The sequence below is a fragment of the Heterodontus francisci genome, chromosome 23 (genome assembly GCF_036365525.1).
Source record: "Heterodontus francisci isolate sHetFra1 chromosome 23, sHetFra1.hap1, whole genome shotgun sequence".
Taxonomy (NCBI): domain Eukaryota; kingdom Metazoa; phylum Chordata; class Chondrichthyes; order Heterodontiformes; family Heterodontidae; genus Heterodontus; species Heterodontus francisci.
The window spans coordinates 55,389,991-55,534,169 of NC_090393.1; the positions used below are offsets into that span (position 1 = coordinate 55,389,991).

General features: G+C 43.2%; 2 protein-coding genes across 4 annotated transcripts; one reads left to right on the plus strand and one right to left on the minus strand.

The window, feature by feature from the left end:
* Positions 1–6,839: 6,839 nt before the first annotated feature.
* Positions 6,840–80,606, minus strand: cdc45 (CDC45 cell division cycle 45 homolog (S. cerevisiae)). Of its 2 annotated transcripts, XM_068055334.1 has the most exons (19): positions 80,432–80,606; positions 60,267–60,326; positions 59,163–59,255; positions 56,983–57,120; positions 42,522–42,668; positions 39,153–39,211; positions 37,601–37,649; positions 29,951–30,012; positions 29,740–29,790; positions 24,069–24,188; positions 22,712–22,843; positions 21,793–21,891; positions 19,441–19,599; positions 15,362–15,500; positions 11,944–12,027; positions 10,496–10,614; positions 8,897–8,973; positions 7,998–8,064; positions 6,840–7,053 (listed from the first exon to the last, which is right to left on the minus strand). In XM_068055334.1, exons 1-18 carry the CDS (start codon positions 80,480–80,482, stop codon positions 8,000–8,002), a joined length of 1,704 nt encoding a protein of 567 aa, XP_067911435.1. In that variant the 5' UTR covers positions 80,483–80,606; the 3' UTR covers positions 6,840–7,053; positions 7,998–7,999. The 2 variants fall into 2 exon arrangements, with proteins under 2 accessions (XP_067911435.1, XP_067911436.1); XM_068055335.1 differs by lacking the exons at positions 37,601–37,649; positions 39,153–39,211.
* Positions 80,607–90,526: 9,920 nt separating this feature from the next.
* Positions 90,527–142,394, plus strand: ufd1l (ubiquitin recognition factor in ER associated degradation 1). Of its 2 annotated transcripts, none has more exons than XM_068055337.1 (12): positions 90,527–90,702; positions 110,554–110,683; positions 117,160–117,192; positions 119,349–119,470; positions 121,427–121,557; positions 129,500–129,572; positions 130,535–130,603; positions 132,015–132,080; positions 133,333–133,383; positions 136,743–136,831; positions 138,447–138,528; positions 141,983–142,394. In XM_068055337.1, the coding sequence occupies exons 2-12, from the start codon at positions 110,566–110,568 to the stop codon at positions 142,055–142,057; spliced, it is 909 nt and encodes a 302-aa protein (XP_067911438.1). In that variant the 5' UTR covers positions 90,527–90,702; positions 110,554–110,565; the 3' UTR covers positions 142,058–142,394. The 2 variants fall into 2 exon arrangements, with proteins under 2 accessions (XP_067911438.1, XP_067911437.1); XM_068055336.1 differs by having other exon boundaries at positions 90,527–90,688.
* The last annotated feature ends 1,785 nt before the right edge of the window (positions 142,395–144,179 follow it).

The following is a 144,179-nucleotide window of genomic DNA, read 5'->3' on the forward strand; positions in this document are numbered from 1 at the left end:
ACAGGGAAGGCTGCTTCCCTTCTGAATAAATAGGTAAAGAACTGGATGCTTTGGGGGAAAAAACGAAGTATTTTGTTACTTAAAATTTAAAACCTGAATTTTGCAAATAAGAATTTATTTTTATTAATTCATGGGATGAGAGTGTTGCTGGCCAGGCCAGCATTTATTACCTACTCCTAATTGCCCTTGTGAAGGTTGTGGTGAGCCGCCTTCTTGAACTGCTGCAGTTCAAGTGGTGAAGATACACCCACAGTGCTGTTGGGAAGGAAGTGCCAGGATTTTGACTCAGCAACAGTGAAGGAACGGTGACATAGTTCCAAGTCAGGATAGTGTGTGACTTGGAGGGGAACTTGCAGGTGATGCTCCCATCCATCTGCTAGGTATTAAATGTTGTAGGTTTGGTGTGGAACCTGAGGTGAGCCACCCTCGGGCAAGGGGTGTGGGTTTGCCTGGTCAGTATATTTCTCACACTAACAGTTCCTTAGGAATGTGTCATGTCTGGGTGATGAGTTAAGAGTGTTGTTGAAGCATAATGTCTCTCTCTGTTATTGCGCTGTACCAACTGCAAGGCCAATGGTGAGATAGAAATGTAAACGAAGGATTGAAAATTACTGTATCTTATTCGTTTAGAGCAAAAACTGAATTGTAATATTATTGGTGCTTTAGAATGCAAATTAAGGATTGAACTATTGTTGTAAGATTATTGGTTGCAGAATAGTATAATTGCCATTGTTTTACTGAAATTCTTCAGAACATCGCACTGAGTCTCAATGTGAGCTCTACTGTGTTTGTTCTCCTTGTGCACAAGTTAATAAAAGTCAGTTGCGAGTACTCCCCGTGCCAAGTCTGATTATTTTACTACAGTTTCTTCGACATTGGAAGGTGCTTTCAAAGGAGCCTTGGCAAATTGCTGCTGTGCATTTTGCACATTGTACATGCTGCTGCCACTATGTGCTGGTGGTGGAGGGGTGAATGTTTAAGGTGGTAGATAGGGTGCCGATCAAGCAGGCTGCTTTGTCCTGGATGGTGCTGAGCTTCTTGAATGTTGTTGGAGCTACACTCATCCAGGCAAGTGGAGAGTATTCCATCACACTCCTGACTTGTGGATGGTGGACAGGCTTTGGGGAGTCAGGAGGTGAGTTTCTTGCTGCAGAATTCCCAGCCTCTGACCTGTTTTTATAGCCATAGTATTTATATGGCTGGTCCAATAAGATTTCTGGTCAATAGTAATCTCCAGGTAATGCCATTGAATGTCAAGCGGATATGGTTAGATTCTCTCTTGTTGGAGATTGTCATTGCCTGACACTTGTGTAGCACAAATGTAACGCCACTTGAGTCCAAGTCTCAAGCCTGACTGGGTAAGGATGGCAGATTTCCTTCTCTGAAGGACATTAATGAACCAGCTGTGGTTTTACAACAATTCGCTAGTTTCATGATCATCATTACTGTGACTAGCTTTTTAATTCCAGATTATATTAGTTAATTGAATTTAAATTCCACCAGCTGCCTTGGAGGGATCTGAACGCATCTCTCTGGAGCATTAATCTGGGCTTCTGGATTGCCAGTCCAGTAACATTCCCACTAGCTTTTTTGCTAATTATTTGGAATTCTCTTCCTCAAAAGTCGGTGGAAGCAGAGTCTTAGAATATTTTTAAGGCAGAGGTAGATAGATTCTTGATAAGCAAGGGGGTGGAAGGTTATCGAGGGTAGGTGGAAATGTGGAGTAATCAGTTCAGCTATGAACTTATTGAATGGCAGAGCAGGCTCCAAGGGCCAAGTGGCCTACTCCAGCTCCTAATTCGTATGTATCTACTGGTGAGCATCCCTCTTGCCAGTGGAAACAGTTTCTTCCTATACACGCTATCAAATTCCCTCATAAATTTACCTTCCTAATGATAGGGGAGTCCAGCACACCAGTGCAAAAGACAAGGCTGAAGCACTTGCAACATCTTCAGAAGGGCTGAGTGGATGATCCATCTCAGCCTCCTCCTGTGGTTCCCAGCATCACAGATGCCAGTCTTCAGTCAATTTGATTAATTTCAAGTGATATCAAGAAATGACTGAAGACATTTACTGGATACAGCAAAGGCTATGGGCCCTGACAACATCTCGGCAATGGTACTGAAGACTTGTGCTCCAGAACTAGGCATGCCCTGGGCCAAGCTGTTCCAGTACAACTACAACACAGGCATCTATCTGACAATGTGGAAAATTGTCCAGGTATGTCCTGTCCACAAAAAGCAGGACAAATCCAAATCAGGCCAATTATCGCCCCATCTGTCTACTCTCAATCATCAGCAAAGTGTTTCGACAGTGCTATCAAGCAGCACTTAGACAGAAATCTCACCAATTCTCAGTTTGGGTTCCGCCAGGGACACTCAGCTCCAGACCTCAGTATAGCCTTGGTCCAAACATATCACAGATTCACTGAATTGTTACAGTGCAGAAGGAGGCCATTCAGCCCATCGTCCCCACCTTCTCGCTGTAAACTGTGCACATTCCTCCTTTTCATATAACAGTCTAATTCCCTTTTGAATGCTTCAATTGAACCTGCCTCCACCACACTCACAGGCCATACATTCCAAACCCTAACCACTTGCTGTGTGAAAACCTTTTCCTCATGTTGCTTTTGCTTCTCTACCCATTACTTGAAATCTGTGCCCTATTGTTCTCGGTCCTCACACGAGTGGGAACAGTATCCCCCTATCTACTCTGTCCAAACCCCTCATGATTTTGAATACCTCTATCAAATCTCTTCTCCAAGGAAAACAGTCCTAACTTTTCCGATCTATCTTCAAAACTGAAGTTCCACATCCCTGGAACCATTCCCGTGAATCTTTTCTGTACTCTCTCCAATGCCCTCACATCGTTCCTGAAGTGTGACCCCCAGAACTGGATGCAATACTCCAGCTGAGGCTGACCTTGTGTCTTATATACAAGTTCAACATAACATCCTTGCTCTTGTACTCTATGCCCCTATTAATAAAACCCAGGATACGGTTTGCTTTATTAACTGTTCTCTCAACATGTCCTGGCACCTTCAATGACTTATGCACATATACAGCCAAGTCCCTCTGCTACTGCACCTCCTTTAGAATTGTACGCTTCATTATATGTTGGCTGTCCATGTTCTTCCTACCAAAATGAATCATTTCACATTTCTGTGCATTGAACTTCATCTGCCACCTATCCCCCCATTCCACCAACTTGTCTATGTCCTTTTGCAGTTCTATACTATCCTCCTCACAGTTCACAATGCTTCCAAGTTTCGTATCATCCGCACGGACAAAAGAGCTGAACTCCAGAGGTGAAGGGAGTGACTGCCCTGGATATCAAGGTAGCAATTGACTGAGTGTGGCACCAAGGAGGCTTAGCAATTTGAAGTCAATATGCATCAGGGGGAAAACTCTCCACTGGTAGGAGTCATACTTAGCACAAAGGAAGATGATTGTGGTTGTTGGAGGCCAAACATCTAAGCCAAAGGTCATCGCTGCAGGAGTTCCTCAGGGTAGTGTCCTAGACCCAACCACCTTTAGCGGTTTCATCAATGACCTTCCCTCCATCATAAGGTCAGAAGTGGGGATTTTCACTGATGTTTGCAGTGTTCAGTACCATTCGCGACTCCTCAGATCGTCCACATGCAGCAAGCCCTGGACAACATTCAGGCTTGGGCTGATAAGTGGCATGTAACATTCGCATCTCCATGAGAACCTAACCTTCTCCCCTTAGCATTCAATGGCATTACCATCACTGAATCCCCACCATCAACATCCTGGAGGTTACAATTGACCAGAAACTTAACTGGATCAGCCATATAAATACTGTGGCTACAAGAGCAGGTCAGTGATTGGGAATTCTGCAGCAAGTATATCACCCCCCGACTCCCAAAGCTTGTCCATCATCTATAAGGCACAAGTAAGGAGTGTGATGGAATACTCTCCACTTGCCTGTATGAGTGCAGCTCCAACAATATTCAAGAAGCTTGACACTTTCCAGGACAAAGCAGCCCTTGATTGGCATCCCATCCACCACCTTAAACATTCATTCCCTCACCCATCAGCACACAGTAGCAGCAGTGCGTACCATACACGAGATGCACAGCAGCAACTCACTACGCCTCCTTCAATAGCACCTTCCAGACTCACGATCTCACGATCTCTAGAACAACGCCAGCAGATGCATGGGAACATGACCACCTGCAAGTTGCTCTTCAAGCCACACATCATCCTGACTTGGAACTATAATCGACATTCCTTCACTGTCATTGGGACAAAAACCTGGAACTCCCTTCCTAACAGCACTGTGGATGTACCTACACCAGATGAACTGCAGTGGTTCAAAGTGGCGGCTCACCAGCACCTTCTCAAGGGCAATTAGGCATGGGCAACAAATGCTGGCCTTGCCATCCCATTAATAAAAAATAAGTTGTGATTGTAAAAGACATATCCCTGGAAGCTGCCTCTGTCTCTCAACCAACAGGCTTTAATTAATACTGGTGTACTTTAATTAAAGTGTAGGTTTTGGGGAACATTCTATCATGAAGTTGAACATTTAGGCATCAATAAATGTTTTGTACCAGGAACTGAAGACATCAATTCAAATTTGAGTGTAATTACCCCATTGTATCTTCAATGCAATGGAGCAAACTGATTGCATCTCAAAGACTTCACTTCAGCATTTAGTGGCATGGTTTTAATTTCTAAAAGATGCTGTAGGCCAATTCCTTCCTGATCGGATTCAGGGAGTTAGTGATTGGAAAAAAAAAGTTCCTTTGCAGTTTTCAGAAAGTCATAGTCATACTGAATGAAAAAGACTTGCATTTATATAGTACTTTTCACGATCTCAGGACGTCCCAAAGTAACTTACAGCCAATGAAGTACTTTAGAAGTGCAGTCACTGCTGTAATGTAGGAAATACAGCAGCCAATTTGTGAACTGCAAGCTCCCACAAAGAGCATGTGATAATGACCAAATGATCTGCTTTTAGTGATGCTGATTGAGGGGTAAATATTGGGATCTTTTACATACACCTGAGAGCAGACGGGGGCTCAGTTTAAGTCTCATCTGACAGATGGCATCACTGGCAGTGCAGCAATCCTCAGTACTGTTCTGGAGTGTCAGCCTAGATTTTTGTGCTCAAGTCTTTGGAGTGGGACTTGAATCCACAACCTGCTGTCATCAGATGCAAAAATGCTAGCAACTGAGTCACGGCTAACATATATACTGATAAATTTCATTATTAGATGCCAGAAAACTAGAACTGACCTATTACTTAAAAAATATAAAAGTGAAAGGGCAAGATTCATAGTATAGTGCACAAACTACTTTGAAAAAAGTAGGGTAACTAGATGCCTGGACTTTCTACATCTGCACTCGGCAGTTAGTGATATTTTGAGCAGTTACTTTAAGCGCCAGAATTACGCAGGTCTGCAAGCACAGAAATGGAAAGCCCAGGCGGATAAATGAAGCAGTGCTCAGGCAATGCCAAAATTTTCTTTCAAAGGAAAAGTTTTCCCTCAATAAAGGACATGTTTCTCAGACAAGTCTTCAGGTCAGGTTGCGGGGGGATGGTGGGTGGGGTGTGTACGGAGAGAAATAATTAACGATGCTTTTTTTGTGGAGCCTCTTGCTGTGGGAAGAAATTGTAATGTTTGCTGTCATAGGAACAGAAGGAGGCCTTTCAGACAGTCACCAGGTTCCTTAATGGTGATTCAAAATTCTCGGTTGCATTCACTACTAGTGATGTGAGAGAAATTGTAGCTTTGTCCTTGTACTTTAATCCAGAAATTTTGAGAGCTTTTATCAAATTGACGCAAGGTTAACTGGTGTAATTAGGGAAATTGCTCTTGCAGAGAGTTGACACAGACTCAACGGGCCAAATGGCCTCTTCCTGTACTGTAACCATTCTTGATTCTAAATAATAATTAGTTTAAATGTAGGGATGGATCAAGAGATAGGAGAAAATGACCAGCAAGCACACAAGAAACCACAAGTTGTTCCAAGCTGCCACATGTTTGTAATTTTCACTTTTTATTGACTGTTGGTTTGAACTAGTTTAAAAAAAACCAGGAAAAATGCAGGAGTCTCAGTAGCAGCCTCCGCAGGTGATTCTCTGGGCTCAGTTTTATGGTGGGCTTTGGGACCCTGTTGTCGGGACCAAACGGAGATCCCGAACCAGCACATGCTGGCACTGGGACCGGCGGTCAATGGCTCACCGTCCAATTAAGGACAGCGGGCAGGCTCCTGATGCTGCCAGCCCAATTAAAGGGCCAGCAGGTCTGAAGCCTCAGCAGCGCCATGAAGAGAGGTGGGCTTTGTTGAGGCAGGTTGGAGAGCTCGAGGCAAGTGAATTAAAAAAAAAATTCAGGGGGCCAAGGGTCACAGAAGAAACCTCTCTGGGACAATCATTGGGGCTATGACAGCTGCCTTCCCTACCTGTGGCCCCCTCTTTGGACCATGGAGTCTCTAGCTCCAATGACTCCCCAGGCTGCCTCCATGAGGCTGGCAGGGGGCTGCCTTGTCACGAGCAAACCCACTTATTGACTCCTAATTCTTGCCTTAACTACGCAAATCAGCTGCCCGCCTCCATGGAGTAGGCAGCCGATCCGCATCCTGGCCTGCCTCCTGCCCACCACTGGGAAACTTACCTGGCGGTGGGACAGCGCTGGGGAGCTATCCAGATGTGGCTCCCTGCTATTTTACTGGCCTTCCGCCTCAATTCCCACCACCCAGGGGCCAGTAAAATTCAGCCCTCTATGTCTGTCAGGAATAGGCAGAAGATAAGTACTTCCATAAAAGGAGAAAACATACAAGGCGAAGTCATGCAACAATTCAGGCATGTAAAATTGGTACTGATTTTATTTAAAATGTATGGCTGTAAAATCTGGCAAATTGTACGCCGACAGTATTACATAATTTACAATCTAACACTTAATAGAAAACAAGTCAATAAAACACATGACATCACAACAGGCAGATAATTAATATATTTTACACAATACAACAAAAGAACAATCTTCTGACTTCTCGGAGTCAAAAATTACCAGACATGGTCCTGAAGAAAGAGAGAGGCAGGAAATATTAGTTGGACCTCACACCAAGTTCAGGAAGTTAAAATACAGCAAAAATTTACAATACGCCTGGTTGGATGACACGAATTCAGAATAACACACTAGTTTGTTTAAGCAAGTATCACACCTCCCAAGTACATTTTAGATTTAGTTGTTGAAAAAAATACAGCACGCTTCTTCAGAAAGAGGGAAAATAAAATCAGCTTTAGTCACAACTGTGTGTGACCTTCTATTTTGGACTGTAGGGCATTAATCAAACCCAGCAATAGGAATGATTCCCAAAAAGAAACATTAAAATGCTCATGGATAATCATGTGCCTGCAAGTGGCGAACAGAACTACAAAACCAATCATGCAGTATGTGTTTGGAATAAACAGCAGACACTGTAACAAAACCCATGATAGACTGTAATATAAATGTCAAAACACTGTAGTCATTTTAGAATCATATTGCTTGCATGTATAGTTTAATTGGCTACTTATTCAACTCTGCGAAAGCACCTGTTTATACTTTATACACTTCCTTTTGATCCTGCGTACACTAACATTTTACTATACTGTTGGCTTTTCCATTTCCGCTCCCTCTCCCCATCACACTGTTGCTGGGTAATGAGGCTCACATCTACATCTGGTTTATTCTGTCATCACAGTTTACTGGATATATATAAAATTACAGTTGATTTCAGCTGCCATTCATATGGTGCCCTCATTGTAAGGAGATGGCATGGTTGGTAGAGTATTGTCAATGGGTCTACAGCCAGGGGTCTGCCCCCAGTTTCACAAGTCATTCTGCTTCAAATTTCTACTTTCCTTGAGCACAATGTGAACACCTCATTCATAAAATTAACTGAGTGCTTCTGAGGAGTCATTTCCCTGTTAGACCAGAAACACTGAGTACTGCCTGCTTCTGTAAGTGACGCTCCACTCACCTTTATGACAGCAGAGAGATCAGTGCATCCAGAAATTTGCTACGATCCTCAGTTTTCAGTTCAATTACTGTAATAAAAAGACTACTGATTAATCGGAATGCTGTCACCAGACATGCATACAGGGCTGGCAACATCTTAAAAATACCTCAACACCTGTACTGATGTTATTGGCAACCGGTTAAGTTGGTCTGACTGAGTCAAACCAGTATTAAATAGATGACGAATGGAGGGGATTGTGGGGGGGGTGGGGGGAGGGGTTGGTGTTGTGGGAGGAAGATTCTCTGCTGGAATAAGTCTATACGCACAAGACGTAATACAATCAACATAAGATACTTCACGCGAGTTATCAAAATGCAAGTGGATAAAGGTGTGTAGCTCACAGTACCAGTAGTGTGTAGTTGCTGCTGTGAAATGTTTATTTAGCAAGCACTATTCTTAAGATCACAAATATGATATCCCACTGGCTAGTGATGTTATCTCAAAAGTACACAATGTCAAGCTTCATGTCAGACACTACAGCATCAAAAACCCATCAGGATACATTCCTTATTTACCACACACCATCAACTACCCAGAATATTCTTTATATATTGAATCTGACCTTTCTAAAATTACTTCAATTTTTTTTCCAGTCAGCACACAAACTCCATCCTGTAATACTCGTATGGAATGATTTCCCTCTACTGTATTATAAGGAAGTCCTAAAACAATTGTCTGAAGCGATGCACAAAATATTTGACACGTATTCCTCACATACACACTTCAAAGGGTTACCTCCCTGCAATCAATCACAATTACACAGGGAAATGAAGAAAACTTCTTCCTCAAACTGGCCTTCAGAGAGTCACTAACAGCATTATTGCTGAACTTAATCTCACAGCAGCACAGTGATTACTTACTGGAAGTATCAAAGTGATCATGCAGCGTCCGCGAGCTGGTACTTTCTGCTGCCTTCTCAAATGCTTTGCCAAAGAAACTGGAAAAGAGTGATGATTATTTACTGAATTTCCAGCACTGCACATTCAACAATTTTACACACTACCTCTGAATGTGAAATACAACATGACAGACTGGCAAACCAATTGGTTTTGGGTTACAGAGACTTTGTCCTCATTAAAGGTGAAAGATGTTGGTGCTGAAATCTTTCTATTTTGTCACTCAGTATCAGCATTGAACACTCAAAGGTCAGGTACTGCAATTAAAGTCGAAGTAAAGCTCATTCAACTCTACCAACCTCAGAGCTGCATAACCATTTGCACCAGACATTGTTCCATCTCACACACCAACCTTCCTATGGTGCATCCGTTGATGATTGGTGCTGGTTGTTTTGTGTCATAACTCATGCTCTTAGTATTTAGACTCATTTCACACAGAACCCTTAGTGAGAAAGGGTTTTTCATCCCATCAAGCTGGGCTGAATTTGAATCCAAGTTCCAAAGACCAACGTCTAACCATTTCTTTGCTGTATATTATTTTATGATATCTGTACAAAAGGTGTAGTTATACAAAGGAACTGCTCTCAGGAACTTCAAAAGCCAAGTCCTGTGTTTATTTTGTTATAAAACGCTTCATAGAAAAACAAATTGATAGGCAGCCATTTGGTCCAAGTTCATGTGTCGGCTCTTTGAGAGAGCTAGCTTCTTAGCCCACGTCCCTGGAAAATTTTCTCCTTCTCAAGTATTTGTCCAATTCCCTTTTGAAAGTTGTTATTGAATCAGCTTCCACCACATTCCAGAATTGCAATGCATGACAGATCATAACAGCTTGCAGCGTCAAAAAAACTCATCTCATTGTTTTACTAATTATTTTAAATCTGTGCCCTCTGGTTACTGACACTTGCGTCACTGAATTTCCTCTTATCTACTCAATCTTTCATGATTTTGAACACCTATATTAGATCTCCTTTTAACCTTCTCCGCTCTAAGGAGAATAACTCCAGCTTCTCTAGTCTCTCCACGTAACTGAGGTCCTGCGTCCCTGGTACTAATCTCATAAAGCTCACCTGCACCCTCTTCTAGCAAAATTAGTGATACGAACATATGAATTAGGAGCAGGAGTAGCCTCCTCAAGCCTGCTCTGCCATTCAATGAGATCATGGCTGATCTGATTGTAACCTCAACTCCACATTCCCACCTACTCTTGATAACCTTTCACCCCCATGCTCATCAAGAATCTACCTAGCTCTGCCTTAAAACTATTTAAAGACTCTTCTTCCATTGCCTTTTGAGGAAGAGTGTTCCAAAGACTCACTACCCTCTGAGAAAAAATTTCTCATCTCTGTCTTAAATGGGCGACCCCTTATGTTTAAATAGTGACCCCTAGTTCTAGATTCTTCCACAACAGGAAACATTCTTTCCACATCCACCCTGTCAAGACCCCTCAGGATCTTATATGTTTCATGATATAATAAACCACAGCAGTTGTTGTATTCATTATTGGGGAAAGTACTGTATCTTCCATTTATACACCATAAACATGGTGCTTAATTACAAACTCACTTCTTTTTGTCTGAGCTTTCGGTTTCTGGAGGGATTCCAATCACGATCACGGTCCCCTTCTCCAGATCCATTGGTGCTGCCATGACCAGTGGCAGCACTTTACACCGTTTGTTCCTGGTCTGCAGGGAAGAACAAATGCAATAAGGAAGACAGTGAGAACTGCGTTCATCAAATATCCTATTCCAACACCAAGCACATACATGAAATTCAAACAGCTTCTACTGAACCATTTGAACAGCCAAGCTCTTCTTTTGTTTTCCTCTCTGGATCAGAAGTTAAAACTGTAATGTAACAACTGTGTTATATTCCCTTTTAATGTGGCACAATTGCATTAGAATAGTTCTATAATGTACGATAGCTCAGATATACTAGACAGTGTGTTATGGAGGCATACAGATATGAAGTTTGAGGTTTGATATGTGTTTGTGGTGAGTAAGCTGACCTCAGCTTTGTGTTATAACAACAACAAAAACTGAAGAACTTCCTCACGATCATTAATTCATATTTACAGATATTTCGAGGGGCCAAATGGCCTACTCCTGCTTCTAATTTGTATGCTCGTAGAAGGAGGAATAGGAAAAAGGGAAGGGAGGTTTCAGGTGGTGATGAGGGGAGTAGAATATATATGGTTGAGTGAGTAGTTCAAAAGAGAAAAGGATAATTTTAATCACTCCTCCTTTCCCCCTCCCTTGATCAGTGGTAGTGATCTGTATCTAGGATTATTTGCACAATGCACAAGAGGGAATGAGGGCAGAATGATAATAGGTCACGTACAAGACAAGCCAATGAGTGTGTAGGTAAATGGGGTTTGTTAAAAAAAATCCTTCCAGCATGTTTAAAAGTTTACACTTAAACAGCATTTTAAATCTAACTGGCAGCAAAGCAACATCAACTTCAATTTTATGACATAAATGCTAGAAATGGGTCAGGTATTTCCATAGACACCAAAGCAAATCAATGTATATACAGGGTTTCACAGATGTTCCTGTTAAAGGGGTGAATAAATGATGGCCAACTCAAATATTAATCCTCAGTTCCTCCATCTCACTTTTTTTTCATGCACTAACTCAGGCCTGGTTACATGTCCACCAGCACCAAGCACCTCATCCAAGCAGCCATTCACCATGCAAGAGCCCAAATATTGTGTGTACACCACAACTAAATCCAATCCAATTCTCACAGTCACATAGTAATTTCTTGCATGTTTCACTAAATAGCAATCAGAAGTCCTGACTGATGTTCCCCTCCATAGCTCTGGCGCACAGAGACCAATTGCAGCATCCCTACTGCCATCTGGCTGAGGTCTGCTGTCTGCACAAACTGAAAATCAATCTTCTGGTCTGGACGGCTCAGATATGTACTTAAATTACTAAATGAGCCAGCAAGGAAGCTCCAAAACAATTAAATATTTTTCAGCATAAAATAAATAAATAGTAATACATACGTACCGAGCGGGCAAAGCACTTGAGCAGGTGTTTACACAAAAGTTTCATACAAATGGGTTTTGAATAGAGCTTCACATCTGGGGTGCCCTGCAGATGAAGGAAAGGATTTACTCAAAACAAAACCACAATTACTGCATTATATATGTTAAATAAATCATAACATTAGTTAAGGATGCTAGAAAGTGCAGGAAATCAAAACAGATGACAATTTTAATGTGCCAAATCTGTATGTTCTGAAAAGGGGATCACACTTTTAAAGCAGACTGTGCTCTCCATAGACACTGCTTGACCTGTTGAGTGTTTACAGCCTTTTCTGTTTGTATTTTATCTTGTCTGGGTTAGGTCGGTTAGACCTGATGTTTGTTTTGTTCCTTACTTAGAAAACGTTGTTGCTCAGATGTGAGTGATAGTGGCAAGGCTGCACTTATTGTCCATCTCTGGTTGCCCCAAAGTTGTTGTAGGCCTTCCTCTTGAATCATGGAGGTTCTTGTCGTGATAATGCTCCCATAATGGAGTTAGATAGCGAATTCCAGGATCCTGACCAGTTAACTATGCCCAGGTCAGGTGGTGTGTTACATGAAGGTGATGGTGCTCCCCTGATATTGCTGCTCTTATCCTTCTTATTGGTAGAAGTCACAAGAGAGGGAAGTCTGTTGAAGTAACCTTGGTAAGTTCCTATATATTGTACATACTACAACAAAAGTGCACTGATGGTGGAGAGTGCAGAAACTGAGTCCAGTGATTGGGTGCGGATGGCACTGTTGTTGCGGATGCATCCATTCAGCTAAGGTATTATAATCACTCTCCTGAAGTAAGCCTTGTAGGTGCAGGAGAGGCACTGAGCCATCAAGAGGCAAGTCAATTGTTGCAGAATATCCAGCCTGACCTCATAGCCATAAGGTTTATCAGCCTAGTTCAGTGCAGCTTCTGGTCAATAGTGTTGTTGAAGCCATGGGAAATGGCAGGGATTTCTCTTTCTCAAAATAGCAATTACCCGGCACCTATGTGTCACTTATCAGCCCAAGCTTGGTTATTATTCAGGTCCTGTTGTAGGCAGTCATGGGCTCTTCATTATCACAAAGTTGTGAGTGTACCTGAAAACTGTGGAATAGTCAGTGACCAATACCAATTCTGACCTTATGAAAGAAAGAAGGTTACTGATGTAGTATCTGAAGATGGCTAGGCTAAGAACACTTTCCTGAGAAACTCATCCAGGTATGTACTGAGCTGTGAGGACTGGCCTCAGTCAACCAAAGCGATCTTCCTTTGTCATCAATTGTGACTCTTGCCACTGGAGGATTTTTCCTTTGACTGCAGTTATACAGAAGCCATAATCAGACAAATGTTGCCTTGATTCATGGGCAGCCACTCTTCCCTCCTCTGGCATTCAGCTTCTGCATCAAGTCTAGAGAGGTCTGAAGCTGGGTGGTTCTGGTGGAACTGGATAAAAGTGCTTGTTAGTAGGTTATTGGTGAATGCGTGTTGCTTTATGGAACTACTGATGACTCATATCACTTCAGTAGTAATTGCCAGGGTAGATTTAATCTTTTTTTTTTAAAGTGGATAGGACATACCAAGGCATACTGTCAGGTGTATGTTGTGTCATAGCTGCACTGGAACAGTTTGGCTGTGCAAGGGACTAGCCCCAGTGCATTAGTCTTCCACAGGGCCCACAGCCTTTGCTCTATCCACTGTTCTCAGCTGCTCTTCATAAATTGGCAGCCACGCATCTATGACTGTGAGGTTTTCAGGAGAAGGTCCAATAAGATCTTAGACTGTACATCATCACTTTTGGCTGAAGACAGCTACAAACACTTCAGCCTTGTCTCTTGCATTCATGTGCTGGGTACCACCATACTTGAAGATGGCACCTCCAGTTACTTTCCCACTAACATTCCAGACTGGATATGATTTGCTGATTCATTTGCTGTGAGACTGCTTAGCACTGTCTTTATGCTGCTGCTTTTAATATTTAGCAAAGCGGTTGGCATGTGTAGTAGCTTCAAAAGGTCCATACTTCAATCTAAAGTATTCCCGGTGCTGTTCCTGGCAAGGCCTTCGACACTCCAAATTGAAGCAGCTTTGATTTCCTAGCTTAATGCTGATCAAAGGATGTGCTGGGCTCCATAAAATGGATGTCAATCCTTTGGTTTTAAAATGGTGGCAGTAGGCTGGCTGAATAATCCTTTTTGCAGTCTATGCTCTGCAACTATGAAGGCTTACAGGTCAGCAGATGTTATTTCCCCGGCCTGTAGTCAGTGTCAAGATTCCACACAACAGAAATCTTCTTCATAGAGTACTGCATTTTAAACTTATATGAGAAATAAGAGAGGCTGTGCTATTATCACAAGACAAAATAGCACCCCCACTTCCATGCTCCATTTGTTTGCGTTTAACTGACTGTCTTAGCTTGATCGGGAAACAGGCTAAACAAAGCCATAATATAAACTAGATACAACACGAGAGAGATCTTTTGACGGTAGTGTGCGCAAAAGGATGACTGGGGGAAATTGCTGTGAAAAATGGAATAAGACCGATTATTGCCTAGAGCTGACATTTGAAAAACAAGGTAAAGTTAATACTTCTACTAGGGAAAAGATGTTTTTTAAGCAGTCAATTTAGTTGCACATATTTTTATAAATATACCGTATTACACTTATAGTGGTATTCTACCTAGTTACTGACCTTTTGTTCATTCTTTTAATGTCCAAGCAAATACCAAATGATTTAGGCCTGTAGAGGCAGTCAAGTGATGGGAGACAATGGGATCCGAAATAAATTGCATATAATGGTTTACCTTTAGATTTGTTTATATGCATTTAAATTACAGAACTATTACTGTGTTCTGAAGTAGGAGCCAAATATATCTTTGGGGTCATCTGGCAGTTGCTGTGGCATGTGGGACACAAGAAATTGCAGCAGAGCAAGATAATAACTAAGTAAGAAAGGAGTTGTGATACAAAGGGATGGAAGCAAATACAAGGAAATACAGAAAGTGAAGTAATATTAGGGAAAGGAATGTATCAAGGCAGACAGATACTCAGGACAACTTGGATGTTTAATAAATACAGTCTTGCCAGTGTTGTCTTACATTCCTGAACAAATAAACAGAAAAAAAAATCAATGCAAATTTAATAGCCTTTTAGTTTATTGTCCAGCCTGTTTACGGGTGTTCATTTCACAGGAAGTGTCATTGATATATTATGTTATGGTCTGTGGGAAACCCTGGTTTCTCATGATGCCTTTCTTGTAAAAGTGGCATAACTCTGCTTCAGAGGCTGCACCTATTGTAAAAATATGTTTATCCAAGTCTGATTTGATTTCCCTGGTCATTTAGTTCACATTCTAGGCAGTCTGCATCCTTCTAAAAGCATTCAAATTCCCAGAAAGTTTCTCAAACTTGTCCCAGGTTGATCCTTACCTCCTGTAAATAACAGTACAGAAAGGGTCCCTGTGAGATGATGAGATTGGTGCAAATGCAGCTAGCAACTGTTTGATGAATGGCTCGGAGCTGCTGCTTGGCCAGTTCCAGACCCTGTTGTAGCTTATTCAGGTTACTTCTGGAAAAGCAAAGAGTTAACATAAAGTAGTTAGTGCTTTCATAATAACTTATGATTTTCCACCTGTAGACACTCACTTTGTGCACCCAGTTAACAAAAAAAACCTGCTGCGGGGTGAGGGAAAGCAGTTGAATTTCTGGAGGTTCTCCTGTTCACTCTTTATGTCAACACCAGTTTGCATTTATAAAGCTCCTTTAACATAGTAAAACATCCCAAGTTGCTCCACAGGAGTGCTATCATACAAATGGAGGTATTAGACCAGATGACCAAAAACTTGGCCAAAGGGGTACGTTTTAAGGAGCATCTTAAAAGGAGGAGAGAGGGGTAAATAGGAAGAGAAGTTTAGCGAGGGAATTTCAGAACTTAGGGCCCAACCAATTGTGGAGCGATTAAAACTGGGGATGCACAAGAGCACAGAATTGCAGGAGCGCAGAGATCTCAAAGGTTGTAGGAGGTTACAGAGTTAGGAGGGAGCAAGCTCATGGAGGGACATGAAAACAAGGTTGAGAGTTTTAAAATCAAGGCACATATGGAAACCCCATTTTTCCAGGGGTTCTATGGCTCTTTCACTAAAGCGGTTGAATGGGAGAACCATCTCATAATAGACCTTTGGTCTTTATAAAGGCTGTCTGAAATGTTCATTTAAATAAGAGAATGACTCATTTCCTCACAGCACCTGAACCCAGACTGGTTTACATAAAGCTATTGGCTCTAAAATTCTGCAGTTTTTCCCCAGTCTTGTACTATAACATCTGGTGGAGGCTGGAGAACTCCTGGACAAATGGTGTAAACAACTGTTTTCCGCCAATCTCCCACCGATGGGAGATTGGGGAGAACCCCACAGAATTTCCAGGCTAACAACTGATAGAAGAGACAGAGGTTTGGATTCAGCCCACACCTTTAGTATTTGTAACTTCCTTTCATTTTTGTGCAATTACAAATTGTTTCAAAGTACTTATATGTGGAATTATTTTTGGTTACACTGTTTTGACAATTCTTTTCCACAATATATAAGGAGAACTTAGTGGCTGGACTGTGCTTAAATGTATTAACACAAGGTATTGTAATGTGAAACTTCACAGCTGGTCTGTGGGAATGTGGGTTCACATTACCCATGTACTCAATGTCTTGGGCTGTTTGTGGAATTGGCACACGAAGAGTTAAAACAGTTTGTAGCTTTGCTAAAAAGGGATGCTTTGTGAAACAGTGCTAAGCCAAGGATAAGGAGCTGAAAGGATGCATGAAAGTAATTCATCCATGTCTTGATGGTCTGGGGATGTTGTTCTGATCACTGTGTTTGGAGTTAAAAAAAAGTGATTGGGAAACACTGAGATGGGATAAATGAATCTTCCTGCTCCATGTCGATATATCTGATGTCACATTGTGTATCTTTTGACGTATTGTGATTTAGTGGTAGTAGAGATCAACAGTAGAATTGGTATGAGTTTTGAGTAAGTCACTGTTGTAATCACACTGGATTGAGAAGTGTGATGTACTTGAGTTCTTATAGTGAATCGTTGACTCAATAATAAAGAATCATGTAATCATAATGGAATTGTGTGGTATGATTTGCCCGAATATTTACGTTGGTTTCATGAGCTTGTTAAAGATCCGATTCTGTTGTTGTTATGACTGATGTCTGTGTACTCGTGTTTAAAGTAACAAAAATGAAATAAAACAGGAAAGCAGTCCCAACACTGCCTTAATTCCTTTATTTCCATTTGTAATTAAATAGATAGAATATGTGCAGAGTTTACTCTGTTTCCATTAAGTGATTTTTCTTCCAAATTAGCTGCACATGTCATGGCAGACAAGAGCAATCAATCATGATCTGAACTGTAGAAATAGGAAGCTTGATTTGAAAGCACAAAAGAATAGCATATAGCATTTTACTGCCGCGTGGTTAGAGGTTGATATCCATTTAAGGTTGTTGCTGTACTCGGCAATCACCATCTTTTAGGGAAGGGTACAAGTACATGGACAGCATCTGGTGGTTGAAACAGGCACTACAGTATTAAAAGATGTTCCCATTGCTACATTTTCCACTGCACTGGACCCGCCTTTTTAAAAAATATTCATTCATGGGATGTGGGCGTCGCAGGCCAGGCCAGCATTTATTGCCCATCCCTAATTGCCCTTGAACTGAGTGGCTTGCAAGGCCATTTCGAAGGCATGTAAGAGTCAGCCACATTGCTGTGGATCTGGAGTCACATGTAGGCCAGATAAGGACAGCAGATTTCCTTCCCTAAAGGACATTAGTGAACCCGATGGGTTTTTATAACAATCGACAATGGTTTAGACTAGCTTTAAATTCCAGATTTATTAATTGAATTCAAATTCCACCTTCTGCTGTGGTGGGATTTGAACCCATGTCCCCAGAGCAATACCTGGGTCTCTGCGTTACTAGTCCAGTGACAATACCAGTACGCCACCGCCTCCCGAGTCAAGGCAAATTATGTGATCTATTAAACATGTAACAGGGGCTTACTTCTACTGCTCATTTATGATTGAGCTACACAAGACACCAATAAAATGGCCCGTGAGAGCAAGAGCTGTTGCAACTGTGAAGTTATGTTGCCATCTCAAAGGACAGACCTGCCACAGAAATGATGAAACTGTTGCTAAAACACAATGCCATAGGCCTGGTGGTGACTGCTGTTTGTGGCTAGAGAATAAATTATTTTCGCTTGTTTACCTGACTTGAATGTGTAACACATGTACATGTAGCTCCCAGGAGATTACGTGGTCGTGGGATTGGTGGGGTGGGTAGGAGGCAAAGAGTGTGGGAGCCTTGGTGGACTAGCTGGTCTTTTCCTGCCCTTCATTTTCATATGTTTGTTTCAGCTTTCCCATGGAAAATTAGGAATGAGAGTTTTGGAAGAAATGTACACCTTCAGGTCACTATAATTCTAACTGCTGTCTGTGTCCACAATAAATACCTCTCAAAGCCCATTTCAAAACAAACATGCTAATTTACAGTGAAGCTACCTCACTGCCAGGCTTACTCTAGAGATTATAGCATGGTTCTGCGACCATTGATATCAAATGACTGCCATAAAACAACTAATGCCCTTAATGCTCAGTTCTTTGATCAAGCATTTAGTCACCCCTATTAACATCTCCTTCGTCAGCTAAAAATCCATTTTTGTCTGATTTCTTCTCTTAAGTGCCTTGGGACATTTTTCCCAATGTTGCCCACATGTTTCCCTTGCTGTGTTTTAGGATGGATTCAAATCAGTATAAACTCATCCCCAAAATATTTTTCCCGATACTGAACATATTCTGTTTGTGATAGCTATACTTCTGGAGAACTGCCTGTGCCACTTTAACTATCAAGCCTGCTGCTGGGTTTTGAAATTCATGTATAACACACCACAAATCAGCTGACAGCAATGTTTACTCGCCAAGAACAAACTTTCACACCTTTGGTGGAAGTATTAGCCCCATGTATGTCTGCTACTTATAGATAGAATCAGTATAGGAGACACCTAATTAATTCACTGACAACATTGTTGCATGACCTACACTGGGGCAGATTTTCCTGTCTCTGTGCCTGGATCCATTTGATCTTCTGGGCATAGCAAAGGCAGGAAATAATCGGGCTGGGAGAAGCGCACGACCCTAACAAAAGCTGTTTGATTTTCGGTCCATCAATTTAAATGTAGGGAAAGTCAGGTGGATTCCCTTATGGTTGTGTCCTCCAACTCAGCAAATTTCTCTGTCTTCTGTCCAGGCAATACAATAGTCCCAGGTGCAGAACAGGAGAATCTGCCCTTCCACATTTCTGACAAACAATTACATTTAACACAATACCTTTAGAGAAATTTAATATTTTTGTTTCTAACAAGTTTCAATCTACTCCAGTAATACCTCCCCATTCCATCAGGTAATATCTGCATTGTAGCTCAGATCCTGCCCAGTGCATAAAGACAAAGAATACCTGGAAAGACTGTCTAAGGCTTCAATGAAGTTTTCATTCCCATCGTCTTTCTCAATGTTCTCAAGCAGAGAAGCTGCTGAATAAACGACGTCACTGGCGAGGAACTTGTTCTTAAACCCAAAATGCACACTAAAAGTCTGTACTCGGATATCCTTCATTCTGAAAATAAAAACAATGCCTCCATCAACAATCAATGTAACAGTTACAAATCACTCTAATCAACTAGCTAATTACTACGAGAGAGAACAGTTACTAAAAGGTACAGAATGCTGCTTTGCTATCAATTCTTAAATGCCCTCTGCTGGACAAATCGAAGGAAAATCAGTTTACCGCCATGGGGTGAATTTTATAGGGGCCTCGACATCGGGATCCGTTGTAGGGGTGGGGGGCATAAAGATTGCCCCGGATGAGGCCCGCCACTGACCTCGACGCTGGCAGGGCCCGTCCCGATATTGATGGCGAGGCCCCGTGGCGGCCCCCCTGCTGTTCGGCGAGGGGACCGTCATTTAAATATTCAAATTAATTTACTTATTTGCATTAACAATTTTCCCGTTGCCTCCTGAAGTGCCGCCGCCATCTTCATCCTGGCGGCTGGCACTGATGCGCCTTCGAACCCCCGTCCGGGGAAACGAGGCACACCTGTGGGGACGGGGGAGGAGGTAAGTTTCTCAGTGCGGGGTGGGGGGGGGGGAGCGGCAAAAAACAAACGCAATTGGTTGAGGGGATGGTGGGAAGGGGTTTAAGGTTAAAGGAAAGAATGTTCAGCAGGGGGAACAGGGGGAGGTAGTGATAGAAAATTTATTTTTTTGTGGGGCAGAGGGCAAATAATAACCTGATTATTCGTTGGGGAGGTAGGTGGGAGAGGGAATTAGCAGTGTGAGTAAAACTTTATTTTATTTTAATTTATTGGAAATCCTGTCACTTTAAAACTTTAACTGTAACTGAAGGGCTGGAAGCATTTTAAAAATGGTGCCGGACGCCGGGGACAGCTTGCCTGTCTCTCCACGTCATTGGGGGCACGGTCCACCCCAGCCATGTTAATGAGGCACCACGTTTAAGATCGCGGCGGCTCTGCAGAGTGAAATCCGCACGTGCGGGCCGCCATCTTTTACAGACGTCATGGTACTCGGTGGTGGCAACATAGAATCCAGCACCATGTTACAGGTCTCTCTAAAATAAAATAAAATAAAATAAAAAAATAAAAGGGAAGCATTCCATACATGAAGAATAAATTGTTTTTTCTTTCCCAGTAAAAAATTAATTACAAATACTCAGTAATTTTTTGTCAGGCTGCTTTTACCATTTGGTACAATATCTAGTGTTAGTATAGTAGGTCAACAGAAAGGGCTTGCATTTGTGTAGCACTGTCCGAAGGACAACGCTTCAAACAATGTAGCACTCCCTCAGCAGTGCACTTACAAGCTTAGACTATGTGCTCAAGTCTGTTGTGGGGCTTCAATCCACAACCTTTCAACTCAGAGGCAAGTGCTACAAACTAAGCCAAGCTGACAGTCATGCAATTGGCCTTCCAAAGACAATACACACAAGAAAGTTCCAAACCCATGACCTCCATCACTAAGAACAACAAGGACAGCAGGTGCATGGGAACACCATCAAATCCAAGTTACACACCATCCCAACTTGGCAATATTTCACCATTCCTTCACTGTTGAAGCATCAAAATCCTGGAATTCCCAATTTAACAACTCTGTGGATGCACCTTCACCACATGGACTGCAGTGATTCAGGAAGAAGGCCCCCCCCCTCCACCCGACTACCGTCTCAATGCAACCAGGGATGGACAATAATTGCTGGGCTTGCTAGCAACACCCATGTCCTGAGAAATAATTTTAAGAATACAAGTAGCAGTGGACTACACAAAGAACAATTTGAGAATGAGACCAATCAAGCACCATCAGCTTTGCATTAGTAATTCTACAACCATCAACTCTTAAAGCTACTTTGATTATCACCACACGTGACTCTAGGATGGGAGTAGGATGAAGGAGCTCTGCTTCTGATGGTGTGTACAGTTCAGCAATGCTTAAACAATCAGATCTCAAAATTTCTGACCGTTTCTAGATGCAGGAAAGAACCAACTCTGCCCACCTCTCCCCCAAAAAAGTACTCCTCAATATGATCACTAAAACTTTATCCTATTTATCTTTTTCCAAATGCAATACAGATGTACCCTCAACTTTTTTGAGGTTGTGCTTTCTAAACCTATCTGCCCATAGTGAAACATGAAGCCAATTCCCAGTCGCTATTCAGCAGTTTGGAGTCACTTTGGCTTTCATAAAATCAGGCCGCAGTTATTTTGTAACTGTAAGTTTAGATTCTTCTGATTTATACCCGAACTTATTAGCAGATTCCTCAATCATTTCCCGTAAATTCTCCTTCAGTGAGATGTCCATGGAGTTAAACTTCTGCCTGACCTCTTTCAGAGGGAGTCTGCAACATAGATGAGAAAACTAATAGTTAGATTTCAGTAAACAAACCCAGCAATTACATAGAGGTCACAGCACAAACAGGGAAGTTTCAAGGTAATGTCACTGACTCAGTTTGCAAAGGGAGGACGCAAGTCAGTCATACAGACCTAAGGCTGCTAGATTTGACTCTTCCTCTGCACTGTTGACATTAATTGGGGCAGTGGTATGCGCACTCATATTGGGCTTTCCATCCTTTGGGCTCAGGAGAAAGAATAAACCAGGATTCCTGCTCCTTATCTCTGTCACGTGACTCCTGGCAAGAGCAAAGTGGAAATGCTGAGTAAGAACAGGATCAGGTTCAACTGTAAAGTCCTGTGCCATCAAATAGCTTACCAACATTCACCATCTAAGCTCAAATAAAACTGGCTACTCAGGAGTGTGGGGAGTGGGGTGGTGGAGGATGGGGGTACTATCGGTCAACCAGGGAACAGGACCCTAATAGGTACTTAATGCTGTTTGTAGGAGAGAAAATTAAAACAAAAATGGGACAGTTAGAAAAGATTCCATAATTTAAAACACGATGGAATCTGGAAATCTGTCAATCTCCTATTATTGACCATAATCGGCGCCAACCAGTCAAACCCAGTTTTAAATGCAAGTTAAACAGCTTTTATATTATTTTTGGCATGAGGAACATCGATTCTAATTATGAAGCAGGATCTCTCTGCTAAATATTCAATTGCAATAACATTGCAGCCAAGAAGTTGGTACTCAACAAGAGTTCATTTGCAAATTGCCATGTTTTGGATCAGTTGAAGGTGGATTTGAAAAGATTCACATACCCCATGTCTGCAAGAAATTCCTGCAGCCTCTTCAGACCTTGCATGGACCACAGCTTGAGATTGGCATAGGTGTAGCTGGAGTTGCACATACTTTCGTACAGTGACCAATGCTGATACAGGGCTAGGCGTAGGCTGCAGTGTGCGTACAGTTAAAGAAAGAAAAGCAGCCAAATATTTTAAAAATCTGCTCATAATAAGAGGATTACAAAATGCAGTCTCTAAACCTCTTACTAAGAAGCTGGACTGAGTGTGCACTAAACACATAGGCCAAGCATCTGAGCAAGACAAAGGCTGCACTCACACTACAAACAACTGCAGTATCAATGCAAAGCAGTTTTGCTTTGACCAAAGTTTTGTCATGCAAATTCAGAATTAGCGTATCATCTGACGAGTGTCAGTAGAACACTCTTCTGCGTCTGAGAATGCAAACCCACAGTGGAGCCATAGATCATCACAGGGTCTAACCAACTAGGGGTACCTAAGATTATGTGTCACCCAGAGGGACCATCTATCCTTCTCAGTTACATTGTGTGGTAGCCAACAGGAGAGAAACTCTTGCTCCATTTCACTGTGCAATGGCTTAATTAGAGCTTTTATTTTGGGTATTTAACTATTTTCTCTCTTTTTGTTCTATACTCCATGTTCTAATGCACCTGCTATGTTAATTGTACATCAATTGTGTTTAATTGAATTGCAGGTGTAGGCAGTACCTTGTGCCCCATAAATAGACACAAACTAAAACTATGGCTGTTGAGTTAGGAGGTGTATGCTTGTAATGTGTAACTCTATAAATAAATATAAAAAGTGTGTAAGGATTGGCTCAAGTTCAATCCTTCACCAACTGGCTTTCTGGAATAGAACATTTTGGCCCTAAGTAGACATACAAATTATCCCATTGGCCCCTACTCTAACTTTGCAATCAAGAAAATCTGTAATATAAAGGCCAATCCTATTTGCTACTTTTCTGTACATTTGAGGAGCTCCTGAGGACAAACTACACAGAGGTAAATAAGGCTTGCTTGTATTTGCTGGAAAATACTGAACAGTCAAAGAAACTTGAAACTTCACATCCATGACTAATAACATGAGCACCAGGTCACATTGTGACGTGAAGCCATTAGTTGCAACCCCAACAAAGTCACATAATATGCTCTTTGACCTAATTGAAAATAATGAAAATTAATTTCAGACCTACTGAAATAATAAAGCTCAATTCAGTAACAGAGCGAATGTATTTAAAGAAAGTGCAACTGCTGCATTAGGATCACATTTATAATGTTCAGTGCACAGTAGCTTATGGTATTCATTTAGTCATCTTTTGCTAATTGCTTTGTTCCATTCTATGATTAAAGGATACTCATAATCAAAGGCAATTCTCATGCAGTCAATGGAAAGTGTGTTCTCCTCATCCTCATTGCGATGATTGTGTCGCGAGACGTGACGCTGCACAGTGCCAACATCTGTCACATACTTCATGCTGCAGATCAAGATGATATGCTGTAATTAAGCCTCGTTTTATGACCAACAGAAACAGGAACCAAAATCAGAGTCAGAGTCATTATAACACTGGAGGCCATTCAGCTCATCTAATCCATGCTGGTTCTCTGTAGAGTAATCCAGTCAGTCCCATTCTCCCGCTCTAGCGCTGCAAGTTTATTTCCCTCAAGTGCCCATCCAATTTCCTTTTGAAATCACTCACTGTCTCTGCTTCCACCACCCTTGTAGCAGCGAGTTGCAGGTCATTACCACTCACTGCATTAAAAAAAAAGTTCTTCCTCACATCCCCACCCCCCCACCCCGCATCTCTTGCCTAAAACCTTAAATCTGTGTCCCCTAATCCTTGTACCATCAGATAATGGGAAGAGCTTTTCTTTGTCTACCCTATCCAAGCCGGTCATATTCTTGTAAACCAATATCAAATTTACTCTCTATCTCCTTTGCTCAAGAAGAACAACCGCAGCTTCTCCAACTTCACCTTGTAACTAAAATCCCTCATCCCTGGAACCATTCTGGTAAATCTCCCCTGCACCCTCTCAAAAGACCCTGAGGTGTGCCTCAGGGATCGGTGTTGGGACCGCAATTATTTACAATTTATATAGATGATTTGGAGTTGGGGACCACGTGTAGGGTTTCAAAGTTTGCAGATGACACTAAGATGAGTGGCAGAGCAAAGTGTGCAGATGACTGTGAAACTTTGCAGAGGAACATCGATACATTGAGTGAGTGGGCAAAGGTCTGGCAGATGGAATACAATGTTAATAAATGTGAAGTCATTCATTTCGGTAGGAGTAACAGGAAAAAGGATTATTACTTGAATGATAAAAAGTTGCAGCATGCTGCTATGCAGAGGGACCTAGATGTCCTTGCGCATGAATCGCAGAAGGTTGGTCTGCAGGTACAGCAAGTAATTAGGAAGGCAAATGGAATTTTGTCCTTCATTGCTAAAGGGATTGAGTTTAAAAGCAGAGAGGTTATGTTGCAGCTGTATAAGGTACTGGTGAGGCCGCACCTGGAGTAGTGTGTGCAGTTTTGGTCTCCTTACTTGAGAAAGGATATACTGGCACTGGAGAGGGTGCAGAGGAGGTTCACTAGGTTGATTCCGGAGTTGAGGGGGTTGGCTTATGAGGAGAGACTGAGTAGATTGGGATTATATTCATTGGAGTTCAGAAGAATGAGGGGGGATCTTATAGAAACATATAAAATCATGAAGGGAATAGATAAGATACAAGTAGAGAGGATGTTTCCACTGGCAGGTGAAGCTAGGACAAGAGCGCATAGCCTCAAGATTAGAGGGAGCAGATTTAGGACTGAATTAAGAAGGAACTTCTTCACCCAGAGGGTTGTTAATCTATGGAATTCCTTGCCCAGTGAAGTAGTTGACGCTTCTTCAGTAAACGTCCTTAAAGCTAAGGTAGATATCTTTTTGAACAATAAAGGAATTAAGGGATACGGTGGGAGCGCGGGTAAGTAGATCTGAGTCCACGAAAAGATCAGCCATGATCTTATTGAATGGCGGAGCAGGCTCGAGGGGCCGGACGGCCTACTCCTGCTCCTAGTTCTTATGATCTTCCTACTTGAAGTGTGGTGACCAGAACTGGAAGCAATACTCAAATTGTAGCCCAACGAGAGCTTTATAAAGATTCAGCAAGACTTCCCTGCTTTTGTACTCAATACCTCTATTTATGAAGCCCACGATCCCATATGCTTTGCTAATTACACTCTCACTATGTCCTGCCACCTTCAAAGATCTGTGCACATGAACCCCAGGTCCCTCTGTCCCTGTACACTCTTTAGAACTGTGCCATTAAGTATATATTGCCTCTGCCTATCCCTTCTGCCAAAATGCATCACCTCACACTTATTTGTATTAAATTCCATCTGCCACTTGTCTGCCCATTCAGCTAGCCTTTCTATGTCCTGTTGCAGTCAATTGTTATCATCCTCATTGTTTGCCACACCTCCAAGTTTGGTATCATGGAGAAATTTTGAAATTTTACTCGATATTCCAATATCCAAGTCATTTACATATATTAAAAAGCAGTGGTCCTTGTACTGAACCTTGGGGATCACCACTATCTACCAACCTTCAGCCTGAAAAACAATTATTTACCACAACTCGCTGTTTTCTGTACTAAAATCAATTATTTTACTCAAGCTGACACTGACCCTCCTTATCCATGAGCCTCAATTTAGTTAACCAGCTTTTTATGTGGTACTTTGTCAAACACTTGCTTAAAATCCATTTGGACATCTATTATAATAAAAGCAAAATACTGCGGATGCTGGAAATCTGAAATAAAAACAAGAAATGCTGGAAACACTCAGCAGGTCTGGCAGCATCTGTGGAAAGAGAAGCAGAATTAACGTTTTGGGTCAGTGACCCTTCTTCGGAACTGGACATCTATTACATTCCCTCCATCAACCTTGATATTTCATCAAAAAATTCAATTAGATTAGACAAGAATGTTCTGCCTTTTACAAATCTAGCTCTCTTCAATTAACTCAAACCTCTCCAAGTGCCTGTTGATTTTTTCCCTCGAATATTGTTTCTAAAACCTTAACCACCTCTGATGTTAAACTGACCAGTTTGTAGTTACCAATAATGTCCTTAGACCCTTTCTTGAATAGAGGTGTTACAATTGCTACTCTCCAATCCTGTAACTAGGGAAGATTGGAAGATTGTGGCAAACTCTTCCGCTATCTCCACCTCCACTTCCTTCAGCAATCTGAGATGCAAGCTATCCAGACAGGCAACTTATCCATTCTAAGCATAGCCAGCCTTTCCAGTACATTTTGCTTAACAGTTTTCACCCCATCCATGACCTCTACCATCTCTGCTTCTACTGATATTTTGTCAGCAGGTTTGACACAAGCTTTTATCTAGCACTTTTAACGTGAAGCATCCCAAGGCACTTTACGGGACCATAATCAGACGAGAGAGACAGACAGAGAGAGAGACAGAGAGAGAGAGACAGAAAGATTTAAGAGAGGCAATTAGAGAGATTAGAACATAAGACAACTAAAGGCATGGCCATCAATGGCGGGGCGAAGGGAGTTGGGGACAAAAGGCCAGAGTTGGAGGAATGCAGAGTCCTTAGAAGTTTGTACAGCTGTATTGGTTATGGAGATAGGGTGGAGTGAAGCCTTGGAAAGAAATGAGAATATTAAATCCTCAGATTATATGCCTATGGGAGTCCATTATTTAACCTATCAATTACAGCAATTATAGAGTCATAGAGAGATACAGCACTGAAACAGGCCCTTTGGCCCACCGACTCTGTGCCGACCAAAACCACCCATTTATTCTAATCCTACATTTAATCCCATATTCCCTACCACATCCCCACCTTCCCTCAATTCTCCTACCACCTACCTACACTAAGGTAAATTGGCCATTGGAAATTGCCCCATCAACCTGCAAGTCTTTGGCTCTGGGAGGAAACCGGAGTACCCGGTGGAAACCCACGCCGTCACAGGGAGAACTTACAAACTCCGCACAGGCAGTACCCAGAACTGAACCTGGGTCGCTGGGGCTGTGAGGCTGCGGTGCTAACCACTGCGCCGCCCAATGTTGTAAAATGATTGTTGAATAAACAGGTAATTAGGATAATGTGGTAACATTACAACACAATCCTGAGAAATTTTGGAGGTATAAAAAGAGGAGAGGAATACATTGTCCTGGTTCTCCTCCTGCTGTCTCCTCCTCCACCCATTATATTTTCAAAATCAGGGACTGCTCCTGACCATCCATTTTGAAATTGTATGAAATGATCAGGATTACAAGATTGCATTCCTTAAAAGGTTCCAGAGAAATGTACAGATTTTGCTGGTGACTTAATGACTTCATGAACATCATTCACATAACAGTGGCATTTCTATGGCTAATTTTCCCATCGAAAACTTCCAAGTATAGTGGCACTCTTGGCAGTCAATGTTAATTAACCAGTTAATAATCTCAACTGAATCACAGCATTTCTCAGAACTAATTCCTATAGAATTTACCAAATGTTATGTACTGTTAGGTGTATAAAAACTCTAATTCATTTTAAACAGCTTTTCTGTTGCAAAGATCAAACAGAACACATTAAGAGGGTCCATATTAAGGAGTCCAGAATCAAAGAAATGTAATCAAAAATATTTACTGTAGAGGACTGGGTTAGCACATTGTTTCATTTCTGACATCTGGATTTCAATTCTACTCAGATCAATGGAATGAAAGGGTCTTGCATAAGACTTGGACAACGCCCACCCAAGTCTGAGTAACTGTAATTTAAGTCTTCAATTTGAGAAAACTACAAGCCAAAACCAAAGTGCATGAAGCTGTGGTGTGTGACTTTCTTTTTGCTGCTGACGGTGCCCTAAAATGTCTGCTCAGAGTAAGAAATGCAACACAGCATGGACTGCTTCTCATCTGTATGTGTCAACTTCAACCTCACCATCAACACCAATAAGACTGAACTCATGTACCAACCTGCCTCACAAAAGCAGTATGTGAAGCCAATGGTCAAAGGCTTGAAGCAGTTGACAAATTTACCTACCTCGGCAGCACCCTTTCCAGAGCAGTTCACATTGATGACAAAGTCAATGCCAGAATAGCTGAGGCCAGCCTTGCCTTTGGCAAACTACGAAAAACTGTCTGGAGCAAATAGGAATTAGTCTCTAACAAAAGTGAAGTTATATATAGAGTGGTTGTCCTTCCTACTCTCCTGTATGCTTGAGACGTGGACAGTTTACTCCAGGTACAGAAACAAGCTACACCGCTTTCACATGACATGATTGAGGAGAATACTCAAGATCAGATGGCAAGACAAGGTTCCCAAAGCTGAGATTCTCTCCACTGCCCACATGCCTAGCATCCACAGCTTGCTAATGAGAGCTCAGATAAGATGGGCAGGACATGTTGCCAGAATGCCTGATGAACGTTTGCCAAAAAAGCTTGTCTACAGCAAGCTAACTGAAGGGAAATGTTCACATGGAGTCTAGAAAAAGCACGTCAAGGACTCCCTGAAGTTGTCACTGAGGAGTTTCCAACATCGTCCCTGAGACATGGAAGAACCTTGCCCAGGATAGCTCTATATGGTGCAGTCTCATCAGCAAAAGGTGCCACCTCATATGAACAGAACACAGTTACCAACAGGAAACATGAGCTTCTAAGTCCAGAGTCGCAAGCACCTTTGATGCACGAATACATGTGTGTCCAACATGCAACAGATATTTTTGTGCTCAAATTGGATTGATTAGTCATCTTCGAACACATTGCACCTGAAACTTAATGAATTCTAATTGATGTCATGGTCATCTTCAACTGTGAAAGACAAACACTAATCTGGCTCAAATGTGGCCATAGAGATGGTATAAATGGAGGAAATGAAAATTTCACTGATGCAATTCGAATTTCTCCTCAGCTTTGAGTTCAGGCATACTGTTAGAGAATGATATTTTGTATCTAATTAATACTATGCTTAACTTGGGAGTGCTCCCTATTCACATTGGGTTTAAAAAGTATAGAAGCATTCCAGAACACTTACTGTGTGATTTTGTCATGAACCCATTGGTCCGTCAAGCCAACGATAGCCCACCTAGAAAATAAAAGAGTGACAGACATAAGCACAGAATTATTGCAGGGAGTAGGGTAAATTGCTTATTTTCTAATGCGTAGCACTGGAATTGTCAGCAAGAAAGCTGGGAATTGAATAATAGTTTTCTATTAAATTAAACTTAAGTGCAGGAATCTCTTACCACAACATATCATTTGAATCCTTAGACATGATCCAGGCCAGTTCAAATATCACCATGGCAGACTGCAAGCAAGAGACAGGACTTAAGACAAAGTTCAGCATTGCAGCTTCTCAAATATAATACACAATGCACCATAAAGCCGTTTAATCAACTCCCACGTAGTGATTTTCCAATACCTCTTAGAAACACAACTTAATAAAGCCCACAACACTACAAGATAACAAAAAAACTGACCGCACACCCAAGCATAATTTGGAACAGTTTTAATTTTGCAATAATACAGCATCTGTTATGCAGAAGTATCAGAAAAGTGCTTTACAGAAAGAATTATGTTGAAGTAACAGTTACAGTTATGTAGGAAAACATGGCAGACATTCTGCACTCCATGACAGCAATGAGAGACATGTGACTGGTTGAGAGTAATGCTCGCTCGCACACCCTACTCTTTTTTGAATAGATCACAGGATTTCTTTTATGCTTACCTGAACAAATAGTTCAGAACTTAGTCTAATTGCTCTTCCAAAAGAACGGCTTTTCTGACTATTCATAATGTCAGCTTGGTTCATTTATAGTGCTCTCACCTGTACTCAGAAGCTTGTGGATTCAAGCCCCTTCCCAGATTTAAGTACATAATGTAGGACCACATTTCAGTGGTGTACAAAGGGAATGCTGCATTATCAGAGACGTTGTCAGATAAGACATTAAATTAAGGCTGCGTCTACACATTCAAAAGGATCCAAAAAATTCCATGACATTATTGGAAGGGCAGGGGACTTCCCCATGTGCCCTGCCTAATTTCCATGACTCAAGCAAAACCACAACTGGGGAGTTCTCAATGCTGTTTGAGACATTGCTGTGTGAAAATTGGTTGCCATCTTTGCCTATGTAACAGAAATGACTGCAGTTCAAAAGGTATTTCACTAGCTGTGAAACTGTTTGCAAAGTCCTGAGGACATGAAAATGTACCTTAAAAAAAAATCTCTGTACTGGAGCATTAGTTGAGTACCCCCATCTTTCTGACCCTGAGCCAAGAGTACTACCAGCGTGGTTAAAATGATAACTAAAAACATATAATTGCTACAAAACGCGAGTGAATCACATTTGGGAAGGACTTGAGCTTTAAAAATAAAACAGCCCTAAAAGAAATTCAGATCTGGATCCTAGATCATCTGTTGAGACTGCAGTTCTGATAATGATCCTCAAGAACTAATTTTCATTTTTAATCATTGCACTTCTTCTTTGGCCTCCTTGTCTCGAGAGACAATGGGTAAGCGCCTGGAGGTGGTCAGTGGTTTATGAAGCAACACCTGGAGTGGCTATGAAGGCCAATTCTAGAGTGACAGACTCTTCCACATGCACTGCAGATAAAATTGGTTGTCGGGGCTGTTACACAGTTGGCTCTCTCCTTGCGCTTCTGTTTTTTTTCCTGCCAACAGCTAAGTCACTTCGACTCACCACTCTTTAGCCCCGCCTTTATGGCTGCCCGCCAGCTCTGGCGATCACTGGCAACTGACTCCCATGACTTGTGGTCAATGTCACAGGACTTCATGTTGCGTTTGCAGACATCTTTAAAGCGGAGACATGGACTCGTCTGATACCAGTGACGAGTTCGCTGTACAATGTGTCCTTGGGGATCCTGCCATCTTGCATGCGGCTCACATCGCCAACTCAAGCGCCGCTGGCTCAGTAGGGTGTACATGCTGGGGATGTTGGCCGCCTCGAGGACTTCTGCGTTGGAGATACGGTCCTGCCACCTAATGCCAAGGATTCTCCGGAGGCAGCGCAGATGGAATGAATTGAGACGTCGCTCTTTGCTGACATATGTTGTCCAGGCCTCGCTGCCGTAGAGCAAGGTACTGAGGACACAGGCTTGATACACTCGGACGTTTGTGTTCTGTGTCAATGCGCCATTTTCCCACACTCTCTTGGCCAGTCTGGACATAACAGCGGACGCCTTTCCCATGCGCTTGTTGATTTCTGCATCGAGAGACAGGTTACTGGTGATAGTTGAGGCTAGGTAGGTGAACTCTTGAATCACTTGCAGAGCGCGGTCGCTGATTTTGATGGATGGAGCATTTCTGACGTCCTGTCCCATGATGTTCGTTTTCTTGAGGCTGATGGTTAGGCCAAATTCATTGCAGGCAGCCACAATCCTGTCAATGAGTCTCTGCAGACACTCTTCGGTGTGGTATGTTAATGCAGCATCGTCAGCAAAGAGGAGTTCCCTGATGAGGACCTTCCGTACTTTGGTCTTCGCTCTTAGACGGGCAAGGTTGAACAACCTGCCATCTGATCTTATGTGGAGGAAAATTCCTTCTTCTGAAGACTTGAACGCTACACTAGATAACTGAAATGACATAGTTAAACTGGAGCGATCCTGGCTATCGTGTCTTAAATCTACAGGTCAACCAGTGAATTGTTTCACTCTTTTATATATGCATCGTATTTGCTCTCTGCACATAGTTAATTTATCATTTTTCATTAGTCTACTAAACACATGCTCCGAGCAGGGCACTAAATGAATAGACTTCCAGTAACTAATCGTCATAAATCACTGCAGTTGATTCTTGAACCTGAAAAGCACTTCAATGCATTACTTAGTGCACAGACAGGGAGAAAATTTCAAATCCAAAGTTCTATAACATAGGTAAGAAAAGGGAGAAGAAGGTGTCACGAAGAGGGCAGGGAGCCAGAAGGTACAGCCACCAGGCAAGAGTGACCGGTTCTTTCTCCAGTCTAAAATGTGACACAGAATCAGTCTCTGGAGGTTTTTTCTGAAGAAAATAAGAGGTTTGATAGGCACGGTGTGGGCTAGATTTCTGTGTGGTGCTAGTAAACATAGAAGTAGGCCAACGTTAATACTGGGAGACTCAATGGTTGGCGGTTCATCTGATTGCAATCTGGAATCCAGAATTCTACGTTACCTCTTTATTGCCAGGTGCAAAACATGATGGAGCGTGTGGGAAGGTTGATCCAAGCATCTAGTAGTTGTAGTCCATATGGCAACTAACAACATTGGTAAGACTGGGAAAAGAGATAGATGAAGATAGGAAGAGAAAGGAAGGTAGACATCAAAACTATTACTCTCGGCAATGCTGCCTGGAGTACACACCGTCAGGTCGGTAAAAGATGACTAGGAAGCTGAATGTGTAGTTGAAAGAGTAGTACAAGTTGAGGATTTCAAGTTTGCATGGCATGAGGATAAGTTCTGAAACAGGAGACAATTGTACAGGAGGGATAGACCACACCTAAACCAAGCAGTTTGCAATGTACTACACCAAGAATGGATAGAGCTGAAATAGAGTTTAAATTTAGTAGAATAGGGTGGGGGATGGATAGAGACTTATGTTAGAGTATATGGGGAAGGTCAAGAACAAGTACAGTGAAATAAAGTCTAGGATTGTAAATTTGAGAGAGAGAGAGAGAGAGACAAAAAGAAATAAGCCTTAGAGCAGAAAGGATATAAAGCTAAGTGAAGGAAAGAATAAGAGGAAAAAAGGCAAACTGAGAAATATGAATGCTCTTTGTGGGCTCTAGAGTAAATATAGCCTTGAAGAAAACTTGGTTTCAGTGAGAGTTGGACGTGGAATTAAAACTTCATCGTAGGCGGGCACAGAAATAGTGGCCATATGCTAATTACACTACGGGATTTGAAGGTAAAGATTGGAAATGAGCTAATTTCAGTTGAATGCAAGAGACTTAGCCATATTAATTGGTGGGGGAAAAAGAAAAATCACAGATCAAACAGCAGGTTAGCGTTGAGATTCAAGTAAAAGAGGAATAAGGTATGGATTAAATGTATCCAGATTAGGGGTGAAGAGGATGCATCAAAGGCTAGTTCCATGGATAAATTAAAGCAAAAACAAAGCTTAAAAAAAGTCATCTGATAAATACAGGAGGGGAAAATTAGAAGAAAACTGTAAGAAATCTATAAAGTACAGAAGGCAAGTAAAGAGAGATTAGGGAAGCATAAAAACAGACCATCAACGTGAGGGAAATAGGAAGGGTTTTCAGAAGCACATAAAAGGGTGGGACTGCTTAGCGTATTAGAGGCAGAGAAAAGGAACAATAAAGATGAATTAGAATGATACCAGGAATGAGGGGATATAGTTGTGTACAAAATTTCAACAGTTGGATCTTGTTTCACTAAAACAAAGAAAGTGAAAGGAAAATTTTGAAAAATTCTGTTAGACCATGAAAGGTTTTCAGAGAATAAATAGTAAAGCATTATTTCTACTGTTAGTGAATTGGTAACAAGGACAAACACCAAAGAGTTTTGCTGCTTTTTTTCAATGCAATTTGCTTGAAGTTGGCCAAATCAGTGCAAAAGATTGAGGAATTTCAAGCACAAGTAATGTCTAGTGCAAATAACATTAATGCAACCTTTTGTATAATTTTAAAAAGCAATGTGCTAGCAGTCAGCCCCATCCACAAAACTGGCCATTCCCCAGTACAAATTACTTAGCATTGTGCGTTTCCACTAATTGCAACCATTTGTAGCCCTTCAAGGAGGCTCTTAAATTAGTCTGTTTTTACTTTGGTGCTAGGACACTAATTGGCATGTCTTGAAAGCTTTTAAATAATTTTTTAAAAATTACTGAGATATTGACAACTATACACCAATGTAACTAGCAGAAGATTTTGTACAGTCTTTTTAAAAGTCATTTCACTTATTTAAAATCAGGTTACTTGCAGGTGGATCTAGACACTAAATAAAATGCTTATTTTTTGAGATAAACACATTCTCAGTTGTATTAATAAAACTGCACCAGATTACCATTCTTAAATGTCACAGAAATTTTCAAAAGCAAAAACAGTTACGTTGTAAAACGATTGTGCTGGCTCACAGGTTTTACCTCGACTGATATGCGAATGCACGAGCAGAAACTTAAGCAACAAAACAACTTCTCAAAAAATTAGTCCAATTTGCGCCCAGATCACTGATTGCACCCAAAGCGGAAACTCTTGGCCACAACGGTGTCAGGCATGGCTCAATTGGTAGCACTCTTGCCTTGGAGTCAGGCGGTGGGTTCAAGTCCCATTCCAGAGTCTTAAGGACACAAATCTAAACTGACACTCCAGTGCAATACTGAGTGAGTGCTGCATTGTCGGAGGTGTTGTCTTTTGGATGAGACCTCGAGACGTTAAACCCGAGGCTCTCTCAGGCGGACATAAAAGAACCCATGGCACACTTTTGAAGAACAGCAGGGGAGCTATCCCCAGTATCCTGGTCAATATTTATCCCTCAATCAAGAAGCAACAGATTATCTGGTCATTATCATATTGCTGTTTGTATGAGATTGCTGTGTGCAAATTGACTGTCACATTTCCTGCAATACAACAGTGACTACATTTCAAAAGCAGTTCACTGGCTGTAAAGCACTTTGAGATGTCCTGAGGTTGTGAAAGGTGCTATATAAATGCAAAGCTTTTTTTTTCTTTACAAGTCACTAGAAGAACACAGGATGATGTTAGAAGAATTTTCCCCATATAGAGGATTGTTAAATCATGCTATGCTTTATGTGTGAGGCAGACACAATAACATAACTTAAAAAGAAGTTTGGAAAGGCAAAATATAAAAGGATGTGAGCATTTGGGATTAGAGTGTGTACAGTGGCTGCAGTGGGTATCAAACCAAGACCCATTTTTAAGGATATGAAGCATTTATGGAAAACATAGCCATATTACTTTATACACCATGATGATAACTGTAGTGATAACAATTGTCTTTGAACATCATGCCTAATCAAGACACTTATTCATGAGCCGGAGATACAATTGTTGGCAGGGGTGGGGAGGTGGGGTGGTGTGGGCAAGGGGAAAGAATTCAAAGACACCACAACATTGCCTTGGTCGTTTTCACGTAGCCTTGATTTTTTTGGGGCTAGAATTGTAAAAACATATGCAAATGTTTTCTAATTTGTCTACAGCAGCAACACTGTAGTCTCTCCATGGGACAAGTCATACCAAAGGACTGAGAATTCACAAACTGATGACTGATGCAATGGAAAGGCTCAGATGACAGGGCTCTCAGCCAATGCCAAACCATTTTATTCAACACTGATGTGACATTAAATCAGTTCTAATGTAAGATGTTGGGAAAACATATTTACAGACAACAAAGTATAGGGGTTCAAAGTGCTATGGAACTTACTGGATGTGAAAGAGCAACCACTGAGTCTTTTAGATAGATTCTATAAAGAAATTCATGAGCTAATCGGATTATTTAAATTCTGGGATACATAGATGTTCCAGGGCAGAGAAAAAAGTGTTCTGTGGAATCTTAACCTGATACAGTGCCAGTTCTAATTACCCTTTTCTTCACCTAGTTAACTAGGTTAATTTGTTGACGTTTCAAAATCAACTGTTATGCCACCATTCTGGAAAAATTCATTTAGACCACAACTCCTGAAGGATAGGAGCCAAGGTTAGTGCACACCATAACCCAAATAACATATAAACTACATTAATAACCTCATCAATAAAGCAATTTTTCCAGAAAGAGTACACTGGAGCTAAATTAATGTTCCTGCTAGCTCAGCAGCTAATACTCTTTCCATAGGCATTGAGTAAATGTTGGCAATCAATCAGTCCTGCAGCCGTGAAGAATCAGGTTCAAGGATGATTTGCTATTCTCAACAAACATACAAAAATAACCAACTCTCCAGAAATAGTTTGGCAGTTAAGCATTTACTTCCTTCCATGGATGTTTATTCATTGAACTATGCTTTAGGACAGCAATGAAGGATAAAGCACAATGTATTCCAGTACTTAGTTATCTGACAATAGTCACAGTAGGCTTCCAATCAGTAACTGAATGGATTGTACAAGCAATGAAGCATAAAGGAAAAAAGGAAGTCTGAAATTAAATATGCTCATCGCCCTGCCTTTGCTGACTTAGGCAAGAGTGATGTGTCATCAGGCACAAATCAAAGTATCCTGGACTTTGTCTTTCCCCAAAAAGTATCAGCTTCAATAAATATTGTCAAAGTATAACAGATATAAACTTGAGAAGGTATTCTTGCTTCCAACTTCAGATGTTATTGATTTATACATTCATAGAAAAAAAATGACCTAAAGCACCCTTTTGAAGGCAGAAAATGAAGTCCTTCCCAATAATATCACTTTCAGATGGAAAAGGCAGGGGTCTTGCAATCGTCCCCTGTGATAGAAGGTTTCTATTCCTCAGGGAGTGAAGCCCCACGCCCCTCCCAGTCACCCCAATCGGTATAGGTGCTCAACCTCAAACTGTATTTGTGGGACATACAGGTTTAAGTAGTAAGGTACTCTGTATAAATTCTTCTGTTGTCATGGAAGAAAACTATCAGAATGCATTCAAGCAGACAACTCTGATGTCAACATTCTGACGATGACAACATTGAATAGTATTTTGGCCATCAAGGTCAATTTGGAAAGTGACAGAAATCAACAAGTGAAAAATATCTAATAATTATAGTGATGCAAATACTTTGCAATATCTATGTTTAATGAGGAAATCTGTCGAGAAACGTGATACCAGGTATCCTTTCTGTGGATTACGCTGTTTATCCAAATTAAATGCAATATAAACAAGAATTACGTAATTTCTGTCCAATAAACATTTGCATTTTTAATAGTATATATATTCCCAGTATGGCTACAGATACGTACTGAAGTTCCATGGTATTCATATTGCTCATATTCAAACAAAATCTCCTGCCTGTAAAAGAAATAATAGATTGCTGGTAATCTGCTACAACCTTACATCCACTCCTTCCCCAACACCACACTCATGTCTTAATTTTGCTACTGCAAATGCCATATGCTCACCCCTTCATCACATGCTGCTCTCACAACCATAGCCCCATCTCCACCAGTTTTGATTTCAATGTGACAAGTTAAAAGCTTAAAATAAAGTAATATTCATTTGAAATTTCAATGATAAGCATTTAGCCAAGGCACAAATAAATTGATGCACTAATGTAAATTATGCTGGCCCACATAATTGGAGAAATGCGTGTGATTTCTAAGAGCACTTGCCCAGACACACTGGTTAGAAAGCTCAGTCACATATCCAAAGGTATATTTTAAATGCTGCCTCTTCACCACCCCATAAATGGGCAGTGAACTCAGGTGTACACTCTATACATGAAAGCAATTTCCTCCAAATTGCAGCCATGGTGTGTATCCATTTAGTAATGATTTATATTAAGTTCATCATCTTCACTGAAGACCTTTACTCCTATTACAATAGCAAATTTTCCCAAATGTTCCAACAACTCAGCGCTCTCTGGCAAATGCTGGGAGTAGTTTAGCGTAAAGTGCATCCCTGGAGGCAAGTATTATCCATTAGGAGAGTACAGTGGAGTGGAGGTCGGGGCGGGGGCAGTTGTAGGGTTGAGCTGGAAAGTGACGAGTTACAAAGCTCAAGCAGCATCAGCATAAGCAGAGAGCAGGTCACATGTCTGCCCAGTCAGGTGATGATTTTTAGAGCAGAGGGATCTAAAGGGGGGAAAAAAAGTTAAAAGTGTGGGGAATTAAATAAACTAAACAAAACATTTGATGAGAAGTCCATTGCAAAATGGTATTTTAATGCAAATGAACCAACAGGACAATAATGAAACAATGAGAACTACAGAATTAGTCAAGTTGATTGTGGAAGGTATTGCATCTCTGTGGAACATTGAGCAATATGATTTGTGTAACACCAGCTACCAGCCCGGTGTGGATGAGACATACCCAAATATAAAAAGGAAAGACTAAAACAGAGAAAGGTAGCACAAGAGTTCATATACATAATTCCCCACACAGCAATGATCAGAGCAGGAACACATTCCCAGGAATCTGTCACTGCTGGGTGTGGAAGGAAGCCGCATAGATTTAATTGTCCTCTAATTTCTCCTTGGTGGGGCATCTCACCACCAGCTAGTACCTCCTCATATGGTCTAGCTGAAATCGAAAATCCTTTCAAGAGAAGAAACCACATCTAATTGATGGCAACTCTTCTCATTTTTTTGGTACTGGTAGAGGGTGTGTGTGATGAGGAGAAAGAGAGAAACAATAAAGTTTTCACAACTCAGGAAGGGACAACAAAAAGCAAGCTGCCCTCTGCTTCATTCATGTAGTTCAGTGTGTACAGAACATACCACTTTGATATTAAACTGTACAATTTGTTTTTAAGAACTGTTCAGGCCTAGTGATGTATGAAATCGAATCACAGTACCTTCGGTTCTCCCATTCCCGCCGCTGACGTCTTCGATCTATTCTCCTCTCCATAGCTACCTAGAAGACAGTATATTTTTTTGGAATTGCAACGACACACTCACCAACACAAACCAATCAGGAGACATCTTGAAAAGCTCAACTCCCACTGACTCAGAAGGATTTCATAAATGTGTATCAAATGATGGATTACGGAAGTAGAATGAATCCAAGGTTCTCCATGCTACAGTGTGCAGGACATGATCAAACTGTGTAAAAGGGCTTTCTCATGAGTAGTATCATCATACATGAATGGGTGTGAAACAAAGTTTCCATTTCAGTTGTTAATTTTTCAATGTACTTCTCTCCTCAATGTACTAAGTCTTGGTGGTGCAATATTGTTACACAGGCATCAGTATTGTTCTGAAATTCACTCAAGTGAACATTCTTCACAGGTCAGCTCAGCAGCAAGAATCAAGAGGCTGTTGCCCTATTAAGGGCATTACAGCAAGGCCAATCTGAAAGCCCCCAACAATGAACAATGGTCGATAAACAGCGACTGGTCATGGAAACTCTGGCTGATTTATGTTCTCTCTAGTTAAATGATGCTGAAGCCGATTTCTGCTCACCCGAGATTGGTTAATTAGCACAGACTGGGGATTGAACTTAGGATCTTTTTGTCAGTATGGCTCAGACCATGCAGTGCATTTACACACAACCACATGGGAAGTGGTATGATTACATTTCAAAAATGTATTTTCATACTTTGGGCATTGTATCGAGAGTTTCTTTTGTAGAGTCATCCACAGAAAGTCAGAACACAGCAGCTTTTCCTCAGTGTATTAATGATGCAGGTATAGATGGGGGATGGGGATCAGCAGGTGCCTCTGAAGCTCCATCAATTGGTAGAGGTAATACCCAAATAAAGATTACATAGATTTTGCCATCAGCCCATAATGACCCTGCGAGCACTATGCGTGGACCTCATCTTTCTCAATGATAATTTCATTCCAGCACCCGCTACATGGTTCACTGGCATCCAGCAACAATGATGTCATCAAGCAGGCTAAGCAGCTAACCACATTCAAGAATTCTCACAAACAGCAAACCAGGAAGTAAAAAGCAGGTTTTATCATTCACTTTTTATAAATTTACAGAAAGCAAAATAAAGATTGGGACATACACGTGGGATGAAGATAGAAGCTGAAATATCAAATAAAATTTTTCAAAAATTATTTTTCATTATTTTAAAAATCTACAGAACTTTTATCATGGAATGGAAATATTTGACATCCTATAGATAAAATTAGCTTTTCAGGTCCGGAGAAGTTGTTCAGCTTTGTACACTGTTTAAAAACCCAGCTACACCCTATTCGACAGGGCATAAACTTTTCAAGAGCTTTTGCAGTGAGAATAATAGCCCTAAAAGCCCAAATTCATGTCAAATCAGTGTTTTCTAATTGATTTCAATCTACAAGGACTTCAATAGCGCACCATGTGGAGGAGCGGGGAAATCACTGACAACAACTTCATAAACAAATCAAAAGGAGGGCAAAAACAAGTTAGGTTTGCAATCTTTGGTGACTGAACAGAAGTGGGTAGCAGGTATGCAGGAGTTTGAAAATTTCAAAACTGAGACTGATAGATTTATTTTATTTGTTCTTAGAATTAGGGCATTGCTGGCAAGGCCAACATTTAGTGCCCATCCGTAATTGCCCTTCAGTAGATGGTGGTGAGTCGCCTTCTTGAACCGCTGCAGTTCATATGGCGAAGGAACTCCCACAGTGTTGTTAGGTAGGGAGTCCCAGGATTTTGACCCAAACCCGATGAACGAACAGCAATATATTTCCAAGTCAGGATGGTCTGAGAGAGAAACTTGCAGGTGATATTGTTCCCATGCACCTGCTGCTCTTGTCCTACGGGGTAGAGGTATCAGATTTGGGAAGTGCTGTTGAAGAAGCCTTGGCAAGTTGCTGCAGTGCAGCTTATAGATGGTACACACTGTAACGATGGTGCACCAGTGGTAGAGGGAGCAACTGTTTAAAGTAGTGTATGGGATACCAATCTCACAGGTGGTTTTGCCCTGGATAATGTTGAGCATCTTGAACGTTATTGGAGTGGCACTCATCCAAGTAAGTGGAGTGTATTTACATCTTAGTTAGTACGGTGGTTTGTATCCCTGCCTGTCACGCAGGAGACCAGGGTTCAAATACCTGACGGGGAGAAGTATTCTCTAGAACGCCACCCATTTGAAAAGGGTGTAGTTTTAAGGGGAGATGGTGGCGTAGTGGTAATGTCACTGAACTAGTAATCAATAGGTCTATGCTAATGCCCTGGGGACACTGGTTCAAATCCCACAATGGCAGCTGGTGGAAATTAAATTCGATTAATTAATAAAAGTCTGGAATTGAAAGCTAGTCTCAGTAATGCTGCTCACTAATTGTTGTAAAAAAACCCATCTGGTTCAGTAATGTCCTTTAGGGAAGGGAATCTGCCATCCTTACCTGGTCTGGCCTACAGATGATTCCAGATCCACAGCAATGTGGTTGACTCTTAACTGTCCTCTGAAACGGCCTAGCGGCTCAGTTGTCAAGGGCAATTCAGAATAGGCAACAAATGCTGGCTTTGCCAGCGACGCCCACATCCCATGAAAGAATATTTAAAAAATCACACTCCCAACTTGTGCCTTGTACATGGTGGAATACGCAATCTGTGACCTGCTCTTTTAGGTTCAGCATTTATGCAGCTTGTGCTGTTAAGTACTGGTCAATGGAGATTGTTGTTAGGCAAGGTTTACAGACCCAAGGTGGGTAGATGGAGTTAGGATATAGGTCAGCCATGGTCTAATTGAAAGGCAGAACAAGCTCAGGGGGCTGAATGGCCTACTCCTATTCCTTTGAGTTCCTGACTTTGTTTTCTTTTCCTCTAATCTTAGTGGAGACTTAGTGGAAATTGCTGACTCAATGCATCTATTGTTTTAAAAAAAACACACTTACAATTTAAATCAAGTTCTTTCAGGCTCCATCAAATTCTGGCTTCAAACTGCTCTGATTCAGAAGAAACAGTTGTGGCCATGAGTCAATATTGGCAATCTATGAGCATGCCAGCATGTTCCAATTGTGATCAGCACACTGTGCTGTTAAGCACAACCACCACAATATACTGATAAACCCAAGAGTCAGGCAGGCTGAAGATCCTATTAGAAATGAATAGCAGTCCATGATCTTATCTGTCTGATTTCTTTAGAGGCGTCCACTTCAGAAAAGCCTTGATTTCAGTTCAGTTATAAACACCTCATCTACCCCAACAATTGAACCACAGCATAACATATTCTTAGAACAACTTCTGCAGTAAACGCATGCATTCAAAATGATTCTGGTCAACCACTCGCCTCATCGAATCGCCTGCGCTTTCCAGAAGGTTCTGATCCTTCACTTTCATTTCCGGAATCCTCTGAATTCTCATCATCTTCATCCCTGAAGAGGTCATCATATGCAGGAACACCAAGGTCATCATCCTGTTTAATTAGCAGTTTAACCTAAAAGACACAGGACACATTAACCATACTAACTGCTGTAAAGTTCCAAAGCCAGGCAACATTGACTCCCATCCCAAAATTAGCACTTCCCAGGATATGTTCTAAAAGCTGGCTCCTGGATGTCCATTGCTGATTTCTAATCTGTTTTCTTGAATTCTCCCTGCTATTGGAATCAGATGGAGGAGAATACGGTCACAAAAATTACTTTGTTTGCTTTTGGTTGTCCCTTTAAATCCAGTCACATTACACAAAGGGGTAGAAATTCGTCTCAAGCAATGGTGCAAAATGGTTGGTATCAGTTTGGCCGCCCATTAAGCACAGCACCTGATATTGAATTCCATTACAGAATCAATGGGATTCAAAACCAGGCGCTGCATATAACAGTCCAATACTGCCTGTTTTGCACCACTACCCGAGACAAATTTCCAGCCCATGGCATTTAAGAGCAAGCTGCTAGTAGAATATTAGAATAAGCTTAACTCAATACAAATGATGCAGTAGGTAAGGTGGGGGATGGGGATCTGCCACAGCTACTAATATTGAAAGTTTCCTTTGGTGTGCGCAAAACATTGAGGAAGAAGCCATGCTATTTTTGAGCAAACAAACTGTTATTTGTTCAATTATAGCAGCCAGTAATTTCAAATGTGATCAACAAGTTATTCAAAAGCCAGGAAGTTTCAGCAACTGTTTTTGGAAATATTTACGAATCTGTAGCTGTTACAAATTTGTTCGACGTTCTCAAGAGAATAGGGTAAGCTCCCATCAGCAAGAAATACAGGAAGAGAAAAACATTGTATACAAAAGTACTCTACAAAAGAAATTGCTTCGCACTAGCTTGTGGCACTTTTCATTGTTTTACTGTTGAGCAGCGAGATATATTTATAGTGGAAATCCTATCACTGTTAGTTATAGAATCAGAGCACAGAAGGAGCCCATTCGGCCCATTGTGCCTGTGCCATAGCGCTTTGAAAGAGCGATTCAATTAGTTCCAATTCACAGCACATTTTTTCTTTTCCAGCAATTATCCAATCTTCTTTTGAAAGTTATTGAATCGCTTCCACCACCTTTCAGGCAGTGCATGCCAAATCAAAACTCTCCATGTAACAAAATTTCTCATTGCCTCTCTGGTTCTTTTGCCAATTAATTTAAATCTGGATCCCCTGGTTACCGACTCTCCTGCCAGTGGAAACAGATTTTCTCGATCAACGATCGAACCCGTCAGAATTTTTTGACCACCTCCATTAAATTACCCTTACCCTCTATGTTACAAGGAGAGCATCAAGGTTCTCAAGTCTCTCCACATAATTATTTCCTCATCCCTGGTACCATTCTAGTAAATGTCCTCTGCACCCTGACGAAGGCCTTGACATCTTTCTTAAAGTGCGGTGCCCAGAATTGGAAGCAATACTCCAACTGAGGCCTAACCATTTAATAATAAAGGTTCAGCATAACGCCGTTGGTTTTGTATTCTACGCTTCTTTAGAAAAACCAAGGATCCTAGATGCTTTTTTTAAAAAAATAAAAGACATATCAACTTGCCCTGCCATCTTTGAAAATTTGAAGGCCCTCCAAGTCTCTCTATTCCTATGTCTCCTTTAGAATTGTACCATTTGGTTTATGTTGCCTCTTGTCACACTTCCGACGAAAATGCATCACACGACACTTCTCCGCATTAAATTTTATCTAACACGTGTCTGCTCATTTCACCAGGATGTCCTCCTGAAGTCTTATCCTCCTCACTGTTTACTGCATTTCCAAGTTTTGGGTCATCTGCAAACTTTGATATAACGAGCCAGGGAGCAAGGGCAAGAGAGAAGCAGAGAGAGGGCAGCAGACAGATGGACAGAGCAAGAGCAAGACAGTGAGATAGAGAGACAGAAGCTCAGAGCGAGAAAGAGCGAGCACGTGAGGCAGACTGACAGAGTGTGCGAGTAAGAGAGAGCATGACAGCAAGAGCCTGACAGCGAACAGCCAGCGCGCAGACACACAATGGCGAGGGGCGGGGGGAGTGGGAGAGAGCGGGAGGGGCTGGGGGCAGCGGGAGGGGAGCGCGGGAGGGGAGCGCGAGAGGGGAGCGCGAGAGGGGAGCGCGAGAGGGGAGCGCGAGAGGGGAGGGGAGCGCGAGAGGCGGGGGGGGGGAGGGGAGCGCGAGAGGCGGGGGGGGGGAGGGGAGCGCGAGAGGCGGGGGGGGGGGGAGGGGAGCGCGAGAGGCGGGGGGGGGGGGGAGGGGAGCGCGAGAGGCGGGGGGGGGGGGGGGAGGGGAGCGCGAGAGGCCGGGGGGGGGGGGGGGGAGGGGAGCGCGAGAGGCCGGGGGGGGGGGGGGGGAGGCGAGCGCGAGAGGCCGGGGGGAGGCGAGCGCGAGAGGCCGGGGGGAGGCGAGCGCGAGAGGCCGGGGGGAGGCGAGCGCGAGAGGCCGGGGGGAGGCGAGCGCGAGAGGCCGGGGGGAGGCGAGCGCGAGAGGCCGGGGGGACGCGAGCGCGAGAGGCCGGGGGGACGCGAGCGCGAGAGGCCGGGGGGACGCGAGCGCGAGAGGCCGGGGGGACGCGAGCGCGAGAGGCCGGGGGGACGCGAGCGCGAGAGGCCGGGGGGACGCGAGCGCGAGAGGCCGGGGGGACGCGAGCGCGAGAGGCCGGGGGGACGCGAGCGCGAGAGGCGGGGGGACGCGAGCGCGAGAGGCGGGGGGACGAGAGCGCGAGAGGCGGGGGGACGAGAGCGCGAGAGGCGGGGGGACGAGAGCGCGAGAGGCGGGGGGACGAGAGCGCGAGAGGCGGGGGGACGAGAGCGCGAGAGGCGGGGGGACGGGAGCGCGAGAGGCGGGGGGACGGGAGCGCGAGAGGCGGGGGGACGGGAGCGCGAGAGGCGGGGGGACGAGAGCGCGAGAGGCCGAGAGCGCGAGAGGCGGGGGGACGAGAGCGCGAGAGGCGGGGGGACGAGAGCGCGAGAGGCGGGGGACGAGAGCGCGAGAGGCGGGGGGACGAGAGCGCGAGAGGACGAGAGCGCGAGAGGCGGGGGGACGAGAGCGCGAGAGGCGGGGGGACGAGAGCGCGAGAGGCGGGGGGAGGGGGACAAGAGAGAGAGAGACCGGGGAAGTGGGGCGCGGAGAGCGAGAGAGAGAAAGAAAGAGAGAGAGAGAGCGAGAGACGGGGGGGAAGAGAAAGAGAGAGAGAGAAAGAGAGAGAGAGAAAAAGAAAAGAGTGGGGCAGAGGGAGAGACGTGGTACATACGAATTATGAGTAGGCCAATCGGCCCTTCGAGCCTGTTCCGCCATTCGATAAGTTCATGACTGAACTACTTACTCCACATTTCCACCGACCACCAATAACCTCCTTGTTTATCAAGAATCCAACTACCTCTGCCTTAAAAATATTCAAAGACTCTGCTTCCACCGCCTGTTGAGGAAGAGAATTCCAAAGATTCACGACCCTCTCAGAGAAAGAAATTCTCCTCATTTGCGTCTTAAATGAGCGACCCCCATATTTTTAAACAGTGACCCCTGAGTTGAAGATTCTCCCACAAGGGGAAACATCCTTTCCACATCCACCTTGTCAAGACCCCTCAGGATCTTATATGTTTCAATCAAGTCGTCGCTTACTCTTCTAAATTCCTGCAGATACAAACCTTGCCTGTCCAATCTTTTCTTGTAAGACAGCCCACTTATTCCAGGTTTTAGTCTCGCAAACCTTCTCCGTACTGCTTCCAACGCATTTACATCCTTCCTTAAATACGGAGACCAGTACTGTACACAGTACTCCAGATGTGGTCGCACCAATGCCCTGTATAGCTGAAGCATAACCTCCCTACTTTTGTATTCAATTCCCCTCGCAATCTTCTTCTTCGGCCTCCTTATCTCGAGAGACAATGGGTAAGCGCCTGGAGGTGGTCAGTGGTGTGTGGAGAATTCTAGAGTGACAGGCTCTTCCACAGGTGCTGCAGAAAAATTTGTTTGTCAGGGCTGTTCCACAGTTGGCTCTCCCCTTGCGCCTCTGTCTTTTTTCCTGCCAAGTGCTATGTCTCTTCGACTCGCCACACTTTGGCCCCGCCTTTATGGCTGCCCACCAGCTCTGGCGAACGCTGGCAACTGACTCCCACGACTTGTGATCGATGTCACAGGACTTCATGTCACGTTTGCAGACGTCTTTAAAGCGGAGACATGGACGGCCGGTGGGTCTGATACCAGTGGCGAGCTCGCTGTACAATGTGTCTTTGGGGATCCTGCCATCTTCCATGCGGCTCACATGGCCAAGCCATCTCAAGCGCCGCTGACTCAGTAGTGTGTATAAGCTGGGGATGTTGGCCGCCTCGAGGATTTCTGTGTTGGAGATACGGTCCTGCCACCTGATGCCAAGTATTCTCCGGAGGCAGTGAAGATGGAATGAATTGAGACGTCACTCTTGGGTGACAAACGTTGTCCAGGCCTCGCTGCCAAAGAGCAAGGCACTGAGGACACAGGCTTGATACACTCGGACTTTTGCGTTCCGTGTCAGTGCACCATTTTCCCACACTCTCTTGGCCAGTCTGGACATAGCAGTGGAAGCCTTTCCCATGCGCTTGTTGATTTCTGCATCTAGAGACAGGTTACTGGTGATAGTTGAGCCTAGGTAGGTGAACTCTTGAACCACTTCCAGAGCGTGGTCGCCAATATTGATGGATGGAGCATTTCTGACGTCCTGCCCCATGATGTTTGTTTTCTTGAGGCTGATGGTTAGGCCAAATTCATTGCAGGCAGCCGCAAACATGTTGACGAGACTCTGCAGGCACTCTTCAGTGAGATGTTAAAGCAGCATCGTCAGCAAAGAGGAGTTCCCTGATGAGGACTTTCCGTACTTTGGACTTCGCTCTTGGACGGGCAAGGTTGAACAACCTGCCCCCTGATCTTGTGTGGAGGAAAATTCCTTCTTCAGAGGACTTGAACGCATGTGAAAGCAGCAGGGAGAAGAAAATCCCAAAAAGTGTGGGTGTGAGAACACAACCCTGTTTCATGCTACTCAGGATAGGAAAGGGGTCTGATGAGGAGCCACCATGTTGAACTGTGCCTTTCATATTGTCATGGAATGAGGTGATGATACTTAGTAGCTTTGGTGAACATCCAATCTTTTCTAGTAGTCTGAAGAGACTATGTCTGCTGACGAGGTCAAAGGCTTTGGTGAGATCAATGAAAGCAATGTAGAGCGGCATCTGTTGTTCGCGGCATTTCTGCTGTATCTGACGAAGGGAGAACAGCATGTCAACGGTCGATCGCTCTGCACGAAAGCCACACTGTGCCTCAGGGTAGACGCGCTCGGCCAGCTTCTGGAGCCTGTTTAGAGCGACTCGAGCAAAGACTTTCCCCACTATGCTGAGCAGGGAGATTCCACGGTAGTTGTTGCAGTCACCGCGGTCACCTTTGTTTTTATAGAGGGTGATGATATTGGCATCGCGCATGTCGTGGGGTACTGCTCCCTCGTCCCAGCACAGGCATAGCAGTTCATGTAGTGCTGAGAGTATAGCAGGCTTGGCACTCTTGATTATTTCAGGGGTAATGCTGTCCTTCCCAGGGGCTTTTCCGCTGGCTAGAGAATCAATGGCATCACTGAGTTCCGATTTTGTTGGCTGTATGTCCAGCTCATCCATGACTGGTGGAGGCTGGGCTGCATTGAGGGCAGTCTCAGTGACAACATTCTCCCTGGGTACAGTTCTCGGTAGTGCTCAACCCAGCGGTCCATTTGTTTGCGTTGGTCAGTGATTACGTCCCTCGCAATATACAATAACATTCGATTAGCTTTCCTAATTACGTGCTGTACTTGCATACTAACCTTTTGTGATTCATGCACTAGAACACCCAGATCCCTCTGCATCTCAGAGTTTTGCAATCTCTCACCATTTAGATAATATGCTTCATTTTTATTCTTCCTGCCAAAGTGGACAATTTCCCACTTTCCCACATGACACTTCATTTGCCAGGTCTTTGCCCACTCACATAACCTATCTATATCCCTTTGTAGCCCCATATGTCCTCTTTACAACTTACTTTCCTACCTATCTTTGTGTCATCAGCAAATTTAGCAACCAAAGCTTCCTTCATTTAAGTCAGTTATATAAATTGTAAAAGGCTGAGGCCCCAGCACTGATCCCTGTGGCACACCACTCATTACATCTTGCCAACCAGACAATGACCCATTTATGCCTACTCTCTGTTTCCTGTTAGCTAGCCAATCTTCCATCCATGCCAATATGTTACCCCCAACACCATGAGCTTTAATTTTCTGCAATAATCTTTGATCTGGTACCTTATCAAATGCCTTCTGGAAATCTAGGTACAATACATCCACCGGTTCTCCTTTATCCACAGCACATGTAACTCCCTCAGAGAATTCTAATAAATTGGTTAAACATGATCTCCCTTTCACAAAACCAGTTTGACTCGGTCTGATTTCCTTGAATTTTTCTGAAGGCCCGGCTGTAACGGTCATTAATAATTGCTTCTAACATTTTCCGTAAGACAGATGTTAAGCTAACTGGCCTGTGGTTCCCTGCTTTCTGTCTTCCTTTTTGAATAAAGGAGTTACATTCGCTATTTGCCAACCGAACGGAACCTTCCCTGAATTTAGGGAATTTTGGAAAATTAAAACTAACGCATCCACTCTCTCACTAGCCACTTCTTTTAAGACCCTAGGATGAAGTCCATCAGGACCCGGGGATATGTCAGCCCGCAGCTCCAACAGTTTGTTCAGTACCACGTCCCTGGTGATTGTAATTTTCTGGAGTTCCGCACTCCCTTCCATTTCCTGATTTACAGCTAATACTAGGATGTTACTTGTATCCTCAATAGTGAAGACCGTTGCAAAATATCTGTTCAATTCATTTGCCATCTCCTTATCACCCATTATTAATTCCCCAGACTCACTCTATAGGACCAATGCTCACTTTGTTAACTCTTATCTTTTTAAAATATCTATAGAAACTCTTACTTTATACTTCTAGCTAGCTTTCTCTTGTACTCTAATTTTACCTTCCTTATCAATCTTTTAGTCATTCTTTGCTGTTTTTTATTTTCTGTCCAATCTTCTGACCTGCCTCCCATCTTTGTGCAACTATTGGCTTTTTCTTTAAGTTTGATACTATCTTTAACTGTTTTAGTTAACCACGGATGGCAGGTCCCACCCTTGGAATTTTTCTTTCTCGTTGAAATGTATCTATTCTGTGTATTCTGAAACATCCCCTTAAATGTCTGCCACTGTATCTCTATTGACCTATCCCATAACCTAATTTGTCAGTTCACTGTAGCTAGCTCTGCTTTCATGCCCTCATAATTGCCCTTATTTAAATTTAAAATACTAGTTTTGGACCCACTCTTCTCTCCCTCAAACTGAATATAAAATTCAATCATATTATGATCACTGCTACCTAGGTGCGCCTTAACGAAGAGTTCATTAATTAATCCCATCTCCTTGCACAATACCAGGTCCAGTATAGCCTGCTCTCTGGTTGGCTCCAGAACGTATTGATCCAAGAAATTATCCCGAAAACATTCTATGTACTCCTCATCAAGGCTACCTCTGCCCATCTGATTTTTCCATTCTATATGTAGGTTAAAATCCCCCATAATTATCGCTGTACCTTTCTGACAAGCCTTCCATTATTTCTTCCTTTACACCCTGCCCTACAGTGTGGTTATCAAGTGGCCTGTACACCACTCCCACAAGTGACTTCTTGCCTTTCTGATTTCTCATCTCTACCCAAACTGCTTCTACATCCTAGTCTCCTGAACTTAGGTCATCCAACTCTATTGCGCTAATACCATCATTAATTAACAGAGCTACCCCTCCACCTTTTCCTAGCCTCCTGGCCTTCCTAAATGCCACGTACCCTTCAATATTCAGGTCCCAATCTATGTGGTCCTGCAGCCATGTCTCTGTAATGGCTATCAGATCGTACTTATCTATTTCTATTTGCGCTCTAAGTTCATCAGTTTTGTTTCGAATGCTACGTGCATTCAGATACGGAGCCTTTAGTTTTGTCCTTTCATTACTTTTGTAACCTCTAGCCTTATCTGTTGATTTACTCTTAGATTTATACGCTCTGTCCCCTCCTGTCACAGTATCATTTTCCATATTAATACCTTTCTCTCTTGCCTTGTCTCTACTCCTTGATTTACCATATCTTCCCAAATTTGATCCCTTGCCCCACTATTCAGTTTAAAACCCTCTCTACTTCCCTAGTTATGCGGCTCACTACAACACCAGCCCCAGCATGGTTCAGGTGTAGACCGTCCCAACGGTAGAGCCACGCCTTTCCCCAGTACTGGTGCCAGTGCCCCACGAACCGGAACCCACTTCTACCACACCAGTCTTTGAGACACACATTAATTTCTCTAATCTTATTTGCCCTATGCCAAGTTGCACCTGGCTCTGGTAATAATCCAGAGATTATTACCTTTGAGGTTCTGCTTCTTAACTAGGCGCCTAGTTCCTCATACTGACTATGCAGAACCTCTTTCCTTGTCCTGCCTATGTTGTTGGCACCTGCATGGACCACGACGACTGGATCCTCCCCCTCCATCTGTAAGTTCCCTTCCAGCCCTGAGCAGAGGTCCCGAACCCTGGCACCGGGCAAGCAACACAGCCGTCTGGACTCTCGCTCTTTGCTGCAGAGAACAGTGTCAATCTCCCTAACTATACTGTCCCCTACTACCACTACATTCCGTTTTTCTCCCTCCACTTGAATGGCTTCCTGTACCATGGTGCCATAGTCAGGTTTCTCATCCACCCTACAGCCCCCACTCTCATCCAAACAAGCTGAAAGAACCTCAAACTTGTTGGACAATCGCTAAGGTGGAGGCTCCAGCTGCCCTCCGGGTCCCCTTACCTGCCACAGCTGCAGCCATGTTCTCCTGTCCCTGACCACTGACCAAATCAGAAGACCCTATCCTAACGGGCATGACCACCTCCTGGTTCAAAATGTCCAGGTAACTTTCCCCCTCCCTGATGTGTCGCAGTGTCTGCAGCTTGGACTCCAGTTCAATGAGCCGAAGCTCTTCGAGCCGCAAACACTTACTGCAGACATGTTTGCCCTGGATCACACCGGCATCCAGGAGCTCCCACATGCTGCAGCCATGACACATCGCCTGCCCTGCCATCCTTAATGAGTTTTCATTAACTACTTAATTATTTTATTCAATTATTTATTTTATTTTCCTTTTTTTAATATATTTTATTAAGCTTATCACTTGCTCCGTTACTAAATGAGGTGTCAACCTGGTGAAGCTACAACAGAGGACTACTTGCGTGCCAAACTGCGTAAGCAGCATGCAATAGACAGAGCTAAGCGATCCCATAACCAACAGATCAGATCTATGCTTTGTAGTCCTGCCACATCCAGCCGTGAATGGTGGTGGACAATTAAACAACTAACTGGAGGAGGTGGCTCCACAAATATCCCCATCCTCAATGATGGGGGAGCCCAGCACATCAGTGCCAAAGATATGGCAGAAGCATTTGCAATAATCTGCAGCCAGAAGTGCCGAGTTGATGATTCATCTCTGCCTCATCCTGAAGTCCCCAGCATCGTAGATGCCAGACTGCAGCCAATTCGATTCACTCCACGTGATATCAAGAAATGACTGAAGGCACTGGATACTGCAAAGGCTATGGGCCCTGACAATATTCCGGCAATAGTACTGAAGACCTGTGCTCCAGAACTTGCCGCGCCCCTAGCCAAGCTGTTCCAGTACAGCTACAACACTGGCATCTACCAAGCAATGTGGAAAATTGCCCAGGTATGTCCTGTACACAGAAAGCAGGACAAGTCCAACCTGGCCAATTACCGCCCCATCAGTCTACTCTCAATCATCAGCAAAGTGATGGAAGGTGTCTTCGACAGTGCTATCAAGCAGCACTTGCTTCGCAATAACCTGCTCAGTGATGCTCAGTTTGTGTTCCGCCAGGGCCACTCAGCTCCTGACCTCATTACAGCCTTAGTTCAAACATGGACAAAACAGCTGAATGCAAAAGGTGAGATGAGAGTGACTGCCCTTGACATCAAGGCAGCATTTGACACGGGTATAGCATCAAGGAGCCCCAGCAAAACTGAGGTCAATAGGATTCAGGGGGAAAACTCTCCGCTGGTTGGAGTCATACCGAGCACAAAGGAAGATGGTTGTGGTTGTTGGAGGTCAATCTTCTGAGCTCCAGAACATCACTGCAGGAGTTCCTCAGGATAGTGTCCTAGGCCGAACCATCTTCAGCTGTTTCATCAATGACCTTCCTTCAGTCATTAGGTCAAAAGTGGGAATGTTCGCTGATGATCGCTCAATGTTCAGCACCATTCGCGACTCCTCAGATACTGAAGCAGTCCGTGTAGAATTGCAGCAAGACCTGGACAATATCAAGGCTTGGGCTGATAAGTGGCAAGTAACATTTGCACCAGGCAATGACCATCTCCAACAAGAGAGAATCTAACCATCTCCCCTTGTCATTCAATGGCATTACCATCGTTGAATCCCCCACTATCAACATCCTAGGGGCTACCATTGACCAGAAACTGAACTGGACCAGCCACATAAATACTGTGGCTACAAGAGCAGGTCAGAGGCTAGGAATCCTGTGATGAGCAACTCACCTCCCGACTCCCCAAAGCCTGTCCACCATCTACAAGGCACAAGTCAGGTGTGTGATGGAATACTCTCCACTTGCCTGGATGGGTGCAGCTCCAACAACGCAAAAGAAGCTCAACAGCATCCAGGACAAAGCAGCCCGCTTGATTGGCACCCCCTCCACCACTGACGCACAGTGGCAGCAGTGTGTACCATATACAAGATGCACTGCAGCAACGCACCAAGGCTCCTTAGGCAGCACCTTCCAAACCCGCCACCTCTACCAACTAGAAGGACAAAGGCAGCAAATGCATGGGAACACCACCAACTGCAAGTTCCCCTGCAAGTCATACACCATCCTGACTTGGAACTACATCGCCGTTCCTTCACTGTCGCTGGGTCAAAATCCTGGAACTCCCTTCCTAACAGCACTGTGGGTGTACCTACCCCACATGGACTGCAATGGCTCAAGAAGGCAGCTCACCACCACCTTCTCAAGGGCATTTAGGGATGGGCAATAAATGGTGGACTCGCCAACGACACCCAGACCCCATGCATGAATGGAAAAAAAATTTTAAACGTTAGGATTAGAATGGACCTTAATCACTTACCAGCTACTCACCAAACAGGTAGCTTCTTCCTAAACCATTCACCTATCTGCTTGCCTGTGATATTTGATGCTATGTTTGATTTAAATTGTTAAATTAAAAGCTTACCTGTATACTCACCCCAGCAGCTCTCGGTTTCCTTTCTTTCACTGTTGATTGTGACGTCACTCTGATGTCACTTTGATTTTTCCCTGCTCTGCTCCTGCTGCTCCCGCCGTACTCCTCTCTCAATGTCATACCGTGCTTCGCTCTCTCTCGCTGACTGTCCCAGTCAGCTTTTGGCGTGTTTTTTAAACCTCCGCTCCGGCTGTGTTCCTCTCTCTCTCTGCCTCCGGTCTCCAAGAGGGAGAGGGAGAGGGAGAGATGGGGGTGGGGGGAGAGAGAGGTGGGAGACCGAAGGGAAGGGAGACGCAAAGAGAGCGAGAGAGAGAGAGAGACAGAAACACGAGAATTTAAACTCAAAACAACCTTTTAAGTTGATTGTTCTTTGTTGAAAAGGAGAGGACTCATGCAGACATTTCAGTGACTAAAAGCAATCAACAGAGAGGTTGTTCTGTTTGTTATCCTTGTTGCATTACTGAAAGCGTACCCAAAAAGCAAGCCTCAAAAGGCAAAGGGAGCTGAAACTCAATTAGGATAGCAATCTAAAATTCAGAAGCTAAAACAATCTAGAAAAAAAGGGTATAGGTCCAAAAATCTAATACCGCCAATGAAAAGGATGTTAGGTCATAATCATACAGTTTAGACTCTCATTGTACCACTGTAGATTGCTGGCATTCCAAAATACGGCTCCTTTCGAGATTTTTTGGGCACTTCTCGGAGATTTATACACCACTTTTGACTATCTCAAACAAGAGTTTGGAATGGCTCAGTTGTTGCATTAGCAATACTGTCTCAGCATCCCTGAGCCAAAGGATCACTGACTGAGGGGAGTCCAAATTACAAAATAGATGTTTACCATGGAAGAAACTAATTTATCCTCAGATTTGTCCTCCGGCATGGACTCGGTGGGCCGAATGGCCTCCTTCTGTGCCATAAATGACTATTATGAAGCATTCTTTGCCAATTTGTGCAAACAATCGGTGAATCCTTAGCACCAAAGAACAAGTAAAATGATCAATGCTGAAATCTGTTTAAAATAATCCAATGCCTGTCAGTTCACAGTGGCAGTGTTGCCTTAGCAACAGGTGGTGCGGTTGTGTTTAGCGTCTGGCATGGCTGGATTTCAGATTTAGTGCAGTTGTCTTAGTTACTCTGAATAATGCAGAAAAAAAAGAGAGCAGTATGTGCATCCAAGGCAAATTTGATAAAGCATTTTAAATGACAATAGCCAGAGTATTGCATTTTAAAGCCTTAGACAGATATTAGAACAGGCATACTGACCCAATACTTCAGGGACTTGGTTTGGATTGATGCCAGCAATGTACTGGATGAGTCAATGCAGATGGGTGTACCACATGAGAATACTTCAGTTGGTACACTCCCTTTGCTGAGTGTATGAAGTAGGACCAGTAGGGAAATATTAGTTGATTATTTAGCATTAGAATACGTTAACAGTCTTAGAAAAAAGATGGAAGCACTGTAGTTGTGGGGACCCAGGGCATGATGGGATGCATGGCAATGTTGATTTGGAAGCTGTACAACTCAGCAGTCTACATCTATGTAAATATGTTGTCCTTGAGATAAGACCATGATTGCAGGAGGCACAGGATATCATAATAAAAATAAAAAATGCTGGAAATACTCAGCAGGTCTGGCAGCACCTGTGGAGGGAAAAGCAGAGTTAACGTTTCAGGTCAGTGACCTTTCATCAGAACTGGCAAAGGTTAGAAATGTAATAGATTTAAGCAAATAAAGCGAGGTGGGGCAAAAGATAACAAAAGGGAAGACGTTGATAGGACAGAGGGCCACAGAGAATAACTGATAAGAAGGTCATGGAGCAAAGACAAAGGGTGTGTTGATGGTGTGGTGAAAGACAAAGCATTAGTGCAGATAGGGTGTTAAATGACAGAATAATGAACAGCCCTGTCCAAAAACACAAACATGAAAAAAAACAGTGGGCAAGCACATGGAAAAAAAAATGAATGATGAAACAAACTAAAAGAAAAAATAAGACTAAAAATAAAAAAGGGGGGCCTGTCATGCTCTGAAATTATTGAACTATATATTCAGTCCGGCAAGCTGTAGCGTGCCTGATCGGTAAATGAGATGCTGTTCCTCGAGCTTCCATTTATGTTCAAAGGAACACTACAGCAAGCCCAAGACAGAGATGTGGGCATCTACAGAGGGGGGGGGGGGTGCGTTGAAATGGCAAGCGACAGGAAACTAGGGGTCATGCTTTCAGACTGAGCAAAGGTATTCAGCACAGCAGTCACCCAATCTGCGTTTGGTCTCCCCAGTGTAGAGGAGATCGCATTGTGAGCAGTGAATACAGTATACTAAATTGAAAGGAGTACAAGTAAATCGCTGCTTCACCTGAAAGGAGTGTTTGGGGCCTTGGATAGTGAGGAGATTAAAGGGCAGATATCACACCTCCTACAATTGCATGGAAAGGTGCCATGGGAAGGAGACAAGGTGTTGGGGATAATGGAGGAGTGGACCAGGGTGTCGCGGAGGGAATGACCCCTTCGGAATGCTGACAGGGGAAGGGAGGGGAAGATGCATTTGGTAGTGGCATCACTATGCGCTGTACTAACTATCCGGAGTTTTACAATTACATTTTCCCATTTTCTCTGAACACATCAAACTATCCAAAAGTCCGATGGTGTGTGTAGAAATGAAGAATAATTGAAAATCTCACAGCAAAAGGCCAAAAAGACAGGTTAGTATTTAAAATATATAAAATATTAGTGCAGCTGGGGTTATGCCACATTTCTAGGGCACAATAGAAGAAGGTTTCACTCTGCTTCTGGCCCAAGCTATTCCTCATGTGAAATTTCTAAGTGCTAAATGTGGAATCAGCAGGAAAACGTTCCAATCCCCCAAACATCGTGCTTCACTTTGATAAAGAGAACAAACAACCAAAAGAAAATCTTATACATGGGTAGGGCAGGAAGTAAAATTTCAAGTCCCATGATTTACCCATAGAAATCTGTTTATAACAAGTTTAAGAAACTAATCTGATCGCCAGACTTACCTGTGTATCATTATAGACATTAATGACATCGATGGGTCTATGGGTATCACAGACGTAGAAGACAGTATCCTCATCAGGTTGCAACGTCTCCAAGAGATCCAGATTAGCACCACAATTAATTAACACAAGATACTTGAACTGCAAACAGGAAAGTTACAGATTGAGTGGTTTGGATTCTGCAGGCACAGGTGGATTTAGTGCCAGAAGAACAATACTACATTAAAATACATCTACATGCAGAAGTAAACTACCCCTCTGTACTTTTTGTGAGAAACCACTCTGCTTATTCCCAATGTCAGTTCTCACCGACCTGCAATGATACAACAAGCTTTCACTTTGAAACATACCAAAGAGCTTCATAAAATTAATGAGCCTGCCAACCCTCCAGGAACTATCAATTCCTTAACGAATGTACATCCCCTACTTCCTTCACCTCACCACCGGCGGTCATGCCTTCAGCCGTCGAGGTCCCAAGCTGCAATTCCCTCCCTAAACCTCTCCTCCTTCAAAACACTCCCTAAAACTTACTTCTTCTAACAAGCTGCAAGTCATCTGTCCTAATATCTCGTTCTTTTGTTCGGTGTCAATCTTTGTCTCTGTGAAGGGTTTTGGGACTTTTTTCTATGTTAAAGGTACTATATAAATGCAAGTTGTTGTTGAGTTTGTTATGTACAACAACAACAAACATCTATTTCTGTATCCCACATGCAAAGAAAACATCCTAGAACAGTTTACATGCAGGAAGAAAGGTAGACACCAAACAGAAGAATAAAGTGGCAAATAGGGTAAACACATCGGTCATATGTCACATACAAATCAGGAAGAGGACCAGCTTCAAGTAGTCTCACATATAACAGACTCAGTTTAATTACCAGCTTTAACTCATCCTGGTGACAGCAGTTCACATAGTAGTATACAATTAGCTTTTTATGTCAATTTTCATCATACTGACGAGTTTTTTTTAAATTCGTTCATGGGATGTGGGGATTGCAGGCAAGATCAGTATTTATTACCCATTCTTAATGGCCTTGAGAAGACGGTGATGAGCCGCCTTCTTAAACTGCTGCAGTCCTGTGGTGTAGAGACACCCACAGTACTATTAGGGAGGGAGGTGCAGAATTTTGAACCAGTGACAATGAAGGAAAGCATATTAATTTCCAAGTCAGGATAGTGTGTGACTTGGAGGGGAACCTGCAGGTGGCAATGTTCCCATGCGCCTACTGCTCTTGTTCTTCTCGGTGGTAGAAGTTACAGGTTTGGAAGGTGCTGTCAAAGGAGCCTGGCGAGTTGCCGCAGTGCATCTAATTGATGGTACACACTGCTACCACTGTGCGCCGTGTGGAGCGAGTAAATGTTGAAGGTAATGGATGGGGCTCCAATCAAGCGTGCTGCTTTGTCCTGGATGGTGTCCAGCTTGAGTGTTGTTGGAGATGCCCTCATCCACGTAAGCAGAGAGTATTCCATCACACTCCTGGTTTCTGCCTTGCAGATGGTAGACAAGCTTTGGGGGAGACAGGAGATGGGTTAGTCGCTGCAGAATTTCCAACCTCTGATCTGCTCTTGTAGCCACAGTATTTATGTGGCTGGTCCAGTTCAGTTTCTGGTCAATGGTAACTCCCAGGTTGTTGACGTTGTGGGGATTCAACAATGGTAATGCCGTTGAATGTCAAAGGGATATGGTTAGATTCTTTCTTGTTGCCACTTGTGTGGTACGAATGCTACTTGCCACTTATCAGTTTTTGGCTGCAATGAGAAAGCATGATGCAGAATAAGGGATGTTACTCTTTACTAGGATAAAGAGCTCAGTGGCAATTATCTGTTTAACGTCCTGAGTCATTCCATTATATTTTTCCCTGCTGCTTACTGCTTAGATACTAATTCTTAATATATACAAGAATATATTACAAGTATGTGCAGTAGTATAAAACTTTCCACAATATAAAATAGGAATGTTTCGTATAAGTTATTCAGTAAAACCCCCTCTTCACACTGTATGCAACTATTACATTAAAATTCCTCTATTTATCATACTATCTTAGGATAAGGAGCCCTATCAGAATTTAATCATTAATTGTCCCTTCCAGCTAGACACAGACCTAAATATTTATGGATTGGAAAAGTATATAATAGCAGGTCTTCTTTACCATTCTCCCACAGATGTTCAGTGGGAATTTACATACCTGTTCTTTGTGCTCAAGGAATGCTGTCTCCAGGTCTTGCCATCCAGCCACTGGAACCAAAGTGTACTGAACATGATCACACTGGAAAAGGGCCTGGATGGAAATATAAACAGACACACTGTCAGACTTCTTTATTCCAACATCATATCTTTCCTCAATTTGTCTGGTTTTAGCTCCTCTCCTGGCTTTCCTCCACTATCTGAAACAAATCTTGCAGACTTTTGTTTTGATTTGTAGAATGTCTGACATTCTATGAAGTTGGATTGGGACCTGCCAGAACCCATCATGTTCCCCGCCTCGCCATACTGTGCAGAATTTCAGGGACTCTATGCAAAAACAAATTGCACCTGTAGAAAACATATCAGGAGAGTAAAATCAATATATAAAATTTGTACGCACCAAGGCAGGACAAGCCAACAGACAATAGGTCCTCATCAGTAAAAGGCCATATGGAAAAGTACCAGTTCTGAGTAATGCTGTACCATATCTACATTGCATTTCTTGTAAGGATGGAGGAGTGACAAAGCTATTCCCTTTATAATGTGTCATGGCTGTAATCAACAGGCCCTACAGTATGACAAGTTCCTCAATCACTTTTACCATTACAATGGCACTTTGAAGCATAAAAATTCTTTGGAAATAATAGGGATCTATCAAAATTGGGCCAATGAGATGATTGCCATCTAATGATCGGGTCAGTGGGCTTTTCAAACAACCAACAGGTTTTATCCACAAATTCAAATAAGAGTCCATAGACTTTTGTACTCCAGTCGCAGGAGGTGTTAACAGTTCAAAATGTCTGGAAGGAGAAGACAGGGAGCAATCACTCCCACCTAACCCTTCTCCAATATTATGGTTCCATTCAGGAGTTCTGATTAACGAGCCAGACTGCGAAGAAATATTACATAACTCTTTCCACTTTTGCCCTCAGAATAACAAAACGAATCCTATGGTTTGGTACCTCCCATTGAAAGATCCACTGCCGAACATCTCTGGTATCAGGTTGCTCTATAAAACTTGTGCAGGGAACACACCAAAACCACCACAAAGAAAATCTCAATACTCCAACATGGATTAGTGAATGTGATATTCAGCACCACTCACCTGAAGGATTTTGCAGGCACACAGTGCATCAACATCTGAGGCAACAAGCAATAATACCCTCTGGAAAACAAAACACAAGTTCAGTATGACCCCCTTCACAAGGCTGAGTTTTGTCATGTGCATACATACAGTGGCAGGGTTACTTAAATGTGACCCAGATTCAGCAGCAAGTGCTTGCAATTTGCAAACTTACTTACTGCATCCATATATCTGCTAATATCATTGCACTGCTGAACACAGGTGAAAGAAGCACACATAGACTCTTATCCCCATCTCAAAAAAGTCACTTAAATCCATTCCAGGTAGCTGACCGAGACTGAAACCCATAACTTCAATTCTTCTACACATTAGCATGAAGCATTATGAAATTTGGGACACCGTGTGCCTATCCCCAATATTAGCTTCCCTGTAAAGATGTCCTACACCCAAAGTTCTGCAGAAAGTAAACTTGTATTCAATAACATATGAAATATAGAGGTTAAGGGGGAATTTGCTTGAGATATTGAAATAAATTAATAGGGCAGTGCTACGATCCACGTTGGGATCAACCAAACAAAAGAACAGCATTCACAAAATGACCACAATGTAAAAAATTGATAAACAAGGTTATGAATTAAACATCATACAGAGGATACAACAAAGTTAGACCTTGCCAGTCAGTGGTCCATAGTGAAAGTTTTGTCCCACTTATGTCGACTGTGAGCTCACATGTTGGCCAAGTCCAATATGCCAGAAGAACAGGTGAGCAGATGAACCCCTGACTGACCAAAACTCCAAAGGCACAAAATGTTGAATGCTGCCACTACTATTCACCAGGCAAATCTCCAAAATGGCACTCAGGTCCCACATAAACAGGTTTCTCAATCCAGTACTATTAACAGCTGCAAATGAATGTCGATGTCCACACAAAAGGTAGGTATCCCAAAACAAAATGACAAAAATTCTGATGATGATGACTTTCCTTCAAATATAACTGATGAAGAGGAAAATCTCCACCTTAGCCGTTGAGTACTATCAGGATAACAGGAGAACTGTGAGAGCCCCTGATTTACAAAAAAACTATTGTAACCTTTATTGCAACATTACAGTACCAGATGTTCCAGCGGTAACCATTTTCATCTATTTAATACAAGGCATCAGGAGTAAGGTAGAAGGACCTCTAGTTATAACCAGAACATGTCACTTCTAATCTGTTATACCTATCGAACCCAAATTCCCTGCCTGTGCAGTCACATATGCAATGACTACATAGTAGCATGTTAACTTTCATTACAGTAGATAAACTTTTTCCACCAGATGGGAAATAAACGCCAGCTTTGTCAGTGATGCACACATCCCCAAAAAAGCATAAAACTGATGAGTATTTGATCTCCTCTGACTGCCATCCAATCCAGACAATAGCTGATGGAGGGGTATACGGCAACGGTAATGTCACTGAATGTTAAGAGGAGGTGGTTATACCGTCTCTTGTTGGAGATGGTCATTGTCATTTACTTGCATGGCACGAATGTTACTTGCCATTCATCAGTCCAAGCCTGAATGTCGTCCAGGTCTTGCTCCATGCTTTATTTCAAACGATTTGAACATATGGCTTTGTGCACTAGAGGGTGGAAATTGCCACTCAACTCAAGTTCCTAGTTGGCCAACCAAATAAGGGAGAAAAGTGCTGAAAGGTGGCATTATTGGAATATACAAACCTTTACACAGTTATTAACCAAGGGTAATGGTTTACATATGGCTTTGAACATGAAAGGGAAGGCAGCAAAATATTGACTGTTAAGCAGTATTTCATTTGATGAGTGTTTTGCTACATTTTGTTTATCCTATGTTACTGTTGCTGTCATAATCAACTAGATTGAGTATCTGAAAGTCCCAAATAGAAGGCAACCAGAGGCAAGTCAAATCCCATGCAGTGATCCTTTCATTTATTCACTTTATAGGAACAGGAGTAGCCATTGAGCCCCTCAAACCTGTTCCATCATTCAATCAGGTCATGGTTGGTCTGTACCTCAACCCCATTTTTGTGTCCTTGTAAACAATTTATTTTATTTCCTCCCGAGTTTCAATCAGTTCCCTCCAGATATTGAATGGCACAGAAGCAGCACATGCCACCTTCAGTAACATTGCAACCATACAAGTGCCAGACAATGATCAGCTCAAACAAGAGAAAGCCCAGTTATCTATCTCTAACCTTCACCACCAACATCAACATCTCAGGGGTTACCACTGACCAAGAGCTTAACTGGGCCACCCATAACAGCACAGCTACGGGAGCAGGCAGAGTACACTGGAAGAAATAGCTCACATCTTGATTTCTTAAAGCCTCCATAAGGTTCAATTCAGGAATGTGATGTAATAAACACCACTCACTGGATGAGTGTTACCACAACAACACTAAATGAGCCCAACGTCATTCAGGAAAGAACCACTCACTTGATCAGTGCCCCTGCCAGTGGACTCAACATATACCCATGCCATAATTCGCATATTGTGGCTATTGTAATTAAAAACCACAAAATGCACTGCAGCATCTCACCAAGGTTATTGCAACATCACCTGCCTCCCCTATAATTTCCACCACCGAGAATGACAAAACAATGTCCTGGGAACATCTTGGGTGGACAAACAAGGCAAGAGAATGCACGATAAACAGTAAGATACTGAAGTGCAGATGAACAGAGGGACCTTAGAGTGCATGCCCACAGATTCCTGAAAGTAGCAGGGCAGCTAGATAAGGGAGTTAAGAAGGCATACAGGATACTTTCCTTTTTCAGTTGAGGCACAGAATTCAAGAGTAAGGAGGTTAAGCTAGAACTGTATAAAACACTAGTTAGGCCACAGTGAGAGTCCTACATACAGTGCTGCTCACAGGAAGGAAGTGATCACACTAGAGAAGGCAGAGAAGATTTACAAGGATGTTGCAGAGATGGAGAATTTTAGCTAAGGAAGAATGGATAGGTTGGGGTTGTTTTCTTTGGAACAGAGGGCTGAGGGGAGATTTAATTGAGGTGTACAAAATTATGAGGGCCTAGATATGAGTGGTATAGAAGAACCCATTTCGCTTAGAAAAGAGGACAAAAACTTAGGGACATAGATATAAAATAACTGGCAGAAAGATTAGAGGGGAGTTGAAGGGTCTGGAACTCACTGCCTGAAAGGGTGGTAGAGGCAGAGAACCTCATCGCATTTAAAAAGTACTTAGATATGCACTTGAAGTGCTGTAACCTACAGAATACAGACCAAGAGCTGGAAAGTGGTATTAGGCCAGATTGCTCTTTTTTGGCTAGCACAGACACAATAGGCCAAATGGCTGCCTCTGTGTGGTAAATTTTCTATGTTTTTATCATCACGCCAAATGGACATATCTCATCTACTTTCACCATCACTGGGTCAATATAGAGAGATACAGCACTGAAACAGGCCCTTCGGCCCACCGAGTCTGTGCTGACCAACAACCACCCATTTATACTCATCCTACATTAATCCCATATTCCCTACCTACACTAGGGGCAACTTACAATGGCCAATTTACCCATCAACCTGCAAGTCTTTGGCTGTGGGAGGAAACCAGAGCACCCGGCGGAAACCCACGCGGTCACAGGGAGAACTTGCAAACTCCGCACAGGTAGTACCCAGAACCGAACCCGGGTGGCTAGAGCTGTGAGGCTGACGTGCTAACCACTGCGCCACTGTGCCGCCCCAATATCCTGGAATTTTCTACCTAACATAATTGTGGGAGCTTCGTGACTACAAGCACTACAGTAATACAAGGCGGCTCAACACCTTCTTTCCAAGAAGGGATGGGCAATAAATACAAACTTGCCAGTGTTGCCCACAAAAAGATTTAATAAAATACAGATCAATTGGGACAACAGATATTTATTTATTTAAAGATACAGCACTGAAACAGGCCCTTCGGCCCACCGAGTCTGTACCGACCAACAACCACCCATTTATACTAACCCTACAGTAATCCCATATTCCCTACCACCTACCTATACTAGGGGCAATTTACAACAGCCAATTTACCTATCACCTGCAAGTCTTTTAGATGTGGGAGGAAACCGGAGCACCCGGCGAAAACCCACGCAGACACAGGGAGAACTTGCAAACTCCACACAGGCAGTACCCAGAATCGAACCCGGGTCCCTGGAGCTGTGAGGCTGCGGTGCTAACCACTGCGCCACTGTGCCGCCCATATGTTGGTCATCATACCAAATTCTGCAGGCTTATCCAATCTAGCAGTTAGTTCAAGTGTTGTCTATTTGAATTACTTAACTAAATGAGAGTGAGGATAGCAGGCCAAGGATACTACAAACATACTCCCATCAACATAACCCTATATTCCCTTCTCCCTCATCTGCTTGTCTAGCTTCCCCTTAAATGCATCTATACTACTTGCTTCAACCACTTGCTGTGGTAGCTAGCGAGTTCCACATTCTCATAACTCATTAGGTAATTTTTTTTTTCTGAATTCCCTATTGGATTTCTTCGTGACTATCTTGTATTGAAGGCCTCTAGTTATACACAAATGAAAACATTCTGTATCCACTCTATCAAAACATTTCATAGAATCACAGAATGTTTACAGCACAGGAGGCCATTCAGCCCATCATGCCCATGCTGGCTCTCTGCAAGAACAATTCACATTGTCCCATGCCTGCATCTTTTCCACAGAGCCTTGCAATTTTTTTTTCTTCAGATAATTGTTCAGTGCTCTTTTGAAAGCCATGTCTGCATCTGCCTCCATCACTCTCTCAGGCAGTGCATTCCAGATCTTAATTGCTCGCTGCATAAAAGGTTTTCCTCATGTCTCTGTTGCTTCTTTTGTCAATTGCCTTAAATGGGTGTCCTCTGGTTCTCAATCCTTCCACCAATGGGAAGTTTCTCCCTATCTACTTGGTCCAGACACCTCATGATTTTGAACACCACTGTCAAATCTCCTCTTAATCTTCTTTTTCTTCTCTTCTCCAAGAACTTCCCAGCTTACATACAAATTAGGGGCAGGAGTAGGCCACTCGACCCCTCGAGCCTGCTCCCCCATTCAATAAATTCATGGCTTCTCCAATCTATCCTCATAACCAAAGTTCCTCATCTCTGGAAACAGTCTCGTGAATCTTTACTGCATCTTTTCTAACGCTTTCACAACCTTTCTAAAATGTGATACCCAGAACTGGACACAATACTCCATTTGAGGCCAAACCAGTGTTTTAATACAGGTTTATCATAACTTCCTTGTTTTTGTACTCTATTCCCCAACTTATAAAGTCCAGGATTCCATATGCGTTATTAACCAATTTCTCAACCTGCCCTGTCACCTTCAATGATTTGTGCACATATACCCCCAAGTCTTTCTGCTCCTGCACACCCTTCAGAATTGTACTCTTTATTTTATATTGCCTCTCCGTGTTCTTCCTACTGAAATGAATCACTTCACACATTAAATTTCTGCTGCCATTTGTCCGCCCATTTCACCAGCCTGTCTATGTCCTCTTAAAGTTTATCACTATCCTTCTCACAGTACTTCCAAGTTTTGTGTCATACTCAAATTTTGAAATTGTGCCCTGTACATCCAAGTCTAGGTCATTAATATAGATCAGCAAAAGCAGTGTCTTAACACTGACTCTGGGAAATCCCATTGTCTACCTTCCTCCAGTCCGAAATAACCTCTCTATTTTCTGTCAGTCAGCCAATTTTGTATTCATGCCGTTACTGTCCCTTTTTTTCCACGGCTCCAACTTTGCCAACAAGCCTGTTATATGGCACTTTAGCAAATGCCTTTTGAATGTCCGTGTACATCACATCAACTGCATTACCCTCATCAACCCTTTCTGCTACCTGTTCAAAAAACTCAAGCAAGTTAGTCATAATTTTAAAGACCTCTATTAGGTCACCCCTCAGTCTTTTTTCAATTAATGAGGCAGTGTGTATTAAGATCAATGGGGAAAGGTATATTTCAGGGTTGTCCAACCTTTTCGGGTAGAGGGCCGCATTATAATTTTTGCATGGCCCAGGGGGCCGGTGAGCAAATTTCGAAAGATAAAGGCATTAAAAATTTATCTTACTAATAAAAACAACAACAAATGTGCATTTTTGTGAAGAAGCTTTAAATGAGAAGACTAATTTATTGACTTACTTTCTCATCACTAAATTGAAAACTGATTTAGTGACATACCTGGCATGGTTTTGCTTGCATAAGTAGTCAATCTCTGCCCACACACTTGAAGTAGCAATGCAGATCATTCTGTCAGGAGTGATCCTGATCTCCCTCCCTCAGTGTTGTCGCCCCCCACCCCTGCTCTCTGTGTTGTCCTCACTCTGTGTTCCTCCCCTCTCTCTCTCTCTCTGTCCCCCCCCCCCATTTGTTTTCCATCCCTCTCTGTCTGTTCCCCACCCGTGTTTTCCCCACTCAGTGTTCCCCCCCTCTATGCCCCCCTCACTGTTCACCCCCCTCTCTCTCCTTCTCTTTATGTCCCCCCCCCACAAACTCACTCTCTCTCTGCCTTTTCCCTCCACTCACTCTCTCTCTCTCTGTCTTACTGCCCCATTCTCTCTCTCTTTTCATCCCCCTCTCTCTCGCTCTCTGTCTGTCTTTTTGCCCCACTCACCCTCTGCCTTTCCCCCCCACTCTGCCTCTCTCCGTGTTTTCCCCCACTCACTCTCTCTGTCGCTCTGTCTTTTCCCCCCACAGACTCTGTCTTTTCGCCCCACACTCACTCTCTGTCTTTCCCCCCCACTCCATCTCTCCCTGTCTTTCCCCCCCACTCACTCTCTCCCTCTCTCTCTCTCTTTCCCCCCCACTCACTCTCTCCCTCTCTCTCTCTTTCCCCCCCACTCACTCTCTCCCTCTCCCTCTCTTTCCCCCCACTCACTCTCTCCCTCTCCCTCTCTTTCCCCCCCACTCACTCTCTCCCTCTCCCTCTCTTTCCCCCCCACTCACTCTCTCCCTCTCCCTCTCTTTCCCCCCCACTCACTCTCTCCCTCTCCCTCTCTTTCCCCCCCACTCACTCTCTCCCTCTCCCTCTCTTTCCCCCCCACTCACTCTCTCCCTCTCCCTCTCTTTCCCCCCCACTCACTCTCTCCCTCTCCCTCTCTTTCCCCCCCACTCACTCTCTCCCTCTCCCTCTCTTTCCCCCCCACTCACTCTCTCCCTCTCCCTCTCTTTCCCCCCCACTCACTCTCTCCCTCTCCTTCCCCCCCACTCACTCTCTCCCTCTCCTTCCCCCCCACTCACTCTCTCCCTCTCCCTCTCTTTCCCCCCCACTCACTCTCTCCCTCTCCCTCTCTTTCCCCCCCACTCACTCTCTCCCTCTCCCTCTCTTTCCCCCCACTCACTCTCTCCCTCTCCCTCTCTTTCCCCCCCACTCACTCTCTCCCTCTCCCTCTCTTTCCCCCCCACTCACTCTCTCCCTCTCCCTCTCTTTCCCCCCCACTCACTCTCTCCCTCTCCCTCTCTTTCCCCCCCACTCACTCTCTCCCTCTCCCTCTCTTTCCCCCCCACTCACTCTCTCCCTCTCCCTCTCTTTCCCCCCCACTCACTCTCTCCCTCTCCCTCTCTTTCCCCCCCACTCACTCTCTCCCTCTCCCTCTCTTTCCCCCCCACTCACTCTCTCCCTCTCCCTCTCTTTCCCCCCCACTCACTCTCTCCCTCTCCCTCTCTTTCCCCCCCACTCACTCTCTCCCTCTCCCTCTCTTTCCCCCCCACTCACTCTCTCCCTCTCCCTCTCTTTCCCCCCCACTCACTCTCTCCCTCTCCCTCTCTTTCCCCCCCACTCACTCTCTCCCTCTCCCTCTCTTTCCCCCCCACTCACTCTCTCCCTCTCCCTCTCTTTCCCCCCCACTCACTCTCTCCCTCTCCCTCTCTTTCCCCCCCACTCACTCTCTCCCTCTCCCTCTCTTTCCCCCCCACTCACTCTCTCCCTCTCCCTCTCTTTCCCCCCCCACTCACTCTCTCCCTCTCCCTCTCTTTCCCCCCCACTCACTCTCTCCCTCTCCCTCTCTTTCCCCCCCACTCACTCTCTCCCTCTCCCTCTCTTTCCCCCCCACTCACTCTCTCCCTCTCCCTCTCTTTCCCCCCCACTCACTCTCTCCCTCTCCCTCTCTTTCCCCCCCACTCACTCTCTCCCTCTCTCTCTCTTTCCCCCCCACTCACTCTCTCCCTCTTTCTCCCCCACTCACTCTGTCTTTCCCCCCCACTCACTCTGTCCCTCTTTCTCCCCCACTCCCTCTGTCTTTCCCCCCCACTCACTCTCTCCCTCTCTGCCTTTCCCCCCCACTCACTCTCTCCCTCTCTGCCTTTTCCCCCCACTCACTCCCTCTCTCTCTGCCTTTCCCCCCCCACTCACTCCCTCTCTCTCTGCCTTTCCCCCCCACTCACTCTGTCCCTCTTTCTCCCCCACTCCCTCTGTCTTTCCCCCCCACTCACTCTCTCCCTCTCTGCCTTTTCCCCCCACTCACTCCCTCTCTCTCTGCCTTTTCCCCCCACTCACTCCCTCTCTCTCTGCCTTTTCCCCCCACTCACTCCCTCTCTCTCTGCCTTTTCCCCCCACTCACTCCCTCTCTCTCTGCCTTTTCCCCCCACTCACTCCCTCTCTCTCTGCCTTTTCCCCCCACTCACTCCCTCTCTCTCTGCCTTTTCCCCCCACTCACTCCCTCTCTCTCTGCCTTTCCCCCCCACTCACTCCCTCTCTCTCTGCCTTTTCCCCCCCACTCACTCCCTCTCTCTCTGCCTTTTCCCCCCCACTCACTCCCTCTCTCTCTGCCTTTTCCCCCCACTCACTCCCTCTCTCTCTGCCTTTTCCCCCCACTCACTCCCTCTCTCTCTGCCTTTGCCCCCCACTCACTCCCTCTCTCTCTGCCTTTTCCCCCCACTCACTCCCTCTCTCTCTGCCTTTTCCCCCCACTCACTCCCTCTCTCTCTGCCTTTTCCCCCCACTCACTCCCTCTCTCTCTGCCTTTTCCCCCCACTCACTCCCTCCCTCTCTGCCTTTTCCCCCCACTTGACCCTCTGGGAGAAACGATTTCTCCTCATTTCTGTCTTAAATGGGCGACCTCTTATTTTTAAACAGTGACCCCGAGGGGAAACATCCTTTCCACATCCACCTTGTCAAGACCCCTCAGGATCTGATATGTTTCAATCAAGTCGCCTCTTACTCTTCTAAATTCCAAAAGATACAAGCCTAGCCTGTCCAATCTTTCCTCTTAAGACAGCCTATCCATTCCAGGTATTAGTCTAGTAAACCTTCTCTGTACTGCCTCCAACGCATTTACATCCTTCCTTACATAAGACCACCAGTATTGTACACAGTACTCCAGATATGGTCTCACCAATGCCCTGTATAGCTGAAGCATAACCTCCCTACCTTTGTATTCAATTCCCCTTGCGATAAACAATAACATTCTATTAGCTGATTTGCTTTCTTCTTCTTCCATTTGCAAATGTGCTATTACTTCAGTCATGTCTGCTTTCTTAGCCCCTGGTTGTAACTCCAATGCCAGCAGGTCTGCCAAATCCTTTAGTTTAACCTTGGTTAATTAGCTCAAATCACTTAGGGATACATTCTCCTTTTCCAGAAAAGTCGCAGCAACTGTTAAAGACATTCCGGTGGTGTAAACTTTATTGCACAAGAAACCTGGTTCTGTTTTTCCCTTTTCCAATTATTATTACAGCATTGACAAATGTACGTTGTCAGCGTTGGGTTTATCCCGGCAAAAGTGAGCCCCCAATTAAATGTTATGACCTAGGCGGGAGGAGTGCACTGTTAATTGAGTCCCACCTCTCCACAGATCACAACATATTTTAAATTTGGGAAAATGTTAGAAGCTATTATTAAAGATGGTACAGCAGGGCATTTAGAAAAATTCAAGGTAATCAGGCAGAGTCAACATGGTTTTGTGAAAGGGAAATCAAGTTTAACCAATTTATTGGAGTTCTTTAAGGGAGTTACAAGTGCTGTGAATGAAGGGGAACCAGTGGATATATTTTGTATTCAAAATTGTTAGATTTCCAAAAGGCATTTGATAAGGTGCCACATCAAAGGTTATTGCAGAAAATAAAAGCTCATGGTGTAGGGAATAACATATTGGCATGGATAGAGGATTGACTAACTAACAGGAAATAGAGATTAGGCATAAATGGATCATTTTCTAATTGGTAAGATGTAACAAGTGGTGTGCCACAGGGATCAGTGCTGGGGCCTCAACTTTTTACAATTTATATAAATGACTTAAATGAAGGGACCGAAGGTATGGTTGCTAAGTTTGCTGATGACATAAAGATAGGTAGGAAAGTAACTTGTGAAGAGGACATATGGGACTACAAAGGAATATAGAAAGGTTAAGTGAGTGGGCAAAGACCTGGCAAATGGACTATAATGTGGGAAAGTGGGAAATTGTCCACTTTGGCAGGAGGAATAAAAAAACATATTATCTAAATGGTGAGAGATTGCAGAGCTCTGAGGTGCAAAGGGATCTGGGTGTCCTAGTGCATGAATTGCAAAAGGTTAGTATGCAGGTACAGCACATAACTAGGAACGCTATTGGAATGTTATCATTCATCGTGAGGGGAATTGAATACAAAAGTAGGAAGGTTATGCTTCAGCTATACAGGGCATTGGTGAGACCACATCTGGTGTACTGTGGACAGTACTGGTCTCCTTATTTAAGGAAGGATGTAAATGCATTGGAAGCTAGATTAATACCTGGAATGGGCGAGCTGTCTTACGAGGAGAGATTGGACAGGCTAGGCTTGTATCCGCTGGAATTTAGAAGAGTAAGAGGTGACTTGACTGAAACATATAGTGAATGGTATTGGCGGGGAGAAGATACTCGTACCTTTGTATCGGGTCCACCGATAGTGTGACCTAATGTCTGGAACAGTAACTGTAGTTGTTGTCCACGGTTTGCCAGTAGACGGAGTAGACCTATTCCTGGGGAATGATTTGGCCGGAGTGAAAGTAGTAGATTCTCCAGTAGCCATGAAAAAACCAAATGAAGTTAAAGAGACAGAACAGTTGCAGGAAAAGGTTCCAGGAACCTTTCCTTCTTGTATAGTAACCCAAACAATGCCCAAACAAGTTCCATTGTCGGAGGTAAAATTGGCACCACAGAGAGATATTCAGCTATCCGAAACATTCTTTGGGGATTTGGATAATCCAAAGGAAATGTTTAATAAGTCTTCTCTGATAATGGCTCAATCAGCTGATCCAGAGTTGAATAAGGTAGCACAACCAGGTCTAACAGAAGCTAAGGCAAAAGGAGTTCCAGAAGGCTATTATATTGAAAATGGGATTCTGACGAGGAAGTGGAGACCTCCTCACAGACCTGCGGATGAAGATTGGGCGGTTGTTTGTCAGATAGCAGTACTGTCAAAGTATAGCCAGGAACTAATAAGGTTAGCGCATGAGGTTCTTATAGCGGGACAAGTGGGGATCCGGAAAGACCAAAGCATGTATAAGTCAACATTTTTACTGGCCAGGTCTTTCTAAGGATGTGGTGCAGTTTTGTAAAATGTGCCACACGTGCCAGATTGTGGGAACATGCCATAAAACTGACACCACTAATTCCCATACCAGTTATTGGGGTTCCAGTTAGTCAGGTGTAAGTAGACTGTGTAGGACCTTTACCGAAAACAAAAGCGGGACACCAATATATACTCACTATCATGGATATGGCTACTCGGTTCCCAGAGGCCATTCCCTCGAGAATAATTTCTGCTAGGGTAGTGGCAGAGAAGTTAACCCAGTTCTTCACTAGATATGGATTACCAATTGGGATTCAATGGGATCAAGGTTCCAATTTTATGTCTAAAATGTTTCAGGAAGTTATGGGTAACTTAGGTATAACAGTTAATATCCTCAGCATGCCATCCACAGACATAGGGAGCGTTTAGAAAGGTACCATCAGACCCTCAAAACGATGACCAGGGCATACTGTCATGAATATCCCCATGATTGGGATAAAGGGCGAGAATTTCTTGTTTGCCACTGGGGATTCACCTAATGAGTCTACAGGTTTTAGTCCTTTTGAATTAGTTTACAGACATGAGATGAGAACCTTATCTGGAACAGAGGGATGTATCTGTGTTCTGGGAATGGCTTATGAGAGTTTGCAAAGTGGCTCAGGAACATCTTAAAGCTTCCCAAACAACCATGAAAAAATGGGCAGACAAGCATGCCAAGACCCAAACATTTTACCAGGGGATGAAGTGTTAGTATTGATGCTTTTACAGGGTGAACCATTGAAAGCACAGTTCAGTGATCTATATAAAGTGGTCAAGAGAACTGGTGAAGGAAATTATTTGATTGACACCCCAGATCACCAGAAAAAGAATTGGCTGTGTCATATCAATTTGTTAAAACAATATTATCGCTGGGAGGAGGATAAGCAAACACAGGTATGTCAGGTAGCAGGGACAGTGAAGGATGAAAGGGATAGTGAGGATGAGGCAGAAGGAGGCCTAGTCTGTTCCCAAATTGAACCTCCTACTATTCAGTTAGGCAATATTGAATTGCTAGGGAGATTGGACACTAGGCTTTCATATTTAGATGCAAACCAACAAGACGACCTAACAAGGCGACTCACAGCATTTAAAAGGATAAGCCAAGATGTACAAACTTAGCCACACATGATGTGGATGTAGGGGAATCTGTTCCTATAGAACAACATCCTTACCACTTAAGTCCAGAGAAACAGGCCCAGGTAAAAGCAGAAATCCAATACATGCTGGAGAACCACCTAATAGAGCCCAGTCAAAGCAACTGGAGTTCACCAGTAGTATTAATGCCTAAACCTGATGGTTCAACTATACTTTGCATAGACTACAGAAAAGTTAATGCAGTAAAAAAGACAGAGTCCTACCCAGTTCCTCACTTGGAACAACTGGGGGGCTCCATTTGGAAGGTTGCAGTCGGCTGATTTGGTGACAAATCTTTGTGGAAAAATTTGCCAGACTATTGCGATGGAGTTTACTGTTACAACCTGATCACTTAAAGATTATCCACATTGCGGGTAAAAAAAAATGTTATTGCAGATGCTTTATCGAGAATCTAACTTTGTTCAAGTTATTTGAATGAAAAAAGAGCAAAATTTTTATTCACTACAAGGAAAGTGGGAATGAGTATGAGTGCGAAAATGCGTTTTCTATTTTTCCCACGCATTTAAAAATGGTGTTTCATTCCTCCGAGAGTGTAGGGGTTATGAAAGTGATTGTTTTGTTAAAAAAAAATTAAAAAGGATTCTATAGTTAAGCTGAATAAATGTTGGACCAGGATTTTTTTTTAAAAAGCCATCAAAAGGACACTGAGGAAGCCAGATTGGCAACAGTGTTGCTGGTTGTCACACAGCTCAGGTTAGGCTTGGAGAGAAAACACTGGTAACAGGGGCAGAGAAGTGACAAGCGCTCCTTTGCAGATTGGAAGGTAGCAATTGTAACCCCACTACTTGGAGAGAGAAAACAGGGGACTACAGACCTGTTAGTCTAGCATCAGTCGTAGGAAAAATGCTAGAATCTATGATAAAAGGAGATTTAGAAAATAATGGCAGGATCGGGCAGAGTCAACACGGATTTATGAAAGGAAAATCATGTTTTTTGAGGATGTAACTAGCAGAATAGATAAGGGGAACCAGTGGATGTGGTATATTTAGATTTTCAGAAAGCTTTTGATAAGATCCCACACAAGAGGTTAGTAAACAAAATTAGAAGACATGGGATTGGGGGGAAATATACTAGTATGGATAGACAGAAAACGGATAGTAGGAATAAATGGGTCATGTTCAGGTTGGCAGGCTGTGACTAGTGGGATACCGCAAGGATCAGTGCTTAGACCCCAGCTATTCACAATCTATGATTTGGATGTATGAATTAAATGTAATATTTCCAAGTTTGCAGATGACACAAAACTAGGTGGAAGTGTGAATTATGAGAAGGATACCAAGATGCTTCAAGGGGAAAAAATTTGGCAGATGGAATACAATGTGAAGAAATGTGAAGTTATCTACTTTGATAGGAAAACAGAAATGCAGAGTATTTCTTAAATGCTGAGAGGCTGGGAAGTGTTGAATTTCAAAGGGACTTGGATGTCTTTGTTCATGAGTCACTGAAAGCAAACATGCAGGTACAGCAAGCAATTAAGGCAAATGGTATGTTGGCCTTTATTGCAAGAGGATTTCAGTATAGGAGTAAAGATGCCTTACTGCAATTACAAAGAGCCTTGGTGAGACCATACCTGGAGTATTGTGTGCAGTTTTGATCTCCTGACCGAAGGAAAGACATACTTGCCATAGAGGGAGTGCAACAAAGGTTCACCAAACTAATTACTGGCATGGAGGAATTGTCTTATGAGGAAAGTTTAAATAGACTGAGCCTTTATTCTGTGGAGTTTAGAAGAATGAGAGGTGATCCCATTAAATGGCGGAGTGGACTCGAAGGGCTGAATGGTCTACTCCTGCTCCTATTTCTTATGTAATACTTTTCTATTTCTACTCGCGGCTAACTGTTTCTTCTAATTCTCGGTTCACCTTCGAGTTCTTCTCATATCATCTCCTGGTTCCCAGACCCCTACCAGGTTAGTTTAAACCCTCCCTGATAGCACTAGCAAATCACCCCACAAGGAAATTTGTCCCAGTTCTGTTCAGATGCACTCTGTATGGCCTGGACACGTCCCACCTTCTCCAAAACCTGTCCCCATGCCGCAGGAATCTAAAGCCCTCCCTCCTGCACTATCTTTCCAACCATGCATTCATCTGCTCTATCCTCCTATTTCTATACTCACTTGCACGTGGTACTGGGAGTAATCTGGAGATTGCAACTTTTGAGGTCCTACTTGCTAATTTCTTACTAGCTCATTAAGCTCTTTCTGCAAGACATCCCTCTTCTTACCTATATCATTGGTACCAATGTGGACAACGACTGCTGGCTGTTCACTCTCCTCCCTCAGGGTATTCTGCAGTCGATCAGTGACATCCTTGACCCTGGCACCTGGGAGGCAACACATCATCCTGGATTCATGTCTGCAGCCACAGAAATGCCTGTCTGTTACCCCGACTATCGCATCTCCTTTCACTATTGCTCATCCAGTCTTCCTTGTACCCCCCCCCCCCCGCCCTCCTCCCAGTACAGCTGAGCTACCCGTGGTGTCATGGCTTTGGCTCTGGCTGTACCCCCAGATGAACCATCACTTTTCTCAGTATTCAGAACTGAATACCAGTCGAAGTGGGATGCATTCAGGAGTCTCCTGCACTGCCTGCCCGTTTCTTCTTTACTGTCTGGTGGTCACCCATTCCCTCTCTGTCTGCATACGGCTAAGCTGCAGGGCGACCACATCTATCAATGTGTTATCCATGAAGGTCTCAACCATACAGTGACATCAGCTGCTTCTCAAGTTCCGAAATCCAGAGCTCAAGCTGTTGCAACTGGTGACACTTCCTGCATATATGGTTATCCAGGACAGGAGAAGCATCCTGGGATTCGCACATAGCACAGGATGTGTACTCCAGGAGGTTGAAGCAAGCCTTGCCATTCCTCTATCTTTTAGACAATAAACTTTGGTACTACAACTAAACCCTGCTACTACGAATACTAATAACCCTACCAATAATAATAAACCTTACTAATAGAAATAATAACTTTACTACTGCTAATAATAAACTTAACTAATACTAATCTACCTTAGCACTATTAATACACCCTACCAATACTAAAACATTCTCAATAAAAGCAGCAACCTCAACAACAGTAATAAAGTTTACGAACAGTAATAGTAATAAGAAATTTTTCTTCTTCTTCTTTGGCCTCCTTGTCTCGAGAGACAATGGGTAAGCGCCTGGAGGTTGTCAGTGGTTTGTGCAGCAGCGCCTGGAGCGGCTATAAAGGCCAATTCTAGAGGGACAGACTCTTCCACAGGTGCTGCAGATAAGATTGATTGTCGGGGCAGTTACACAGTTGGCTCGCTCCTTGCGCTTGTGATCAATGTCACAAGACTTCATGTCGCGTTTGCAGACATCTTTAAAGCGGAGCCATGGACGGCCGGTGGGTCTGGTACCAGTGACGAGCTCGCTGTACAATGTGTCCTTGGGGATCCTGCCATCTTCCATGCGGCTCACAGGGCCAAGCCATCTCAGGCGCCACTGGCTTAGGCGGGTGTATATGCTGGGGATGTTGGCCGCCTCGAGGACTTGTGTGTTGGAGATACGGTCCTGCCACCTAATGCCAAGGATTCTCCGGAGGCAGCGAAGATGGAATGAATTGAGACGTCGCTCTTGGCTGATATACGTTGTCCAGGCCTCGCTGCCATAGCGCAAGGTACTGAGGACACAGGCTTGATACACTCGGACTTTTGTGTTCTGTGTCAGTGTGCCATTTTCCCACACTCTCTTGGCCAGTCTGGACATAGCAGAGTAAGCCTTTCCCATGCGCTTGTTTAATTCTGCATAGAGAGACAGGTTACTGGTGATAGTTGAGCCTAGGTAGGTGAACTCTTGAACCACTTCCAGATTGTGGTCGCCGATATTGATAGATGGGGCATTTCTGACGTCCTGTCCCATGACGTTTGCTTTCATGAGGCTGATGGTTAGGCCAAATTCATTGCAGGCAGCCGCAAATCTGTTGATGAGTCTCTGCAGACACTCTTCTGTGTGGGATGTTAATGCAGCATCGTCAGCAAAGAAGAGTTCCCTGATGAGGACTTTCCGTACTTTGGTCTTCGCTCTTAGACGGGCAAGGTTGAACAACCTGCCACCTGATCTTGTGTGGAGAAACATTCCTTCTTCTGAGGACTTGAATGCATGTGAGAGCAGCAGGGAGAAGAAGATCCCAAACAGTGTAGGTGCGAGAACACAGCCCTGTTTCACACCACTCAGGATAGGAAAGGGGTCTGATGAGGCGCCGCTATGCTGAATTGTGCCTTTCATATTGTCATGGAATGAGGTGATGATACTTAGTAGCTTTGGTGGGCATCCAATCTTTTCTCGTAGTCTGAAGAGACCACTTCTGCTGACGAGGTCAAAGGCTTTGGTGAGATCAATGAAAGCAACGTAGAGGGGCATCTGTTGTTCACGGCATTTCTCCTGTAGCTGGCGAAGGGAGAACAGCATGTCAATGGTGGATCTCTCTACTCGAAAGCCACATTGTGCCTCAGGATGGACATGCTCAGCAAGCTTCTGGAGCCTGTTTAAAGCGACACAAGCGAAGACTTTCCCCACTATGCTGAGCAGGGAGATTCCACGGTAGTTGTTGCAGTCACCACGGTCAACCTTGTTCTTATAGGGGATGATGATATTGGCATCGCGCATGTCCTGTGGTACTGCTCCCTCATCCCAGCACAGGCAAAGCAGTTCGTGCAGAGCTGAAAGTATAGCAAGCTTGGCACTCTTGATGATTTCAGGGGTAATGCTGTCCTTCCCAGGGGCTTTTCCGCTGGCTAGAGAATCAATGGCATCAGAGTTCCGATTTTGTTGGCTGCAAGTCCAGCTCATCCATGACTGGCAGAGACAGGGCTACATTGAGGGCAGTCTCAGTGACAACATTTTCCCTGGAGTACAGTTCTAGGTAGTGTTCCACCCAGCGGTCCATTTGCTTGCGTTGGTCAGTGATTACGTCGCCTGATTTAGATTTGAGGGGGGCAATCTTCTTGACGGTTGGCCCAAAAGCTCTCTTAATGCCATCATACATCCCTCTGATATTTCCTGTGTCAGAGGCCAGCTGAATATGACTGCATAGGTGTTGCCAGTAGTCGTTTGCGCAGCGCCTGGCTGTTCTTTGTGCAGCACTTCTGGCAGCTTTAAGTGCTACGGATGTTAACTCGCTGGGGGCTTTCTTGGAGTTCAACAGTGCAATGTGCTTAGCGACTATGACAGGCTCCAGCTCTTCAATGTGAGATTGAAACCAGTCTGCATTCCGCTTCACACAATTGCCATAGGTAGTCATTGCTGAGTCATAGATGGCGTCTCTGATGTGGGCCCACTTGGTCCCTGCATCCCCTGTGGGAGTGTTTTGGAGGGCTTTTTCAAGTGAATTTAGAAACTTGCGTAATAGCTGTGGATGAGAAATTCTGCTAGTGTTGATGCGCGGGTGGCCCTTCTGCTTGGAGTGATGCAGCTTCTTTGGTTTGAGGCTAACCTTGCTGCACACCAGGGAGTGGTCGGTGTCGCAGTCCGCACTGTGGAAGCTGCGTGTGATTTGAACACTGTTTAAAGAGGCACGCCTTGTGACAATGAGGTCACTAGCCAATCTAATAAGCTTTACTACTATTAGTAACTTTCTACTAATAAAACCTTACAATTACTAAAAATTACCCGGGTTTTGAAAGATAAATGAGAAAAATACTCACTAACCACCGACCTGCTTTCCTGTGATGTCACATTTTGATTTTTCCCAGAACGTGATCAGTCTGCAGCTCCAGAGCGGACCAGACAGCTCACCGCTGATCCTGCTCCCTCTCTCTCTGCCACCACTCTGTTATGCTCCCCGCTGGTATCTCTCTCTCTGTGCCATCGCTCTGTTAAACTCCCCACTGGTATCTTTCTCTCTCTCTTTTTCTGCCGCCACTCTGTTAAATTCCCCACTGGTCTCTCTCTCTCTGCCACTCTGTTCAACTCCCTGCTGGTCTCTCTTTCTCTCTGCCACCGCTCTGTTAAACTCCCCGCTGGTCTTGCTCTCGCACCTTCCTGCTGCTGTGTTACCCCCTGCTAGGGTCGCTCCTTCCCATTGCTCTGTTAAACTTCGCGCTGGTCTCGCACATTAAAGCTGCAACTGACTAAGTGTGACATCAAGGAGCCCTAGCAAAATTGAAGTTAACGGGAATCATAGAGAAAACTCTCCACTGACTGCAGCCATACGTAACACAAAGGAAGATGGTTGAGGTTGTTGGAGGCCAATCATTTCAACCCAGGACATCACTGCAGGAGTTCCTCAGGGTAGTGTCCTAGACCCAATCATCTTCACTTGCTTCAGCAATGACTTTCCCTCCAACATAAGGTAGGAAGTGGGGATGTTTCCTGAGAATTGCAGTGTTCAATACCATTCATAACTCCTCAGATACTGACACAGTCAGTGTCCGCACACAGGAAGACCTGAACAACATTCAGGTTTAGGTTCATAAACGGCAAGTAACATTCGCGCCACACAAGTGGTGGGCAATGATCATCTCCAACAAGAGAGCAGCTAATCATGTTCCGTTGACATTCAACAGAATTACCATCACTTAAACCCCCACCATCAACATCCTGGGATTTGACAGTGACAAGAAACTTAACTGGAAGAGCAAGACAATTACTGTGGCTGCAAGAGCAGGTCAGAGCCTGGGAACTCTGCAGCAAGTAATTCACCTGACTTCCCAAAGCCTGTCCACCATCTACAAAGCACAAGATGGGTGTGCAGCTCCAAAAACAAGAAATTCAACGCCATCCATGAAAAAGCTGTCCGCTTGATTGGCACCCCAGTCACCAACGGCACAGCATACCAGCATTGCGTACCATCTACAAGATGCATTGCAGAAAGTTGCCAAGGCTCCTTCAACACATCTTCCAAACCCATGACCTTTACCACACAGAAGGACAAGGGGAGCTGATGTGTGGGAACACCACCATTTGCAAGTTCCCCTCCAAGTCACACACCATCCTGCCTTGTTGGAACTATATGTCCATTCCTTCTATGTTGCTGAGTTAAAATGCCCTCCCTTACAGCACTGTGGGTGTACTTACACCACATGGACTGCAGCAGTTCAACAAGGCAACTCACCACCTTCTCGAGGACAATTCGGAATGGGCAATAAAAGCGACGTTTATTTGAACAAATGAAAAAAAAGGATTCGCATAGAAACAAAGATCTGTCACTAATTATTAATGACAATCACTTATTCTTGTTTACTTAAAATGTGAACTATTTTGATCTTTGTCATTTCAAAGGTAAAAACAGTTGATTATATTTAAATGTCCTGACTCTATCCCTTCTGCTAATCATGAACTGAGAGTGACAGCTTAACGCGAAACATGCACATGAAACCCAAGTGCTGCATCACCAATCGGCCGGAAGCTGTGTAGCGAGAGAGCCGATTTCCCGGTGTCAACAACTTCAAGCGGCAGCGAGTTAATGTGTCAGCTTCCACAAAGCCCGGGCCTGGACACCAGCCCCAAGCTGCCGGCCTGCCCCGCTTCACAAAGCTCCTCACCTGATTCACTATTACATCATAGAATTCCTTCCGCAAATCCGACACGAACATCGTGTGTAGAAGATAAGCCCCTAACCGGGCTTTCCCTCGCTCCACAGACCCCCAAGTCTGAACAACAACCCCACTCCCAGAACCCTCAAGCTCAAACTTGGCGCCAAACTGCCCACAGAGCCCAAAAGTTGATTGGATGTCAACGCAGATTCTACCTATTGATTGGATAAATCCTGGCTGCTTGATTGGACGGACAGTCTGCACGCTGATTGAACAGAAAGCAGAATATCGCCCTTTCACCCCCCCCTCCAATTGGACAGAAAGTTCAGACCCTGTTCCTTGATTGGACGGAAATCATAAAAAATACCATAAGCTGATTGGATATCATTCGCTCGTAGCAAATTGAGACACAAACGACAGAGAATGCTGGAAATAGCTTCTGTGGCGAAAGAAACACAGCTAACGTAAATAAAAGCAAAATACTGCAGATGCTGGAAATCTGAATTAAAAACAAAAAATGCTGGAAATACTCAGCAGGTCTGGCAGCATCCGTGGCGAGGGAAACAGAATTAACGGTTCAGGTCGATGACCTTTCATAAGAACTGGGAGTACTTAAAGATGTAACAGTTTTTAAGCAAGGCAGGGAAATTGGGGAGGGGATGAAATAACAAATGGAAAGGTCTGCGATATGGTGGAAGGCAGGAGAGATGGTAATGGGACAAGTAAAGCTGTGTCTGGAGGAGTTGTAAATGGGAAGACAACAGTAGCTGTCCAAAAGAAAGGGACATCGGTTATGATCTGAAATTGTTGAACTCAATTTTTAGTTTAGAAGGCTGTAAAGTGCCTAGGCAAAATAGGAGATGCTGGTTCAGAGCTTATGTTGAACGCCATTGGAACAGTGTAGGAAACCAAGAACAGAAAGGTCAGAGTGACAGTGAACGCAGAATTAAAATGACAGGAAGCTCTGGGTCACACATGTGGACTAAGTGGTGGTGTTCCGCAAAGCGAATCACCCGATCTGTGTTTGGTTTCTCCAGTGTAGAAAAAATTGCATCCTGAACAGCGAATACATTATAATAAATTGAAAGATGTACAAGTCAATAACTCTTTCACCTGGAAGGAGTGTTGGACGGTGAGAAGGGAGGAGGTAAACGGGCAGGTGTTGCATCTTGCATGGAAGGTGCTGTGGAAAGGCGAGGCATGGTTAGGAGTGATTGAGGAGTGGTCCAGGGTGTCATGGAGGGAACCATCCCTTCAGAAAGCTGAAAGGGGAGAGGAGGGAGGAAGATATATTTGGTAGTGGCATCACACTGGAGGTGGCAGAAATGGTGGAAGGTGATCTACTGAATGCCAAGGCTGGTGGAGTGGAAAGTGAAGACAAGGGGAAACCCTATCATTGTTTTACAAGGATGGAGGAAGGGGTGAGAGCAGAAGTGCAGGAAATGGAATGGACACAGTCGAGAGCCCTGTCAACCACAGTGCTGGAAATTCTTGAGGAAAAAGGAAAATGTACCTGAAGCACTGGTATGGAAGTTTGCATCACCAGAACAGAAGTGAGGAGCCAAAGACTGGGAGAATGGAATAGTGTCTTTACAAGATGCAGGGTGTGCAGAAATACAGTCAAGGTAGTTGAAGGTGTCAGTGGACTTATGGTGAAGTTGATTGGTAGCCTGTCCCCAGAAATGGAGACAGAGAAGTTGAGGAAGGGAAGGGTCAGAGATGGATCATGTAGAGGTGAGAGAAGGGTGGAAAGTGGAAGCAAACTTGATGAAATTTTCCAGTTCAGGGTGAGAGCAGGAAATGGCACTGATACAGTCATCAATGTACCAGAAAAAGAGGTGAGGGAGAGGACCTGAGTAGGATTGGAACAAAATGTTCCAAATATCCCTTAAAAAGGCAGGCATAACTAGGACCCATATGGGTTCCCATAACAACACCTTTTATTTGGAGGAAGTGAATGGAGTTAAAGCAGTTTTTGGTCAGTGTGAAAACAAGTTCAGTCAGGCGGAGGAGGGTGATGGTGGGATGGGGACTGGTTGGGCTTCCATTCCAGGATGAAGCGGAAAGCCCTTAGGCCGTCCTGGGGGAGGATGGAGGACATAGAGTCATTTACGGCACAGGAGGCCATTTGGTCCATCAGGTCATGCTGGCTCTCTGCAGAGCAATCCAGTCAGTCCCACTCCCCTGGTCGATCCCTATAGCCCTGCAAGTTTATTTCCTTCAAGTGCCCATCACTTTCCTTTTGAAATTAGTGATTATTTCTACTTCCACTGCCCTCGTGGGCAGTGAGTTCCAGGTCATTGCCTCTTGCTGCATAAAAAACAGTTCTTCCTCACATCTCCCCTGCATCTCTTGCCCAAAACCTTCAATCTGTATCCCCTAGTCTTTCTACTATCAGTTAATGGGAACACTTTTTTCTTGTCTAATTTATCTAAGACTGTCATAATCTTGTACACTTCTATCAATTCTCCCCTCAATGTCTTTTGCTCCAAGGAGAACAACCATAGCTTCTCTAACCTAACATTATAACTAAAATCCCCCATCCCAGGAACCATTCTGATAAATCTCCTCTGCGTCATCTCAAGTACCCTCACATCCTTCCTAAAGTGTGATGACACAAACTAGACACAATACTCCGTTTGGGTCCTAACCAGAGCTTTATAAAAGTTCAGCATAACTACCCTGCCTTTGTACTCAAGTCACTATTTATGAAACCCAAGATCCCATATGCTTTGCTAACTACTCTCTCAGTATGTCCTTCTACCTTCAAAGATCAATGCACATGCACTCCCAGGTCCCTCTGTTCCTGAACACTCCTTAGAACTGTGGCATTAAGTCTATATTGCCTCACCAAATCCCTTCAGCCAAAATACATCACCTCACACCCGTCTGTATTAAATTCCATCTGCCACTTGTCTGCCCATTCTTCTAGCTTATCTATGCCCTGTTGCAAGCAATTCGTACCATCCTCACTGTTTGCTACTCCTCCAATTTTGTTATCATTGGCAAATTTTGAAATTCTACTCTGTATTCCAAGATCCAAGTAATTTATATATAGCAAAAAAAGCAGTGGTCCTAGCACTGACCCTTGGGGAACACCACTGTCACTCCACCCTCCAGTCTGAAAAATAACCATTTACCATGACCCGCTGTTTTCTGTCCTTAAGCCAATTTCTAACCAATTGGACACTGATTCTCCTATTCCATGAGCCTCAATTTTGTTAACCAGCCTTATATGTGGTAACTTATCAAATGCTTTCTTAAAATCCATATAGACAACATCTAGTGCATTCCATTCATCAACCTACTCTGTTCCTTCATCAAAAAATTCAATTAGATTAGGCAAGCATGATCTGCCTTTTATAAATTTGTGCTGGCTATCCTTTATTAACTCAAACCTTTCCAAGTGTTTGTTAATTTTTTCTCCTGATTATTGGTTCTAAAATCTTACCCACCACTGATGTTAAACTAACTGGCCTGTAGTTGCTAGGACTGCCCTTATACCCTTTCCTGAATAAGGGTGTCACATTTGTCACTCTCCAATCCTCTGGCAACTGCCCGTATCCAGGGAAAATGAGAAGATTACGCAAGTCCTTCCGCTTTCTCCGCTCCCACTTTTTTTAGCAACCTGGGATGCAAGCCATACGGACCAAGTGACTTATCTATCCTAAGCTTAGGAGTCTCTTCAGTAACTCCTCCCTCTCAAATTTTATCCTATCCATTGCCCGCCTCTCAATTTTTACTCTATCCACTGTACAGAAATTGGGCGTCCATGGTGAAAAGGGAACAATTAGTGCCAGGAAACTGGAAATTGTTAAATGGTGGAGGGCATCAGAACAGCCATGGATATTAGTGGGAAGAGACTGGACAAAGAGAGAAAAAGGTTGAGATAGGAACAAATCAGTTCCGTGGGACAAGAATGGGCTGAAACACTGAATGGTATCAGTGACTATGGTTAGTATCTCTGAAAATAGTTCCTGTTTTCTACGTTGTGACCAGCTCCTAGATAAGGCAGGATGGCCCCTCCATGGGACCTAGCCCACCAGTGTCAGAGAATGACTATTTAGATGGGATAACATAAATCATCAGTGCCCATGGAACCACACCTCAGCATGAATCAGCACCTGCAGGAAAAGAGAGAAAAGTGGGTGAAAATTATATCAAATAATAATTTAATAAATTTTGACCAATTACAATATGCAATTCTATTGCTCCAGATAAAATTTTTCTCTGTATTCAAATCACACCAAAAGAAGCATAATGAAACTAATAAATAGAGTGATGCCAGTCCTTTCTCAGGCACCGCTTTAAACCAAGAGATGCAATGAGGGTTAATTAATACTCCTACATAGAATCATAGAAAGTTTACAGCACAGAAAAAGGCCACTTGGCCCATCGTGTCTGTGCCAGCCGAAAAACATTCCACCCATTCTAATCCCCCTTCCAGCATTTGATCCATAGCCCTGAAGATTATGGCACTTGAGGTGCATATACAGACTTCTTTTGAATGAGTTGAGGGTTTCTGCCTTAATTTCCCTTTCAGGCAGTGAGTTCCAGACCCCCACCACCGTCTGGGTGAACAAACATTTCCTCATCTCCCCTCTAATCTTTCTACCAATCTCTTTAAATCTATGCCCCCTAGTCACTGACTTCTCTGCTAAGGTAAATAGGCCCTTCACATCAACTCTATCCAGGCCCCTCACAATTTTGTACATCTCAATCAAAGCTCCCCTCAGCCTTGTCTGTCCCAAGGAGAATAACCCCAGCCTATCCATAGCTGCATTTTTCCAGTCCTGGCAACATTCTCGTAAATTTCCTCTGTACCCTCTCTAGTGCATTTAAATCCTTTCTGTAATGAGGTGACCAGAACTGCAACTCAAGTTGTGGCCTAACAAATGATTTATACAGTGTTTGTTTCCTTACAGTTGGACTTGTACATATGACTGTTCGTGGGTATATACCATTTCTGCATAAAATATCCCTGGTCTGAATTCTGCTGAGAACATCTAGGCTTGGGCAGGAGAACTGATCATGCCAGTTGGATCCTGGATACCCAATACCCTGGTACACCAAGATGCACAAGATTCCCAGGCAGGTATCTTCTAATTGACTGCCCAACCTTTAAACCAACATTCATTACTTTGCACAACAGAATACAGTGCCAACCAGCTGGATGCCTTCTTTGACCATTTAGCGCCAGATAAAATTTTGTTTTGATTTCTCCTCATTTTACCCCTTTGATTTACTTTTTATTGCTTGTTAAAAATAATCTTGAATGAACCAACTGCTCCTGGAATTTTTTAGTGATGTCATCCCTTTAAAGGGAGACATTTACTTGTAATACAATGGGGTTAGTCTTGCCTCACAATTCAACTACTTAAAATAGGTCTCTGGTCCCTGTTTTAGACAGCATTGTTTTAATTGGAATATTCAGTAAGTGAGGCAGTTTTTCACTACCTTTATAGCAGAGCTTAGAGGTCCTTACAGATAATGGAGACATAGCTGCAGGGTGACCAGGGATGGGAAGTGAACATCCAGGGGTATTCAGTATTTAGGAAGGACAGACAAAAGGTAAAAGGCAGTGGAGTTGCATTGCTGGTTAAAAGGGAAATTAACACAATAGTGAGGAAGGATATTAGCTCTGATGATGTGGAATCTGTATGGGTTGAGCTGAGAAACACTAAGGGGCAAAAAACGTTAGTGGAAGTTGTATATGGACCCCCAAACTGTAGTGGTGATGTTGGGAATGGCATTAAACAGGAAATTAGAGACGCATGCAATAAAGGAACATCTGTAATTATGGGTGATTTTAATCTGCATAGAGATTGGGCAAATCAAATTAGTCACAATACCGTAGAGGAGGAATTCATGGAGTGTATATGGGATGGTTTTCTGGACCAATATGTTGAGGAACCAACCAGAGAACAGGCCATCCTAGACTGGGTATTGTGTAATGAGAGAGGAATAATTGACAATATCGTTGTGCGAGACCCCTTGGGGATGAGCGATCATAATATGATAGAATTCTTCATCAAGATGGAGAGTGACATAGTTGATTCTGAGACTAGGGTCCTGAATCTTAATAAAGGAAACTACGAAGGTATGAGGCGTGAGTTAGCTATAATAGATTGGGAAATGTTACTTAAAGGGATGATGGTGGATAGGCAATGGCAAACATTCAAAGAGCGCATGGATGTACTGCAACAAATTGTTTATTCCTGTCTGGCGCAAAAGTAAAACAGGAAAGGTAGCCAAACCATGGCTTACAAGGGAAATTAGAGATAGCATTAGATCCAAGGAAGAGGCATACAAATTCGCCAGAAAAAACAACAGACCTGAAGATTGGGCGCAGTTTAGAATTCAGCAAAGGAGGACCAAGGGATTGATTAAGAAGGGGAAAATAGAGTACAAGAGTAAGTTTGCGGGGAACATAAAAATTGACTGTAAAAGTTTCTATAGGTATGTGAAGAGAAAAGATTGGTGAAGACAAATGTAAGGCCCCTACAGTCAGAAACAGAGGAATTTATTATAGGGAACAAAGAAATGGCTGACCAACTAAATGCAAACTTTGGTTCTATCTTCCCAAAGGAAAACACAAATATCATACCAGAAATGTTGGGGAACACAGGGTATAGTGAGAGGGAGGAACTGAAGGAAATCAGTATGAGCAGAGAAATGGTGTTGGGGAAATTGATGGGATTGAAGGCCGATAAATCCCCAGGACCTGATAATCTACATCCCAGAGTATTTAAGGAAGTAGCCCTAGAAATAGTGGATACATTGGTGGTCATCCTCCAAGATTCTATATACTCTGGAACAGTTCCTACAGATTGGAGGGTAGCTAATGTCACCCCACTATTTAAAAAGGGAGGTAAAAAGAAAGCAGAGAATTATAGACCAGTCAGCCTGACGCGGTTGTGGGGAAAATTCTAGAGTCCATTATCAAAGATTTTATAGCAGAGCACTTGGTAGAATCGGACAGAGTCAGCACAGATTTACAAAAGGGAAATCATGCTTGACTAATCTACTAGAATTCTTCAAGGATGTAACTCGTAGAGTTGATGAAGGGGAGCTGGTAGATATGGTTTATTTGGACTTTCAGAAGGCTTTCAACAAATTCCCACATAAGAGGTTTGTGTGTAAAATTAAAGCGCATGGTATTGGGGTAGTGTATTGTGATGGATAGAAAATTGGTTGGCAGACAGGAAACAAAGAGTAGGAATATACGGGTCTTTTTCCAAATGGCAGGCAGTGACTAATGGGGTAACTCAGGGATCAGTGCTGGGACCGCCGCTATTCACAATATCTATTAATGATTTAGATGAGGGACTAAATGTAATATTTCCAAATTTGCAGATGACACAAAACTGGGTGGGAGGGTGAGTTGTGAGGAGGATGCAGAGAGGCTTCAGGGTGATTTGACAAGTTGAGTGAGTGGGTAATGCATGGCAGATGCAGTATAATGTGGATAAATGTGAGGTTATCCACTTTGGTAGCAAAAACAGGAAGGCAGATTATTATCTAAACGGCTATAAACTGAGAGAGGGAAATATGCAACGAGACCTGGGTGTTCTCATACCAGTCGCTGAAGGTAAGCATACAGGTGCAACAGGCAGTAAAAAAGGCAAATGGTATGTTGGCCTTCATAGCGAGAGGATGCGAGTGCAGGAGCAGGGATGTCTTTCTGCAATTATACAGGGCCTTGATGAGACCACACCTGGAATATTGTGTGCAGTTTTGGTCTCCTTATCTGAGGAAGGATGTCCTTGCTATAGAGGGAGTGCAACGAATGTTTACCAGTCTGATTCCTGGGATGGCAGGACTGACGTATGAGGAGAGATTGAGTCGGTTAGGATTATATTCGCTGGAGTTCAGAAGAGTGAGAAGGGATCTCATAGAAACCTATAAAATTCTAACAGAACTTGACAGGGTAGATGCAGGAAGGATGTTCCCGATGGTGGGGGAGTCCAGAACCAGGGGTCATAGTCTAAGGATACGGGGAAAACCTTTCAGGACTGAGATGAGGAGACATTTCTTCATCCAGAGCCTGTGGAATTCGCTACCACAGAAAGCAGTTGAGGCCAAAACATTGTATGTTTTCAAGAAGGAGTTAGATTTAGGCAAAAAGGGATCAAAGGATATGGGGGGAAAGCAGGAACAGGTTACTGAGTTGGATGATCAGCCATGATCATAATGAATGGCGCAGCAGGCTCGAAGGGCCGAGTGACCTACTCCTGCTCCTATTTTCTATGATCCTATGTTATCCTTAAAGAAAAATAACTTGCATTTATAGGATCATAGGAAATGGGAGCAGGAGTAGGCCATTCGGCCCATTGAGCCTGCTCCGTCATTCAAACAGATCATGGTTGGTCATCTACCTCTATGCCATTTTCCCCCAGTATCCCCATATACCTTGATGTCGTTAGTTTTCATGCGACCTCAGGATGTCCCAAAGCTCTTTAAAGAAATAAGGAACTTGTTTGAAGTTGTAATTGAGGTAAGTGCAGCAGCCAATTGACGCACAATACGGTTCACAAACAGCAATGAGAATGACCAGATAATCTATTGATAGATATTGGCCAGGACAGCAGGATAACTTCCCACTCTTCTTCAAATATTTTCCTAGGACCTTTTACATCCACCTGAGAGGGCAAACAGGGCCTCGGTTGAATGTAAAAGAAACACAAAATATTGTGAATGCTGGAAATCAGAAACAAAAACAGAAAATGTTGGAAATACTCAGGTCACATCTGCTGAGTCATGGAGTCCTTCCAGAGTTTTCTGTTTTTGCATTAGTTTAATGTCTCATCCAAAAGACAGCACCTCCAACAATAACACATTCCCTCAGTGCTGCAGTGAAGCATCAACCTAGATCATACATTCAAGTCTCTGGAGTGTAATACTACTGAGCTGTGGCTGAAAAGCCAATAATGTATACTAATTCAAAAATAATTTAAGTCATTTCAGCCCTATTTTGTAAGTTACTTTTTGTCCTATTCATCAGCTGCCTACATAGCCTTAAACAAATGTGCTGTATCAATGTACTGCAGCAGCAGTCAACATGCAGCAAACTGGCATGATGACATCACAAGATATTCAATATATCACCAAGGCAACTCAGGCCTTTTTAAAGGGTGACCCGACAGAGGTATTCAAGATTATGAAGGTTCATGATAAGGTAAATAGCAATAAATTGTTTTCATTGCTCAAGAGATCACAAAAAGAATTAAAGGGGCACTGGGCAGTTCGGGGGGGGGAAATCTTTTCACAGCTGGTGTTTACAATGTGCAATGCTGTTCCACACATCCTTGCTGAAACTGAGTCCATACACTCTTTTCAAAGATAGTTGTTGACAAAGAGAATTATTAAAGGTTTCAGAGTGAGCTGGAGATTAGACTGACACAGACATATTTGTGCTATCACATTCCATGATTCCAAGTTGTAAAGAGGGCACTTGGTAGTACACAAATAAGTTTAGCACTTTAGTCAGGCGTATGAAAAAGAGGTTGGGGTACCACTTAGTAAATTGTTGCCAAGTCATTTTGTGTGTACAGTATGTCTATAGGACTTCACAAAATTGGAAATCAAACCCTTCAGTATGTGTGGCAGGAAGGGTTAAGAGTCATGTCTCCCCTCTTGTGCCACAGAATTACATTGATAAGAATATATTGAAATGACTTATTTTTTGATACTTAATGTGTTTTTCTCGAAATTAATACATTTCAAACCACAGTAACTTGGAACGTTATTCTTCTCACCTCTAACTAACCGATTGGAAATTATAATATAAGTGACTGTTAATTGCTATCCGCTCCCATAACTCCTCTTCCAGTTTAGTTGAGCCTGGTTGCTAAGGCCCATCCTCTCCTTCACAAATATGGAGCCGGCTTCATTCGCTTTGTCAGTATGATTGGACAGAGCGAGCCTGAAACGTCCAATGACAAGGCTGTTAAGATGTGACGGTCCAGCGATGCCAGCATTGATTGGTCAGTTGATTGACCTAAGTGAGTCAATGAGCATCAAGGTGGTTCTGTTAATGCGGCAAGTGATTGGTCGCGCAGAAGCAGCCAATAATGTTTGAATGTTATTGATATTGGCCAATAGAAGCCCGTTCCCTGCATGCTGAGCCGTGGAGGTGGTTCCGGTGGAGAGTGGCGACGCGAACTCACTGAATTCAGAGTGTTTGCTGACGACTGAATTATTGGGCAGAGAAACAACGAGCGAAACCGATTATTCTACTATTGCAGTCCGGCAAACTCAAACATGGTAAAGTATCCAGAGTGAGTGGAGACGCTCTGTTATTGTGTGGGGGAGGGGAGGGATGAGATGAGATTGCACAGTCATTCTGTATCCATGGGCAAGAGACCTGGCCTCAGTCATGTACCCCTATGTAGTGTTTGAGATTTGGGAATGTCATATTGGTGATGGAGAATAGACCGAGGCTCTGTGCTAAAGTAGCACAAGCAATCTCCCGATAGTAATGGAGTTTGTGTTGTCGTAACGCCATAGGAATGCTCAGTTAATTTTATGAAAAAACCTGAACTCTGAAAGTTTGTCACGCCTTTTATGGTTGAGTAGTCGGTAGTCTTGTGTTGTATGCCATTTCTATTGGTGATCTGCTCCCAAGAATTTGCCAGTGTCAATTGAACAAGAGGTGTGAGTGCAGCCTGCAATGATCTGCCAAGCCCTTCTTCGCCAACCACCTACTGGAATGGCCAAGACAGAAAATTGACTTGGGAAATTGGGTTACAAATGGTAAATCAAACCATTGCTTAACAGTGTGTCCTAAGTGACATTGTAAGATAACTGCTGTGATGCTGGACCATAGTTGTAATGACTCCATCAGGATGAGTATTTAACTGGAGAATAACATTTCCTAGATAATAACAGCTGTCCATGTGTATTAAGTAGCAATAAACACATCAACAATTTAAGACAGTATGGTTCCAACAGAGTGCGGGAAGAATATTCTGCTAATAGGAAAGAAGAAACTAAACAAGGGAGACTCCATGGATGAATAACAACATAGCCAACAATTGAGTGTTAAGAAAGGGGGGTACGTTAAGTAAATAGACAGCAGAGAAGTGCATGGTGAGAGAACACAATGAGGTTAGGAGAAAAGTAAAAAAAAAACAATTAGGAAGGCAAAGCAGAACTATGAAGTTAAATTATCATATAAAACAAAATAGTAAAATATTTTACAGGCACATCAATAAAAAAGGAAGGCTAGGATGGAATAGGACCATTAAGGGATAGACAGGATAATACCACAGGTAACAATAGAGAGATAACAGAATTATTTTGTTTTGGTGTTTACCAGGGAGATTGAACAGGTAGACATGATATTAAATGATGAGATGAGCAATGAGATAAGTGCATTTAAAATAAAAAAAGGGGATGTATTGAGTGTGATCAAACTCAAGGAGGATAAAGCCCCTGGTCCAGATGGATTGCATCCACACGTTTTGAAAGAATCTGGGGAAGAGATAGGAGAAGCATTACGACTCAAGTTTCATAATTCATTTGAAAATGGTGTAGTGCCAGAGGACTGGCAGATAGCTAACGTGATTGCTATGTTTAAGAAGGGGGATAGAGCATGCTCAAGAAATTATAGACCAGTCAGCTTAACATCGGTGGTAGGAAATATAATGGAATCCCTACTAAAAGAGAGAATAGAAGAACCTCTAGAAAATAAAAATATAATAATGAATAGTCAACATGGATTTCAAATGGGAAAATCTTGCTTGACCAATCTTATTGAATTTTTTGAGGAGATAGCAGAGAGAGTAGGTAATGGTAATGCAGTAGATGTAATATTTCTGTATTTTAGAAAGGCCTTCGATAAGGTGCCCTATAATAGACTAATGAATAAGGTCAGATTTTGCGGAGTCAGGGGACACATGGCAGAATGGATTGCTAACTGGCTTCAAGACAGAAGGCGGAGAGTAGGAGTAAAAGGTAGTTATTCAGAGTGGCAGAAGGTGGGAAGTGGTGTTCCACAAGGATCAGCGCTGGGACCACTCTTGTTCGCAATTTAAGTTTAACGATTTGGACTTTGGAATCAAAAACACAACTTCTAAATTTGCAAATGACACCAAATTGGGGGTAGTCAATGCTGAAGAGAACTGCAACAAATTACAGGAGGACATTAATAAACTTGCAGAATGGGCAAATAATTGGCAAATGAAGTTCAACATAGATAAATATGAGGTAGTACATTTTTGGTAGGAAGAATAGGGAGGTCACTTATTACTTGGAATGTAGGTGGGGTAGAGGAGCAAAGGGATCTCTGAGTACAAATATACCAATTACTAAAAGTTGTGCCACAGGTTAGCAAGACCATAAAAAGAAAACAAATCAAATGCTAGGCTGCATTTCTAGAGGGATAGAATTGAAAAGTAGGGAAGTTACGCTAAACCTGTGTTGAACCTTGGTTAAGACCACACTTAGAGTACTGCATGCAGTTCTGGTCGCCATATTATAAAAAGGATATAGAGGCACTGGAGAAGATGCAGAAAAGATTTATAAGGATAATACCAGAATCGTGTAGGTATACATTTCAGGAAAGGACAAACAGGCTAGGTCTCTTTGTCTCTTGAAAAAAGAAGGCTGAGGGATGACCTAATAGAGGTCTTTAAAATTATGAAAGGTTTCGATTAAGAATGGATACAGAGAGAATGTTTCCACGTGGGGAAAAGATAACTGGAGGCCATCAATATAAGATAGTTGCCAAGAAATCCAATAGGGAAACTTATTTATCCAATGAGGGGTTGAAGTGAATAGTATAGGTATAGTTAAGGGGAAGCTAGACAAGCATAAGGGAGAAGGAAATAGAGGGTTACGCTGATAGATTTAGAAGAGGAAAGATGGGATGAGGCTCGAGTGGAGCATAAATGCCAGCATAGACTGGTTGGGCCGAATGGTCTGTTTCTGTGCCGCATATCCTATGTAGTTTCTCACCACTACGTTCGGCTGAATTGCCAATCACAGGTCCTCACCTGCATCACATATTTGTCCACACACATGCATCTGCTGTTACAATAAAGTTCAAAAGACATCACCCAGCCTGTCTCCTTGAACTCCACTAATTTATAAGCTAACCACATTGAATAGAATGAAACCTAAGCAGAAAAGTTGCAAGACATGCTTCTAAGGAGTAACGTATCAGAAATAATCCTTTTGCATCCCAGAAAGTCATATTTATTCCTCTAGCATACAGAAACTAATAGTAACCGTGTGTGTTGTCTATGGTGGTTAGCGGTGCAGAAACCGAACAGATGATCTAACAGACAGAAATTAATTTTTGTCCCAAGGGGGTCTTGGGTCCCATACAACAATTTTGAAGAACCATTGAGCTGAACATGACCTTTATTGGTGTAAGAAATGTGATTTAAGAGCACAGTGTTCAAATAACCATGCTTCTGTGTATAATAATAACCTGTGTTTCTGTAACATCTTTAATGTATTAAAATGCCCCAAGATGCTTCACAGGAGCGTTATAAAACAAACTTGGGCACCAAGCCACATATTGCAGATGACAAAAAGCTTGGTCAAAGAGGTAGGTTTTAAGGAGGGTCTTAAAAGAGGAAAGAAAGGTAGAGAGTTGGAGAGGTTTAGGGAGGGAATTCCAGAGCTTAGGGCCTTGACAGCTGAAGGCATGACTACCGAAGGTGAAACAATTAAAATCGGGGATGCTTAAGAGGCCAGAATTAGAGGAATGCAAATATCTGATAGTTGTAGGGCTGAAGGAAATTACAGAGATAAGGAAGAGCAAGGCCATGGAGAGATTTGAAAACAAGGATGAGAATTTTAAAATCAGTGTTTTGCTTTACCGGGAGCCAATGTAGTTAAGAACGCACATGAAGTGATGGGTGAACGGGACTTGGTGCGAGTTAGGACATAGGCGGCAGAGTTTTACATGACCTCAGGTTTATGGAGTGTTAAACGTGGGAGGACAGTGTGTTGGGAAAGTAATGTCTAGAGGTAATAAAGGCATGGATGAGGGTTTCGGCAGCAGATGAGCTGAGGCAGGGGCGGAGTCAGACAATACAGAGGTGAAAATAGGCCGCCTTAGTGATAGCGCGGATGTGCGGTTGGAAGCTCATCTTGGAGTTAAATATGACACCAAGGTTGCGAACAGTCTGGTTCAGTCTCAGACAGTCGCCAGGGAGAGGGATGGAGCCAGTGGTAAGGGAATGGTGGTTATGGCAGGGACTAAACACAATGGCTTCAGTTTTCTCAATATTTAGTGGAGAAAATTTCTGCTCATCCAGTACTGTATGTTGGACGAGCAATGTGACAATTTAGAAATGGTGGAAGGGAGCAGTGGTGGTGAGATAGAGCTAAATGCTGACAATATGCATTTGGAAACTGACCCTGTGTTTTAGTATGATGTTGCCGAAGAACAGGATGTAAATGAGAAATAGGAGGGAGCCAAGGATAGATCTGTAGGGGACACCAGAGGTGACGGTGTAGGAATGGGAAGAGAAACCATTTATAGGAGAGTTGGAGACCGAGGACAGAGCGAGAGAGAGGAGCACGGCGGGAGCGGAGGTTTAAAAAGCGCGCCAAAAGCCCAGAATCCAAGATTGGAGACAGACAGACCGAGAGGGAGAGGAGCACCATGGGCGCAGAGGTTTTAAAAAGCGCACAAAAAGCCCAGAGAGAGAGAGAGAGAGAAGCACGGCGGGAGCAGCAGGGAAAAATCAAAAAGTGACATCAGAGTGCTGTCACAATCAACAGTGAGAGCAGGAAAACAGATCCACTGGGGTGAGTTTACAGGTAAGCTTTTAATTTAATTGAATTTAAATCAAACATAGCGTCAAATATCACCGGCAAGCAGGTAGATGATTGCTTTGGGAAGAAGCTACCTGTTTGGTGAGTATTTGGTAAGTGATTAAGGTCCTTCCTAATCCTAACGTTTAAAATAGTAAAGGAACAAGTGGTAAGCTTAATAAAATATATAAAAAAAGGAAAATAAAATAAATAATTGAATAAAATAATTAAGTTGTTAATAAAAACACATTAAGGATGGCAGGACAGGTGAAGTGTCATGGCTGCAGCATGTGGGAGCTCCTGGATGCCAGTGTGATCCAGGACAAACATGTCTGCAGTAAGTGTTTGCAGCTCGCAGGGCTTCAGCTCATTGAACTGGAGTCCGAGATGCAGACACTGTGAAGCATCAGGGAGGAGGAAAGTTACCTGGACGTTTTGTACCAGGAGGCGGTCACACCCCTTAGGATAGGGTCCTCTGATTTGGTCAGGGACAGGAGAGCGTGGCTGCAGCTGAGGCAGGTAAGGGGACCCAGAGGGCAGGAGTGCCAGAGCCTCAGCCTTTGCGATTTTCCAACAGGTTTGAGGTTCTTTCAGCTTGTTTGGTTGGGAGTGGGGGCTGCAGGGTGGATGAGCAACCTGACCATGGCACCATTCAAGTGGAGGGAGAAAAAATGAATGTAGTGGTAGTAGGGGACAGTATAGTTACTAGGATTGACGCTGTTCTCTGCAGCAAAGAGCGAGAGTCCAGACGGCTGTGTTGCTTGCCAGGGTTCGGGACATCTGCTCAGGTCTGGAGAGGAACTTGCAGTGGGAAGGGGAGGATCCAGTCGTCGTGGTCCACGTAGGTACTAATAACATAGGCAGAGCAAGGAAAGACGTTCTGCATAGTAGAAACTAGGTGCCAAATTAAGAAGCAGACCCTCAAAGGTAATAATCTCTGGATTATTACCTGAGCCACGTGAAAATTGGAATAGGGCAAATAAGATTAACGCATGGCTCAAAAAGTGGGTTCCGGTTTGTGGGGCACTGGCACCAGTACTGGGGAGAGTGGTGGCTGTACCATTGGGATGGTCTACACCTGAACCATGCTGGGGCTGGTGTTCTAGTGAGCCGCATAACTAGGGAAGTAGAGGGTGTTTTAAACTGAATAGTGGGGCAAGGGATCAAACTTGGGAAGATATGGTAAATCAAGGAGTAGAGACAAGGCAAGAGAGAAAGGTATTAATATGGGAAAAGATAAACAGACTGTGACAGAAAGGGACAGAGCATACATATCGAAGAGTACATCAACAGATAAGGCTAGAGGTTACAAAAATAATAAAAGGATACAACTAAAGGCTCTATCTGAATGCATGTAGCATTCGAAACACAGCAGATGAACTGAGGGCGCAAATAGAAATAAATAAGTACGATCTGATAGCCATTATAGAGACATGGCTACAGGACGACATAGATTGGGACCTGAATATTGAAGGGTACGTGGCATTTAGGAAGGACAGGAAGCTCGGAAAAGGTGGAGGGGTAGCTCTGTTAATTAATGATGGTATTAGTGCAATAGAGAGGGATGACCCAAGTTCAGGAGACCAGGATGTAGAAGCAGTTTGGGTAGAGATGAGAAATCATAAAGGCAAGCAGTTACTTGTGAGAGTGGTGTACAGGCCACCGAACAGTAACCACACTGTAGGACAGGGTATAAAGGAAGAAATAATGGCAGCTTGTCAGAGCTGGGCGGCACAGTGGTGCAGTGGTTAGCAGCGCAGCCTCACAGCTCCAGGGACCCGGGTTCAATTCTGGGTACTGCCTGTGCGGAGTTTGCAAGTTCTCCCTGTGACCGCGTGGGTTTTCGCCGGGTGCTCCGGTTTCCTCCCACCGCCAAAGACTTGCAGGTGATGGGTAAATTGGCCATTGTAAATTGCCCCTAGTGTAGGTAGGTGGTAGGGAATATGGGATTACTGTAGGATTAGTATAAATGGGTGGTTGATGGTCGGCACAGACTCGGTGGGCCGAAGGGCCTGTTTCAGTGCTGTATCTCTAAATAATAAAATAAAAATAATAAAAAAATAAGGTACAGCGATTAATTATGGGGGATTTTAACCTACATATAGAATGGAAAAATCAGATGGGCATAGGTAGCCTAGATGACTTACCTTCTGGGAGCGGAGTGGAGAGCAGTCCAGGCGCACCGGAGTTTTGGAAAAAAAAGGAAAAAAATGTCAGCAGTGACATCACAAGAAAGCTGCAAGGTGATTGGTGAGTAACTGCTGTTAGGGAATAACTCTAAATAGCTGGGTAAAGTAACTAAAAGTAGAGAAAAGTCTACAGTTTTTAAAAAATATAGTAGGTAGTGCTTTTTTTAGAAAATCAAGGTCCCTTAATGCAAATAATCTAATTTTTGGGTAATTTAAGGAAGTAAATTAAGGGTAAGTCATAGCAGGACAGCTCGGCAGAGTAGAGTGCTCCTCCTCTGCAATGTGGGAAGTCAGGGACACTTCCTGCACATGCGTTCGCTCTGGACACTGGAAGTGTCTCCAGCTGCAGCTACTCAAAATCCATGTTTCGGATCTGGAGTGGCGGCTGGAGACACTGTGGAGCATCCGCGAGGCTGAAATCATCATGGATAGCAAGTACAGAAAGGTGGTCAAACTGCTTAGGCAGAAAGGGAATGGGTGACCACTAGGCAGAATAGAAGAACTAGGCAGGTAGTGCAGGAGTCCCCTGGGTCCATCTCCCTCTCTTAACAGATATTCCACTTTGAATACTGTTGGGGGAGATAGCTTCTCGGGCAGAAAGAGCCAAGTCTGTGGCTCAGCTGCACCGGAGGGGAGGAAAAAGAGTGGGAGAGCTATAGTGATAGGGGATTCTATACTAAGGGGTACAGATAGGCTTAAGTAGAAAGAGGGATGAGGTCCTGCAACAAGAATTTAGGGAGCTAGGTGGCAGATTAAAAAGCAGGACCTCAAAGGTTGTAATCTCTGGCTTACTCCCGGTGCCACGTGCTAGTGAGTATAGGAATAGGAGGATAGAGCAGATGAATGCGTGGCTGAAGCGATGGTGCAGGAGGGAGGGCTTTAGTGTCCTGGATCACTGGGTCTTGTTTCTGGCGAAGGTGGGACATGTACAAGTTGGTCAGGTTGCACCCGAACCAGAACGGGACCAACATCCTTGCAGGGAGGTTTGCTACTGCTGCTGTGGGGTGGGGGTTGGAATACAGAGTTGAGGTACAGTAGGGGGTGATGCACAGTCAAATATAGAAGAGAAACTGAGTCAGTCTGGAAAGCAGAGCAAATATAGACCTGTTAAGGCACAAGCGAATAATGCAAGACTGGATTGCATCTATTTTAACGCAACGAGCCTTGCTTGTAAGGCAGATGAATTGAGGGTGTTGATTAACACATGATAATATGATATTATTGCTATCACAGAGACATGGTTGAAGGAAGGACAGGACTGGCAGCTTAATATTCCAGGGCAGTGAATCTTCAGGCATGACAGGGGAGGGTGTAAAAGAGGAGTTAGCATTGCACTGTTGATCAAGGTGTCAATTACTGCAATAAGGAGGGATGATATCTTAGAAGGTTCCTCGAGTGAGGCTGTATGGGTAGAACTTAAAAACAAAAAGGGGGCAATCACTTGGCTGGGAGTGTACTGCAGGCCTTCAAACATTCAGGGAGAGATAGAGGAGCAGATATGTAAGCAAATCTCAGAGAGGTGTAAAAATAATAGGGTAATAATAGTAGGGGATTTCAACTTCCCCCCAATATCAACTGGGATAGTCTTAGTGCAAAAGGCTTAAAGGGGGCAGAATTCTTAAAGTGCTTACAGGAGAGCTTTTTGAGCCAGCACATAGAAAGTCCTACAAGAGAAGGGGCAGTACTGGACCTAATCCTGGGGAATGAAGCCGGACAAGTGGTAGAAGTGTCAGAGGGGGAGCATTTCGGGGATAGTGACCATAACATTGTAAGATTTAAGATAGTCATGGAAAAGGACAGAGAGACTGGAAATAAAAGTACTGAATTGGGGGAAGGCCGATTTCAAAATGATAAAACGGGATCTGGCCAAAGTGGACTGGGAGCAGCTACTTGTAGGAAAGTCTACATCAGACCAGTGGGAGCCATTCAAAAAGGAAATAGTGACAGTTCAGGGCCAACATATTCCCATAAAGATGAAGGGTAGGGCCAACAAGTCCAGGAAACCCTGGATGCCAAGGGATATAGAGGATTGGATAAGGGGAAAAAAAGGAGGCTTATGGCAGACTCAGAGGCCCGAGAACAGCAGAGGCCCGAGAAGAGTATAGAAAGTGTAGGGGGGGGGGGGGGGGGTACATAAAAAAAAAAGTGATTAGGAGAGCGAAGAGGGGACGTGAAAAAACACTGGTGGGCAAGATAAAGGAAAATCCCAAGGCGTTTTATAAGTATATTAAGGGCGAGGATAGCCAGGGAAAGAGTAGGGCCCAATCGGGACCAAAGCGTCAATCTGTGTGTGGAGCCGGAGGACGTAGGTGCGGATTTAAATGATTATTTTTCATCTGTGTTCACTATGGAGAAGGACGATGTAGGTGTAGAGATCAGGGAGAGGGATTATGATATACATGAACAAATTAGCATTGAAAGGGGGGAAGTATTAGCTGTTTTAATTAAAAGTGGATAAATCCCCAGACCCAGATGTGATGTATCCCAGGCTGTTATATGAGGCAACGGAGGAGATTGCAGGGGCTCTGACACAAATTTTCAAATTCTCTCTGGCCACAGGAGAGGTGCCAGACGTTTGGAGAACAGTGAATGTGGTACCATTATTCAAGAAGGGTAGCAGGGATAAACCAGGTAATTACAGGCCAGTGAGTCTAACAGCAGTGGTAGGGAAACTACTGGAAAGAATTCTGAGGGAGGGGATTAATCAGGGATAGTCAGCGTGGCTTTATCAGGGGGAGATCGTGTCTAACAAACTTGATTGAATTTTTTGAGGAGATGAGTAGATGAGGGTAAAGCAGTTGATGTAGTCTACATGGACTTCACGAAGGCTTTTGATAAGGTCCCGCATGGGAGATTGGTCAAGAAGGCAAGAGCCCATGGGATCCAGGGCAATTTGGCAAATTGAATCCAAAATTGACTTAGTGGCAGGAGGCAGAGGGTGATGGTTGAGGGTTGTTTTTGTGAGTGGAAGCCTGTGGTATACCGCAGGGATCGGTGCTGGCACCCTTGCTGTTTGTAGTGTACATTAATGATTTAGACAAGAATGTAGGAGGTATGATCAATAGGTTCGCAGATGACGCAAAAATTGGTGGTGTCGTAAATAGTGAGGAGGAAAGCCTTAGATTACAGGACGATATAGATGGGCTGGTTAAATGGGTGGAGCAGTGGTAGATGGAATTTAATCCTGAGAAGTGTGAGGTGATGCATTTTGGGAGGACTAACAAGGCAAAGGAATATACAATGCATGATAGGGCCCTAGGAAGTACAGAGGGTCAGAGGGACCTTGGTGGACTTGTCCATAGATCACTGAAGGCAGCAGTACAGGTAGATAAGGTGGTTAGGAAGGCATATGGGATACTTGCCTTTGTTAGCCGAGGCGTAGAATATAAGAGCAGGGAGGTTATGATGGAGCTGTGTAAAACGCTAGTTCGGCCACAGCTGGAGTATTGTGTACAGTTCTGGTCAGCACACTATAAGAAGGATGTGATTGCACTGGAGAGGGTGCAGAGTAGATTCACCAGGATGTTGCCTGGGCTGGAGCATTTCAGCTATGAAGAGAGACTGGATCGGCTAGGGTTGTTTTCCTGAGAGCAGAGAATCCTGAGGGGGGCAATTATGAGGGCCTGAAAGCAGAGCTAGCTAAAGTGAACTGGCAAATTAGGTTATGGAATAGGTTAATAGAGATGCAGTGGCAGACATTTAAAGAAAAAGCCTATAATTGCGCCAAGATGGGAGGCAGGTCAGAAGATTGGGCAGAATACAAAAAAACAGCAAAGAATGACTAAAAGATTGATGAGGAAGGTAAGAGTACGAGAGAAAGCTAGCTAGAAATATAAAGACAGATGGTAGGAGTTTCTATAGCTATTTAAAAAAGAAAAGTTAACAATGTGAGCATTGGTCCTCTGGAAAGTGAGTCTGGGGAATTAACAATGGATAATGAGATGGCAGATGAATGGAACAAAAATTTTGCATCGGTCTTCACTATTGAGAATGCAACTAACATCCCAGTATTAGCTGTAAGTCAGGAAATGGAAGGGAGGGAGGAACTCAAGAAAATTACAATCACCAGGGAGGTGGTACTGAACAAATTGGAGCTGCACGCTGACAAGTCCCTGGGTCCTGATTAACTTTATCCTAGGGTGTTAAAAGAAGTGGCTAGTGAGATCGTTGATGTGTTAGTTTTAATTTTCCAAAATTCCCTAGATTTGGGAGGGTTCAGTTAGATTGGAAAATAGCGGGGTTCATGGTAAACCCGTTGAATTTTCTTGGAGGTCAATTTCTCTTTCGTTGCTGATTTGGGGTGTTTGTAGCCTTCTCTGGTGGAAAGTTCAGTGTGAAGACAGGAGATCACTTCCAGTTCTCTGCTGCACAAGTTGAAATGTCGAATTCACAGCAGGATGCCTTTTTGGCTTGCTAGATTTTCTCCCAGTTCTCAGCTGGACAAGCTTTGGTGATGCTTTTTCCAGGGTGTCCCTCCAGGGAGCTACCTTTTAAGCTAGAAATATCTTGCTTCTGTTGGGAGATACAGATCTTCCTCCCTGTGGTGACAAACAATGGCCTCGGATGTGGCTGCTTCACACCTTCTTTGTTTCAAAAGAACCCATTCAATTTAAAAATGTCTCTTGATGGGTGTAATTGACACCTCTTAGCTTTGGAATGTATCCTTCTGTCCTTGCCACACAGTACATACGAACATATGAATTAGGAGCAGAAGTAGGCCATTCAGCCCCTCAAACCTGCTACATCATTCAATAAGACCATGGCTGATCTGTTTGTGTTGCAAATTTCACACTCCCATCTACCGCCGATCACTCTTGATTCCCTTACCTAACAAGAATCTATCTACCTCCGCCTTAAAAATATTCAATGGCCCCGCCTCCACCACCACCTGAGGCAGAGAGAAAATATTTCTCCTTATCTCGGTCCTAAAAGGGCGACCCTAATTTTAAAACAGTGCCCCTTAGTTCTGGACTCACCCACAAGAGGAAACATCCTCTCCACATCCACCTTGTCAAGACCGTTCAGGATCTTATAATCTTCAATTAAGTCTCCCCTCACTCTTCTAGACTCTGGTGAAAACAAGCCCAGTCTGTCCAACCGTTCCTCATAAGACAACCCGCTCATTCCAGGTATCAATCTAGTAAACCTCCTCTGAACTGCCTCCAATGCATTTACATCCTTCCTTAATTAAGGAGACCAAAATTGCACACCATATTCAAGATGTGGTCTCACCAATGCCCTGTATAACTGAAGCATGACATCCTTACTTTTATTTTCAATTCCTCTCATAATAATGGATAGCATTCCATTAGCTTTCTTTATTACCTGCATACTAACTTTTTGTGACTCCTGCACTAGAACACCGAGGTCCCTCTGCACCTCAGAATTCTGCAGTTGCTCGCCGTTTAAGTAATACTCCACTTTTTTATTCTTCCTGCCAAAGTGACCGACTTCACATTTTCCCAAAAATACTCCATCTGCCAGATTTTTGCCCCCTCACTCAACCTGTCTCTATCGGTCTGCAACCTCCTTATGTCCTCTTTACAGTATACTTTCCTACCTATCTTTGTGTCATCTACAAATCTAGCTACCATGCCATCGCTCCCCTCATCTAAGTCATTGATATAAATTGTAAAATGTTGATGCCCTGGCACAGACCCCTGTGGGACTCCACTCGTCACATCCTGCCAATCAGAAAAGGACCCATTTATGCATACTCTGTTTTCTGCCAGCCAGCCAATCTTCTATCTATGCTAATATGTTACCCCTACACCATGAGCTTCTACTTTGCACAATAACCTTTTATGTGGCACCTTGTGAAATGCCTTCTGGAAATCCAAGTACAGTACGTCATTGAGCTCCCCTTTGTCCACAACACATGTCACTCCAATAAATTGGTTAAACATGATTTCCCTCTCTCAAAACCATGCTGATTATTCCCAATTACCTTGAGTTTTTCTAAGTGCCCAGTTACAACTTTCTTCATGATCAATTCCAACACCTTCCCCACAATAGACATAACTGGCCGATAGGTACCTGTTTTCTGCCTCTTTTCCCCCCCACATTCTTGAATAGAGGGGTTGTATTTGCTACCTTCCAGTCTAATGGAAACTTTCCAGAATCTAATGAATTTTGAAAAATTAACACCAACTCATTACTACCTCATTAGCCACCTCTTTTAAGACCCTAGGATGAAGTCCATCAGGACCTGGGGACTTCTCAACCTGCAGCTCCACTATTTTGGTCAATACCACTTCCCTCAGGATAGGAACTTGGTGAAATTACACTCTTCCTTCCACCTCCTGATTTACAGCTATTGCCGGAATGTTTTTTGTATCCTCTATAGTGAAGATAGAAGCAAAATATTTGTTCATTACATCCGCTATTTCCTTATTATCTACTATTAGCTCCCCATTCTCACTCTCTGGAGGACCAACATTCACTTTACTTACTCTTTCCTTTTTAAATACCTGTAGAAACTCTTGCTATCCGTTTTTACATTTCCAGCTAGTTTCCTCTCATTCTCTAGTTTTTTTCTCCTGGTTAACTGTTTAATCGTTCTTTGCCGTTCTTGATATTCTGACTAATCTGAACTGCCACTCATCTTTGCGCAATTATATGCCTTTTCCTTAAGTTTGATGCTTTCCTTAACTTCTGTAGTTAACCACGGATGGTGGGTCCTCCCCTTAGAATTTTTCTTCATAGTAGGCATGTACTTATTCTGAGTATTCTGAAATATACCCCTAAATATCAGCCACTGCTTCTCTGTTGATCTATCTCCAATCCTAGTAACCCAGTTCACTTCAGCTAGCTCAGCTTTCATGCTCACATAGTTGCCCTTATTTAAGTTTAAAATACTAGTCTTAGACTCACTCTTCTCTTTCAAAATGGATGTAAAATTCAATCATATTGTGGTCACTGCTACTTAGAGATGCCTTTACTCTGAGGTCATTCATTAATCCTGTCACGTTACACAATACTAAGTCTAATATAACCTGCTCTCTAGTTGGTTCCAGAACGTGCTGCACTAAGAAACTGTCTCAAAAGCATTCTATGAACTTCTCATCCAGGCTACTGTTGCCAATCTGATTCTTCCAGTTTATATGTAGATTAAAATCACCCATGATTATTGCCGTCCCTTTATCAGAAGCACACAATATTTCTTGTATACTTTGTCCTACATTGTGATTACTGGTCGGGGGCCTTAGCCCACTCTCACTAGTGATTTTTTTCCCCTACTATTCCTCATCTCCACCCAAACCGATTCTACATCCTGATCTCCTGAACCAAGGTCATCATTAACTATTGCACCAATGGCATCCTTGATTACCAGTGCTACCCCTCCACCTTTATCTAGCTTCCTATTCTTCATGAATGTCACATACCCCTCAATATTCAGGACCCAATCCTTGTCATTCTGCAGCCACATCTCTGTAATGGCTATCAGATCGTATTTATTTACTTCAATGTGCACTGTCAGTTCATCTACTTTGTTATGAATGCTACTTGCATTCAGATACAGAGCCTTTAGTTTTATTTTTTTGTTACCTTTGTAACATTTAGTCTCGACTGTTGGTGTGTTCTTAGGTTTTTTCTCTCTGTCCCTTCCTGCCATTCTCTGACCTTCATTTCCCAAATTACTATTCAGCTCTCCTGCCTTGACTCTACCCCTTGATTTGCTACATCTGTTCAAACTTGATCCCTCACCCCTCTTTCCCCCCCCCCCCCCCCTTGTTTAAAGCCCTCTCTACTTCCCTAGTTATATGGTTTGCTAGAACACTGGTCTCAGCACATCCCCCAACAGTACAGTCGCCACTTTCCCCAGTACTGGGGCCTGTGCCCCATGAACCGAAACCTCCTTCTCCCACACCAGTCTTTCAGCCACATATTCATTTTACTAATCTTGTGTGCCCTCTGCCAATTGGCACGTGGCTCAGGTAATAATCCAGAGATTTATTACCCTTGAGGTTCTGCTCTTCAATTTAGTGCCTAGTTCCTCATACTGTCTAAGCAGAACCTCTTTCCTAGTCCTACCCATGTCATTGGTACCTACGTGAACCACCATAGCTGTATCTTCCCCCTCCCACTAGAGCATGGCTACCCGACCCGAACCCAACGGGACCCGACGACGTGTTGGGTTTGGGTAGGGTCATTCTTCCGGGTCCGGTATTCAGGCTCGGCTTGGGTTGGGCCGGGTCGGACACAGTGGCAGTGTTGCCTTTTGGTCAGGGGGGGAAAGGGAAGTAAGAGTAAGTATCATTAATTTCCGGTGGTCTGGTTACGGAAAAACCAAAGGACTCTGGTCGGGTTCGGGTTAGATGTGGTCGGGTCAGGCCTGGGTCGGGTTTAAATTGTATACCTGAACAGGCCTTTACCTCCCACTCCAAGTTCCTGTCCATCCCTGAGCAGATGTCCCGAACCCTGGCACCAGGTAGGCAACACAGCCCTCTGGACTTGCGCTCTCGGCTGCATAGAACAGTGTCAATCCCCCTCGTTATACTATTCCCTACGACCACTGCATTCCTTTTTGCTCCGCCCACTTGAATGGCTTCCTGTACCACAGTGCCATGGCCAGTTTGCCCATCCACCTTGCAGACCTTGCTTTCAACTATATAGGACCTCAAACCTGTTTGACAATTGCAAAGTCTGAGGCTCCTCCACGACTGTCTGCTCGGTCCCATTACCTGCCTCACTCTCAATCACATCCTCCTGTCCCTCACTGCTGATCGAAACAGATGACCCTGTTCTAAGAGGTGTGACCATCTTCCAGAACAAAGTGTCCAGGTATTTCTTCCCCTCCCTTATGTTGCGCACTGTTTGCAGTTCAGCTTCCAGATCAGTAATCCTGATCCGGAATTCCTCTAGCTGCTTACACTTTTCAGACGTGTTTGTCCTGGATTACCTTGGCATCCAAAAGTCCTCACGTACCACAGCTGCAACATAACACCTGTCTTGCCATTGTTACTTATGCTATTAGTTAATGTACTTTAATTACTTAATTCCTATGTATAATAGAAAGTACTGTGCTTATTAAATGCTAGTACCTCCTACAACTAAAGTTATACTTTTCTTAATTACACAGATATGTGTTTTAGGTATTTACTTGAATTATTTTAAATTTCTTTATTTATTTTGTATTTTATTTTGATGTGTTCTTTTTATAGATCTATCTTAACTCTGGTGTCCTAACGTAGCTATTAACACATTGTTCCTTACACAATGCACTCAACAGCCAATTAACTTATTAGTTTCCTGTGATGTCAGTTGTTTTTTTCACTCAGTTCTCCAGCAGCTGAAATGGCTCTGGGCCTGGCCTTTGCCTCTGCTCCGCTCCAGGTAGGAAAGGCCTCGCTCCGACCCCCCGGCTGCATTGATGGCACTCCTGATTGAGTCTGCTCCGCTCCAGGTAGGAAAGGCCACTCTCTGATCCCCGAGCTGCATTTATGGTTCTCCTGACTGCCTCTGCTGCGCTCCAGGTAGGAAAGTAGACAGTTTGAATATACAAAGCCAGATCTTTTGACCTTCGGCAGCTATTTTGAAGCACATTGACTTTTTTTTTTAAAATGGACAATTTTTATATCTCTTCAGGTTGAGTTCTTGTATTTTCAAACGCTGCACTTTATGGGAGCGTAACATGTGCCCTTGTTCAAATTTCCTCATTAGAGAAAATTGCTCCTGCATTGAACCGTATAATTTTAAATATTTTGATGAGTTCACCCCTGAATCTCTAAACTCAAAGAAGTACAAGCCAGCGCTATACAACTTGTCCTTGTAATGCAGAGGAATATGTTATTTTGGAGTGGATTGGGAAGAGGAGAAGCTGCTTTTAGGGAGATTGGAGCACTTACAGTCACTGTCTAAGCTTGCAGGGGTTCTTCATTGGAGTCATGTATTGGTCTTGTGCTCCATATCTAATTGTTCTGTCCTTCAGACCAAGGACCAAAGTCTATTCAAAATGTAAGTTCGGAGGTTGGGTGGTCGAAGAAGCCAGAGCTGCGTTTGAATATTGTTAAGCTAGGCCCCCACCTGCCAAGAATGAGGCACATTAATTTTGTTATGAATATTGATTTTTAACTGTTACTGGAGTGAAGAAAGGACTTGTTAAACAGATCAGCCGTGACTGGAAATTACATTTGCATATTAACAGAGAGTGCTTGGAAGGACAAAGGACCATTTCCTGACACATTCAACCCACAGTGGACCTTGATCACTAAGTATTGTGTGAAAGAGGAGCATTCCAGAGACTGCTAAGGTGATACAATCCAAGACGTGGTCAGACCAGTTAGTCACATGACTTGGAAAGCTGAATTGTACTAACAGTTTGAACTGAGTGTCTGATTGCTCCTGGACTGAGAAGATCTCTCCTGTCTGCTCCCATCTCTTTCTCTCAATCCTCTGAATCCACTAAAGACGCATGAACCCCAAGAGAGAAAAGTCTACAGCAAACAAAGTTTAAGAAGAGTACTGAACCCCAGTGAAAAGCAAGATCTACCTACAATCGAAGATTCTACAGTGAGCTTGAAGAACTGAAATAAAAACTCTTCAGATGTTGCCTCAAACTTTTCCACTTTACTTCTCTTTTCTGTCTCTATTTGCATGCGTGTATCGCGTATGCATGCTAGCGTGGCCGCGTCGTGTATCCATAAGTGTCAACCAAATTAGAGTTTAAGTTAAAGTTTAATAAATTTCAACTTTTCTTCTTTAAACCTAAGAAAGCCTGTTTGTGCTGGTTTCTTTGCCTTATTATTGGGAAGCGGTGAACAAGGATTCACTAAGGGGGAGCTAAAAACAGTATGTTTAAAACTAAACCCTGTTATGGTAAGACCAGGTGAAGGCTGGACACCTTGGATACCTTTTTCACCTGGTCATAACAATATGCATCTGAAATTGATCTAGCTCTCTTTTATGTTTATACATACAGTACAAAGTAGCTGCCCTAACTGTGACTGTCTTGAACAATGCGATGAAAATTCTTAGCGTGCCAAAAAATGTTAATCAAATTTTGTAGGCAAATGATGCCATTGTCAGAGGGAACCAAGAACTGATTTCAGCGCCATTAGAAAAAGACCTGAAGAGCGCGCTCAAGTAAAGAAACCTGCAAGAACATGTGCTAGAATGTTGAGAGACTCCATCTGTGTGCACCTTGTATACTTCAAGATGCTCAAAGTAGTTGTCATTGGTGTTCTCACTTTCACTGAGATTTGAAGGCGCACCAAGCTTTCAATATTTTCAATGCAATCTGATTTAAAAACATAAATAGATTTTAATTGAATATTAGATCACATATTAAATGTGTTTCAATACACAAATATATTCTTAGTTTACACATTTTTATGTGCAATGCACAGGATTGTCTGCAGCACAGAATATTCAATATATATAAGTTCGACTGCTCTCTCCTTTTAAGATGCTCCTTTTAAAACCTACACCTGACCAAGCTTTTAGTCACCTGTCTTGTCTTATGTGGCTTTGGTGGTAAATTTTACTTAGTAAAGCTCCTGTGAAGCGCTTGGGGATGCTTTACTACATTAAAGGCATTATATAAATGGAAGTTGTTGTTAATTCCGGTAAAGTTTTGGTCTCCTTATTTGAAAAAAGATATAATTGCAGTAGAGGCAGTTGAGAGAAGGGTCACTCGACTTATTTCTGGAATGAAGGACTTATGAGGAAAGGTTGAACAAGTTCGGCCTTTACCCACAGGGGTTTAGAAGGAGGAGAGGTGATCTTATTGAAACATAAGATCCTGAGGAAACTTGATGGGGTAGATACCTTGAATATGTTTCCTCTTGTGGGGGAGACTAGAACTAGGGTACACCGTTTAAAAATAAGAGGTCTCCCTTTTTAAGACTGAGATGAGGAGAAATCTTTTCTCCCAGAGGGCCGTTAGTCTGTGGAATTCTTTTCTCCAGAAAGCAGTGGAGGCTGGGTTATTGAATTTATTCAAGGCTGAGTTAGATAGATTTTTGATAGCGAAGGGAGTCCCGGGTTATGGGGGGGGCAGACAGGAGAGTGGAGTTGTGACCACAACCAGATCGGCCATGATCTTATCAAATGGCGGAGCAGGCTCGAAGGGCCGAATGGCCTACTCCTGTTTCTGTATTCCTATTTCTGGGGATTGTTCAGTCTAATGTCTAGAATCCCTCTGTGATACAGTGGGACCCTGAAAAGAGAGACTTGCACTGTTCAAACAAAAAAGACCTGAATAGATTAAACTTTCCAGGCTGCAAACATTCTCATACTTGCACATGGGGTAGATCCTGCAACATGCAAATGGCACAGTGGCGCAGTGGTTAGCACTGCCGCCTCATAGCTCCAGCGACCCGGGTTCAATTCTGGGTCCTGCCTGTGTGGAGTTTGCAAGTTCTCCCTGTGTCTGCGTGGGTTTTCTCTGGGTGCTCCGGTTTCCTCCCACAAGCCAAAAGACTTGCAGGTTGGTAGGTAAATTGGCCATTATAAATCGCCTCTAGTATAGGTAGGTGGTAGGGAAATATAGGGACAGGTGGGGATGTGGTGGGAATGTGGGATTAGTGTAGGATTAGTATAAAATGGGTGGTTGATGGTCGGCACAGACTCGGTGGGCCGAAGGGCCTGTTTCAGTGCTGTATCTCTAAAATGAGCAATACAATACTTAATTTGGGAATGGAGAATGTAGCCAAAGATGGTGGCCAAGTTTATCTCTAAAACCACATTTCACAAAGTAATTCAATGTGAAAAGTAAATTATTATAATACATTTTTGCTCCTTTGTGGTCTTTATGCCCGAACTAAGTACTGCTATTACCCACAACCTGGAACATCTTCCCTCTCCTATTTCCTTCGGATCTTAGAATTCCTTTCAGGAAGTGCATAGCAGTTAACAGTGAATGTTCACTCATAATGGAGACCACTGATTCATGATTTCTACTAAAATTTGGACATCTCACAATTTGTATCCAAAAGTACTGTTAACATTCCTACATTTCTAATAATGTGGATTTTTAAAATTACATTTGCTGTAATCCGTAGCCTTCTGACGATGTACATTTCAAAGCATAAGACAGCAGGTTTTCTGACTTCCCCTGAGAAACCCCACAAGAGATTTAGTATGTATTTTTTCAGCTTGTTTTCTTGATGTATTATGACATATTTCCTGATTCTCTTTTTTTTTTTTTTTCCTCTCTTGATACAGTTCGCCTTCAATATGTTCGACCAGGCAATTCCACATGCGTTTCGGAATCGGTTCTCAACACAGTACCGATGCTACTCAGTCTCTATGTTTGCAGGCAGCGATCGATCGGATGTAGAGAAAGGAGGAAAAAGTAAGTGGATCTGGAAATGGGATTGTGGGTAGGATTCAACATGTTTGCTGGCAAGCTATTGGGGAAAGAATTTGTTCTATGAACGAGGGGGCTCAATAGTGAGTTATGTAAATGAAATACATTTGACGTTCAGTGTCCTGTTGATCTCTTTTTGCCAAAGGTGCTAGATATTGCTATAAAATATATATATTTACTTCTAAATGCCCATTTGCAAAAGTCAGGAGAATCGCTAATTGAGAAGATGTTCAATGGTATTTGTATAAAGGGGAGATCTGTGGAGAACACTGTTCTGTGAGATAAGTGCTCATTGGTAGCACTCTTGTCTCTAACTCTGAAGGTTCTGGATTCAAGCTCCACTCCAGGGCTTGAGCATGTAATTTTGGCTGATATTTCAGTCCAGTACTGAAGGACTGCTGCACTATTGAAAATGCCTTTGAGATGAGACATTAAATCAATGCCCTGCCGGCCTTTCTAGGTGACTATAACGGAATGCATGACACTACTCAAAGAATAACAAGGGAATTCTTCTTGTGTCCTAGCCAACATGTATCCCTCCAATAACTCCAAAAGCACAGTTCTAGCCTGCCTATTACTAAAAAGGATATAGAGGCACTGGAGAAGGTGCAAAAAAGATTTACAAGGATGAAACCAGAATTGAGAGGATATAACTGTTACGACCGACTGCTCCAGTCAAAGCCCCCATTCAAAATATACGATTCTGATTGTGGTGGGAGAAACGCACTGATAATTCAATCATGTCACTACACAGATCGCTTAACATATCATTTAAAACTTTCCAAATTAAAGAAAGTTCCAGCCAATTAACCCCCGAATGAGGCTAACCAAACCAGGTATCTTTAAATCAACAAATTAACTCTGTAATTAGAAGAATTAAATTCTTAAACACTATGAAGATATAAACAACATTTAAAATAGAAAAAAATAGAGCCCTTGCAAATTTACAGTTCAGTGTTGCTTGAAGTCATCACAGAATGTTGCTTGAAGTCCTCACAGTCGTCCGATGCGGGAATAAAGGTTCTTCCACAGTAGAACAGTTCTCAGTCTAACTTCAGCAGTAGGTGATACTTTCCTTCTCCAACGAATTTCAATAATTAACAACTTGCAAACACCTTCAACAGAATCAATCTGACTTGAGCGTTTTTGAGGGATAAAATATTGTCACAGTCTCTGTTTTGGCTTGACTTTTTTTTTAATTTTGAGAGATACTAATTAAACAGACTAAAATCCTCTTCAGTTTAAATAGCTGAGAGCTCTTTTTCCAGGTGCTGTCACCACAACTGTCATCTGGCCTCCTGTCTGTTACAACAAATTGTCTTCAACTAAAAAGTCAGTTCAAAATTGAATTGTAACAAATGTATCGCTTAATACTCATTCCCAGTGACTGTGTCTGTGGTAACGAGAATGCACCCTTTGAATCACAGTCTCCAAATGGCTGTTTCTAAGGCAACGAAAATGCATCTTCCTATAACTCCTGAGGATTGCTGGTTCTTAAAGCAATACTGATACTAAAGGCAAACCGCATATTCCTGGGGAAAAAAAACTACAGGACCATGTCATGAAACCAGAATTGAGAGGATATAACTATCAAGAAAGTCTGAACAGGCTGGAGTTCTTTTCTATCGAAAAGAGAAGCTGAGGGGTGACCTAATAGTGGTCTATAAAATTATCAAGAGGTGATAAAATAGATGTAGTGATGAAGTTTCCACTTGTGGGGGAGCCCAAAACTAGGAGTCATAAGATAGTCACTAAGGAATTCAGGAGCAACCCAGGGAGTGGTTAGAATGTGGAACTTGCTACCACATGGAGTAGTTGAGGCAAACAACGTTTAAGGGGAAGCGAGATAAGCATATAAAGGAGAAAGGAATAGAAGGATATGCTGATTGGTTTAGATGAAGTAGGGTGGGAGGAGGCTCACCTACAGCATAAACATTGGCACTGACCAGTTGAGCTGAATGGCCTGGTTCGTGCTGTAAATTGTGTGCAAAGAAAATACACCATGTGTTGATTAGGGACTGGTTGGCAAATTGTTAGGGAGACCTTTGCTGCCATCGACGTCAAGGTTTTTACAATTGATTTGTGTGCTTACCCTTGTACTGTAGTACCCTAAAGTGAGGGCAAATGGAATATTGTTTACTTCTCATCCAGTATTGGGATTAGGTACTCCCAAATCATGCTTAGCAAATGTTAGGTGCAGAGTAAATTTCCATTCACACTGACTCTCAATCAGTGGGTCTGCTGCACCAATATGACATTTGCCATCCAGTTGTTTTTGTGGTCTGAGTGATGTTGGCAATTTAGTGCCAAATTGTGAATCACCAAGAACTGAGTCGGGGCTGCCAAAACTCATTTTACTCTGGGTCCTTGCATCCCAACAGTCTGAGCTGGATTGGAAGATGTCCCAGAGCTGAAGAGATGTCTGCTAACCCACTGCACTATTGACATCTGTGCTAAAGAAAATTGATATTGATAACTATGTGGACTTTCTGAAATCTTCATGCATCAAAGATGCTTCCCTGCACTGCATTAAAAGGCCAATTGGTGATTTGCTGCTGTTTATTGGCTACTTGCAATAATGTCTTTTTTTCCCATTTTAGTTAATTCTCTTCCCTCCACTGGTCTTTTTGCAGCAGACTGACCAAGATCAATTAATCGTTAATAGATCTTGACTCTCCATCTTGCCATCCTTTTGGCTGAGGAGCTTTTCTGGCCCATTATTTGACTGAATCTTATCGAGTGGCTTTACGGATATTTTTTGTTGGTGCCTTAGAGGCAACTTAATTCAGAGCTTGAGGTTTGGGGAGGGTGGGTGGAGGGAAGAGAAAGAGCATTACTTACTTTACGTGTTTACATAGACTTGAATGGATATGACGGACAACAGGTTTAGCCATCCACCGTCATATCTGGTGGACCACATAAAGTGCTGTTGGATCCTGCTCTCATCTATTAAAACTACTCACTATCCCAGGATCATCCTAGAATGGAAAGATAACCCCAGGTGGCTTTTCTCTACTATAAACCATCTTCTTAAACCCCTCTTTCCTGTTTTCTCCGTCCTCACCTCCAACAATAAGTGGACTCCTTTGTCACGAAGATCAAGACCATCTTATCAGCTGCCTGTGCCACATCCCTCCCTTCCACTAGCCCACCTGGTCGAAGTTCCCTCGTGCCCTAGCCCTGAACTTGCATTTTTCTCTAGTTTCTGTCCTATTTCCCCTCATGTTGTCCCCAAGCTCATCTTGTCCATGAGACCCACCTCCTACTCCCTTGACTGTATTCCCACTAAACTGCTGACCACCCGTCTTTGCCTCTTGGTCCCCATCTGAGCTGAAATTGATAACCGTTCTCTCGCTTCAGGTTGTCCCTGTCTCCTTTAAATCTGCCATCATCACCTCCCCTCAAAAAACCAACCCTTGACCCCACCGTCCTTGCAAACGACTGCCCCATCTCTAATCTCCCTTTCCTTTCCCAAGTACTTGAACATGCTGTCGCCTCGCAAATCTATGCCCATCTTTCCTGGAACACCATGCTTGAATCCTTCCAATCAGGTTTCCACCCCACCACAGTACTGAAACAGTTCTTATCAAAGCAACAAATGACTTCCTATGTGATGAGACAAAGATAAACTATCCCTCCTTCTTGACCTGTCTGCAGCCTTTAACACGGTTGACCAGACCATCCTTCTCCAATGCCTCACCACTGTTGTCCAGCTGGGTAGGACTGTTCTCACCTGGTTCCATTCTTATCTAATCATAGCCAAAGTATCACTTGCAGTGACTTCTTTTCCTGCTCCCACACCGTTACCTTCAGTGTCCCCTATGTTCCTACAGATTGGAGGTTGGCAAATGTAACCCCACTATTTAAAAAAGAGGGAGAGAAAAAACAGGGAATTGCAGACCAGTTAGCCTTACATCAGTAGTGGGAAAATGCTATTATAAAGGATGTGATAGAGCACCTGGAAAGCATAAATGGGATTGGGCAAAGACAGCATGGGTTTATGAAAGGGAAATCATGCTTAACAAATCTACTGGAGTTTTTTGAGGATGTAACTAGTAAAATAGATGAGGGAGAGCCAGTGGTGTATTTGAATTTTCAGAATACTTTTTATAAGGTCCCACATAAGAGGTTAGTGTGCAAAATTAAAGCACATGGGATTGGGGGTAATGTACTGACATGGATTGAGAATTGGTTGACAGACAGGAAACCGAGTAGGAATAAATGGGTCTTTTTCCGGGTGGCGGGCAGTGACTAGTGGGATACCGCAGGGATCTGTGCTTGGGGCCCCAGCTATTTACAATATATATTAATGGCTTGGGTGAGGGAACTAAATGTAACATTTCCAAGTGTGCAGACGACACAAAGCTGAGGAGTAAAGTGAGCTGTGAGGAGGATGCAAAGAGGCTCCAATGTGATTTGGAAGGTTGGGTGCATGGCAGATGCAGTATAACGTGGATAAATGTGAGGTTATCCACTTTGGTTGTAAAAACAGAAAGGCAGATTATTATCTGAATGGTGATAGATTGGGAAAGGGAGAGGTGCAACGAGACCTGGGTGTCCTTGTAGACCAGTTGCTGAAAGCAAGCATTCAGGTGCAGCAAGCAGTTAGGAAGGCGAATGGTATGTTGACCTTCATTGCAACAGGATTTGAGTACAGGAGCAAGGATGTCTTACTGCAGTTATACAGGGCCTTGGTGAGGCCACATCTGGAGTATTGTGTGCAGTTTTAGTCATCTTATCTGAGGAAAGGTGTTCTTGTCATGGAGGGAGTGCAAAGAAGATTTAATAGGCTGATTCCTGGGATGGCAGGATTGACGTATGAGGAGAGATTGGGTCAACTAGGCCTATATTCACTAGCGTTTAGAGGAATGAGAGGGGATCTCCTAGAAATCTATAAAATTCTAACTGGACTAGACAGACTAAATGCAGGGAGGATGTTCCCGATGGCTGGGGAATCCAGAACCGGAGTCACAGTCTCAGGATACGGGGTATGCCGTATGGCAGGTGGTGAACCTGTGGAATTCTCTGCTGCAGAAGGCAGTGGAGGCCAAGTCATTAATATATTCAAGAAGGAGATAGATATATTCATGCCAAAGGGATCAAGAGATCTGGGGAGAAAGCGGGAACAGGGCACTGAATTAGACGATTAGTCATGATCTTTTTTGAATGGCAGAGCAGGCCCAAAGGGTCGAATGGCATACTCCTCCTATTTTCTATGTTTCTAAGGATCTACCCTTGGCTTCCTCCTATTTCTCATCTACATGCTGCCCCTTGGCAACATCATCCAAAAGCATAGCGTTGGTTTTCCATTGTATGCTGATGACACCAAGTCTACCTCACCACCTCTCTCGACTTCTGCACTGTTGATAAATTATCAAACTGCTTATCTGACATCCAGTACTGGATGAGCAGGAATTTCTTTCAATTAAATATTGGGAAGACTGTAGCTATTGTTTCAGTTCTCATTACAGACTCCATTCCCTAGCAACTTACTTCATCCCTTTCCGAAAGAGTTCTGAAGAAGGGTCACTGACCCGAAACGTTAACTCTGCTTCTCTTTCCACAGATGCTGCCAGACCTGCTGAGTGAATCCAGCATTTCTTGTTTTTGTTTCAGATTTCCAGCATCCGCAGTATTTTGCTTTTACTTCATCCCTTTCCCTGGCAATGGTCTGAGACTAAACCAGTCTGTTTGCAACCTTGGTGTCATATTTGACCTCAAGATAAGCTTCCAACCATGACTTCGCACCATCACTAAGACTGACTATTTCCACCTCTGTAACATTGCCCAACTTTGCCTGTCTCTGCTCATCTGCTGCTGAAAGCCTCATTCATGCCTTTGTTACCTCTAGACTTAACTATTCCAATGCACTCCAGACCGGTCTCACACATTCTACCTCCGTAAACTTGAGGTCATCCAAAACTCTGCTGCCCATGTCTTAACTTACACCAAGTCCCGTTCACTTATCACCCCTGTGCTCACTGATCTACATTAGCTCCTGGTCAAGCAATGACTTGATCTTAAAATTCTCACCCTTGTTTTCAAAGTCTGCCATGGCCTTGCCCCTCCCTATTTCTGTGAACTCCTCTCGCCCCAGAACCCTCCAAGATATCTGCACTCATCTAATTCTGACCTCTTGAGCATCCCAAATTAAAACTTTCTCCACCATTAGTGGCCGCGTCTTCAGTTGCTTAAGCTCTGGAAGACCCTCCCTATACCTCTCTGCCTCTCTTTCCTCCTTTTAAAACACTCCTTAAAACTTTCCTCTTTGACCAAGCTTTTGGTAATCTGACCTAATATGTCATTGTGTGGCTTAGTGTTATATTGCTCCAAAAAGCATCTTGGGACATTTTATTACGATAAAGGTACTATATAAATATAAATTGTTATTTCTAAAGCAGAAATGAGGTTGCCTTGTTCTTCACTGTACTTATCTGGATTGTGTTTGATTTCTTCTGCAGTAATAATGCCACCATCTGCTTTGGATCAACTGAGTAAGTACCTGAATCCCTCAGTGCAACCTTTTACTACTCTTTGACAGCAAGTTCTATAGACTCTGGAACAGTTCCTACAGATTGGAGGGTAGCTAATGTAACCCCACTATTTAAAAAGGAAGGTAGAGAGAAAGCAGGGAATTATAGACAATTCAGCCTGACGTCGGTATTGGGGAAAATTCTAGAGTCCATTATCAAAGATTTTATAGCAGAGCACTTAGAGAACAGTGGTAGAATCGGGCAGGGTCAGCATGGATTTACGAAAGGGAAATCATGCTTGACAAATCTACCAGAATTCTTCGAGGATGTAACTAGTAGAGTTGATGAGGGGGAGCCAGTGGATGTGGTTTATTTGGACTTCCAGAAGGCTTTCGATGAAGTCCCACATAAGAGATTAGCGTGTAAAATTAAAGCGCATGGGATTGGGGGTAGTGTATTGCGATGGATAGAAAATTGGTTGGCAGACAGAAAACAAAGAGTAGGAATAAACGGGTCTTTTTCCAAATGGCAGGCAGTGACTAGTGGGGTACCTCCGGGATTGTTGGTAAGACCCCAGCTATTCACAATATACATTAATGATTTAGATGAGGGAACTAAATGTAATATCTCCAAATTTGCAGATGACACAAAACTGGGTGAGTTGTGAGGAGGATGCAGAGAGGCTTCAGGGTGATTTGGACAAGTTGAGTGAGTGGGCTAATGCATGACAGATGCAGTACAATGTGGATAAATGTGAGGTTATCCACTTTGGTAGCAAAAACAGGAAGGTAGATTATTATCTGACGGGCTATAAACCGAGAGAGGGGAATATGCAGCAAGACCTGAGTGTATATTGTGAATAGCTGGGGCCCTAGCACCGATCCCTGCGGCACCCCACTATTCACTGCCTGCCATTCGGAAAAACTGGTGTTCTCATACACCAGTCACTGAAGGTAAGCAACAGGCGGTAAAAAAGGCAAATGGTATGTTGGCCTTCGTAGCGAGAGGATTCAAGTACAGGAGCAGGGATGTCTTGCTGCAATTATACAGGGCCTTGGTGAGGCCACACCTGGAATACTGTGTGCAGTTTTGGTCTCCTTATCTGAGGAGGGATGCTCTTGCTATAGAGGGAGTGCAGTGACGATTTACCAGACTGATTCCTGGGATGGTGGGACTGACTTATGAGGAGAGATTGAGTCAGTTAGGATTATATTCGCTGGAGTTCAGAAGCGTGAGGGGGGATCTCATAGAAACCTATAAAATTCTAACAGGACTTGACAGGGTAGATGCAGGAAGGATGTTCCCGATGGTGGGGGAGTCCAGAACCAGGGGTCATAGACTAAGGATACGGGGTAAACCTTTCAGGACTGAGATGAGGAGAAATTTCTTCACCCAGAGAGTGGTGAGCCTGTGGAATTCGCTACCACAGGAAGCAATTGAGGCCAAAACATTGTATGATTTCAAGAAGGAATTAGATAAAGCTCTTTGGCCTAAACGGATCAAAGGGTATGGGGCGAAAGCTTGAACAGGCTCATGAGTTGGATGATCAGCCATGCTCATGATGAATGGCCTACTCCTGCTCCTATTTTCTATGTTTCTATGTAAGTTAAGGATATTTTTAAAAGTGAAGTCTTGTGTCGTATGCAGTGCCAGCAATATTTGGTGAAAGGATTGGATCCTCTTGCCTGGTCAGTATTTGTGTCTATAAAAGTCCCCACCCACTCAATCCTAAAGCATCCCATTAACCCCTCCCAAGGCTCCTTTTACCTTAAGATATTTGCTGTGCGCTGATTAAGCGCTCCCCTTTGGAATTGAGGCTTTTAACTTTCTGAAAGGAATTGACAAAATTCATTTGGGCAAATACTTAACTATGGTAAAGGATTAAAATTAGGAATGCGGGAGCAAGAAGAAAGGTTGTGTGGACCTTTCTACACCCAAAGGTCAATAGATGTGTGGAATAAGTTACGATGGAAGGCTGTTGCAGCAGAAAGTGGAAATTGGTTTGATGAGCAATCAATTGGGATTGAGGGACGTGGCAAGAAGGTGGGCAGGTGGGATTTCATATTTCAAAAGGGCTGCTGGAGTTTTCCGATTCTTTAAAATATTTTATTTTCTCCTTTTGTACTACCTTTTCATGGCTGGACTGAAACTATTTCTTCTGTTATATTTTCTGTCAGGTCGTCTGAATATTACATACCCAATGCTGTTTAAACTTACTAACCGAAAAACTGACCGAATGACGCACTGTGGCGTGCTGGAATTTGTGGCAGAGGAAGGGATCTGTTACCTGCCTCACTGGGTGAGTGGGGATTGATGGGGCATGTGACCACAGCAGCAGCTCTTACAAAGACAGCCTTGTGAATATTTTACCAAATTTGAGCTAACCTCTGGAGGATGCTGGGGGAAGGCAGATATTTCAGTACCTAATGCCAGGAATGCTGTGATGATGATAGTTGTAATCAAGAGGCCAGCAATCTTGGAATTTGTTTTTTTTTAAATTACATTCACAGAGATGTCTTTGAATACTTCAAAGTAAGCCTTTCTCTTGGAGTACAGATTTAATAATTCCCGATAATGATAAGCTGCCTTGCGCTTAAAAAAAAATTGTATTATCCAATAATTTGAATTAAGCAACATACATTACTTAGCATTGTAGGAAGTTAATGCTAAAAATATTAAATCATACAACTTGAATGAAACAGCTTCTAATTAAGTTGAGTAGACTGTATCAAATTATGGTTGATTTCCTTTGGATTAGTGGTGAAACCCAGTTTCCTTTTGCTTAAAGTTAAAAGTCCTATGGTGCTATTGGAAGGCCAACAGGCAATTCCTTTGGTGTTCTGGCCAACTATACTCCCTCAACCAATGCCACCTAAAAACAAGCAAACTGTACACTCATTTCATTGCTGGTGGCACTTGCTGTGCATAAAATGTCCACTGCATTTGCACCATCATAATAACCAGTGCAATTCAGAGTAATTCATTGTTAGTGAAGTGCTTTGAGATGTTTGAGTGATGTGATCAGGTGTTATTTTCACCCTGATATGACAGGTATGTGCGTTCTTTTTAAAGAAACTTGGATTATTTCAATACTAGTGTCTGCTGCTGCGCCCATTATCTTGATCGGTTTGTATTTGATCTCTCTACTGTGTGCCTCAGACTGAACACTGTATTGAAGACATTTACTTTAACTCCAGGAATAGCCTTAAGATTCAAAGTTTTGAGTTTTGGGGAGGCCCAGAAATGCCAAGAAAAAGAATTGCAGTGCTCTAGCCCTCCTCTAGCTGCTCCTGAGGTAGAATTGAGTGGGCAGGCTGTTCATGTTTCACTTCCGAAATGACCAATATTTGGCATATATTGGCCGTGGAATGGTACAGCACAGGTTCATCAGAATTATACAAGAGTTTAAGTGGTAAATCATGAGGACAGGTTGTATTACCTTGGCTTGTATTCCCTTGAGTATAGAAGATTGAGGGGTGATCTAATTGAGGTGTTTAAAACAATTTTTAAAAATTCAATAGGGTAGATACTGAAAAATTCTTCTCTCTGATTGACGAATCCAGAACATGGGAATGCTATTTTAAGATTAGAGCTAGACCATTTGGGAGTTAAATCCAGAAGAAGCTTTTCACACAAAGCATAGTGGTAATCTGGAACTCTTTTTTTTTTTTTTCACCTGCACCCCCACAAAAGCCTGTAGATGCTGGGTCAATTGAAACTTTAAAGACTGAGATTGATAGACTTTTGTTGGGTAAGGATATCAAGAGATATGCAGCAATGGCAGGTAAATGAAGTTGAGGTATAGATCTGCCATGATCTAATGAAATGGCAAAACAGGCTGAAACAGCTGAATAGCCCACTCCTCTTCATACATCCACAAGGATTCATGGACTGAGCTCGCTCTACCTCTGGCACCTTTTACTCCTTCTCGCCCATCAGCAGCAAACACCACCCTCCCACCCACGATCCCAACAGAGAAGTGAGCACCTGCTGTCTGCTTGACAATCTATGTGGTGGGACAGCTAAGCTTAACTGAACCAATTTAGGGAAGGTCACATGCACAAATCTGTGCCTACTAGAACTGATGCTGCAAAAATTCAGTCCAACTTTGCCAATTTAGGTGTACTGCGCATGTAAAAAGGTTGTATGATTGTCCCTCAGTTCATGCCACGCTAAGAATACATTGGCACAATGATTTGCCTTCAGTGCTCTTATCCTCTGTCTCGTGTTATCATTAATACATCTTTGTCTTTAGATGATGCAGAACCTGCTGCTGGAGGAAGGGGGCTTGGTCCAGGTAGAGAGCGTGAACCTCATGGTTGCCACTTACTCCAAATTTCAGCCACAGGCTCCAGACTTCCTGGATATCACCAACCCGAAAGCTGTGTATCCTTCAGTTGCTTCACAGAAGCGTAACTCCGAGGTGGGAGGATTTTGATCACCTGATCAGGTTGGGGAGTAATTTTCCAGATTGTTTTTTGGCATTGGTTTTTAACTGGACACTTGCCTCTCCCAGAAGATTACATAGTTTCACGGTAAGGAGTGTATCGTGTGCATGTATGTATTGTGATGCACAAGACGTCACAATTATGGTACAGGCTGGATTGACGAGTAGGTCTTTTTCCTGTCTGTCACTTTTTTTTATGTGTTCGAGTTCACCTCATACCGCACTAATCTGGCTTGTACTTTGAAACTGAGCTCTTTACCTCCATGTAGTTGTAAGTATTTACTCTCTAGATATAAATGGCAGTCAATTACTTGAAAGTCGTGGCAGTGACTGAAGAAAAGAAACAAAATGTGTGACTGATCTCCAAAGTGATCAATCCCTATAACACTGACATTATGGAGCAGCCACATGAAAACAGTATAGCCCTAGAGGACAGCAACTGCTCTGACGTGAATGAATGTACAGCCCCCTAAAAGGAACTTGTGACTGGTATAATTTCAATGACTTAAGTTGTTTATTTCAGTGTTTAATCTGTAGGGAGTACTCAATTCTTAGCACTTATGGGCAATGTTCCCTTTAAGCTGCGTGGCTGCGCAACCCAAATGTTCCCACGAAGGCCATGCACAAGTCGGTCTCTAAGTTACCACCCATGCGTGGCCACGCACAAAAAATTTTAAAAACTTGTTTCTGGGCATCTCTTGGTGCTGCTAAGTTACCACTCGGGAAAACATTAAAACCTCCAATTGACTGTATGGTCAAAGGGTTGATAAGTGGGACTGTTCTATAAATGTGGCCATGTGATAATATGTTCATTTAGTGATCAGCTATGGGTTGTACACAAATACACAACAGAGCATTTATGGTTTTTTAAACTCCTTGTGATAGATTTTCCAAGTAATTGCACGCCATAAGCACACATCAGAAAAATCAGAGGCAACAAGCTTGTGATTTTCCAATACATGTTCAGTGACTTGCAAGGTTATTCACTGCAAGCAAGGACTTGGAAAATCTCTCTATGTCTGCAGAAGAGTGAATGAATAATTGGCGAGTAGCTTACATAGAACTACATGTTGGTGTTTATGCTCCACATAAGCATCCTCCCACTCTATATATTTCATCTCACCACTATGAGTAAGTAAGTTTCTCCTGAATTCCTTACTGGACTTATTCGTGACTGACTTCTACTTACGTCCCCTACTTTTGACCTCCCCCACAAGTGGAATCAGGTTCTCTATGCCTGTTATCTTACCCTAGCTTAACTTTTGTGTGCCATTCTGCTATTAAAAAAAAAATCTGAGTCTAGATTTTGCTGGGGCAGGGCATTTAACAGTATCTGCCATTTGTTAGATTTGCCTTTGCATGCTTAGGTTTTTTTAATTTTTTGCGTGACAAGTTGCTGAAATTGGGAGCTGATAGTGCAACCAGGGAAACTAGCATTGGGAGGATCTGAGTGATGAGGGCCAGCTCCTCCCTATCTCCTTAATCAGATTGAAGGATTGGGAATTATGCAGAGGAAGAACAGAGAAACTAGTACAATAGTGGGTGAATTCAGTGTCAAATCAGGTATGGAAAGAGAAGTAAAGTGAAGAAAAGAAAAATTGGATTGAGAGGGAAAGAAAGTGTCATTTAAAAAAAAAAAGACATTTTTGAAATCTCCCTCAACGATTGATACCTGGACGTTGAAACTCCACCTGAAGGAATGAGATTCCCATACTTGTAATCGTTCATTTTCAGTGCAAGAGATGTTCATTAGCAGTAATTAGCAATTATGTCATAAAATAAGTATTTGGACTTGAAATGATGAGACAACCTTCTGTGGCAAGGTGAGTTTGTATATACCATGCAAATACAGCAATTTTACACCATTCAATCTATTTTACTGGTGAGGCAGACAGTGAGATGTTTCCATGATACTAATGGTAGAGTGGTGCAACTCGGACAACTACTTTTGGATATTCACGTTTAACCCCCGCATCTGCCCCTTGCCTGCAGTTGCTGTGCAATTTACACACAAATAACAGCAAATGACATTAGCCTCACTATTATTTTCAGAGCAAGTGCTGGCCCTGTCTGTCCATACTTCCCATTTACGAAAGCTTATTTCCTGGTGTCTTTGCATTTGCCATTATAAATTCCTGTCTGCTCATTATAATAGAAACAGCCTGTGTAAACTTGTCACACTGTAATTACACCCTCTCACCACTGGTCACTGTCACATAGAGTCATAAAGTTATACAGCACAGAAACAGGCCCTTTGGCCCATCGTATCCGTGCTGGCTATCAAGCACCTAACGACTCTAATCCCATTTTCAAGCACTTGGTCCGTAGCCTTGTATGCGATGTGTTTCAAGTGCTCATCTAAATACCTCTTAAAATGTTGTGAGGGTTCCTGCCTCTACAACCCCTTCAGGCAGTGTGTTCCAGATTCCAGCCATCCTCTGGGTGAAAAAGTTTTTCCTTATATCCCCTCTAAACCTCCTGCCCCTTAACTTAAATTATGCCCCCTGGTTATTGACACCTCCGCTAAGGGAAAAAGTTTCTTCCCATCTAATAATTTTGTGTACCTCAATCAGGTCCACCCCATCCTCCTCTTATGCTCTGAGGAAAACAACCCTGGCCTGTCCAGTCTCTCTTCATAGCTGAAATGCTGCAGCCCAGGCAATATCCTGGTGAATCTCCTCTGTACCCTCTCCAGTGCAATCACATCCTTCCTATAGTGTGGCAACCAGAACTGTACACAGTACTCCAGCTCTGGCTTTACTAGTGTTTTATACAGTTCCATCATAACCTCCATGCTCTTATATTCTATGCCTCGACTAATAAAGGCAAGTATCCCATATGCCTTCCAAACCACATTATGTACCTGTGCTGCTGCTTTCAGTGATCTATGGAGAACTACACCAAGGTCTCTCTGTACTTCCTAGGGTCCTACCGTTCATCGTATGTTCCCTCGACTTGTTAGTCCTCCCAAAATGCATCACCTCACACTTTTCAGGATTAAATTCCATTTGCCACTGCTCTGCCCATCTATATCATCCTGTAATCTAAAGCTTTCCTCCTCACTATTTACAATACCACCAATTTTCATGTCATCTGCGCACTTACTGATCATATCTCCTATATTCACGTCTAAATCATTAATGTACACTACAAACAGCAAGGGTCCCAGCACCGATCCCTGTGGTACACCACTGGTCACAGGCTTCTAATCACAAAAACAACCCTCGACCATCACCCTCTGCCTCCTGCCACTAGGCTAATTTTGGATCCAATTTGCCAAATTGCCCTGGATCCCATGGGCTCTTACCACCTTGACCAATCTCCCATGCAAGACCTTATCAAAAGCCTTACTGAAGTCCATGTAGACTACATCAACTGTTTTATCCTCATCTACACTCCTAGTCACCTGCTCGGAAAATTCAGTCAAATTTGTTAGACATGATCTCCCCCTGACAAAGCTATGCTCACTATCCTTGATTAATCCCTGCCTCTCCAAATGGCGAATAATCCTCTCCCTCAGAATTCTTTCCAGTAGTTTCCCTACCACTGCTGTTAGACTCACTGGCCTGTAATTATCTGGTTATATCCCTGCTACCCTTCTTGAATAATGGTACCACATTCACTGTTCTCCAATCCCCCTCCCTGATCCCTACACCTACATCGTCCTTCTCCATAACGAACACAGATGAAAAGTAATCATTTAAAACCTCACCTATGTCCTCCGGCTCCACACAGACATTGCCACTTTGGTCCTTAACGGGCCATGCTCTTTCCTTGGTTATCCTTTTGCCTTTAATATATTTGGAAAACACCTTGGGATTTTCCTTTATCTTGCCTGCCAATGTTTTTTCATTACTTTATGTACCCCTCTACACTTCCTATATTCCCCTCGGGCCTCTGCCGTTTTCAGCCCTCTGAATCTGCCATAAGCCTCCCTTTTTTTCTCTTATCCAATCCTCTATATCCCTTGACATCCAGGGTTCCCTTGACTTGTTGGTCTTACTCTTCACCTTTACAGGAACATGTTGGCCCTGAAGTCAGTATTTCCTTTTTGAATGACTCCCACTGGACTTCCCTACAAGTAGCTGCTCCCAGTCCACTTTAGCCAGATGCTGTTTTATCATATTGAAATTGGCGTTCCCCCAATTCAGTACCTTTATTTCCAGTCTCTCTTTGTCCTTTTCCATGACCATCTTAAGTCTTACAGTATTATGGTCACTATCCCCGAAATGCTCCCCCACTGACACTTCTAGCACTTGTCTGGCTTCATTCCCCAGGATTAGATCCAGTACCGCCCCTTCTCTTGTAGGACTTTCTACGTGCAAGCTCATAAAGTTCTCCTGGATGCACTTTAAGAATTCTGCTCCCTTTAAGCCTTTTGTCCTAAGACTATCCCATTTAATATTGAAGAAGTTGAAATCCCCTACTTTTATTACCCTATTTTTTTTATACACCTGAGATTTGTCTACATCTCTGCTCCTCTATCTCTCCCATACTTTTTGGAGGCCTGTAGTACACTCCCAGCCAAGTGATTGCCCCCTTTTTGTTTTTAAGTTGTTTTTGTTGGCATTACAGTAGACTGATCTTGCTGCAAAAACAATGGCATGTTAACAACATACAATGTTATTAATGCACAAACTGGCCAGCAAGTTCAGGAGGTAAGAGATACACTTCTGGAAATTTGCAACTAACTTACTAACCTACTTATGATGCTCTGCCATTTGTTTTGCACAAATGGTATCTTACCCTTGGCTTCCCTGTTATTTATAGGAACTTGTGTGATATGCACCTTAATTGACTATTAAACCTGCCACAGAAAGTCAAGTCTGGCAATTAAAGATGCAAGTACCCTTTACAATGTGATAATTGTTACTGCAATGCTAATCAAGTACACTGGTCCAAAAAGGGAATAATTTAAACTGTTCAGTCTCCTTCCTGCATGTAGTCAATTATTGTCGAGATTTTTTTTAAATGTCAATTTTTTTTTTCTTTTTTATCTCTTTATCTCTTAATTCAATCTTTCTTTTCCTCACATTTATTTCTGTACCAGACTTGGCTTTAAATCACCCTCCTTCTCTGTCGTTCCCTTTTTCCTCTTTCTTTCTCAATTCATATATCTCTCATTAGTTAAGATACCCTGTTGGTCTCATCTAATATAAAAACAAGAAATGCTGGAACCACTCAGTAAATCTGGCAGCATCTGTGGAAAAAGCAAAGTTAACGTTTCGGGTCAGTGGCCCTTCTTTGGAACTGGTCTTCTGTTGGTCTCATCGCTCATGAAGATCCCAGATGCCTTCATGCCATTATCATCTTGCACTTCCAGCAAGTTATGGTGCAAAATTTTTCCGGAAGGGTGAGAAAAAAAATCTAATGGTGCACACTGCAAGAAACCTTATTCCAGCAAGATTTGGCCAATTGTCACATGACGGATGTTGCACCTGCAATCATTAACACAAGTTAATGGTGTAGGATCGTGCCAGCAGAGAAAAGAAGAAATGGCCAATGTTTCACCCTTTTTAATAGCAGACCATCTTCTTCCCCTCTCAACTGGGCTTTGCCTGGGAGAAACCAGAATAGTCGGGGGGGGGGGGTGGGGAGAAATAAAAAATACGTTCCTACCTTCACCTGTTCTTGCTCCATCACCGAGGCTGCTACTGTCATAGGACTTTGGGTGTAAACTTGGTGGTATGGTGCTTGAACACTGATCAGCATAGGGCTCAGGCCACCAATTGCTTGGTCTCTGGAACTCCTTAACCTGTGCTGCAGAGAATCTCTCATGTCCTAACCCTAATTCAGTTGTCCCCTTCCCTTTTACTGTGGTTCACTTGAAGACTCGATTCCATAGGCTGAGTCTTCTGTGCCTGCCGCCGTTGGGCCAAGAGCGGGCCGCGTGTCACGGAGCTGCTGCAATCCTCCGTGTGGCACCTCATTTAAATAGCCAGGGCGGGCCATTTCCCCCAACCCCCTGGATTACACTGGGAGGGCTGGCTGTCCATCCCCAGGAATGGCGTCCGCTGCCTGTGCAAAGGCGCTGACACATTTTTAAAGGGCTTTGAGCCCTACGAGAAAATTTAAATATTTAAAGCGCAAGTAAATAAAAATAAAGACGTTTCTTCTGCGCCTTCTCATCACCCCAATAATTTAATTATTTGCCCTCTGTTCCACCCCCCCAAAACACTTACCCTGTCCACTTGACCTCCCACCAGCCGCCCCCCCTCCTCCCCAAACTGCATAAACTTTAAACTGTAACCCTTCCCACTATCTTCCACACCAATTATGTTATTTTGACTCCGTTCCCGCCAGCACCGATAAACTTGCCTCCTCCCGCCCCTTCCCACCGATGTGGCATCTCGTTTCCCCAGACAGGAATCTGAAGGCGCAGAAGGGCCGGCCACCGGGCCGAAGATCACAGCGGTACATGACACGGCAGCTTAAGTACTATTAATTCAATCTCTCTAATTTATTTAAATATTCAAATGGAGGTCCCGTCGCCAAGCGGCAGCAGGGCCGCTACAAGGCCTCGCCGCCACCGGTAATATCGGGCCAGGCCCTCCCAACGTCTGGGTGTGTGGCGGCCTTCTCCTGGAGGCATCTTCAGGCAACCCCACAACGGACCCCGACACCTGGGAGAGAACAAAATCCAGCCCCGTGTGTGCAGCATTATGTATGATAAACTAGCTGTAAAATAAATGGATCATATTAGACCATTTAAACATCAGTGAAGGTTGCTTTATTGAAATTTGTGATTCCCTTTGTGTTTGTGAATCCACTTTTGATTCAATTGCCCTTGTGGGAGTTGAACATGGATTTAAAAAATATTGTTCTCCAACTCCCTTTCTCACCTTTTCCCCCCATCTTTGTCCAAGGTCACAGTTATAATGACTGCAAATCAGAATCTGTCAAAAATGCTTCCCTTAGAAAGTAATTATCCAACTGTCCAGAAAAAAGTGGCGGGAACGGAGTAATTGGTGTGGGGGTTAGTGGGAAGGGTTATAGTTTAAAGTTTATGCAGTTTGGGGAGGGGGGGGACTGGTGGGAGAAGGTCAAGTGGACAGGGTAAGTGTTTTGGGGGGATGGAACAGGAAAAGGGGGCGGCGCAGTGGTTAGCACCGCAGCCTCACAGCTCCAGGGACCCAGGTTCAATTCTGGGTACTGCCTGTGCGGAGTTTGCAAGTTCTCCCTGTGACCGCGTGGGTTTTCGCCGGGTGCTCCGGTTTCCTCCCACCGCCAAAGACTTGCAGGTGATAGGTAAGTTGGCCATTGTAAATTGCCCCTAGTGTAGGTAGGTGGTGGGGAATATGGGATTACTGTAGGGTTAGTATAAATGGGTGGTTGTTGGTCGGCACAGACTCGGTGGGCCGAAGGGCCTGTTTCAGTGCTGTATCTCTAAAATAAAAAAAAATAAAATAAATTTAAAAAAAACTAAAATAAAAAATACAAGAACCATTTACATTACTGAAAGCATCCAGTGTAACTGATAGATGTTTCAGCTGCACGCCACTGATACATTTGTTGTACGGATATCCAGGGGTAAAATACTGTCTATATTGAAGCTTGTTCTACTGGCTACTGTCAAACAGCCACTCCATCCTGAGTCAAATTGGGTTCTGGTTTTACAAGAGAGGACCTAGATTCTAACTGAGGAACCACTTATTGTCAGCTCACTTGATTTACTAAGAGGGGGAAAAGATAGCTTAAGATCTACAGTGGGCACCATAACAGTGGTTGCTTTATAATCCACATATTTTATGTTTTACTTCGAATCAGCTAAGTACTGTACTTAAGTTCAATGCTGAAAGTGTTCACTGATTTTGCTGGAAGTTAATTTTCCGGCTGTTCAGCTCCTGCATTCTGTACTTTCTCTTAACACTCTCCTCTTAGATTGGAAAATGCCTTGCGGAATTTTGCCTGTTTGACCACTGGTGATGTCATTGCTATTAACTACAATGAGAAGGTAAGTGGTCAGTGCTGTATGGGGAGGGAACGCCAGCTTCTAACTATTACTCGTTAGTGGCCTTGTATGTTGCACAGAAGATACCGAGTGAAGAGTCATAGATGTGAACTTAAACTGTGGGTCAATTGGTAACTTGCTTCCAATTTCACAACGGGATTCTAAGCGGAGATTCTCCGCTCCAGCACAGAACTGCGTCAAAATTACCCCAAGAGAGTACCTACAGTATCTATGTAACCCTGCCAGTGAAATGTCTCAGCAATTGCTGTACATGTGTAATATTGCTGTTCTAAACCAAAAGTGCTTGGAGTATACTGGTAACGGGTATACGGGTAAACCCACAGTAGTTGAGTACCTGTGCAGTGATGCTGGCTTAAACCCCAGTGTATATTGTACTCCTATTAATGTAACTACCACAATGCTTGAATAATCATATGCTGCTGGTGTAAACTGGATTGGTATTCATACACATTATTCTGGTGTAACCCACCAGCACTTGCAACACATACCTGCAGCACTTCCAGTGCCCATGTTAGACTCAGTGTAAACCCATGGTGTTTGAAATAGCCATGTAATGTTGGTGTGCAGTTACAGCGCTATTGCTTATGTAATGCCGACAGTGTAAACCTATCCACTTGCAGTGTCTGTGTAGTAATCCTGATGAAAAGCCACAGCACTTGTGATAAAGTCATGAGACTAAAATTATGAATGAAATACTACTTTTCACCTTTTTGCCTGCTCTTGCCACTGTTTTACATTTGTTCTTAGAACAGTATGTGTGTGATGCCTTCTTGGAGATCCACATGATGTAACACTGTTTCCCTTATATACGTACTAGGACACATGATGCATCTATTTCAACAAGGTCAATGTAATATTTCACTGTACAATATGAATTTAATGTACTGTACCTTAACATTTCCTGTAAATGTGGGAGAGGCTTCTAAAGAGTTTCTGTGTTTCAGATCTATGAGCTTCGGGTCATGGAAACTAAACCAGACAAAGCTGTTTCCATCATTGAGTGTGATATGAATGTAAGTCTAATAAATTAGCTCTGAATTTAATGTTTCTTGTTATGACTAAGTGAAATTTTAATGGTAAGGAGACTGTGCCTGCCTCATCTGATGTGTTGCCATCCCACCAGATGATCTACAGAATTATTGCAGGTTACAACTGTGGCTTAGTGCTAACCTGGATCAGAAGGTCGTGAGTTCTAGCCCTACGGAAGCATTTGAGCACAGAATCTGGACTGGTACTTCAGTGTTGCACAGTCGGAGGTGCCATCTTTCAGATGAGACATTAAACTGAGATTCTGTCTGCCCTCTCAGGGAGACATAAGATCCCACGGCACAGTTTGAAGAAAAGCAGGGGAGTTCTCTTGATGTTTTGGCCAACATTTATTTCTCAACCACTACCACTGAAACAGTTAATTGGTGATTTATTTCATTGCTGTTTGTGGGACTTTGCAGTATGCAAACTGGCTGCCACATTCCCCTATGTTATAACAGTGACGACATTTCAAATGTAATTGGTTTGCTGTGAAGTGTCTTGGGACATCCTGAGGACATAATAGGCACTATAAAATGCAAGTCTTTCTTTGACCTTGCTGTGACTACTTCTTTTGTATTTGCAGATTTCACTGATTACTTCTATCACGTCATTAACTAAGTGCTGAGGGCCAGCATCTTCTATACAGCAGCTCATGCTGAATTTGACAAGCAATTGAACTCTTCACCTGCTGTTACTGAGGCTTTGAGGAAAGGCTTTTGCATTAGTTCTATATTTGACCGCCCTGAAATTAAAAGCCTCACGAATATTCAATCTTTTTCATCACCAATTTCCTCCACTGCTTTTCTGAAGGTGCTGATGCCTTGCAGGGGATTCGTGCTTGATCCAAGTTACCATTATTGATGTGTGACCCCTGATGGTCAGTGTCTGTAGGATATTTGGCCAAACATCATTGGGACAAAACCCAATCCTGCCCTCGCCTTCTGTGATTCCAGCAGTCATTGTTGGAAAGCAATCAGTAGTGGCAACCCTGTTTGATTATATTTTGGCCCCTTTAAAATCCAGTGGTGCAGAGGCAAATTGTACCATGTCTCTGTTAGCATATCCACAGCTGAGAAAGAGTCATAGTCATTTATGGCACAGAAGGAGGCCACAAGCACCAACTGGTAATCAAACATGGGAATATCCTGGTCTGTGTGGCTCAGCTACTCAGTGCATATATTTGGTGCACTATTAGCTGGATGTACACAGATGCAGGTAGCCACATCCAGCAAGGGTGGTGAACAGCTCACAAGACACCAGGATTATTATGCTATAACTATGCATCTTCTGTAAAGAATTATTTCACAAATGTGCATCTTCTTCATTTCTGTTGCTTCTTTCTGTCTAGCATCAGGGAAGTCATCACTATCCATATTTTTTCTGTTTAATGTGCAGGTGGATTTTGATGCTCCATTGGGGTACAAAGAGCCTGAGAGACATTACCAGCCTGAAGACACCTCGGTATGAAACTACTGTAACCAAACCTTTTTTAGTTACTCAGTTTTAGTTCATCAGATATGGAACACATTTTTAGTAACGTTCACCCCAAGTATAGTTGTGCTATTTCTCTTGATGTGGCTGTTCCTCAGTGTTCATTTGCTGCACAGATGTTTGCATCTGTATGGTCATAGTATGCGTCTATGCATTTTAATTAGTCACATTCCAGGTTAAAAAAAATTATTTACAGAATATGTTTAATTAATATGGTCACTATCACATTGCTATTTGTGGGACTTCACAATGCACAAACTTTCAGCAGTGACTACATTTCAAAAGTATTTCATTGGGTACAAAGCACTTTGGGATGTTCTGAGATTGTGAAAGGTGCCATGTCAATACGTGTCTTTCTTTCAAGTCTTTTTATTGCTACATGAAAAGAAAAGGATGTGTTGGAGCAGGTCTGTCATAATTCAGAGATGCCTGTAGCTCAATAATCTACCATGATGTTCTGGTCCAGAAACTTGTTTCTTCTCACTGATCATTTTCATGTCCTCCTGTTCTGAGACCTCAAAAGACAAATTAGATGCCTGTTCAGTCGTAGTTTTGAGCTGGTCTTCAGATCTGCCTTCTTGCTCTGTCCTGCAGATGCTGTTTAAAGGCAGTAGCCCGAAATGACTGACTTTATTGGTGAATCTATTCTTGCCTGTGTTTGTTTTTGTTATTATAACCGAGATAGTGACCTACCTGGTTGAAGTATTTTAGTTAAACTAGAGAAAGTTAATCTGTCTTCAACTTACTTTAATACAAGCAAGCCAATTTCTGGAATTGATGGAAACCTTTACCTTGGCATCAAGGAAATGAGTGGAATTGACTCCTCAATTGTGTTTCTCAGCTATTGTTTTCTTATGTGATTTTGATCCTTTGGTGTAACTAAATTTTTGCTGCAATTCATGATGTTTCTTTCCTGCCTTTATTTTACAACCCAGTTTTCATCTAGTTAAGAGTTCTTTTGCTGGTTAAACTGAACAGATTGAAATTTTTTGAAGTCCTTCAAACTGTAAAGTTTGATAGCTAAAGTATGCTGCGATTCAGGAGTGCTGTGGAAATAACCCAACTGAACATTTTTTTAAAAAAAAATAATGTAATACAAAAGCAATTTCTAGTCCACTTCCCACAAAACAGTCTTTTCAACAGATTTAAAAGTCTATTTCAACTTTCGTTTTCATACTTGCTGTCTGATATTTTATATGGATTATCTTTGTTTTATTTCTAGGATATTGAAGCTGACCACACTGCCTTTGTGCCCGTTGATTTAGGGTTCAGGGTAAGTAGAAAACAAAATGCATTTATGCCTATAATAGGATACCTGGGATTCAGTTTTAGTTATAGTGCATTTTATTAAACTGGCTGTCTTCCCTATTTACAGTCTTTATGCAATCTGTCTCCAATCTTGTTGGTACATTCTATTCTAACCTCTTTATCCTGGATTATGTTTGGTGTTGTATATAAGATTGCTCTTATGGACGAGTCGCAACTCCTCAGATCTACAAGATTGTATGTCCTTGACTTGAGATCTAGGTAAGCTTTCCTCAATGGCAAACACTATTCGGTAAATGCCTTTGAGTACCAGACTATCTGATGTCCCCATTAAGTATCACATCCAATCTTTGAAAATGATAGAATGTTCCATGAGACCTTGTTCAAAGCTGATAATATGAAACAATTTTTTTGAACAAATAATAAACTGTCTGTATAGTTGCGTATTGGCAGTAGGACATCTGTTTATTTCGTAGGTAAAATAATAAAGTTGTAATTCTTAACTAACTTAATCTCTTAGAATTGACCTTCAGATACACATAGTATTTCTCTACCTGTTGGAGTATCAGCTTTGTTGCTTCTTTTAAAACTGTTTCCTGCCTACTTTTAAGATTTGCAAACTGCCTTATGAGATTCTCCAACTGCCCAGAATCAAAACAAAATAGTGTCTCGTACATGCCAAAGAAAAGTTACCAGGGCATCCAGGATTGTTAATACCTGACCTTTCAGTTCGACACTTAAATTGTCAGTCCTTTCCGCAACAAAGCTGAATAAATCTAACCCAGCCACTTACAGGCCCATCAACTTTCTCCCAATTATCAGCTAAGTGAAAGAAGGGGTCATCAGTCAGGCCTACTTTCTGGTACCAAACTCATCACAGACTTGATCCAGCCATGGATACAAGAGCTGAATGCTACAGGAGAGGTGAGAGTAGCTGCCCTTGACTTCCAGAAACCTTCGGCTGAGTATGGCCTCATGCAGCCCGAGTAAAATTAGTGTCAGTGGGGTTCAAAGCGAAAACCCACAAATGGTTGGAATCTAGCCTGTTGTAAAGCAAAATGATTGTAGTTGTCAGACAATGGTCATTACAGGCCCAGGATATTGCTGCAGGGTATCTTGGGATGGGTTCTTGGTCCACTCATCTTCAGCAATGACCTTTCCTCCATCAGAAGGCCAGGAGTGGGGCATTGCATTGACACTTCCACAGTGTTCAGCTATATGCATAACTCTTCTGGCAATGAGGCAGCCCATGTTAGCTTACAAAAGGATCTGGGTAACATCCAGGCTTGGGGTGACATGACTAGGGCTTTCTCTTGTTTGAGATTGTTACATCAGCATCATCTAGTCCTTCACTATCAGTGTCCTCTGCGGGGGGTGGGGTCGGTGGTCTTCACTGAGCAGAAGATGAACTGGACTAGCCAGATCAATACAGTGGCTGCAAGATTAGAGTCTGGGTACTTTACAAAGACCAAGCTTATGATAGAATATTCGCCACTCTCATGGATCGATGACGTTTCTTCTTCATTGTGGGGTCAATATCCTTGAATTCCCTGTCTAACACCATTGTGGGAGCACCATCACCACAAGAACTGCAGTGGTTCAAAGAGCAGGCCCATCACCACATTCTCAGGACTCCTGGCAGATGGGCAAGAAGTGCACCATTCCCAGTGTGTCCCATATCCCTAGAAAACAGAAAAAAAATAAATGCAACCAATCACAAAGTCTATACTTGGTAGATTTCCTCTCAAACCGTCTGCAGTGAGACTAAAACAATAAATCTTGCAACAGTGCATTAGTATATACAATTTAGCTGGTTGGTAAACCCATTTTGTGGAATGTGTGTATGGAAATGACAGCTGCCAAAGCATCAGACCAAAATACATAACCTTGGCCTCACCCACTTGCAGTCCAGTAAATCCCTTTAAACCTTGCCTTATTTACTATCTGTTCTATCTAACTCCTGCATTTTTAAATCAGCAGTCCACAGAGATCATGAGTATTCCCAGGGGCTGATGCATCCTATTGTTCATGACAGCATGGTTTTGTGAAGGGGAGGTCGTGTCTTACTAATTTGATTGAGTTTTTTGAGGAAGTGACGAAGATGATTGATGAAGGAAGGGCAGTGGATGTTATCTATGTGGACTTTAGTAAAGCCTTTGACAAGGTCCCGCATGGCAGACTGGTCCAAAAGGTGAAGTCACACGGGATCAGAGGTGAGCTGGCAAGATGGATGCAGAACTGGCTCTGTCATAGAAGACCGAGGGTATCAGTGGATGGATGTTTTTATGAATGGAGGGATGTGACTAGTCGTGTTCCGCAGGGATCAGTGCTGGGACCTTTGCTGTTTGTAGTATATATAAATGATGTGGAGGAAAATGTAGCTGGTCTGATTAGTAAGTTTGCGGACGACATAAAGGTTGGTGGAGTTGCAGATAATGATGAGGATTGTCAGAGGATACAGCAGGATATAGATCGGTTGGCGACTTGGGTGGAGAAATGGCAGATGGAGCTTAATCCGGACAAATGTGAGGTAATGCATTTTGGAAGGTCTAATGCAGGTGGGAGGTATACAGTAAATGGCAGAACCCTTAGGAGTATTGACAGGCAGAGAGATCTGGGTGTACAGGTCCACAGGTCACTGAAGGTGGCAACGCAGGTGGATAAGGTAGTCAAGATGGCATACGGCATGCTTGCCTTCATCGGTTGGGGCATAGAGTATAAAAATTGGCAAGTCATGTTGCAGCTGTACAGAACCTTAGTTAGGCCACACTTAGAATATTGCATGCAATTCTGGTCGCCACACTACCAGAAGGACGTGGAGGTTTTGGAGAGGGTACAGAGGAGGTTTACCAGGATGTTGCCTGGTCTGGAGGGCATTAGCTATGAGGAGAGGTTGGAAAAACTCTGATTGTTTTCACTGGAACGATGGAGGTGGAGGGGGTGACATGATAGAGGTTTGCAAAGTTATGAGCGGCATGGACAAAGTGGATAGTCAGAAGCTTTTTCCCAGGGTGTAAGAGTCAGTTACTAGGGGACATAGGTTTAAGGTGTGAGGGGCAAAGTCTAGAGGGGATGTGCGAAGCAAGTTCTTTACACAGAGGGTGGTGAGTGCCTGGAACTTGCTGCCAGGGGAGGTGGTGGAAGCAGATACGATAGCGACGTTTAAGAGACATCTTGACAAATACATGAATAGGAAGGGAATAGAGGGATATGGGCCCCGTAAGTGCAGAAGGTGTTGGTTTAGGCAGGCATCAAGATTGGCGCCGGCTTGGAGGGCCGAATGGCCTTTTCCTGTGCTGTACTGTTCTTTGTTCTTTATCTGTGATTAGTATAGTTATGCAGTGTCTTGATTTGTTGTACTCTCAGGCATTTACTGGTGCCGGCAACCGGTTAGATGGGAAGAAGAAAGGAGTCGATCCCAGTCCGGCACAAATCAACCCGGAAGATATTAAAAGGTTAGTGTCAGACTGGATAAAAGTGTCAAAAAAGTACTGTCTGTGGTCATTGATGTGCTTCAAGTAACCAACTGATTAAAGTACTGCATTTCAGTGCCTATGCAATGTTGGGTGTTTCTGATCAGTGTTCTGAGGTCTTTATGGTCTCCATCTTAGAATCTCATCTTCCTAAAAGAGCCCTTTGACCAGAGCCTTCATGTATCACTCTCATGTGTGCTGTCTCTTTCTCTGATTATCTATGACCATCTTCAGGGCTTTGAATAGAGACTAGTGATACATGGTAAATGATCAAGGGCTAGAGAGGGGAGAGAATGTCTTGCAAGAAAAGACAGCCATTATAGATGGAGTTGTTCTATTCATTAGTACAACTTCTACCACTCACTGTGGATTTAAAAAGTGACCTAAAACATATCTGATCCCACAAGCAGACTTGATGGTTCTCAGCAAATCGACTTGGACAAAAATTTCTCTGAAATTGAAGCTAGAAATGGGTTTTATTATTTGACTTGAACATTATGTAGACAGTCAAAAGCTTCATATTGTTTTCAGGGAAGAGGTGCTGGGATATATATCTACGGCTTTGATCACTTATTAGAACAGATTATTTTCAGCCTGCAAAACCGGTTAAGTCACATTTGGAATGATTTGGGCATCCACCTGCAAAAGAATGTTAAATTGGAGAAATTCAGATGAGAGCAGTCAGAATTATTGTATAATTAAAAACATTGTTAGGGCAATCTGAAAAAGTAAAGCTAATTTCATGTGAGAGTAAAGAATATCGAGACGTATTCTACCCTCCCTTACCACTGCATGCGCCACCTTGGCTGAGATGGCAGATGATCAATTCCCAAACTTTCATCTATGCCATTCTTAGCTCTCTGAACACTACTAAGATTGGGGAATTGAAAGTAAAGGAATCTGAACAGCAATTTTTATTTTGCTGTATGTTGTTTCAATGTTACTGCATTACGATCCAAATTTGGGAATGTTTAATGTTGTGAACAATGGCGATTAATACAGAAAAAAGGAACTTGCATTTATATCGCACCTTTCATGACCTCTTGATGTTGCAAAGCAAAGTCAGCCAATGAGTTACTTTTAAACTTTACTTAATTTTGTAGGGAAAGGCAGTATCAAATATGTGCACAGTATGGTCCCACAAACGGTAATGAGATAAATTAAACTGTTCAGTGGATAAATGGCCAGGACACCACGGAAGCTCCTCTGTTCTTCAGATAGTGCCGTGGAACCTTTTACATCCACCTGAGACGAAAGATAAGACCTTGTTTTAACATTTCACCCAAGAAAGAGGCAGCTTCAACAGTGCAGCCGTCCCTCAGTACTGCACTAAAGTGTCAGTCACAATTATGTGTCCAAGTGTCTGGAGTGGGCTTGAGCCTGTGACTTTCTGGCAGATATACATGTACTACCATTGAGCCAAGGCTGATGCCTGCATTTAGGATATTTATGTTTAAACAGTGACCAAATGACTAGAGGATGATACAAATTACCAAGTATCTGAAAAATGCTTAAGATTGCCACATGTTCATAATTCCAGGATAATGTCAGTTAGCGGTAACTGTAAACTAACTTTTCTTTTGCCATCATCACACAGGGGAATCCCAAACTATGAGTTCAAAATAGGAAAAATCACCTTTATCAGGAATTCCCGACCACAGCCCAAACGAATAGAGGAGGTGAGTGAATAATGGGGGAGATGTAAATGTGTTTGGAAAAGTTAAATTGAAAGTTAGCTAAGAACTCATTTATGTTTAATAATAAGTAATGACACAATGGAGTAGATTTTACACGGTAGCATTCCTGGTGCCAACCTTAGGATAGTCAGCATGGCTTTGTCGGGGCGATCATGTCTAACAAATTTGATTGAATTTTTCAAGCAGGTGCCTAGGTATGTCAGTGAGGGTTAAGCAGTTGATGTAGTTTGCATGGACTTCAGTAAAGCTTTTGATAAGGTCCTGCATGGGAGATTGCTCAAGAAGGTAAGAGTCCATGGGGTCCAGGGCAATTTGGCAAACTGGATCCAAAATTGACTTGGTGGCAGGATGCAGAGGGTGATGGTCGAGGGTTGTTTTTGCGATTGGAAGCCTGTGACCAGTGGTGTACCACAGGGATCGGTGCTGCGACCCTTGCTGTTTGTAGTGTACATTAATGATTTAGACGAGAATATGGGAGGTATGATCAGTAAGTTCACAGATGACGCGAAAATTGATGGTGTCGTAAATAGTGAGGGGAAAAGCCTTGGATTCCAGGACGATATAGATAGACTGGTAAGATGAGCAGAGCAGTGGCAAATGGAATTTAATCCAGAGAAGTGTGAGGTAATGCATTTTGGGAGGACTAACACGTTGAGGGAATATACAATGGATGGTAGGACCATAGGAAGTACAGAGGGTCAGAGGGACTTTGGTGTAGTTGTCCATAGATCACTGAAGGCAGCAGCACAGGTAGATAAGGTGGTTCGGAAGGCATATGGGATACTTGCCTTTATTAGTCTAGGCATAGAAGCTGTATAAAACGCTAGTTCGGCCACCCTTGGGGTACTGTGTACAGTTCTGGTCACCACACTATAGGAAGGATGCGATTGCACTGGAGAGGGTGCAGAGGAGATTCACCAGGATATTGCCTGGGTTGGAGCTTTTCAGCTATAAAGAGAGACTGGATAGGCTAGGGTTATTTTCCTTAGAGCAGAGAAGGCTGAAGGGGGACCTCATTGAGGTATACAAAATTGTGAGGGGCATAGATAGGAAGAAACTTTTTCACTTAGTGGAGGTGTCAATAACCAGGGGGCATAGATTAAAGGTAATGGGCGGGAGGTTTAGAGGGGATTTGAGGATAAATGTTTTCAACGAGAGGGTGCTTGGAATCTGGAGCACACTGCTTGAAGGGGTGGTAGAGGCAGGAACCCTCACAACATTTAAGAAGTATTTAGATGAGCACTTGAGATTAGCATACAAGGCTACAGGCCAAGTGCTGGAAAATTGGATTAGAATAGATAGGCTTGATGGTCGGACACGGAGGGCCGAAGGGCCTGTTTCTGTGCTGTATAACTGTATGACTATGACTATGACTCTGACTAACCTAGAACTCATGTCAGATTAGCAAATAGAAAAACAGAATTGCTGCTGCTAAACACAGCCTTGAAGCTTGCAAAAGCAAAATACTGCACAGACTCAAAATCTGAAACAAAAACAGAAAATGCTGGAAATACTCAGCAGGTCAGGCAGCATCCATGGAGAGAAAGCAGTTAACATTTCAGGTTCCTTGTCGCCAGATGAAAGGTCACGTAGACTTGAAACTTTAACTCTCTTTCTCTCCACAGATGCTGCCTGACCTGAGTATTTCCAGAATTTTCTGTTTTTGCTTCAAGCTTGCAATATAGCTTGACAGCACTGGATTTGAATTTGATGTATTTTACAAGCTGTACTTGTAGAGACAATCATTATCATTTATTTCTCCTGTAAATTTTATGCTCAAGCTGAAGAATAATCTTGCTGAGAAATTGAACTCAGGCGCCCAGTGTCCACATGAAGTACTCCAGGGTTAGATGTAATATGGCAAGGTGTGGAATAAAGTTCCCTTTCCTTATGTCTTACCTAATATCTTACCTAATATTTTCACCCGTTCATATCACCTAGTGGAAAATTGGGTGGGTGACAAAACTGGTGGACTGGCCTTGCGATATTTTAGTGAACCTGGTGTGAAACGATCACAGTCAGTTGTGGTACATTGTAAATCCCACTCACTGGATGGTTAATGAATGAAACTGGGAAAAGTGTCTTGGTGGAAATAAGAGGTTGGAACTGAGTCACAATCTTGGGGCGGAGTAGAGGGGACTTTAGTCTGGATTCCTCCATACTGTACCTTACCTGACAGCACTTGATGTTTGCACATGGTGCCTGAAATTTTCCAAATTGACTACTCCAAAAAAAGCCAGTTGCCCAAAGTGAAATGTTGGCCCTGATAATAACAGGTAGGCACGAATGGTGCAGGGGTAAGGGCCGATGGAAGTTTGGTGGCCACGAAAGCTGGATGTACAGGTTTCCCAAGGTCCTGCCAAATTTAACGACAGGACCTGATTTAAAAAAATAATTCTGTTTCTTAGCCACTGCCAGCCAGATTGAAGGTTGCAGCAGGGGATCTGGCATTGGCAGAAGTAAGTCATTGGGAGGGGATCAGTCAGATTGTGGGGTGGGGGAGGTCACGTGAACCTGCTCCTCCTGGCCCGCAAGCAGTGCTGTAAAGGCTCTTGGCTTGTGAGTCCGGCCCTTTATGTCTCCCTTCAACTGCCGGGCTTCCCAACTACAGGTGTTATAAATAAAGGCAACATTTAAAATAGAGGCAAACAACCTTCTTAAAATATTTTAAATTCCAACCCACTTCTGAGAGTGGATTGGTTGTCCGCCCCACAGCCCAACTCCATTAAAAGCGGAAATGGGCGAATAAGGGATGAACTTCCCGCTTAAAAAAAAAAAATTTGTAACCACCCACACCTACCCAGGGTAAGGGGAGGTTAAAGTTATCCATGTTGTCTTTACAAAGGACATCTGAATATCCTGTGCATCCAGTTAAAATTTAATAACACTAAACCACATACTTAAATGTCGGGCAGGTACAAATTCCAGCTGACCCATCAAACTTGCACCAACATTAACTGCTGTAGCATGTTAGTCAGAAGAAGCTCTGTTTTGCTATATTAATCTGCATACGAAAACCATATCAGATTACCACATGAGCATCAAATCTAGCAAAGGTTTGAGTTCGGATTGTGCCGGTGTTTCTATCTTTGAGCTATTTCATACCAAGGAAAAGAAGTTTTAACCACTGCTGTGAATTCACAACTTCCTGTTTGTTCATATTCCATCTTAAAAGTTTGTATTTTTGCATTAAGTTTATGAAACCAAGTAGGTTGTTCAGTACCCACTTCATTATTTTCAGCAGTTGACGTGATGATTGTCCTTTTCGGTCTTCAAATTACATAGCTACTCAGTTTGTGTAGGAATATTCAGAGTTCACACTCCAACGTGGAAAGCTTTTCTGTGCAATATGTTTCATTAGATTAAAAAAATCCTCAGATCTGACCCTGTGAGGCAGGATCAAGTTTTATCCTCACGGTCTTTTCTGTTGGTGCAGGATACTGGGGCCAACAGGTTTATTGCATTCTCTGGAGAAGGACAGTCTTTACGCAAGAAAGGAAGGAAACCTTAGAACACCAAGCACTCTCTGGTGGGAGAAGAATAGCCTTTTCCATTTGGGGGAGGAAAAAAACACAGGAGCTGGAAAGGACTGGCTCTCCTCGTCTCTAAGGACACCTTTATGGTACTCGAGTGGAATTCTTTGCATTGTTTCTCCCATAAACTGGATTTCTCTGTAGTTTGCCTGGTGGTTTTACATGGACAAATGATTTCAACTGAATTGACTGGTTTAAGAGTGGAATTCTACACTGCAGGCCAAATGAAAAGCATTGCTGAAAACTATTAGGTGTGTTTACAAATGGGACTTTTGCTCTGTATATATCTTTCTTTAGTAAACCAGTTTTCTGACATTTTGGGCTTGCAATTCTTTTTTATCATTATTATTCATTGCAAGAAACTATCCTATTAAGCCAATGTTCCATCAATTATATGATCTGATTCGTCCACATGATGTAAATCTAGGGTTATTATTCCATGTTGATTGATGCCCAAGTGTAATACATTAAGTACAAGAACATGGAGAGAAGTCAGTCATACTATAAATTTAAATCTAAATCCGAAGTCTCAGGCAGAAACACAAAACAAGAATGGGTAGTAAAACACTCCAAACATTGCTTTCAAAATGATGACTGAAGGGTTGGTGTAGTGTAATGGAGCTCCAACACACAACACTGTGCAGTGGTGGTATTTGAGTCTGCATTCTTTTCATTTCTTCTTTTGATCATTGCATTTTTTTATGGGATGTGGGTGCCGCTGGCATTTATTGCCCATCCCTAATTACACTGAAGGCATTTAAGAGTCAACCACATTGCTGTGGGTCTGGAGTCACATGTAGGATATTAGTGAACCAGATAGATTTTTAGACAATCGACAATGGTTTCATGGTCACCATCAGACTAACTTTTAATTCCAGATTTATGAATTGGATTCAAATTTCACCATCTGCCAAGGTGGGATTTGAACCCATGTCCCCAGATCATTAGTCTAGGCATCTGAATTACTGGTCCAGTGACATTACCACTACGCCGCCGCCTCCCCCATATTAAGAGCAGGTGTTCAGAGGACATCAGGCACCTCCCAAGAAGAATTGATCTACCTGGTTGGCTGATGAGGTTAAATGTGCCAATTATTATCTCATTTGGTTGAAATTTCTTATTGAGATTTTTTTTGAATATCAACCCAACATGCAGTTGAATATAAGAATATTGGAATTCAAAATGTTGTTCAACCCAGGCAGTCTGTCCCATTGTTCAGGCCGTGTTTCAAGATGCATTCTGAACACGCTTTGTCGTTTCTGCCTAAAAGCTTCTACTCCTCCCTGAATTTAGTGTATATTTAAATCATACTTGAATCTTTCAACTGTTACGAACACTGGTCTTTGTAACATGATTGTTTTAAAAAAACTGTGATTTTTTTTTAAAAAAGTTTAAGATGGAGTCAGAAGCCAGGTGAGCTCACGTCAACTCTGCTTAAAGACAAGACTGAACTCTTGGTTACCAGGACAACAGAGAATGCTGATCAAAGACCTTTTTGAAAAACAGAAACAGCAAGGGATAACACCTGAAGAACAATGGCTTTCACTCTCCCAGTGAAAAAGATAAGACTGAAGCATTTGCAACAGTCTTCAGCCAGAAGTGCCGAGTGGGTGATCCATCTTGGCCTCTTCCTGAATTCCCCAGCATTACATGCTGATCTTCAGCCAATTCGATTCACTCTGTGATATCGAGAAATGACTGATGGCACTGGATACTGCAAAGGCTACAGGCCCTGACAACATTCCAGCAATAGTGCTGAAGACCTGTGCTCCAGAACTTGCTGCGCCCCTAGCCAAGCTGTTCCATTACAGCTACTACATTGGCATCTATCTGGCAATGTGAAAAATTTCCTAGGTGTGTCCTATACACACAAAGCTGGACAAATCCAACCCAGCCAATTAACGCCCCATCAGTCTATTCTTAATCATCAGTAAAGTCTTGGAAGCTGTCTTCAACAGTGTTATCAAACGGCACTTGCTTAGCAATAACCTGCTCAGTGACGCTCAGTTTGGGTTCCACCAAGGCCACTCAGCTCCTAACCTCATTACAGCCTTGGTTCAAACGTGGACAAAAGAGCTGAATGCAAAAGGTGAGATGAGA

Bases quoted from the DNA above. Each gene is read 5' to 3' on its own strand.
- cdc45 (XM_068055334.1), bottom strand. From the start codon at position 80,482: ATGTTCGTGTCGGATTTGCGGAAGGAATTCTATGATGTAATAGTGAAT. The intron at 15,501-19,440 runs GTATTCTTTGTC...TTGCTTTTCCAG, and splicing joins GCCTTAGACAGTCTTTCCAG to AAGTAACCTGAATAAGCTAC. The intron at 12,028-15,361 runs GTAAGGATCAAC...CTTCATCTGCAG, and splicing joins TGTACTGTTATTTACAGGAG to GGCACCCCAGATGTGAAGCT.
- ufd1l (XM_068055336.1), top strand. The intron at 110,684-117,159 runs GTAAGTGGATCT...TTTCTTCTGCAG, and splicing joins TGTAGAGAAAGGAGGAAAAA to TAATAATGCCACCATCTGCT. The intron at 117,193-119,348 runs GTAAGTACCTGA...ATTTTCTGTCAG, and splicing joins ATCTGCTTTGGATCAACTGA to GTCGTCTGAATATTACATAC.